Source organism: Salminus brasiliensis, chromosome 22 (genome assembly GCF_030463535.1).
Source record: "Salminus brasiliensis chromosome 22, fSalBra1.hap2, whole genome shotgun sequence".
Classification (NCBI taxonomy): Eukaryota; Metazoa; Chordata; class Actinopteri; order Characiformes; family Bryconidae; genus Salminus; species Salminus brasiliensis.
In genome coordinates this window covers 21,801,760-21,926,512 of record NC_132899.1, presented here as the reverse complement: position 1 = coordinate 21,926,512, position 124,753 = coordinate 21,801,760, and the positions used below count along the sequence as shown (strand labels likewise).

Sequence of the window (124,753 nt, the reverse complement as noted above, 5' to 3'; positions counted from 1 at the left end):
TCTCCAATAGAAAGAGAGAGAGAGAGAGAGAGCTGTCGCCATTGACAACCACCACTCTGATCCTACTGCTGACACCCAGCCATATGGTGGCTTCTGCCGATGCCTCCTCATTGGGCAGCGTCTGCTTCCCTGATGTCAGGCCTGGGGAATGTGGGTAATGTAGTTTTTTGGATATTCCTAAAAATAGCTAAATAAATTATTTACAAAAAGCATGTGCACCCGAGTGCATTTTCTGAAAATACACACATAACACAAGCAACACTGCTCTTAATCTCCTTCTTTTGAGTCTTCTATGCACTCACACAAAGAACTTCAAAATAGCAGCTTTACGGGAGAAGTAAAAACCTTTTTAACTTTAAACGGAAGGCAAAGAAAAATAAGAGTTTATTCTAGAGTAATTTAGAGCATTTCTATTGGTCCATTTATCCAGAATTATATACACAGTGTACAGAGCAGCAACAGGGTTCAAATGATGAGGAAAACTAAAAATGAACCTATTATATATATATATATATATATATATATATATTTAGAGAGAGAGAGAGAGAGAGAGACTCCCTGATGTCCGGGAGTTGGACTGCTATTTACAAAATGTCACTATTTCACAGGATTACCCTGCGATCTTCCGATGATGGGACAATTAATAATTTCAGCAAAGAACGTGTGAAAAGAAGACATAGCATAGAAATAAAATCTCCTGCCAAAGAGAAACGTACATATACTGCCTTCTGAAAAAGGCCAAATATGTGCTTTAAAGAAGTGTATGGCTGTGTGTGATAATAAATAAAAGTGTCCAAAGGCAGGAAGCTACTGAGTCTGAGTTGAATGTTTGTATAAAATGCTGCCTGCTGAGGTACCTTCGGCTTGCCAGCGCTAACCAAGAGGATCATGGGATACATAAGGCAGAGAATAATATATCGATGCTGACTTCCCAAATAGATAATGCAGGCAGCATTTTATACAAACATTTGGTTCGGACATGACTCTGTGCCTTCCTGCCTGAACAGGCAGCATTTCTATGTTATTTCTGTTTCAGACACAGCTGTTATAAATTAGGGAGCAAGCAGCAATCTGCACAAATGTTAGTTATTAATTTAGTAAGTTATTTTCCTTTACTATTTTTATTTCTGAGGAGAAATCGTCAGTGTAATAGCACATTTTAGGCTTTTTATGTCTTGCTTTTCATCACAATGGTGCCTTCTAAGGTATGAGCTTATGACTTATGAGACAGCATAGGCAGCAAGGCAGCAAGGCAGTTGAGGCCTTGATGCAGCACATGAGGCAATCTGGTAAGATCGTCACATGGTGTCTAGATTAGGCCAGAGGGAAAGTTTTTAATACATCTTTTGAGAATTGCAAAATTAAGACTAATGCGTAAACCACTGTTTTGTTGACTTTTTTCAAGCAACAAAATGAAATGATGCAATCTTACCACAGAAATCTTCATTGCTATCACTACAATAATCTCTTAGGACAATAATACAATAAAAGTACAATACTTCTACATACTATGTCTCACGACTGGCACAAACTGGTCAAACTATTCAAACACCCACTGAGGAAATACACTGCTAACATCCCTTCACACATTTTGTTTGTGCAGTTTCAGACTAGATTTGTAGCAAGACTGAATCTGATTTTCCCCTCCGATATCGAATCCAGCACTATTCTGCTGATACCAGCCCGAACTTGATACTCATCAATACATGAAAGCCACAGCTAAACCAGACACAGAGACACAGACATGCGCACACTCATTCATCACAATGCTGCCTTCTTATGTAGACTTATGAGACAGCGTAGGCAGCAAGGCAGCAAGGCATCAAGGCAGCAGCCTTCCGTTGAGGCGCCCTCCCAAGATAGTCGTGGGGTGTCTAGATTAGACCAGATGGAGTTTTTAAGGACATATTTTGAGCACTGCAAACTTTAGAGTAATGCGTAAGCCGCTGTTTAGCAATAGTTTTGATTTTGTGCAGTTTTAATTCAAACATTTCCCCTCAGAAATCGAAACCAGCACTATATTCTAGTGGCTGATACTAGAAAGCCATCTCTAAAGCAGACACCGAGACATGCGCACTCATTCTCTAACTCACAAACACACACACACACACACACACACACACACACACTCAGGCGTTCAGGACATCCTCTGGCGTTTCCCTCGAACTGTATCGGGGGAAACTCCCAGCCCTCAACAACAGGAAACTCTCCCGGTGTGGCCCTCAATGTTTCCCTCAACACACACATCTTTGAAAACTCACCACCTTAAACTGGCTGACCTGCACCCCTCTTGTGAAAGCTGGAAAAATCTAAAAGCGCCATTAATTTACACATTCACGAAATAGCAAGATACAGCTACAAATATATAAAACCAGGTTTTTAGGTTTCCGTTAGACTTCCTTTAAGCCCTCCTGCCCGTGTCGATATACGTTAATGGCGTGTTGCTTGAAGAAAACTACGGAAACGGGCGAAGACACTTCTAGTATGGACCTGTGCGGCCAAACTGACCAGGAGACTTTAGCTGGTAAAATGGCGACATCTAGTGGCCGCGTGGCGTCTAGCAGGTGTTACACTGGCACGCGTAAGTGTTACCAAATCCTACTGTTGTGAAATAGTGGCGATACAGTGCTGTTCTCTCCATTTTAACTCCCTGTTTGTTTACTAACGACACTAATCCGTTTATAGCAGCCGGGTTCGCACTTTCCCCCCCTTAAAAAAAAAAAGCACTGAGTGTATTAAGAGCTTGTAGATGGTAGATATGTGTCCCATTTCTGAGGCGAGCTATTTTAGCTTAGGCTGAAGTTATTTGCCTTGGCTCTGAGCTGTGCTTTACGTCTTTCTAGCCCATGTCAGACCGATGCTATCAGCCTTTTAACGTGGATGAAACAAAAGAGCAGTCAACTACAGTGAAAACCTACATTTAATGAAATACTGTGGCAGATTTATTGTAGAACACAGTAAGCCAGTGTGGATTTGGATTTAGACTATTCTAAACATTCAGCGAGAGCAGCAGAGGATAAGGGCTGAGGGAAAAACCCCACAGTTCAACACATTCGCTCTGCGCTCTCTCTCTCTCTCTCTCTCTCTCTCTCTCTCTCTCTCTCTCTCTCTCTCACTCTCTTTCTCTGTCTCTCGCTCTCTCTCTCTTTCTCTCTCTCTCTCTCTCTCTCTCTCTCTCTCTCTCTCTCTCTCTCTTTCTCTCTCTTTCTCTCTCTCTCTCTCTTTTCTCTCTCTTTCTCTCGCTCTCTCTCTCTCTCACTCTCTCTCTTTCTCTCGCTCTCTCTCTCTCTCACTCTCTTTCTCACTCTCTCTCTCTCTCTCTCTCTCTCTCTCTCGCTCTCTCTCTCTCTCTCTCTCTCTCTCAGCTGGGATGAGGTGTCCCTCAGTGTTTCCTGTTAGCATACCCATCCTCACAGTGTAAACACACTCGGCTGATTCCTGTTCCTGCTCTGGTGCTTTCAGTCAGCGAGTCTTGAGCTGCATCACTGACCGAGGGCAGGAGCGCACTGAGCCCCTGCGGAGGAGGAACGCGCCCGGGCTGATGGAGGTTCCAGCTCGAAGTGACCACACGGCTGTCCTGTCTGGAAGCCTGCTGTACGTTTGGGGGGGCTGCCAGGTAGGACGAGCGCGCATCACTGTGATCAGGGCATGTGAGATATAAAATGACAAGGAGAGACCAGACCAGACATGTGATACTGTACACCGGTGACAGGTCTAGCTCTGGGAACCCTGTGGGAAAACACGAGCAGTATTAAGGTACCATGATAAAAATGTGTGGTCACTATTGAATCAAGTCAGTTCAGTTCAAAGGTGAAATGTCCCTGATGTAGCATCTACGATCAGTCCTGATACAACTTTTATATCACGTGTATATTATATTATACATATATTACATATATTATATATATTATTATAGATTGTGTGTTTCTTTTTAATGTACACCTTTAAATCGGGTCAGTGTAATGTAATGGAAAGTTCAGTGCAGATGCTGTGTTGCTTTGCATGCACAAACCAGGCATTTATGAACCCACTGTACTTGTACTACTGCCTCCCCTCTGCTCCTTTACAGTATGTGGATGGAGAAGACGTTGTTCTCCCCAGTGATGAGATCTGGATCTATGATATGGAAAGTGGACTCTGGTGAGGCGAGAAACACATCTTTCTGGTTTTTCTCCAGGGCTAAATTCCAGTCTCATTACCCGTGCCATACCACCAGCGTTACTGAGGCTCCTGTAACTCTTTGATACTAAACACACACACCCACACGCACATACACAGCTCTCTTCAATAAGTGTGTGATCTTTCAAATCCCTGGCTTGTGTCCTACCGCAGTCTCAGGCCCTACAATGGGATAATGAAATCCTTTGAAAGATCTTTTATCGCGTGTTTTTAGCAGCTCATTTTGTGCACATGCCTCTTGGCCTGGTGCATGGTTTTGTTCTGTTGCATGCAGTCATAACAGTGTGGAGCTTCGGCTTGTGCCATTAGTGCAATAACATCGAATGCAAACAAGTGTTTCTGTCTGTGTCTGTGTCTGTGTGTGTGTGTCAGGGCTCGCAGGGGAATGGGTGGGGAGGTTCCTCCTCTGCTCTCTCAGGCGTGTGGCTCATTCCTCCAGGGTATACTCTATGTTTTCGGGGGCTGTGATAGCAATGGCCACACCAACCAGGTGAGCTAGCTTTGGCAGGTATGCATGGAATCACATACCAGTCAAATGAGCTTTGCTGAAACGCCCTGTTGCACTTTCATATAGCACGGTTTACCTGTACTGTCCTAAATCATGGACTTAATAAATTATCTCAGTAAGTCAATTATATGGATCCATTTTATCCTTTTTTTGTTCTTTCCTCAGCATTTTATGTTTAACACACAAAAATGTAGGGCATTCAACACAATGCCTCGCTTGGTATCAGTGATCTTGATCCTTTTCTGATTGCATACCAGCATTTAGTGTAGCCATCCAGCAGAGCAGCTGGGACAGACAGCCCATTAGAGAAGAAGCAGTCTGACGTGTTTGTCGAGGCCTGTTCTCTAAAAGAAAGTGCAACCCACAACTATTTCATGTGACCTGATATGGGTTGAGCGGTGCAAAGATTTGAGCTGAAGAAACATCTCAAATTTAGCCTCCAAATAGGGACAAAACACCAGGTTGCAGTTGTGTTTCCACTTATTGCTGCTGTGATATTAAAACTTAAGGCTGGATTAAAGACCAGCCTGCCTTATGCCTGGCTTATTTTGCACCCAAACTGTTTACATTCATTGCCTCACATGATTCATCAAAGCATCCACAGAAGTTCATCTGGAGGTATAATTTGTTATATGCTCATTTGCATGCTGAGTACATCCTCTATATAACTATTGCACAGGCCAATATCACTGTCACTGATTAACAAACCATAAATTGTGCAGCCCTGCCTCTGAGCCATGAGGAGATGTGAGAAAAGAATGAAAGTATGAAAGTGTGAAAGTTGTACCACTCCCATTATAGCACACAGAAGCCACTGTAAACACATACTGACCACATTCAGCCTGTTACCTAGTTATGCAGACGTTGAGTTGAGTTGAAACCTACAGTACTTTGAAGCATTTTGTGTGGTCTGGGCTTTTGTTTTTACCGTGGTTTAATTTTGTGTTGTTTTGACAGATGTATTGTGTAGACTTGCAGGATGGAAACTACACCTGGAGGAAAATAAAAGGCTGTTTGGGAGCACCTCCCTCCCCCAGAGACAGGCACTCCTGCTGGGTCTACAAGGACAGGTATTAGAAAGGCTCCAATCATACACACACTCTTAGTGATCTCTTTATAATATCAAAAATATAACACTGTATTTAGAGTAAGAGATTATAAACAATATATAGGATATATTCCACTTCACTTTTGGGAAGCTACACTGTACCTGGACAGTGCACTTCTGAACTTCTGTGGATGTAGTCATCTTACAGGAGTCTTTAGTCATAAATATAGTTGAATAAACAGTTTAAACAGTTAAATACATACATAGGTTTATCATTGGGTTATTAATATTAAGAATTATTATTCAATTAAAAATCAAAGCAGATAAAAATAGTAGATCAGGAACCCTGACATCTTTCATTGTGTTTTTGAATGTTTTTGTTCTCCCTCCTGGTAGCTAAACTACAGCACCATTCCCAACCATAAAAACTGTATAAAACAGTGAGAGCTAAACAACCTTACCCTAACCTAAGGCACCGCAGGGTTATTTGTAATACAATGTTACACAGTTGTAACACGTTTGTAACATAATGTTACAACTAAGTTGGAAAGAAACAATGAAACAAACAGATTCATCAGAACCAACTACAGTTAAATCATATAAGTAACATGTATATCTGTTCTATCATGCTGTATTTACTCTTCTATTGTGTAGCCAAAAATAAATGTGTAATGTTCAACACACTTATTTGGATGCAGATCTTGGATGTATTCAAGTTGGAACAACCGAGAACTATTTAAAAAATTGATGTCAGACTTTTCAGTAACTGTTAGTAGCAATTAGAAAGTAAAAAGAAAAGTACTCTGAAGGTCGAAATGAAAATGTAAGTGAAAAGAATGTTTTTTTCTCTTTATAAGTCTATTACAGTTAACCCCGCGTAAAAAGTTTCAGAATCTCTATTTTGCTAAGTTTGTTACACATACAAGGAATTTTACTTGGCGAGAGCAACACATGTAACAAGCACACAGACTGGTAACAAGTATTAAACCACGAGAGAAAAGTACACTGAACAATAAATAGAATAAAGAAAAGTAAAGGAATAAAGAGCTGAGGGAGCTAAGAGAGATGTAAAAATCTGTACTTGTACAAATATGAATACATTAAATCCATAAGTATCCTCGTGCTGCTTTAGGCTGAATTGTTCATGCTCAAAACAATATTTTACATTATTTTCATATGTTGCAGTTTTAAGAATTTTATGAATATTGCTCAAATACTTCAAAAAGTACTGCGAACTGCATTTTGGGTATTATAGATTTTAAGAGGTTAAATTACTGCAAAACAAACAAACACACAAACACACTGTTGCTGATTGGTACAACTGAAGGTATACTGCTTGTATATCTAGTTTCAGTTAGTTTCAGTAATCAATGATGAGGTGCAACCAAACCAGAACTATGTATGTCAGAGTGGATGCAGGCCTACTATAAAAGATACATCTGTGTTTGATTTGTTCAGGATCATCTACTTTGGAGGATATAGCTGCAAAACAGAGCGAGAGGACAGCAACTTCAAACGTTTCACTGTAGATGAGACATCGTGGGTATGGAGGAAATTTACTTGATTTAGACGAGTAGAGTTTTGTACTCTAATAAAATAATTACAACAAATAAAGTTAACATTCCAACAGTTTTGTCTTTCATGTAGTTTTTGACAGTAATTGTGTTGACATACGTTATTAATGTGGCAGTGTTGTACGGATTTGCCATACGTTACTTTTTTCATTAGTCTTTGTGAGACTCTTTTGTAAGACATTTTTTTCTTCATAGGCAATGATTGGCAACGAGTTTTTCCGCTACTGGGGTTGGAATAATGAAGTTCATATGTTTGAACCCGGCATTGCCACATGGACTGAACCACAAACAAAGGTGAAATGACACATGTTAGCAAATACAAAAAAAGAAGAGAATAACAAAGGAACTGCTGATATTATAAGCATTTAATGAGATTGTTGTCTTAATGGCAGGGCCAGCCTCCTGAGCCAAGATGCTCCCATGCTAGTGCCACCCTGGGCAGCAAAGGCTACATTTGCGGGGGACTGGTGAGTAGATGAGCTCTGTGCTGGATTTGTGTAGGATTTAATTCTTTACAAACAAATCTTACATCAGCCCCACTTAAATTAGCAATTGCATGCCATGTACACTCTATGGACAAAAGTACTGGGACACCTGCTCATTCTTCTGAAATCAAAGATATTAAAAAGAGTTTACCCTGCTTTGGGATACGTTAGAGTAACTGTCAAGGGAAGGCTTTCTACTAGATTTTGGAGCATTTCTGTGAGGATTTGATTGCATTCAGCAACAAGACCAATAGTGAGGCCAGGATGATCACCACCCCATCTCATCACCAACGCCCCAACTCATCTAATTCAAAAGCATTGGAGGGAGCACCCTCCATCATTCCAGACAACAGTGATCCACTGCTCCATAGCTCAGTGCTGGGGGGGCTCTATACTCCTCTAGCCCACTCCTGGCATTAGACAGGGTGCTAACAGGTTGATGTTTATCTGCTCCAGAGAATCTTATTCTATTGGCAGTACTTCTCTATGGGGACTAGATAAGCTGTGTGTGTCCCTTTGCAACTTAAATGGCAACTTAAAGTAGCTGAATGCTTTTACAAGAAGGGGCATCCACAAACATTTGGACATGTAGTGTGGTGTAGTTTGCATTGGATGTTTCATTTTAAGGCTGCAAAAGCTGGCTGGTCAAACATTTCGCTATGGAAAATATTTACAAAAACCTCTTCTCATTGCAGGAAACAGAGACCATAGACATTCACTGTTTAGACCTGGTCACATGGACATGGAGCCAAATGTGAGTAACGTCCCTGCCTTTTTCCTGAGATGGCATAATTAGCCTGCTACAGTATAGGGAAGGTTTTGTTATGTCTAGACCAGCTTATAGTTGGTGAAAGATCAGACACATGCATCAACATTACTGAGACAAGTGTTTAGCTAAAACCAGCGATACATTTAGCATACCACTGCTGCCATAGAGAGATAGTGCTGTACGTATGATGGAGAATGCTGAACATTATGTTTATATATTATGGGTCCCAGTATAAGAACAGGTCAGAGACCACCCAAAGCCCTTCAGTCAGGATAAATCACATCCTTTACATCACGTATTGAGACAAACTTTATGAACTCCTTTGCTGCTGTTGGCGGCTGAAGAGCAGTGAAAATGCAGTTGCAATACTGTAGAGTGAGAGCTGCTGGTCTCTCAGCAGTAGGACCATGTTTGCAAATATTGAAGCCACAGTTACTATTTGCATACTGCCTTGTCTTGCACAGCCTGACATGAAAGTTGCATGTTAATGATTCACATGTGAACACACTGTCAACAAACGGGTTGTAAAATTGACACACAGGAGACTGTAAAACTGGGTTTTAAATCACAAACCATATAAAAAATAAAAAGACTGTACTGTAGTCATACTTTAAATCCTGCTGAGAATTTAAATATTACATGATTTAAATATTTCAGGATTTCAAAAATGAATACAATATTTTACATGGACACAATTCTGGCCAAAATTACTCAGCATTTGAAAGCAATTGTGTTGATTTGTTTAATTTAAGTGTGACTATTTGCCATATTTAAAGTAATTTTCTCTGCATACTTTAACCTCCTTTCACCCTATTCTTAAATGATTAGCATCCCCCATGGCCATCACAGAGCAGATAGTATTTGGGTGGTGTGTCATTCTCAGCAACGCGGTGACACTGACATGGTGGTGGTGTGTTAGTGTGTGTACGAGTGGAGCAGATACAGCAGTGCTGCTGGAGTTTTTAAACACTGTGTCCACTCACTGTCCATAATGTCCCCTATAGACTCCCCTACTGAGTTGGTCCACATTGTAGATGTAAAGTCAGAGACAGAAGCTTGTCTGTTGCTGCACAGTTTGTGTTGATCATAGACATAATACTGTAAATGGACTGTAGTGTGCAGTTACACCTTTGTGCAAATTGTACTTAATTAGGAAATGGTGTAATTGGATTAGTAGTAAAGGCAGCTTTTCCAGCACCAACATAGCACTGGTTTTGTAGGAACATCTGTTTATGGTAAGTGCATTTGGAGCACGTTAAAAGACTGCAGTAGTTTGCAGTCTGTAATTTGCAGTTTGTAGGGTTTAGTCACAGTGGTTATCCAGTGATGGCTCTGTTGAACATTGATTAACACGTCTGGATTGTCTGGCTAATAAGTTATTGTGGTCTCAATTCATGTCTGAATCTGAGGATTTTGACCTCTTTCCTCCATTGTTCAGTCTTAAGAGGAACATACTGGTGGTTCTGTAACTTGCAGAGCTTCTGCGCCTCCCTTGTCTGAAAGAATGAGAAATTCCACACAAGGTGTCTAATATTGCATGGTGGTTAATGGATATATAAACAAAGGCTAACCATGAGGTTTATGAAATACTGAAAGTACAAAAGTGATACAGGACTGATACTCTCACAGTAGTAATCATTTGAGCTCTGTATATCAACACTAAAGCCTGTCTAATTTTATAAGATAAAAAAAAGCTGTGATAGCTCTGCTATTGCTAGATTGTATATACTCTATACAGGTAGACAGATAGAAAAAGGATAAAATGACTTGTGAAACTATTATAGTTATTTCACTAGTACGTTCACTAGTATGTTATAGTACGTTTCACTAGTACGTTCAACAGTACGTTGTGGTTTAATGCATGTTTCTAAATCTTTCATAGAGAAAGCCCAGTACCCAGTTTGTAGTACATATTCAATATTCATTCTGACCATAAACTAAAAGCTATGTTAATTTCTATTTATGTAAATGTTATAAAGTGTAAAAACACACTTAAAAGAGAGATACCTTGCTTTTCTAATATCAAGATCTAACACCATATTTCTAACATTTAACATAATAGAGTTAATCTGATTTTGACAATCTTACTCTTACAGTGATCACTGTAATGCCCACTCAGCAACAAAAGAAAAGGAGGACTTAGGCCCTTAGGACTTGCCAACAATAAGGCTATGTCTGGGAAAATTGGCAATCAATCAAACCATGAAAGTTAAATATACATACTAGGAAAGATGGCCCACAGGGAAAACACAGCACACTGATGGTAGATAATGCAAGGGTGAAATTAAAGCCCAGTATGCAAATAGATGGAGCCTGGAGCCAGTGGCATAGATAGTGTGTTTTACTCTACAGAGTTACACTGACCAAACAAACAGTTAACAAAGATAACTCGCTGTAGCTGCCTGAAACAACCCGGCAGAGTTTCACAGAGTTACACTGAAGAAAGGTTCACATTAGCATATTTATAGAGCAGAGTGGTTACAGTTAAGGTGGGTCTTCCACTGAAACTGCTTTTTTTGGCATAGCCTAGCATATTGCTGTCTTCTCTCTGTGTCCTCTCAGCACAGTGTCGCGGTTTATTACCAGAAGAGATTGTAGACAAGATAGTTTTTAGCCTAGCTCGGATACCAACTTGCTTCCCTTTGGGGCTTTGAAATGGGCCCGTTTAACATCTCATGGTTATGCCTGAATACATTTACAATGAGGAGACAACAGAGGTCCTCTTTTTCCACAGACATGTCTACTTTATGGGATGGGAAAATTGTGTCCGGCTGGGATTTCACATTGATTTTACGTCAGTGTTTGTTTCTATAGTCGCCACACATTTTGTGTGAAGCTTTAAACAAATCTGTTTTAGCCCCACCTTCTCACTGCCACTATTGGTTTACATGTACCTGCATCTACAGAAACCACTGGTCAAACTGCTTCCCACCACAGCTGGTTGGCCACAGCCTAAAAATGTGTAAACGTAAATATTAATATAAACACTAATCAGTTGAAATATTGCTGTATTTCTTATTTTTTTTACATTGGCATTTTGTTAAGTGAAATGAAAAGAGATGATTTGGTCATATTGGTCAGTTGGCCTGCTTGAATCCCCCAAGACACAATATCCTAACCACAATGAACACCCGTGTGTCCCCAGTGTTCTCTTTTTTGGAAACCAAAATATGGTCACCCTACATTATTTAACTATGAGAAGGCAAATACAGTTTCCGATCTAGGGCTACTTTAATGCTTTAAACTCTGACATAAATTTTAAGACTAATTTTGAGTAACTACTGTAAATGATTCCTAAACAACCATGAAACTGCTTTCAAGGTGTGTGTCTGTGTGTGTGTGTGTGTGTGTGTGGTTTCAGGGAGTCTGTGGCCACTCCTATGCCCAGGGGCCGCATTTTACACACCATCACCCCCACCTCACACAGCAAGCTATTCCTCTTTGGAGGCCTCAGCACCTCTGGACAGGTTCTCAGTAAGTGCAAAGCCCGTAGGCTTTCTTCGTGTATATACTGTATATATGTGTCACCGCAACACCTAAATGCTGTAAATCATCCCTGTTCAGATGATGGCTGGGAATTTGACACTGTAACAAGAGAATGGAAAGAGAAGGAGCATCCTCATAAAGACAAGCCCAGGTAGGATCCATACAGTGTAGGTGGGCTTTTGGTGACCTTAGGAAAGAAAACCTGGTTTTGCTTTCTTGAATGACTGTGTTTGCCCTTAGGTTGAGACATTCCGCAGTACAGGGGAAAGACAATGACGTGGTGATTTTTGGAGGAAGCCACGACTATGTCCTGATGGTGGATTCGGTATGTATTTTCCCATAGAAACTGCATCAAGAAATGCAAGTACATGAGATCCATTCAGAAAAAACAATACGATATTACAAAGACATTGAACAGTTTAAATCTTATAGCTGGGACCTATTTGTTAGACGTTTTCTCACTGTGTGAATCTACCTGGTACTTTTAAAAGCAGTATTTGTTATGATCCATAATGAATTTACTTCCAATATCTTTTATTAATACAACAAATGGAGGTGATGTGGCAAGTCAACTGCAGGGTTTTGCAGTGGGGCTGTGGTAGTAATACGTCTTACCCTCCCTAGTAGCCTTGATAAAGTGGGCACCTTGAACTCGCAGAGTGGGCAGGTTTAGCGTGTGGGCCTAGCATTTTACATGTAGGAATTTACCCAATTCATCAGCAGCAGCCGTGTTGTAGTGTTATCAGTAACTCAAACTAAACCTGTTGTGGTGATCTTCCATTCCTCTGCTACAATTTTTTTTATCAGCTTAGCCATATCTGCACCCGTGTGGCTCTCCTCTCATTCACTCATTTTGGGGCACATGAAACTTTGGTCTTGGTCTTGTTGTAGAATGCAGGGAACGCTGTGTCAGTAAAATATCTTCAACGCTACTGTATCTCAGTATATATAGTATATATATCAGTATATATCTCAATATACGCAATATAGTGCAAAAGCCCTGGTTCTCAATAAATGAATACATATAAAGTTGTCATTCTTTTTGCTCTTTCCGAGCTTTGACACAGCTTGGTTGATAGTTCTTTGGTTGACTTCTTGTAAGCTTCCACCCAACTAGAAAATGAGGTTTCTCATGTTTGGTGTGATTCCAAAATATTTTGGTTAAGTCAGACAACTTGCATATAGTGTGGTTTCTGTCCAGGTCAGTTTGGCCTTCGACTTAATAAAAGACTAAATGCTTCCATATAATACTAGCTTTTAATGCAGATTTGTCGCTCAGCCATCTTGTGTCTCTTTAATGTGCACGCCCCAGACTGTCCGAGCTCTGCACTTGCACATTTTAATCTGCATTCTGTTAACATTGTTATCAGTTAACTCTTTTCTTAGATGCATCTTGATGCAAATGATACTGTATCAATTCACAAACGTCAAAAACAATTTTTAAAATGTTATGTCCTGTTATGGAAGATTTAACTCCCTTAAAAAGCCTACGGACCACCGGCAGGCCGAAAGTGTTATAACAAATGCCTGTTACCAAAGAATAGCCACACCAGTTCTCTACAGAAGTCCCTGTACTTACTGAATAATATGCCTTAGTGTGTAATAGGGCCTTGGAGCGTTAAGGGGTTAAAGTGGGAAGTTGCGTGTGTCAAACTGCTCCAAGCCATAGAGCAGTGAAACAGTACTGTCTAAGGTGAAGGCTTTATGCTTGTTTATTATTATTATTATTATTAATTGGTAAAAACTTTCACTGCTTTAACATGCATCTACTAAACATATTGCAAATGTTTCTGAATGAATAAATGCTATAAACAAAATGCATATAAATAGTTTACTGACTTTTTATAACACCATACATTGCAGTAAGCATTTGGATTTCTACTGTTCCCATCACTCAGGTCACAGTGCTCCGGTGTCCATCTCAGAGCCATTGTAGAGATATTCTGGTGTTTCAGACTCAGCCATACTCCCTCTCCAGGTAAATGCTACCACAGACTTCAGCATCCATAATGATGGATTGAGTTTTACTGGCAAAATGTTAGATTTTGCTTAACCAGTAACTTTGAAATGGAATCTAGCCAGTTTAGAAGTAGCCTATATATTTCCAAGATGCACCGACTGAGCAATTTATGAAGAAGACCTTACTTACACTGAGGCTGTAGAGCCCAAAGGAAGGCCTATGCACAATGTTGCATGATATGGATTCCACAAGATCTTGGAAACATTCTTTCAAGATTCTGGTCCATGTTGACAGGAATGCCTCACACGGTTCCTGCAGATTTTTCAGGAGCACTTTCATGATGCGAATCTCCAATTCTACCACATCCCAAAGGGGTTCTGTTTGATTTAGATCTGGTGTTTGGGAAGACCACTGAAGATCTCGTCATGCTCATGAAACCAGTGTGAGATGATTTTACTTTGTGACCTGCAGCATTACCATGTTGGAAGTAGCCATTAGGAGATGGGTAAATAAAGGGATACACAGCAACAATACTCTAATAGGCGATGACTGATATTAACAGCCCAGTGAGGCAAGAAAACATTCCTACACCATAATACAACCTCCACCAACCTGGACTGTGGACACAAGGCAAGTTGAGTTCATGGATTCCTGCTGTTGGTGCCAAATTCCTACCCTACCATCTGGGTCACCTGAGCAGAAATTAACATTAATCACACCAGGCTACGTTTCTCTGTCCAGTTTGGATGGGCCTGTTGCCACTGCATCCTCAGCTCTCTGTTTTTGGCCAATAGAAGTGGAACCCAACATGGTCTTCTACTGTTGTAGCCCATCTGCCTCAAAGTTTGATGCGTTCTAAGATGCTCTACTGCTTACCATATTTGTGAAGAGGGGCCATCTGTGTTACTGTAGCCTTTCTGTCAGCTTGGACCAGTCTGGCCATTCTTCATTGACCTCTCTCAACTCTCTCAGTGTGTGTTTATATATGTCTCTCTGATGAATTTGTTTTTTTGCTTTTTATAGATTATGTGAGGACTGCATAGGAAAACATGCTTCTACTCTGCAGGCTTTATGTTTACCTCCAAGAATTCAGGAAACTCTTCACAAGAGGATGTCCTACTTCAGAACACTGACCAAACTGGAAGAGAAGACCACTATTACATGAGCACACACTGACTTTTGTACCACCATTGTATCCGCTTGGTTGGTCTGCTGTTTTGAGGCCATTTAATGGCAAGTTTTTTTACTCTTGCGAAACAGATAATTAAGGGATACAATGATATAGGAATTGTGGATCAATGCTAATCCATAATGATTTATAAAATGTAGACTTTGACTAGATCCCCCCTGGATTAGCATTACAGAGAAATGTACTATTCTTTAATACTTTGAAAAGTTTAAATAAATCATTTTAAGCAATTTTCTGCCAGTACAAATCTGTATTTCATGTACTTCATTTACATTGAATGACAACAGCTGTGCCTTTACTTTATTGGAATGTGTAATCAATATGTTTATTGAAGATTGTATTTTATGTGTAAATGTTTATTTTATGTTGAAATTACTAGGTTTAAATTTGTATTTTCCAATGAAAAAAATAAATTACAATACATGTCTGGAATTCCATGCCATTGTATCAGGAAGGCTAAACTTATAATATCTACCTTCTAAAGCAAATGCTGCAGCCAAGGTAGGCTACATTTCTCAGCCGCTAAGTCAAAGAACTGCTATTGCTAGAGGCAGAAGCTATCCAACGCTTGGCATTATGCTTGGTGGCGTAATGCTTGCACGCAGGGGAAACCCATGCCATGAATCACCTGACACACAGTTTTTGTAAAGATGTTAATGCAGAGTTTTAGTACTCTGCAGTCATTGAGTGAGCAGAGCTTTGGTGACTCAAATACACTATGCGCTTCAGCACTTAGTAATATTGCTCTGTAACTGTGAATGAATGGCTGTTCCAAAATGCTTTTTTTTTTGTTTAATTGTTCCCTTTTTCTACCCAATTTGGTACTGCCAATTAACCCATGTTCATAGCCCCTGGCTCATCAACTGATGACTGTGCAGTGGCATCCTGTTACAGTACCACAATCGAATTCAGTAAGCTCTTTAGAACCACTTATTTTTTCACAAACGTTTGTAAAGGCAGACAGCAGGGCTCTACGCTTGATTTTTTACACCTGTGGCAATGGAACCAAATGAAACAGGTGTGTCTCAATACTTTTGTCCATATAGTTTATCAGTGGAATTTTTTTTAAAGATTATCTTAAAATGCTATTGCTGATCTCAGAGGAGATTTCCCACCATTTGTACTGCAGTTCAAATTATAATAGAAGAAAAAACAAACAAACAAAATATGCTTTAATAATCAGTTTATTATTTAATATAATCATGGATTGGAATGCTTAATTACAAAATAATGGAATGATGGGTCACTGATTACACTAATATACTCAGAATTCTATAAAACTTTTTTTTTTATTCAGGATGACATTTTCAGTAAATTACTGTACCATTTCTGTTTTTGTTTCATATAAAACCTTTAGATTTTTTTTGGTATTTTTTATTTCCCTCAAAGTGCATAAAAAGAACTCTAAAGGGCTTTCCCTACCCGTCTGCAGTGCTTGCCATAACAAGCTTGTGATTTAAGACTTTGCCGATTAAGACAATGGTTAAGCGACGAGTGTCTGGCCACTCATCTGGCCATTCAGATAAGCGCCTTCCCTGCATTACACTGCAGCCCTACCTTTTCTACAAGTCATACCATCCTGATACACACCGCACTTCAATGTTTTCTACTGCAACAGATGTTTGAATCCACGTACGTAGATCAAACTGAGCCATACTTTTCAACACAAGGGCAAAGCAATGCACAAACCCAACAAACACCAACCGCATAGGAAAAGGGAGAGAGTAAATGAAATAAAGGAGAAAAAAAAAAAAGATAAAAAATAAATGCTCGTTCAGCTGCTAGGAGCAGTTTTTATTCTAAGCGTATTAGCATCGTTTCTAGCTAGCTAAAGCTTAGACGCCTGATCAAGTTTCTCTCATTTAATTAAGACCGAGTTAAACAAATAGTGAAATGAACTGGGGAGGAAAAATAAAAATGTATTTTAAGTGGAGATGGCACGCAGGACGTTCCTCTGTGTCTCCCTCCCTCCTGTATCCTTCTCCTCCTCTTCACCCCCTGCATTTCTTACTCTCTTGTTCATATAGCCTCCACATAGTTGGAGGGTAGCATGCCCTGCTTGCCTGTGCGCTCGACGCGGCCAAACATCCAGCCCTCATCGATCTGCTGCACATCCAGGATCACATCTCCATCAGCGAACGACACCTCGTCCTCATCGGCTGCAACATAGTCGTAGATTGCTTTGTAGCGCTTCTGAAAAAAAAACAAAAAAAACACACAGACATTGCAGGTGAAGTGAGGGAAAGAGTCTCTCTACTCCAAATCTAGAAACAACTACAGTCAGTCTAGGCTAGTTTAGTTTAGTACCAAGGACTTATTGGTTTATTGTAGTGTGCTTGCCAGGGAATCAAACCCTAGTCTATCACCAGAATGATGGTTCCCACTCTCTCACCTAAAATATCAAGGACTTTTTCAGTACATTCTCCCTGACTTCCACTTAGGACAACATACATACACACAATGAACGTAAGCCTCTCCTTATTTACTGGCTTTACACACATGGTTACTGGATGTACTATTCACCACCACCTACATGCAAATATTTTCTGTAAGATGCAAATCTCTCTGTAAATCCCTTGGGGATTTTCTATTGTGCGCCATAAAGGTTTCAGAGGTGCAGCCTAGTGTAATCTTGGTAGACAGTTAAATAGAAAGGAAGTCAAGCAAGTCATTAACACAGCCAAAGCTTAAACTTGTTACCCACAATGACTTTTCTATTAATGACATTCATTCATTCATTTATTCATTCAAAGATATTACACTGTGTGAGGAAATACTCAAATAATAATATTGAGGTCCAGGCCCGTGCTGATCAGTTATAATATAAGTGCACCCTGCCTAATATTAGGAAGGTCCCCCTTGTGCCGCCACAGCAGATCTGACTATTTGAGGCATGGACTCCACAAAACCTCCGAAGGTGTCCTGTCCAGAGTTTCAAACACTTAACCAGTTAACACCCACAACTGAGTGGGCAGTAACAAGACATTGCCAGGCATTACCTCATTATGTTTCTTAACAATAGTTTGGTATCACTTTGCACATGAATCCGACTAAGACAGGAGGTCTAGCGCTCAGGATTTATGCATTTCTAATGTAGAGCAGTTCTATATATACATAGTTCTAATATAGAGTATATATGCAGTGTTTATGAGGTGAGTGTGTGATGATGAAGGCATGTAATGTGCACAATTCACAATTAGGCATGTACAAATTTGTCAGATACCTTGTTGCTCCAGTGCAAAACCAAAACCAAAGAAAACTTCAGACACTAAATGTGTTACAGCTGATCAACTACATTAAGGTGAGGGGCCAATTGCGTAAATATGTTTTTTCGCCATATTTCTTGATGTGCATTACAAGTGCCAGCTGCAAACTAAAGAGGAAAAGAAAAAAAAGGTGAAGTTCCATACCCCGCCACTAGGAGTCGGTGGAGCTGGAGCTGGAGCTGCAGCAGAGCGTGCAGGCTGGGGATCATAGTTGTAGCTCTGAGGGCTGGAAGGCTGATAGGCTACACACAGAAAAAGAAAAAAAAGAGTTGAGAGGTAGGAGACCACAGTCTGGTGTTCATGACAAACCATGCAGACCATTGCAAGAGGTCTAAAAGAAGACTTGAAACTAAATCTTAAACATACAGAGCGTGCAGAGTTCTTAATACTTTACCGGCATTGCTTTCAGGGGGAGGGGCCTCTCCTGCCATCCGACTCTTCTCAAAATCCTCATGATACTTTATCTGATGAGACACAAAACATCCTCAAACATCCTGTCCACGCTCAAACACCCGGGCATGCGTCCGAGCAGCAATACAGTAACTCTTTTGGAACACAAGGGGTCAGTGTGCGCTTTTGTGCAGTCGTTTAAGATGGTCTGTGTGTGGAGTGCAGGCGCTACCCTTTAAGGAAGAATACAGGCACATTCGAAGGAAATGACACCTAAACGCCGGTCATGTGATCTGAAGGTTGCTTGGCAACAAGCCATGACACAGATGATGATGGCGAGGGAGGAAAAAAGTCGAGGTGGGAGTGAGCGTGAATAAGAGAGGAAGAAAGAGAGCAATATAGAGAGAAGGGGGTGTGGAGCGTCTTGCCTGGTGAAAGATATTTGAATCTCGTACTGAACGGGCTTGAAAAAAGCAAGGGAGCAACTTGCGGAAAGGCAGGAGGTACAGGAAGTGGAGAGCGAGGGAGGAAGAATGAGACAGAGACAGAGAGATTGACTGAAACGTGCAAGAACATGCTTTCAGCCCTTAAGTAATGCATTATATCAATTACCCCTTAATTGCCAGGGATATCTGGTGTAACAGAAGTCTCCATATGTGTGTATGTGAATAAAAATGATCCTACTTGAATGAGGTGGTACTTCTTTTTCTTTTTCCTTTCTTTTTCTTTTTTTAGCTAAGGACGGAGCTCATAGTCATTAGGAAAGGTTTGACGTGTCCTTACGTTGCTAATTTGGTCCTGCGTTTTCTTGATTCTCTGCAGCTCTGGTGTGTCAGCCACCACGCTGAAGCCTTTCCCTTTGTTCTTCTCAAACTCCTCTTTGTACAGCACCTACACAAGACAACAAAACAGACAGATCAATATTACCCTTTTAACAGCCTATTTACTGCATATCACTGCTTCTGTGACAGAATCGCATATCTCAGGAACTGTAACTTTATAAGGGTATTAAACTGTTTAAACTGTTTCAAAAGAATAATCCAAATATAACAAGTCTAGGTAAACTCTTAAGGTGTAAATAAAGCCATTTATAGTGGGTTGGTGTGAAATGCTCTTTTCTAGAGAATCTTACCAAGTCACACTAGTGGTGATTGGAACCAGTACAAAGAACACACTAAGAAATACAACTGCAATTGATACTTTTTTTACATTGGTAAAATAAATGTGCTGCTGGATACTAATTTAGCCAATTTTATGTTTTTTTTTTTTTTGTTCTCATTCCAGATGACCCATTCAGGAAGCAGATACGCAAGTCAACCAGCTCAGTTAGCATAATTCTAGGCATGAACTAACACTTATTTTTAGAACACTTATTTTTAGAACTTTTTTCACTGTAATTCAATAAAACTAGAATATAAGCAGGTTTACTGTGGTAAGTACCACATGGAGACATCAGTCAGCCAATTACTTAAATTACAGCCTCATATACATACAGAGTAAAATGTAATGTTTAAAGCTGCTTACCTGCTGCTTACCTATCCAGACCACTGTAGCCATCAATTGCTTTTCAAAGCACAGTGTTCTTTAACAAAGCTCAGCTATGATGGATATGGCAGAAATAATCAGTACTACTACTTAATTTCTTATTATCTAAAGAGTTACATGGCTTTAATGAGCCATTCTGAAGGTAAAGACATTCAATTTAATCAAGCAAGGAATCCTGTGCAGCATTTATGCCAAACAGTTATGTCTAATTATGTTTACCCTAAGTGGGCAACTCAACCAAGCGGTCACACACGCTTTTTATGGTTACACAAATACATTTTATTGCCACATTTCTGCCATTCAACATAAAAATACATAAAAATGTAAAAGATGTGGGACATGGAGTTCAATCATTCTTTTTCTTGCCTTAACTTTACATGAAGCTAAAATTAAATGTCTGAAGAGCCATGTCTGAATGCACTTCTGTTTTTTTAATCGCAAGAGTTAGTGGAATAAGGCAAACTGGGAACTAATTTTGCTTTACAACACCCATTTTTCCAGATTTGCTCCCATTTTACTGTGATCAACACACATAAAACTCTGTCTTTGACTGTCACAGTAAATAAAACGTCAATACTGTAATTTCAGACATAGAGCCCAGATTTCTATCACCACCACCATAAAGAGCTGTTTCAAGACTTTGTTCCTGGAAATGTTGCCCTTTTCCAAGTAGTCTATTTATCGTGAAATGTTGACGTAATCTAAAGGGCAAAAAAGGAATAAACCTAAAATGTCCTTGGCATTCCTATTAGATTTACCCATTTCATTATGACAAATAAAAAGATTACAATGGTATTTTTTTAAGTTTGTGCATGAATGTTTGTATAGCAATAGAATTGAAAACATTTGAAAAAGGGAGTTAGAGGACCTAGCTGCTACATTTGCCCTCCTCCACCAGAGTGTTCAAGCTCTTTTGAGGGAATAGGAATGTGTGGTCTACCAGAGCTAATGTTGTGGTCAATGAAAAATATGCTTTTGATACACACACACATACACACACACATACTAATATATATATATATATATATACATATATATATATAGACACTTCCTTTTGCTTAGCTTGTTCTCACTCAGGTACTGCACATATGTGCACACACACACACACACACACACACACACAGGATGTGCACCCAGTGGTGGGCCTGCATAAAGAAAGGATTGTGTAGTTGAAGTCTGTTTGCAAAAGAAGTACACAAGTGTGTGCATGTTCTTAACGTCAGTCGGTGATGCACAGGCATTGAAACACTGTTTCAGCCTAACTCCTCATCTCGCACACACACACACGCAAAACACAACTTGAAAAGAAAAAAAGAAACAGAAGCAACATTGTGTTTGTGAAGAACTTAATAGTTCCACCTTTCGCGCAGTTCCTTCATTTGTGAAAGCCGACGTTAAGGCAAACAAAAGTGACAGTGTCCTGCAGTGGCGTTAGCTGTGGTGTTAAAACAAGAGGGCCTCTAAAATCAAGCCTGGCAGTTTCACATCTTCTGCGGTCAGAGTTTACTGCTGTACAAACAGGAGATCATTTCCAGGCTCTCTTAATGGACTGATGGTGTAGAGCTGCTCTTGCAGTGCTTTACGGCAAGTGTTAATAACTGGACTGGAGCTTTCTGGCGAACAACAAGCGCATTCTTTAGCCTCCAGCCACAAGCACCATACTGTGGGTCATGGATGAATTATTAGTACCAGTGTGCGGCCTTGCTGGGTAACTGGGGGCTGCCTATATAACAATTAGCATGTACTGAGACGTGAGCGGAAAAGGAAAAGGAAGAAAAGAAACGGGGCAGCAGACAGCTAGTGATGGTAGATTGGTCAGGCAGTGCAGTGCAGGGCAGTGGGAGGGGGGTCTGACCATCAATTTAGACACAATGCTGCCCACTGCTCAAAAAGACATTGACCACCCCCACTATACAGACCCTGCCTGTGTGTGTCTTCTGGCCCAAATCGAAACACCCCAATGCACACAAACACACACCACACACACGGTTGACCGAGTTGAAAAAAGGAGGGGGGGTTGAAAACTCACTGACATTTCTAAACAAGTATCTGAATACTAGGGCCAGCATCAGGGTAAAATTCAGCAGTGTATGAGCACATGCCATCCTACTTTGCGACTATTGCTTTGTCTGGCAGGCTTTACAGTCTGGCCTATCAGCTGCGAAAGCAGACCCACTTATATTCCTAGTCATTTTTTACAGCAATAGATGCGAAACTTCAGAAAGCAGAAGATAAACTATGTTCAAACTAATTATGTCCAAAACTGAAAAGGTGGGCACATTTTTGGTACTGGCTGATGCCCCCTTTCCCCAACCCCCATTGCTCTAGACCTGCTGAATACTCCCAAATCTCTCCCTAAGGAGACCAGTCACTGGTTAAAAATATGAATGGGAGGTCTCGTAATGCTTAACATGTTTAGCAATAAAGCCCACTCCTTAGCCAATCAGCCTGCTGGTTACACCACAAGCAGAGGAGGGCCAATCATACTGTGACTCCAGCCAGAACGTGTTAAAATCTCTCACATCTATCTTCTTTTTTGCTGATCCAAACAATTGTGGGAAAACTTTTACTTTTGTTATATTATCTACTTTCTGCACTTTCTGTCTTGGTTTTGAAATTTGTCCGGAATTGTAAAATTTAACTTTTTTTTTTATCTTATATATATATTATCAGAAAAGTTTCATAAAACAAGGTATTCATCTTTATTGTTCTCAATGTTAGTTATCAAATACATGAAACAACCTTGATTTGTATTTAATGTCATTGTTAGCCTGGTTCAGTTGGATTAATTAAAACCAAAAGGATGCCTAAAAGAGATGAAGAGAGTTTGACAAACGGCACTTCTTTTAGTGATTGATGCTGGATGTACTAAGTTGTACTAAGTTCCACTGAAGTTCTGTAAGTTACATTTGTTGAGCTGTTTCTTGAAAACGTATGTTTAGTTTTACTTGTACTTGAGTCAGTACTTCCCTAAAATATCACTTTTACTTTTAGGTTACTCTACACATGTATCCTGTTTTGATTGGACAATTCAGTTCGTCTTCTCTTAAATTTACAGCAAATGCAATCAAACTACATTTCCAGAAAGAAACCTGTTAGTATTTAGATTTTATTTTCTTTGAAATCAATTTAAATGTGGGATGTGGGTGCGATACAAATATCAGCATACTGGTATAGCTGAAACCTCACCTAGCACTACAGACACACACACACACACACAAGCCCCCTTCTCTTCCCATGACGTTCTGCAGACTGACATCTCCCCATCCCCCTCATCCGGAAATTCCCCATAAAGTGGCCGAGCAGAGCTGACCCAGGGGTGCGCTCTCACAGCCTGTAAACAAAGCCCCTAAATAGAAGAGAGAGAGGGGAAAGACCCCCCTCTGCCACACAACTATGCCAAAAATGATGAGTAACACCACTGCTATGAGTGTAATGGGCCTCTGCAACACCAATGACCATCTCTGTGCTCTTGAGCTTTTATGGGCTTGTGCTGTCGCTGAATGTCTGTGTGCATTAGACATGAAAGGCTGTTCAAGTGTGTGTGTGTGTGTGTGTGTGTGTGTTAACATTCATGGGTATTTCCAGACGGAATCTGATTTCTTTTTTAAGCATCATGGCTCTGAAGTAATGTCTAGTAATGCAGCGTTTAGGCTTAAATCCTCAACTTACTTACTGTCAAAACAAACAGCATCTCCCCTCCCCCGGTAGTAATCTAATCTGGACTGCCAGTGTTAATTAGTGCAGGGGTGGTCTACTGTCCTTAATCCACTGTCGCTGCAGGGCTCTGCTCAGAGTCCAGTAAACACACCCAGGCTAAGGGTGGGCGATATGGTAAAAATATTAGAGGACAGTGTTTCAAGACACTTCTAAGATATGCAATGTGATTCATGATACCCAGCAGTTGCATTACTAGCTTTTTCTATATAAGATCAGATGTAGTGGCAAAAAGCTAAAGGTTTCTTTATAAATAGAGGAAAATGCTAAGCTGTTTCTATTCACTTTTAATAGGGCAAGGAACAAAGGGAACCCAAGGTGGAGAAAGGTCACTGGGAAGCAGGAAAAAGGGTAAGAGAAGGGTGGGTGGGGTGAGTGAGAGAAAGTCTGGAGAAAGGAGGACGAGTGGAAGGAACATGGCACAGAGAGAGAGCGAGAACAGATGGCGCTTACAGAAGCTACATGGGGAGTGTGACCTTACAGGAACTTTGTTGGACGTGATACCTTTTATGCTTGGGCCATTTAAGGATCTAACACACATGTTGGGTTACATGTTTGTTCTAGATCAGTGGGACTGGGATGTTCTACTGAAAGAGAACATCTCTTTGTGCACCTACTTGAAGTCGGCAGACAGTAATAGAAGTTGACTTTACTGTGCTAATTGGCTGTGGTCAGTCACTGCTCATTAGAAGCACTCACCGGTGTGGTATGCGTGTGCATGTGTGTGTGTGCACATATGTGTGTGCACGTGTGTCTCAGTAGGGGGTATGGCTGGCAATGGCATGTGTTTTGGAGGGTATGGCGAGTCCGTCTGTTGAAATCTGATGCCAAGGATATTCAACGGTCATGACCGCAGGATCCACAGAGGAGTCACAGTGGTGAGGGTAATGGTGACAAAGGCCATGTCCTAACCCATGCCCTACACACTATACACACCCTGAAAAAGGGGAGTTCTTCACAGGTTCTTTAGGTAAGTCACCAGCTCTATATAGGACCATGACAACGGAAGGAACCCTTTAAATGGTGCAATGGTTCTTTGCCTAGTTAAAAGGCCTGGCTTTCTTGACGGAATAGCTCTTGTACACAGTTCTTAAAAAAGTGATTAATGGTTTTCTTTTTCAGTTCTATATTGAAAACCAGTTAGCTTAGAGTGCAGAATGTATGTTAAGTAATCTAAGCAAAGTCATATTACTTTTGTCATGTTACAACAGTTTAATATTATGTTGTATATAAGAAGATTATAGTATAGAACGTATATAAGAAGATTATAGTATAGAACGTAAAGAAGTATAGAACTAATTAGCAAGCCTATGTCTAAGAAAAGACATACTTCTGCCTTAAGAGTGTGTGTGTGTATATATATATATATATATATATATATATATATAATACACACACACACACACACACACACACGTAGTAAGTATATTATATATATATATATATATATATATATATATATATATATATATATATATATATAGTAAGGAACTACTACTTTTTTTTACTACTTGTTTCCTATAATAGCATCTTTTATAATAACACAATGCTCTTGATTTTCCAAGGTAGAGAACTGAGACTGGTAGACTGTTTTAAACACAGTCCAAGTCTGTGAGGTCACTAGAAAGTATAGAAGCAGTTACAAAGAGCCTAAACGGCATTGTTTCGCATACAGACCCTGTAAATCATTAACTGTTCCAAGGTAAATAACAAAATGTCATCAGACCAGTTTGGCTTTCCCACTGGATTTATGGGAACGGATGCCAGGGGGCAGATAGGAAGTGGACACAGAGGATTAGTGATGGGGTGGAGCAGGAAGGGTAAGGAATAGAAAAAGGGGATAAGTCCAAGGATACATACCTGGCTTTGCACCTTGCTCTGCTGCATGAGCCGGAGGTTTTCTGGAGTATCAGCCACACTGGTGAAGGAAGTCTTGGGGTAGTGTCTGAAAGAAACACCAGATCAGCACATTTAATAGACCAATCAGCAGGCTTGATTCATTCATCTGAGTGAACAGGTTTACTATATTTGTTAATGCTGCACCCAATAATTCTGGGTAGGCTCCAGACCCACTACAACCCAGTGGACCAAATGATTGATAGGTGTTACTATTGATTAGATTAGCAACTGACTGCTTCACCAAGCACCACAGCTTTTAATTATTATTATTATTATTATTATTATTTAGTCAATCCTGCTTTTGTTGGACTAACGGTCTTGAAGGTCCAGAAGGCTTTCTACTCATTTTTGAAGCGTTGCGGTTGAGGATTTGATTGCATTCAGCAGTTAGTGAAGTAATAGTAAATGATCACCACCCCACCTCATTCTCAACTCATTCCAAAAGTAATAGATGAAGCACCATCATCATTCCAGCAAACACAGTTCCACTGCTCCACAGCTCAATACTGGGGGGCTTTATACCCCTCTAAGCCACACCTGGAATTAGGCATGGTGCCAATAGGTTCATGTTTATCTGCTCCAGAGAGTCCTGTCCTATTGGCAGTACATATGTACTGCGACTACACAAGCTGTGTGCGTGCATGCATTTGCACATCTGTGTCAGCAATGGGAGTAACCTAAAGTAGCTGAACGCATTTATTAGAAGGGGTGTCCACATTTGAACAAATGTGGTTTTGATCCACTTTTTATGCCTTTACACCATATCCTTTTACAGTAAGAAATAGTGTGTTTTTATGAGTGGGATAATGTCATGATAAAATTTTTTTTCTGTTTTTACTTTCATTTACTTCCATTCAAAGTTAAGAACATTTTTGTTTTCTCCTGTAAAGTCACCATTTTGGAAATACACAAATTAGCTACTGAATAATGTATATAGTAAAGTAGACTAATAAACAAAGTGCTGACAAACAATACAAAAGTATATTAAAAAGACATTTCCACACCATCCCCCACCACAACCATTCAAATCTATAATTAGAATTAGAATTTTTAAATAAGTTATGTAATAGAAAAGGGCTCCCAAATGATGCAACCATCTAAGTGTTGGCTCCTTTACTGGGAGATTGCAGGTCCAGTTTTAGGTAAAGCATAATTAGCCTCGCTCTTTCTGGGTGGGAAGGATGACCCTCAATCTCCCCCATTGTTAGCTGATGTAGGAATGGGCAATTAGGGTCTTTACCCTCCCAGCAATGATAGCATTGTATGATAGGGGGGGAGACCTAGCTAGTGGGTGAGAACTGAAAAGAAACTAAACAGGGGAGAAAGTTGGAAAAATACAACACCAACCAATTAACTACACTTGCATCTAAAAATATTTTTACACCGATGCCAGGATTCATGCAAACGAAAGAGGAAAAACTTAAAGATTGCTTAAATTTATTGAGGTTTCCTTTTAAGATCCACCTTAAAATCAAGTGTATGTGGTAACTGGGCCAGGCCTAATATTCATACCTCCACCTCTATGACTGTATATAAAAATAGTAGAGGTAAGTGAAAGGAGCTAGAGGCGTGAATAACCACATGCTCCGAGTGCTAGCACAATCCCTGTAGCAGAAAACCTGCCTAAACACGTCGTTCTCTGAATTCTAAGCAGCCTTCTCCATTGGAATTTGGGAGCCAGGGTGGAGATAAGCCTTCCTTCTGTATGCAATACCTAGTCACTCGTCAGTTCACTGCAGAGTTCCCCCTACAGAGAGACACATGTTCACTTTCACAGCACTCCCAAAAGCTTTGGATCGCTGGGACTGAACTCAATTCAGGATGTAGAGCAGGTGTGTGTGTGTGCGTATGTGTGTGTGTGTGTGTGTGCATATGTGTCAATCTGAGTGTGCGCAAACAGAACAGCCACAAACGACATTACAAGCAAGCTCAGGTCCACAGTCTTTATATAGGACTCAGAGCTTACATCACATAGCCAGCTGTGAAGATAGTGGGACCAAAAAAGGTAGCAGAGGCTGATAGCTGTCACTCGATTGTGCATGATAAAACCAATGCTTACACCTCAGCTTCTCCTTAACTTAGCAGCCTGACCCATGGGTGTGGTTGAGTGTTTGGACAGTATTTAGTGGCATTCTTTTCTTTGTGTCCAGCTGGGGATCAGAGTTTGGTCTAGGAGCCCAGCGAATCCCTAGATATTTGCCAGTGAATGAGGAGAAAGGGCATGCATTCATTCAGTGCTGTTTACTGCTTGTAGATGCCATCCACACAATCCAGAGGCTGTAGATTTCAGCACAGTGGCCTGAGAAAATGTGAAAGCCATTCCAAAACCTGAAATCTACATTTGCTGATTCTGTTTGTGTGTGTTGTGCATGCATAAACGTGTCTCTGTTCCAGTGTTGACCTTACCTGACCTCATGGCAACTTCACACTGCCTTGGGGAATCGAGTGTGGGTTGGTAAGCAAACTGCACATGCACAAAGGTCTTATTCACAAAGACAAATGGAATAACAGTAAACCAGAAAGGGCAATATGGCATAAATACAACTTCAGGGCCCATCCACATTTCACAATACAAGTGAATGTGAAAAGCTTGATGAACATGACGAATGGACTAATAAAAATGCTATTAAATTATCTGGAGTAAAATCTTCCATTGAAAGTTAAGAAGGTTTTTCCTTTTCCTGTGAAGATGACATTTTGGAGATTTTTGCATGAGAGCGACAATATTTAGCTTTGCAAATAAATTCTAATGTAGCAGTAAAAGACAAAAAAATACATGCATAAATGAATTCAACATATTCAAATATAAACAAACAATTAAAAAAAACAGGAGGCAAAAGTTCTAACCATTTTCAAAAGAAAGTCTACTTGTTACTGCACAGTTACTGTAGTTTCTATACACCAGTGGTTGTTTACAGGCCCTCTGGTCCTCTGAAACCTGCAGCTAATCAGTGTATATTAAGCACTAACAATATCCCTGATATACTTAGAAAAGCATATTGTTATCACGATAACAAAACGTATAACGATACGATAAAATATCATCATATTGCCCAGCTCTAAGTAGAAATGCAGTAAATCGCATTAAAATGCATTTATATAAGTGCAGTAGTCCACTGTCGACTAAACATTATGCTCTTCTGCTGTTTAATAAATATGTAATCAAAAATGGGTTGGTCTAGCAATGGTTCGTTTTCCAGGCAAATTAACTACAACAAACTAAACCAATTAAACACCTTGGGCCACACCCCAACACTATATTCTCCAACCTGTCTAACATGATTCAGTTGTCTGTCACTCTAAATAAATGCCAGAAATGTAGCTCAACCTTTTAACAACTGATAAATGACCAGTGTATATAGTTTCCCATATTTCCACCTTCCTAGTGCAAACTGTAAGGTCTTAGTCTTGTGGTTTGTTCTGCCCTTACAATCTTAACTAAACTATGGAAGCTAATTATCAAGCTACAGGCAGCAAAGTCAAAAGCTAGCAAGCTAGCTAAACTCTCTGTCTATCTGCAGGTCTGGTACTGTTCGTTCGTATCAATGTAGCGATATGAAGTGTGCTATCATATTTCTACTTGCTGTCATATGTCTACTGTTTTTTTTTTTCATGAAATCTTCAGTAAATATTTATTAAAACTACTAATGTAATATTGATCCAATTCTAATGTCATAATTCTAATGTTAAGTTTAATATTTTCATATTGTCCGGCCCTTCCCAGAATCCTAGGAAATGAAAACCACAACGGAGCAATGTTGCCATGTTGAGCTCTTCCCAAGAAAGAGTTCTGCTTCCAAAGGCAAAACAGCTGGACTCTAGAGAGGCAACACTTTACACAAAACTAAGTGGAAAATAAAGCTTGCAAGAACATCCTCTTACTATAGGTGTAAAGGAACAAACACCAGGGTGCAGAAATAACTCACCGTCTGCTCACTGTCTCGCCTCTTTACTTTGACACTGTGAAGAAATATCCTGATTCTAAAATGGATCAGACAGAAATTAGGCCAGATTAAATCTTCTACGCCAGTCTAAATAAAGCCAGCTGAACCGTAGCTCCTCAGAGTGAAATCAAGGATGAAATCTCTCTTTCTAGGCTACCTCTCTTTAAGACGCTAAACAAATACAGGTCACGTGCCTCATACCAGGAGAGATATGTCAAAGAGGATTCGGCACTCTGGCACTAAGGCCTCAGTCTGGCTGATTTGACTTGATCTCAAACGGAAAAAAACTGAACCTACCATCACTTATTAAAACTAGGGATGCACAGATCCGATATTAGGATCTGGTATCGGCCCCGATATTAACAAAATTAGCTTGATCAGGTATTGGATAATTAAGCCGATCCATTAAACTGATCCTTTCACTTTAATGTGGTGGTATGAAACTGCACTAAATGTGCAAATAAATAAATGACTAATGGCAATTTAATACATTTGTATCTATGTGTTAATTTGTTATATTATATAAAGTAATGTTTAGGTCAATCATGATGCCTTAAGTCTCTCCCACATGGTGAGGTATACGGTTTATTAATTCAGCAATGGTATCGGACTGGTATTGGGTATCAACGGGTATGCAAAGTTTATGTATCGTATCAGAACTGAAAAAGCCGGATCGGCTAATTAAAACACCAAGCTGCAAGTGAAGCTTTAACCCCTGAACCGAACATAGGGACTCCATAGGGTATTGCTAAATCAAATGGGCATACCAAATAATTTACTACAGTTTCTGCATTAGGAATAACACTTGAATAATAAGCCTAGGGATCAAGGGGTTAAAGAAGTCCACATTCAACCGAATGCTCTTACGTGTGAATCATGTACCAGGATGTCACTAGCATACACAGCACTTTGTTGTCCTCCTGGAAGCTTTGTAGTCGAAAAATCAACCACTGAGGAAATATCGACTTTGCATCAAGCTTCCCAGCAGCCTGTGACATTTGCCTATGCTGAAACTGTAGCACGATAGGCAAGAACCCATGCGACAAAAGGCCAAAAGGCCAAAAGTCGGCACAAAATGGGCATCAGTGCATCGTACAGTTTGGTGCAGAAGTGAGATTAAGGCCTGTGGAAGCACCTTTGTGAAAGGCAGCTTTTGACACTTCCATGTGAAAGTAGTGTTCTGATGCTTTAGTCAAACATAGTCTACAAAGAGCTTGTTTGTGCATTCAAACATGGACAGAAAACAGCCTTGTGACTTCAATGCTGCTAACTGCTATAGCTTTTTGATACTTTTTTTTATTTATTTATTGCTATTAATGCAATTGTGATACACTTTGCAGTATATGAAAAGCACACCCGAGACTCCTTATTACAACATGCTTAAAGACTGACCCATATTTACACAAAAAACGTCATTATTTTAGATGCCATTTATTATTTTTATTATTATTATTGTCGTACTGATGGGGGGGCACTACAGAAGCTCTTCTATCCTATCATAGATCTGCCACTGCCATGAACAAATAAGCATGCATGTTCAAAAAAAATCTAGCATGCTGACTGGTTGACGATATCACATTTGTTATTAAGGCGTAGCAGTGCTTTATTAGACTGCGATCTGGTACAGTGAATATACCCATTTCCACTCATTTCTGGTTTAAGCCACAGTACCCATGAAGGTACACTATATGACCCAATGTCTTCCCTTCCATACATACACTTCTAATGAATGCATTCAGTTGCACCCAATGCTGACACAGATACATACAGCTTGCCTAGTCCCTGTAGAAAAGTACTGAGAGTAGAATAGGACTCCCTGGAGCAGATACTAAGAACCTATTGTGCACATACCTAATGCCAGAGGCGGGCTAAAGCGGTGTAAAGCCCCCCATCATTGAGCTGTGGAGCAATAAAACTGTTATCTGGAAAGATGGTGCTCCATCCAATTCTTTTGGGGATGAGGTGGAGTGGTTTTCATCCAACATCCTGACACTATCAAAATAATATTTTTTAACTATACCCAGCCCCACTACACTCAGTCATATTTTCATAGTTATGTTTTCTAAAAATGGTCTCAATGAAGTCACAATGCCACACATTCTTCTCTGCGGTCGACAGACCTCCTACAGTGGTTGGATGTTTGTTCTTCATTCATTTCCCAACACAGTCCCACAAGTTCTCAATGATATTTAAATCTTGCGATTGTCTTGGTCGTGACATTATCATCAACTTCCTTGCTCCTCAACCCATCAAGTCATCTGATATGGCCTCTGCCATTGTTTTGTTGCCATACTGAGTTGTTTATTTGTTGTTTGCACCATAAACGAAGAAAAAGATGACTTTAGTCTTCAATCTCATCCAGTGTAACATCTGTATAGTGGAGATAATCTCTCCTGGATCTGTGTTTGGTAAGAAGTATGCTCACAGTACCCAGGAGATGCATTATTCTCAGACGTCTTAGAGGGCACAATTGCATTCTATCTTCTATAATATCAGTACTGGGAAATACCTCTGCCAATAACAACTAAAAGAGTGAAGGAGTGGAGAGTCAAACTCAACTTCAAAAAAAGTTTTTACCAGGAAAAAGTAACAGGAAAAATGGTTTGGCATGAATCCACTGAATCCCCTCAACACAAATAAATCAAGACAGCATTTTTGCAGCCTGAGAAACTGACTCCGCTCCAAGTGAACAGAGGCCTAAGTGTTTATCACGGGCGTAGTGATGCAATAGTGAAATAAAACAAGCGCGTGTTTGCATGTCTCTGAGAACTTGTTTCACTCTTAACAACCTCAACAAGCCCTGGGTAGCTGGCTAGCTACAAAATAGGCAAATGCTTGACGTCCTATACACACTGCCCAGTGTGAGAATGACACCAAACACAAACCTCAGTCGCTTCATAATCTGCCACATCAGAAGCTGGCTCAAACTGAGGTTCACACACTGGAGATAAAATGAAAGCATTCGGGTGTAAAGCTTGCCAAAACCCCACACTCTGGCTGCACTTCCAGGACGGGAAGACAGATTGAGAGCACACCCTTTAGAGACACAGGGACAGATGGAATGATGGACAGGAAGACAGAAGAAGATGGTGAGAAAGGCTTACTGGCTGCAGTAGGGTTTCTTGTCAAAGCCTTTGTAGTTCTTCATGTTTAGAGTCATTTTGCAGACCTCGCAGCTGAAACATCCTTTGTGCCAGTACTGTAAGAGAAAAACAGGGAAGAGACACGGAGAACACTTCTTTAGAACCACGCTGAGAATAACATTAACACAAAACACAGTACAGACATATGAATTTTACACTACACTTTTTAAAATAGAAGAATTCTAAGACAATATTTTGCCCCGGGAATCGAATAGTTATACTTTATGCTTTAAAAAAGGGCCCGACCGATATAACAATATTGTCAGCGTTATCAGCAACCGCTAAAATATCATCAATATCATCATTGTATGCTAATATTACATCGATCAGACGCTTCATTAGCGCCTCCTTGTTCCTGTACAATGTCCATTATATCATCAATACTTACCATATAAGAGCACTTTGTAATGCTAGAATTACAAACTGTCACTAGCCTCTAGTCTTCTTTAAATGGTCAGGATCACCACAGAGCAGGTATCAATCTCAGCACTGCAGTGGCACTGGCATGGTGGTGGTGTGTTAGTGTGTGTTGCACTGGTAAGAGTGGTTTAGACACAGCAGTGCTGCTGGAGTTTTTAAACACTGTGTCCAAACACTGCCCACTCTATTAGACACTCCTACCTAGTAGGTCCACCTTGTAGATGTAAAGTCAGAGACAGTAGCTCATCTGTTGATGCACAGTTTGTGTTGGTCATCCTCTAGTCCTTCATCGCTGCCCACAGGACGCTGCAGTGCTGGATATTTCTGGTTGGTGGATTATGCTGAGTCACTGCAGTGCTGAAAATGACGCACCACCCAAATAATAGCTGCTCTGTGGGGTCATGGCCATTGAGAAAAAGGGTGAAAGGATGGTCAGTGGAGCTGATCAAATTTACAATCACAGTAGAGGCAAAAAGGTGTTAATAGTGGCCGGTTGCCACCCACTAGTTAGGACTACCCATCACAGGATGCTACAGGTGCTGAAAGTGTGTATGATTCAGTCAAATGAAGCCAGCCAATGCATCTTGTTATACTGCAGCTAATGTGGCTAGCTCAACGTGTTTGAAGGAGAATGCTAACTGCAATTTGACTGCGGTCAAGGAAGGGTCAAACTACCAACCCAGAAAAGGGCAACGGATTCTTACTGAACACGGCAAAAGAAGTACTGCCTGGCATATTGCAACCTGGTGTGATATCTGTCTCTCAGAAGTAGTTACTGTGACACAGGATTAAGTAACATGTTATTACACACAAGAATAGTACAGACAACTGATGCAAAATGAAGCAATTAAGAAGTAATAAACAGAAATCAAAACTGCAAAGAATTATGGGTAGCCACTCCCACCCCCAGAAGCACAATATTTATATAAAGACTTTGAGTTTTAGCTTTTTTTAGTGTATGTGTGTAGTTCTTAATGGTCACACATAAAAAGCGATAAGCGATGCTGGCCGGCACAGGCGTCTGCTGTAGTGGAGCAGGGGACACAGTGTCTTCCTGCCCGACAATGCTGCATCGGCAGCAGTTTGAAAAGAGGCGGTGGCTGACTTTGAATGTATCAGAGGAGACATGTGTTAAGTCCCTACCCCCCTAGTATTGGAAGCATTGCTAGGGGGTGCTAGCCATGTGTGCATTACTCTAAGGTACCTTATCAAAATACTTTGCGGTTCATGATATCAGATATACCAACCTTATGAAATGACTTCCAATGTGGTTCTGACTAGTCTAGATAATGCAGTGTCTTTTTTTATTATGAGGTCTTGTCAAAAATACGCATGGAACCAACATAACGTGGCTTTGTTTGTTCATTCACACTTGTCTGCTGTTGTTCTTTTAAATCAGAGTAATGATGAAGCATGACTAGCGTTTGCAGCATTCTACTGTTAATGTGTTTTATTCTTCACAACAGACGTTTGTGACCCATAACACTAGCTATATGGCTGAATGGTTGAATCTTTGTTAGATCACAAAACACATGAAAAATATTTAGAAAAATGCCACTGTGAAATCAAGTATTAAGATATACAGCAGATATAATGGCATAATTCATTTTCTTTTTGTGGGCTTAGGGGCCTACACCTGTTTTTTTCCTCTGACGTTTAATAAGTTGGAAAAAAAGAAGCCTGTGGACAGCGACGATATACTGTATATATGATAAAATAGATCTGGGCATTATGATAATTATTATTATTTATTATTACATCACAACAGGTCACACATGTATGTTTTTATGAGCATACAGTGAACATCATCCATACATCTGGAACACTGTGAAACTGCATGTTTCATCATAAAGGAAGCATAGTTAGTCCTGTTTGTTTAGAGTTAGTAATAAGTATGCGTGGAACGTTGAATAACAATAATTCTACTCACATTTTTGGATAGTTTCTTTTCTCTTTTTTCCCCAAAAATAAAACGTGGTGATATATTTATGGCGTATCACCCACCCTGTGTTAAATACTGTCATATTGGTAGCCCTGTAAGATCACATATTTAGATCCAGGCCACTGCAGAGGAAATGACCCTATAGAGAGATACAAGTCGGCCCGATCTGTAGGGACTTGTGGGTACTGAGCGCAGATTTGCCTCTGCAACTTTTCACGCCCGCACCAACAGCCGCATTAGTCACTGCCCAAAACACACTCCCAGCTTAACCGGACCGTACACAAGCGTGGGAAGTCCCTGTAATGAGAAACAATGACTGTTTGGTTTGACTAATGAATAAGTGCATCCTCCTTTTTTTATATATATTTTGGGAACTGGGCTGCTGAGCGTACAAATTCTTCCAAGTAATAGTGACACACTTGCTTTGTTACATCTTTTCTCTGAACTCCTTTGACAAACGCTTGATACGTAGGCCTGCCAAACATGGACATAAGCATGTACTTTGACTGTATTGCAAAAAAATCAGCCCCGCCATATATGTTCCATTACTAAGACTAAAATTATTGACATTCTAAATGCTCATCCAAACACCCACAGAAACTCGTCTGGGTTGCCTGTGATTGATTAGGATGCTCACAGAGCACAGAAAAACAAGCACACTGTGATATCAGTATTGCAATACAGTGAAACATACAGTGAAACTCTATTGACTAGCCCTCACTCAGTTAGAGAACACTGCACATCTCTGCACACATTTGCTCATCATTATCTCTCAAATGATGTGTGTGTATCCACTAATCGGATGCACGAGTCCATTATTCAGGAGGCTTTCAAAGAGGCTGAGGCCTGTGATGGACATTGGTGGGCCCTTCTAGCACTTACAGCTGCAGTAGTGCAGGACACCAGCTCATTCCATCTCCCCACCCCTCCTCCGAATCAACCCTGCTGATTCGGACACACTGACCGTCTGAAAAGGGGCCCGATGGGGAGAAACTGAATCGGTGGTAGACAGCCTCTGCAATGTGGTGTAAATCTGCGACGACAGCATGAGAACATTCCAGCAGTTGGGAGAGGAAAAGGGTCTGCTCAGCTGTTCACGACTCATAGTTCGAGCCAAGCGAAACTAGGGGGATTTTGGTTTGAATGTTCTCAACACTGCAATGGGAGGAGTGCAGATATTTCAAAACTTCTGTAGAACTTGTTAAGATGTGAAGATGTAGAAGTTTATGTTCACAGATGTTTGGTGTGAAATGCTGTGCTGCTGGGAAATTTTTTGCAGTGGTGATGGGAACGCACTGAAAAAATACATGACAGAAAATTACTACAGGAAGTGGTTATGAAGATCGCTGCTGTCCAATAAAAAACATGTCATTTAGCATTTATACCTTCTTCTGTAAAGTCACCACTTTGGAGATGCATGTTTTTCATTGGACAGTGACGATATATTGCCTGATGCCAGAGACATTTGATCAAACATGTATTTTTGATGTAAATGTATTTATCAAATCTGTCATGGTGGAGCAGTACATGCAAGGTTTTATGAGACAAAAACAGTCCCCCCAAACTTTGAGAGCTCTTTTGACCATAAGCAACAATCCATATGAAAGCTTACTTCACTGGTCATTTTGGTCAGCAAATAAAATAGATATATTTGATTTGCAGACATAGAAGCAAGGGACAGCTGAATGTCTGAAGATTAGAAAAGAGGGCTTGTCCAGGGTTTGATCCCCTGGACTGGCAGAAAACGAGGGGAAATGAAGGAATAGCCCTTGAGCGTAATCAGAGGCGTTGTAAATGAGGAGACCGGTCAACACGGCGTCTGTTACGGATAAAGTCTCTCTCTTTAACAAAAAGAGCCATTCAGCTTGCTGGTTACGCAGTGAGCAGGGATCAGCTATTTTCTCCAATCACCAAATAACTCTGACTGACGTGTTTAGGCCTGAATCAAGCAGAAATTTCGATAAACATCACTCTTTTAACATGGTTGATTCAGACCAACGCTTGTTGCGCAATCTCTCACTTTTCTCTCAAAGATGACGAGAAGTTCCTCTTTGTTTGTTGTCTGCATTGAGACAGCAGTTTGGAAAGAGGTGCCTTGCCAAGCACTTCCGAGAAGCTACAGGCTTTCAACATGGCTCCTCATCATGGCTTTTACATGATATCTGTCACACAGAGCTCCCCTTCTTGCATCTATGCTCAGTTCTGCGATTTTCCAGCCAGAGAAGCCACAACGCGCCCCCACAAAACCTTTGTCGAACCCTTGCACAAAAATGCACTGAAGTTGAAAAGCAACGGACCCGGAAAAGGATGTGCAGTCATAAACCACAACCTAATAATACAAACCTGAGGTCATCGACTCTTCAGGTGCAACACACAGACTTTGTTTTCGAGAGTTCTTCACTGGAATAGGAACTCATATTCAGAAGAAAAAAAAAAACTTTAGTGGCCCCTGAAAGTAAAACACTGCCCAGCCCAGTTTATAGATACTTAGTTAGTTTATAGATGTGTCATAGATGTACAAGTGCTGCATCACTGATCAGGGACTGGCAAACCAGCTGGACACATGCAAAGTGCCAACGCAACTCCACTGTTCAGACAGTGCTGAACCTAAAGCACAAGCTAATAATACAAACCTAAGGCCATTTACTGTTCAGGTACAAGCTACAGATGTCTTCTGCAAGAGGCCTGCACTAGACCATGATCTCACACTCGGTGAAACTGTCGAAAGTAGCCCCTCAAAGTAAAGCACTGTCCTGTAGTTTTAAAAGAAGGTGATCACAAAGGTTACAGATAGATACTCAGCACCCAGTACACAAATGCAGTATCGCAGATCAGGTACTGACAACCCAAAAGTGACACAATCTCTGCTGCATCAACCATGTTAGCTCTCACGAGTTGCAATTTGGCATCTGGGCCCTGGCACCAAGATCTAGGCCTAGAACATTAGCGAGCAGAAAACATTGCTGAACATGGCAACGCCCACATTCTTCTCAAACACAAGAGAAGATGGATCTGCATACAGCAGCCATGAGTAAAGTGATCGCACGCCCCTACTGTGGTATTGTGCCACCAGTGCAATTCACTGGTGCGGTGGAAAAAGTGCCAAATGCAATCTAGGCAAAAAAAAAACCCGTCGCGGGGAGAGATAGGCTAGTGCAGAGCTTGCAGTGTGGCAGGCAGAAACGCTTGTTTCAACAGGAAGCGGTCGTTCAAGTTACAAAGTGGAGCCAACTCGGTCTGAAACGGACACTGGCTCCTTTCCTGGAGTTGCAGGGTTTACCTCGTCTCTATGCATTCAGTCATTTGGGGCAAAAGGAGGACTACAGAAATCAAAATACTACAGAAATCAGTGTAGGCTGATAACGACAACTTGCACGAGCGACGTGAAGCTAGCTACGCGAACTACACGAGCAACGTTAGCTGCCTACCTGCTGATCTCCAGAACAAGGACTATACATTAAACAGCCTCACTAGACACAGGCTGTTAACAGGTTTACCCCCCCCCCACCCCCCGTAACCTGACGACCAGTGTGTGTGTGTGTGTGTGTGTGTGTGTAGGTATGACTCACCTTGTCCAGGCAGTTGACTTTCTCCGTGGGATACACGATCTTGTTACATCTGCTACACTGGGGATTCATGTTGCTCGGCTCGTGCTGCCTCTTCTACCCGTCTGTGGTGGTCCCTGACCCGCCGGAGGATCACTGCATATGGCTGTGGTGGAGGTGTGAGGGGTACGGATGGCACACACTCCTGCTCTCTGTCTGCCAGCGCTGACTAAAGCCTGACTGAATGTGAGTGAGTATGCGAACTGGGCGCGGGCACGGTCCACCCCTCGTGCACGCGCAAGGGGGCGTGACTCACGGGCGCATATTGGCGGGAGGAGCGAGTGGAACGCGCTCACAGCACCATAAAAGGAGTAGAACGGGCAGGGCGGGGCCGGAGGCTGTGGCCGTTAAACGGCATAAACGTAGCAAAATGTTTAAGAGGTCAAAAAACGTTTAACCATTTAACTATATCGCTCAACACGTGTGATTTTAACCCGTTTAAAACACGTGTTTTTAGCTGAAGATAATGTTTGTAAGTTACTTTGCAGATTGTTGGGCTGGGCAGGGTTTGTTAGGTGGGTTACTTGACTGCCCCCAATTGGTGTTAGTTGACATGACAGCGTCGTATTGCAGAGCCAGATGTAAAGCGGATGTTTGAAGCTGAAGCTTTCGTTTGTTTGATTATTCATTATTTATGAGACTGTAACTGTAGCTACCTGGTTGACTTACCTAGCTGGCTAGTGCAAGCTGCCTCGGTGGTGCAACCTTTATTGGCTTGAAGCGTTGAATTAACGTCACTTAACGTTAGCGCTACCTTGTCATGGTTAAAGAGACGGTTTCATTTAATACCTCAGCTAGCGAGGATTAGACCTCACTAATATTATAAACTGAAAGATAACGAGGCTCTTATAAAATAGATCGCACGATTATAACGTGAAATAGGCGTTATCATCTTAGTACGTTGTTCATAGGCACAGATTTCGCTCTCGTGCTCGTGGATGGGGGTATAGCTCAGTGGTAGAGCATTTGACTGCAGATCAAGAGGTCCCCGGTTCAAATCCGGGTGCCCCCTACCAATTATTGTTTTCTTAAATTGTGAAAATATGAAATTAATTTAACATCAAAATACCAGTTTTAGCTTTTTATGACTACGAACGTCACTAAATTATATTTATGTGATAAACTGTGTGTACAATTAAAGATAGCTAGGTACGCGCCAGCAATGAAACCATGTCGCTACATGCTCTTGTAAACGTTCTCTAAATGAAGTCATATTAAATGTTGTATATGTATAAAGATACCATTTGTAGGGTTGTTGCAGGTAAAACGGGACATTACTTGATAAAGCCATTGCGTTATTTTATTTTATTTTATTTTATTTTATTAAAATAAGCAAAATTCCTTTACGCTTATTTAGAGAGTTTTTACTAAAACCTGAATAAACAGTAGTTTATTAAGGTGGTGTAGAATGCGGGATTTTGCTGTACATATTTAGCTAATATTACTCCCGCATTTATGCTGGTTGCAGTGTGGTTTGGCATCACTAATCACTGCGTTACCCGTACTGGCCTGCAGATGGTGCTGTTGACCACGTTTTTCCAGGTATGGGATCTACCGATCAGTTCTTCTGTCTATTTGCGCTGGCATCATCAAACGCAGTGCCTCAGTATAAAGTTATATTTACAGTAGAACAAAAAACAGTAGACAGTTCACCACAAAGATACGACATTTCTTTTCAAAACAGCTTTTTCACTTTATTGGTTCACTATTAGCACATTGTATGTTGAAAAAATTGACACTTGTAATGACATTGTAATGCAGCCCTCAACAATAATGTACTCGTATAGTTCTTGTACAGTTGTCTGTATATTCAACCATCTGAGCTCACTGTAGTTGTAACTGTAGTTTGATCTTCCCAAACTGTAACGATCACTGAGTTATGTAAAGGACAGTGTAATACTTTAGACAGTAAATTAAAACCATGTTTATGACTGGGTTTTTATTGCCTGGAGAGGACATTTTCTCATTCTTGGGTGCACAAGCATTTATTTTATTATTAAAAAATCAAAAATCTGCGAAGGCACACATGTTTGTTCGCAATATGTATTTTCTTATTGATTTGTCAGTCTATGTGGGCACGAGGCTTTAATTCAGATTCCTCACAACACTTTAATATATCCAAATGAAGCTCAATTCTAAAGGGGTTAAATACAAAAAGAAGGTATGAGATCACATTATTCCACTATTACTAATGAGATTGTTCATTTAAAGTGCAGTCCAGTCCATGTGGCTAACTGAGTATTAGGCGTCATAGACCTCTTTTCTTCGTTTCATTGAGCACAACACATTAGAAAACACAAAACATCTTTTGTCAAAATGAAAATTCTATAAAGTCATAGTGTACTGTACATGAACTGCAGGGTTTCATCATGGCCCATTCTCATCAGCTTTGAAAAGGGTGTAGTCAGCGAACTTGCCAATAATCTCCACAGTTCCTTAATACAAAAAAAAAGTAATTTCCTCGGTCCTAAACGGATAGCGTAAGAGGTGTTGCAGAATGGAACTGTAAAATCTAGGGAGGCAGAGAAAAGCTTGTGAAGTAACTATGGTCGGTCTCTGGTGTCCCTTCAGCGGTAGTTGACAGCTCAGCATAGTCCCTTTGTCTTTGAGCTCTCCCACCAAAAAAAAGGAAAGGTAAATCAGAAAGGTTTGTGATGGCTCCTTTGTGCAGGAAGACCCGCCTCCTCAGCACTGCTCTGCCTCGATGAACCCCTCTTTTTCGTGGACCCCAAGTTCAACCTCAGCGTAGCTGGAGTGGCACCCCTGGTTCCGAAACTTCATGGAGGGCCAGTAATTATTGGTGCGGCGCTGCAGAGCAACAGAAAAATCCAGTTTTGTCAATGTTGTTAATCTGCACCACCAAACAAGCTTGTGGCCACTGATTTTAAACTACGTCAGTGTCATTCTGACGCACCAACACTTGGATATTTAATGGAACTAAAGGCTTTCCCTACTCACACCGACTCTATAACGATTATATCAGTACACTTGTGCATAATAATGGACTTATGCAGTGTTAAGGTGGCTTTATACCATTTATTAGTCATGTAAAAGTGGTTTTGATCAGAGGAGGACGGGTCCCCACTCATGAGTCTTGGTTTCTTCCAAGGTTTTTACCTTCACGTTTGAGGGAGTTTTCCCTCGCCACTGTCTTTTTTGGCTTGCTCAGTTGGCGTTTTTTGGTCTCATTTCTGGAATAACACCAGGTTGTAAAAGTGCTATACAAATAAATTTCACTTGACTTATCATTTTAAAGGAGAACTCCAGCCTTTTCAACCTAACCCCTGCCTGCCCCTTTCATAGTGTGTGGTGCATTACCAGGGACAATAATTTGGGTGAATTTCCCTGTTCTTTTCATGACCTGACACCTAAAAACAATTCAAAAACATCAATTGGCATGTTTTTCCAGTTGTTTCCACCCAAACCACTGCCTGGTCTCACAGCTGTCCTGCAGAAAGAGGCAGAGAAGCATGAAGACCAGAACCAGCCGGTTCAGAAACAGCTTCTACCCCCAAGCAATTAGGCTGCTGAACAGCTAATAGCACCACCTCCACCCTGAAAAACACATGCTGCACCTTGCACTTTCTTACTGGAACTATGACCTCTGCTCAGTCACACTGCACCCCCAAAGACTCCCACCTCACACTACACTGTATTCATACCTATCCAGTGTCTATATGGAAATAGTAATGTAAACATTTCAGATTAGATATCAAACCTGTATTTTAAAAAGTGCAGGGTATTTTAAAAAATTATATATATATATATATATATATATATATATATATATATATATATATATATATATATACATATATAAATTTGACATGTGTCAGAAAGATTAGTTTGTAAAATACTGGACTATGCCTTTAATCATTTTATACTATTTAATATTATATGAATGTAGACTGACCTATCGTAAACCAGACATTAAACAGAGCTGACATGTTAGAATCTCTTTACACATGTAAACTAGTGTAATATTAACACTGATTTCAAAGTTTTTCTTCATATACTTTTGACATACACTGGTATTTGCAGACAGGTACTACAGGTACTAAAAGTTTAAATGATGTTTTGTTGGTTTTCTAAGTTAATATAAGTAAAAACATTCTCTGCAGAGAACAAGCATCAGCATATGTTAAACATAGTTACTGTTTATGTACTTAATTTACCTTTTTTGGGAGAAAAAAACGGGGGTGTGCCAATCCTCACTGGCCAAACTCACTGGACCGGATATCAGAAACAAAAAGCATAATCCAATCTGTTACGGTAAACTATCATGTAAATGGTTTAAGCCTAGATGCTGCTGTGCTTGACTTCATAACTCTAGATAAGTGTAGCTTAGAGACAGGTACACATATTTTAACAAGCAGCAGTACTTACCCTATCTAACCATGTTTTTAATAGTTTTTACAAGCAACAACTCTAACTGCAGGTGTGAAGTAAATTTATGATTAAAATCTGGTCAAATTTGCAAAAATATCTGAATTCTATTAATTTTTACATGTCAAATTCAGACAGATATTTCGGTAGCCTTGAACTGTCTTTTATAAATTCTTTGAAAATTTGAATTTTTAGGTGAATAAAGTTACATTAAACTATCAAAACATCTTACAAATTTGGCCTAGGGATCTTAAGGGTTAAGGGAGGGTCACATGTGATATTGGATTACTATTGGTATCAAACATGAAAAAGCGACACACCTAAAAATAAATTCAGCAAATAAATGGAAACTGCTGTAAGAAATTAACCTTTTTCACTTAGAAACAAAACAGAACCACTTGCAATGTAATCAGAACTATGTCAACACGGTGTTAGACGTCTTGCCCAAAGGATGCGATTGCTATAGCACAGTATCTATGCTATAGCTTGGGAAGGAAATCCTCCCACCCCACCCTGCCACATGGAGGGCAGGAGTGTTTTTACCTGCAGGTCAGTTTTTACCTGCATGATGTAGAATGGAGGCGCGACAGTGGGGTGTGTGTTGATATAGTAGACAGCCAGCAGGGTCAGGAACACCAGCAGCACGAGGGCAGCAACTACACCTGCAATGATCGCTGTGTGCTCTGGAGCTTCTTCCTCGTCCGTATTACCTAGGAATGAAAGAAAGAAAAGGCTGCAGCTGTCAGACGGCACATGCTTTGGCTACTGAAGAGATACCATACTGCAAAATGTTCCTTGTCTGTAGAGCTGGGGAGAACTGAGGCACTTCAGAATGGACAAAGGCACAAAAGACACACACTGAGGGTCAGCGCAGAACATTAGTAGTGGGCAGCAAGTCAGCAAAACTGGCACTATACTGTCAAAAATAAAAGGATTCTTCAGAGGGATGCGACGGTATCCCTGAATGACCTTTCAATAGTTGGTTCTTGAAAGGAAAACTCAGTAGTTTCTTGTTGATGCCAGAGATCTTTCTGCTGCATCTGTTGCCTACAATCAATTACCATGAAGAATAATTTCGACACACTTAGTAAAAGAACAGAAAAGCTCCTGTTTAGTTTCTTTGGCCTCTATTATAGGTGTGTTTCGAGCCAACGGGTTTTGTTTACCAAGCGTAGGGATACATGTCTACAACCGAAATACAACCAAATAAGGGTTCAACTATGGAATCACTGTTTTTGTAGTAATAAGACATTTTCTTTCTGAGGCAAATATAGCATTAGCAAAATGATCAGCTACAGCAAAGTGCATAGTGAAATGTGAAGTGTGCTCAGGGCAGTGGCTGCCTTCAAGTTCACTCACTACTTTCACTACTTGAAAGCTACTTGCAAGCGAATGTTTGGTTAAATGGAGTAAGAAAAGGAGAAAAATGAAAGCAAGCACTGAACAAGATTACTACGGCCCCCAAATAAACCAATGATCTCAGCCGGCAGAGAATGTTTTACAAAAGAGGTCAGGCAAGGTCCGGTAATCATGATCGTATCGCACCTCTGCTAATATTTACACAAGTATTAAATGTTCATGCTTTTAAATAATCCATGACCACTTAACTACCATTAAAAAAAAGAGATTATGAGCACCAACACAGCGGCCAACTCACCATTGCCATGGTGGCGAAGGAGTTTGGTGTCATCTGCGGAGAGAGAGTGTTGTTGTACATGGAGAGATGGCAGAGCACAGACGGAGGCAGGAACAGCACAAGAGCAAGTTTAGCAAAAGCGCCCATGCAAAGTGCATTCACCACACACACGCACACACACACACACGCAAACACACGACAAGCACAGGTAACGGGTTCATGTACAGCTTATAATGTGCAGACTTCTTAGAGCGAGTGCCAGAGTGCAAGGTGCTATCTTAAGCCCTCTGTGCCTGACACAAGGGATGACAGGACTTTTATATGCACTTATTCAGAGTTAATGTATACATTTAAACTTCAATATTCAGAGTGTAACTGTATAAAACACCCACTACATTTACAGTGGCATGCAAAAGTTTGGGCACCCCAATCAACATTTGTGTTACAAGATCACCTGATTTCCAAAAGGCATAACATTGCACTACTCTTTTAAGGCCTATACACAGAATTGTGAACAGTTTTGGATGGAGGGCTGAGAGGGCCATGGCAAACCCTTGAGGTAGTCCACTGTGGATTTTAAGATGTGTTTGGGATCATTGTCCTGCTGTAGAAGCCTTCCTCTTTTTGATTTTCACTTTTTTGCTGGTATTTAATTGAATCCATCTTCCCATTATCAGTGAAATGTACCTGGTGCCACTGGCATGATCAATCCACCCTGTGCTTAACATTTGGAAAGGTGTTCTTTTCATGAAATTCTGCACCCCCCCCCCCCCCCCCCCCAAACATACCATTGCTCATTGCAGAAAGTTGTATTTTGACTTTCCAAAATGCATCAGGCTTGTTTAGATGTTCCTTTGAAAACTTTGAATGTTTTTGAACTTTGAATGTTGTGGTGATGACTGAATGGTTTATTCGGATGACTTTTCCATTAAGGTCATATTTTTGCAGGTGTCAATGCCTCAGTTATTTTCATTTTCAGAGAGTGAGCAGCTGCTATGAGGAACCTTGTTGGTAAAAGGTTTGTGGAGTCAGAGTATTTATAAAGCATGGACATTTGCATTACCTGAATTTTCCTAAGGATGACTGTAAACAAGCCACAGCCCTAACAAGCTTAGTAATGTCTGAGACCTTGCTTAATCTTTTGCACGATGCTCCATTCCTTTCCTATTTTTTCACACTAAAACTACAAAACAGAAAGACAACACTAATCTTGCTTAAAATGTTGAACACAATGTTCCGTCATTTTTTTTTTTTGTATACTTATAATACAATACAATACTTTGGCATGCCACTGTCTGCTATCTATAAATCTGCTCAATAGGATATACAGTCTTTCATACATAGTATACAGAATAGGAGAAGTAAATCTGACATAACTTACCGTCAGTGACAGGACTGCCTGGCCTAGCTGCGGGAGAGGGTGTGGCAGCAGGAGCAGAGGAGCTGTAGGGGCTAATGGAGCTGTCTGCACCTCCCTGAGAATAATATTCACATGTGCCCTCCTTCGCCTGTGAAGGATCATGGGGTTTTAAATGGAAAAATCTCATTTACACAATCTTCTACTTATCCCAAGTACAGACGATCATTCATAGTCAATGTTCTCTCATGTGGCTGCAAAAATTACACTTTCTACTGGCTATAGCAATTTTTTGATCACAGTGTTGCTTCTAGACAACAAACATATTTAACTGTTAACTTCAGAGGCTAATGCTTGTCAATCATATATATATATTTTTAATTTGAGGGACATGAGACCCTGTTTTCCAATATCTTATTTATGTTCCTAAATTGGTTCTTAAGAAAAGTAAACACAAAAAGTCTTTAATCTGCAGAATTGTTTACAGCTATGGTCTTATAATGATGGATCCCAATGTCCTCATGAATTAAACACGTCCCAAATAAGAAACCATTGCTGAATATCAGAATCTTTGTAAAAACTGCATAAGTAGGTTTTAATGAAAATGTTTTAAAAGGTTGATAATTGAGGCCCGTTGTCTGTTGGAGACATTTATTCCATCTTAAGAGCTTTTCATACACCCACAGCAGCCAAACAAGTGGTGGCTTACTGCTAGCATCCCAACTTCAAACAGCTGAGGCTGTGTGAACGCTTTGAGGTGGGAAGTAGGAAGCTTTTTGAATAATAATGGTCCCCATTGATTTCAGTAGTTTACACTGTGTGGTATTTTGCCATATTTATTTAACTGATTATTTCTTCTCTCAAACCTCACGCAACTCCAGATGTACGAGGTCAGGAAAAACATTTGACTGCTGTGTAAAAAAAGAAAAACACATTGTTTTTCACATTTTTACATTGGTTATTTATTTATTTTAAATGTGGATGGATGCTGTGCAAGGCAGCAGTATTCTCTGTGAATATAACACTAAAAACAAATCTTAAATCTTGCCCAGAACGACTTAACCTTTTTATTATCTAAGTATCCTCAGCATTTAATCAAATAGCTTTGTCATACACAAGTCTGTCTAAAACACTTCAGAAAACATTTGCTACTAGTTCTTGTTTTATGGGCCCTGTAATGTTGAAATGACTGTATTTTTCCTACTTGCAGGTTGTGTAAAAAAGTCACACCCTAAGGATTACTAAGGTAGCAACATGCCATGGGGAAAAAGCCAGGAACCACCGGTGGTTCCAAAGAGTTGACGAGGTTAGATTGGTAAAGAACCTCTTCACTTTTATAAACATAGTTCTTAATGTAACCAAAAATAGTTCTTCTATGGTATCACTCAAATAACCCTTTGTAGAGACTTTCATTTTAAGAAAGTAGATTAAAAATGTCTCGTTTAATAAGACTGTCAGTAAACATAGGGCAGCCTTGTGTGTAACCAGTAGAGTGGCGATGTGTTTGTAGTAGGGGTGTAATGGTACGTGTATTCGTATTGAACCATCACAATACGGGAGTCACAGTTCATGCATGCAGTCGCATGAAAAGTTACGTTACATGTTACACATTATTATCGGGGTATATTGTAATTTCACAAGCGAGCGTGCTGCCCGAAAACCTTAGGGAGTATTTGTTTAGCTGTAAGGAGCATTGCTATTGTAACTGTAAACCCTGTAACGTAACATACACTTAATTACTAAATTACAGCTTAAACTACCTCAGGGGGCCTATAGGACACTACATGGAACAAACTCTAACCTGCACAAATGTCTGTTTAAATTAAATGAAAGAAAACCTGGGTGGGTCTTCAGTTTTTTGGTTGTTTTTTTCCTTACTGTACCATGTACATGTACAGAACCGTGACTTTTGTGTACCGTTATACGCCTAGTTCATAGTGGTTTGACATCGTACTACCTCCTCTGAGCAGCTGTAATCAAGCCATTCTTGTCTGTGTCTGTCTATCCCATCTGAGCACCTGAAAAACAACACATAGGTATGTGCACATCAACAAAACTGCAAGGAAAGGCACCTCAGAGCCCAACAATGTGGTAAACACCCACGTTACCTCTGCAGGACGTTGCACCAGCCACAGCCTGAAGTGATGTTAGCGCGCATGCACTGGTCACATGTGGTGTGTTGGAGACAGGCTGAGTTCATCAACATACAAGAAAGAGGGAAAACATTATTAAATCTATTAAATCCACGTCTCGGTGGGAGAGCAGAGCTCAATCTAGCGCTGACAAAGCTCAAGCACTACACACTCACTGGGCAACGGGGTGAACTCAAATGCAGAGCGGTTTACAATCTTAGTGGTGTCCACTTCAACACGGTGGTATTCGTAGATTGTCCTCCTCCGGGCGTCTGCTAATGGGAGTATAAAACTCTGTTAGTCATTGTTTAGGAGGAATCCCATGAGAATAAAGACCTTTGGAAGTTTGCTAAACAGAGACTTGAATAGAAACTAACCTGGGGTTTGTGGGGAAGAGAGGAGGGCCATGAAGGCATCAGACAAGCCCACCTTCACTGGGTGCTCAGTAGAGTTAATCTTCTCCACAGGTAAAGGCACCTAATGACGGAAGACACCCCAGAGGGTGCGGGATCTGTGGGTGCCTTATGTCTGTATTACAGCTCTCAGAACAACTGTGCCCCAGTAACTGAAGTGTTGGTCATTTAATTAACTTATTTACTGCATGCATGGTAAAACCCAGTAAGAAATCTCATCTCTTTTTCAACGTGAGGTCATGCTGTTGCCTCAGGGCAACACTGTGTACATGCTTTGCTCAAGGAGACTTGCTTCCTACTTCAAACTGTCTTTACTCCTGCTCAGGTTTTTGGCATGATTTTTGGCCTTATCCACATGCAATATAAAAGCTATGTAAGCTGACAACCTTCTGAGCTTCACAGTTATCTCAGGTATCAAATTTTCTTGTTAGTTATTAGTCCTAATAAAATAATAAAATATAAAATAAAGGCATTAAAATGGTTCTTGTAGCAATGCAATAGAAGAACCACTTTTGGTTCTCTAATTAGCTCAATTTCCAGCATTTTTAAGGTTATTTAATATTACGATTTTTGGATTATTTGTTCTATGGCACTGCTTGAAGAACATTTGTAGCACTTTTTTTTTTGGGGTGCATATAAAGTAACCGTACATGTTGCTGTGTAAGTTAGATTAGCAAGCTTGCTACATTTGCTATTTTCTCACTAGCAGGATGTGATCATGTTCACATTTGGACTGGTGCTTGAAAATACACTGCATGGTTCCATGGAAATGGAAAACAAGGTTTTTAGCTAAATCAATCTGAGTTCCCTATTGGGCCACAGCTATGTGTTACTGACATCAGTAGTTAAACTCATCAGCTCCTCAGCAGAACCTTCATGGGTTTTACACAGTGTGTCAGAAGAGGGGAAATGCTAACCTCTACAGAGCTGTGGCCCAAAAGGAACCCAAACCCTCCTGACCGAGACAGATTTACACTTTCTACAGTGTAAATCATTGATAAATGGCCAGTCACTGTTCATAAATGATACTTAAAAGCCCTTAAAAGCTTCTTGCTATTTCCTCTTGAGGTCCACTCATGATGGTTGTGTGGTTTTTATGTTCCAAAAATGGCTAAAATTAATTATTATACGACCATTTTCCAACCTCTTGTTGTCATCTCATAAAACAAAGAGGTTGTTTTTGTTACTGTGCCTGTTCTGAAGATCTGATTGGCTGCTTTGAATGTTGTCTTATTTAAAAAGCACAGAAGAACTGAATCACTCCTGAGAACTACAATGCAAGAGGAGCTAAAATAATGGGGGCGACACTGAAGTTAAAACTGGCTGTAAGAACTGGGGACCGAACAGTGTGTTTTGATGCTTTAAAAATGTCCACATAAGACTTAATGAATGCATTTATTTCAGAAAAGAAGGAAGAGAAATTTGGTTTCAATGACAAGGGCCCTTTAACTGACTAATACGTCTTCATAATGAATAACAAGCCTGAAGTTTCAAGTGTTTAAGGCACAGTTCCGTGCAGCTAATTTTGCTAATAGTGACAGTAAGATCTTCTGTCCACAATTCATTTTGTGTTTACTGGTGCCTACAATTTATCATAAGCCACATTAGCATGCTAAGTTAATCTATTCTTATTGGGTTGTCTATAGAGGGGGGCGGGAGAACGGAGAGTATGCTGCAGATTAATGTGGTAACTTCTATTTGCCAATTTGACCACTTGGGTATAGTTGTTGCTCATGTTAAAATAATTACAATGTTATCATAAGAAAGAAGACAAGCTGAGAGAAAAGTCTAGGTCACTATTGTTGGTGCTCACTCTGGGAATGAACCTGGAACCTTCCAGATCCAGCATATTTGAGTTTCTGGTGTAGAGCCCAAATACGCTGCTGCCAAATGTTGTTTTTTTTATGTTTCTTGGCTCAGTCAGACACTTGTATCATTATTTGTGCTTCAGTCAAGCTGATACCGTGCACCACTGGATGGACTCACATCTCTGTAACCAAAAACGATGGTGCCATTGCGATGAAGGGCAGTCTGGAAGGTGAAGGCTCCCTCAGCCTCCCTGCCCTGCAGTCTCACCTTATCCCACTGCACCACAAACACCTCACCTAGAGGGGCAGAGGTCAACAGTCAGGTCAAGCACTTACTGACTGGTCACAGGCCTACCCCAATGCAATGATTAAGACAAAGAAATGTCTTTGTTGTTACTGTTTTCAGGCCAATCAAAATCCTCTTGATTTCCATATCCTTCCTGAACATATACTGTGTCTAAATGTTTGTGGACACCCCTTCTAATGAATGCATTTAGCTAAGTTGCACCCATTGCTTACACAGATGTGCAAATACACACACAGCCTAATGCCATGTGTGGGCTAGAGGGGTATAAAGCCCTTAAGCATTGAGTTATGGAGCAGTGGAACAGTGTTCTCTGGAATGATGGTGCTCCATCTAGTACATTTGCTCCAAAATCTAGCAGTAAGTCTTCCTTAGACAGTAGAGACATTAACTAGACAGCAGGATAAACTCTTGTGTCCCAATACCTTTGCCCATATGGTGTGCTTTGTATATTAATTATAGTTTTCTCTCTAAAAGAATACACTCTTAAAATTAAAGGCATTCTTGGAGCAATAGAAGATTAATTTTTGGTTCCATAAAGAACCATGTTTGCAAAAGAAAATGTGTCAATGTGAAGAACCCTTAAATTTGTAAAGAACCTTTATAGGCATAGACATCTACTTCTTTAAATCTATAAAAGGTTCTTTACACTCTTTACACATATTTCTTTTACCAAAAATAGTTCTATGGCATCACTTAACACACATTATCGCACCTTTATTTTTAAGAGTGCTCCTATGAATGTACTCATATGGTCTCATGTGATCAGCCCTCACCATTGTCCAGGTAGCGCACGGTGGAGTTCTTGGAGAAGCTGGGGTCAAAGTTGGCCATGAGCGGAGCAATGTACTGGGTAGCTGTCAGCATGCGGTGTGTAATCTCACCAGTGAAGATGAACCCTGTAAAAGATCAAGAGTTCAAAAGTGAAGGTGTGCTGATGGACAGAACGTCTCTAAATATCTGACTGATCTTAATGAACCAAAACGATTTGGCTGAAGACAGCAGGGACAGTTTTGGTATATAGAAAAATGTCTTAAGTATTTAAGATCATTCTGTTGTATTCCACTGTGGTACAAATCCATTTCCTCCCAATGATATGAAAATAATTATGAAAATTAATTAGCGCGGCGGACTGGTGGATCTGGGATGCATCGGGCCACAGCCAGACAGATTCATGGTCACTTTTCCCATCAGTGAACGATAGGCGAGAATGAATCTTTAATTAACAAAGCCTTCCTCATTAGTCTTTAATTTTTCTCAGGCTAATTTAGGAAGCAGCCAATGTGGGGGGAGAAGAGAAGAGGGGGGCTATAAAGTTTCTTTAGATAGAGTATAGTCTGTGGAAGACAAAAACGAACTGACCCACTACTACAAGACAGCTGAAGGAGCTGGTCTGTTGTTAATGATCAACAGCCTGTGCAGGTTAATAAGTAGGCTTAGTACACAGTAACAAATCTTAACAGTCAGTAACTACTTTGAAACTAACATGTACATTTTGTAGTTAGGAGAGAGCGCAAACCTAAGCATGCTCAGTGCACAAATCCATTCATTAGTAACAACTGTTGCTAGGTTGGACAGACCATCCCAGAGAAGCTCCCACAGTGCCAAATGAAACAAAATTTACAGGGCAGTGGTTATATATAAATATATACACACACACACTGATACAAAATCACATTAGCAGTACTGACAGGTGAGATGGAGAACAGTCCCTCCTTAAAGATGATGTGTTAAAAGCAGGACAAATGGGCAAGCAAAAAGATCTGAGCCACTCTGACAAGAGCCAAATTGTGACGGCTAGAAGGCTGGGTCAGAGCATCTCCAGAACATTAGACAGGTATTTGGGGGCTTTTCAAGTATGCATTTCATTGGACAACCAATGAAAAGGCGACATGGTCATGTGTGTGTGTGTCTATCTGTGAAGCCTATCACACACTGGATGTCAATTTCACATCAGAAAGCTGTTTGAGTTTAGCTGAAAATGTTAATTGGGCTGTTCCTCTCAACAGACATTAAACTGTGGTTGAACATCAAAGTCAGATACCTGTCAAATACCAGCACTGGTTTGTCATATGATGCCAGCAAAGGACATTTGGAAGACACTGGATTTTGGTTACTTGAATCTTAATCTTAATCTTCAATTAGCTACAACAACACAGTCCAGCTTGGTAGCTTTATGTTACAGTGTCTCTAAAACAAAGTGCTTAACCGCTTCTCATGAGGTTGAATGAAAATTTGTCAACATTCTGTAAAGCTTCTCCAACCTAGCAAATGTTGCAAATGCGTTTGGAGAAGTGTGGACCCTCATTCAGGCCCTGAGGGCTTTGACACACTTCATTGATGAATAATGTGATGTGTTTCTGTGTAGGTTTTCCTGGGACATGCCAATAACACATTGACCTGCAATGTGAGAACTGAAACTACAGGTTAACTGAGTGTATGTGTATGTGTGTGTGTGTGTGTGTGCACTACCTCCAGTTGCTATGGTGATTTGCCTCACTTTGTGTCCGTAGAAGAGGAAGTCAAAGGATAGAGCCACTCGCTGGAGAGAGAGAGAGAGAGAGAGAGAGAGAGAGGGAGAGAGGGAGAGATTTAAGGAGAAAAACAGGAAAGGTGGGAGTGGATATAAAAATGGAGACTTAATTAGAAAGTAAAACAAAATGTTTGACTGTGTTTGTAACCATGTCTGTGTGCATATAAATGCTCTTGGAGAGTTTTCTAGATATGTGTGTTTTAATGTGTGTGTGTGTGCCTTACCGCTGCCTGTCGGTGTGTGTTGGACAGAATGCCGTGCACCAGGACTTGACCCTGCTGGACAGAGTTCAAGTCCACCCAGAGATCCGGAGTCCGTCTGTCGCCTGGACCAAAGCTACGCCATGAATAATACCTCTGAGAGTCCTCCTGAGAGAGAGAGAGAGAGAGAGAGAGAGAGAGAGAGAGAGAGAGAGAGAGAGTCAAAAGAGAACTATGAATAAAGTCTGAAGGGCAGATGTTGTAAGCCTTCTGAGTCAAGTTCCAGACACAAATAGGACACTTTCTGCCTGTGTGTCATGTACAAAACTGGCATACAAGCCTAAACTCACACTTTATGCAGAGTTTGTGCTGGGCAACACAGTAATGTGGATTTTTAGTGTTTCTGGTCGTGGAGGCAACCCGATCTGCACATTTTAGTGCCTTCCCTGCTCCCAACATGCCTGATTCAACTATTCAGCTCATTAACAAGCCCTTTCAGAGTTGCAGAGGGCATGTTAAAGCAGGGGTCCACTAAAATGTGCTTCCAGGATTGGAGGGTTGAGAAACACTGTTATATACCCTCACCAGCACGTTCCTAGGAAGGCCTGTAGTCCTACTCACTAATGTAGAGCCAATTGTGTGGCAGCAGTGCAGTGCATAATGCAGTTTTAAGTAATGTTCACTTAAAATTAGAATTGATATTTCTAGAGCTGCTGGTTTCCCCAAATACATTTTCTGATTTTTCTGAGAATGGTGTAATAATGCACAAACATCCAGTGAGCAGCAGTTCCACACACAGAAACACCTTGTTGATGAGAGAAGTCAACAGAGAATGGCCAGACTGGTTCAAGCTGACAGAAAGAATATAGTAACTCAGATAACCACTCTGTACAGCTGTGGTGAGCAGAAAAGCTTCTCAGAAGGCACAACACAACCGACCTTGAGGAAGGTGGGCTACTACGGCAGAAGACTTCAGGTTCCACTTCCTATCGGCCAAGAACAGAAAGCTGAGGCTGCAGTAGGCAAGATGCAGCCAGGTGTGAGATTTCTGCCGAAGGCTGGCTCAGAATTTGGCACCAACAGCATGAATCCATTGAACAAAGCTGCATTGTGCCAACAGTCCAGGCTGGTGGAGATAGGTATTTTACTTTGTATGTAGCAATGTAACTGAGTCTCTTTCAGTAAGAGTCCCGGCACAGAGCTCCTGCCACTGTCTTCCAAAAAATGACTACATCCTGTTCAGGCTACAGCTTGTATTCACAGTCAGTGGCATATGTAGGGCTATGTAGGAGAGGGCCATGAGTAAAAATAAAACTGATCTGAAATCATTAGGTCTTCTCTGGAGGGTCAGTTAGGGTTGAGCAAAAATGGGGAGAGAAACTGGAAGAGTGGATGATGACATCTTCCTCTTTATTTACATGAGCTGGTAAAACAGAGACTCAACACCTTTTAAAGCCAGGTGGAAATTGGCAGCAGTGTCTCAGCAGCATGTGGTTGGGTATTTTCCTTTATCAAGACAAGACAACCATTCACCATTTGTGTTGGACACAGATACATTTGGCCTCAGTCTTTAACCCATCAGTGCAGTAAACACACACATACACACTAGTGATCAAACACTCATCTGACTGTGAGCACAGGTGCAAGTAAGGGTGAAGGGCCTTATTCAAAGGCCCAAGAGTGGCAGCTTGTCAAGCTCGGGTATCACACCCAAAACCCTGTCATCAATAGCCCAGTGCTCTAACAGCTGAGCCACCAAAACCAAAGCCCAAATGGTGGGGCTTATAGTGGCTAAACAGAGACACAGGCCTCAAACATGCTGAATGTCTATTTACAAACAGAGTAACAGTATTTTAACAGAATAACACTATTTCAACTCTCAGAAGTCCATCACCAGTCCCCAGGTGACTCCAATGGCATGTCCACCAGTTTTGTACATGCAGAATGCATCCTATCTGCGCCTGAAATTGTCCTAAAGGGTTCAGTAAATCAGGCGCTGAGATAAGCGGTAGTGGAAGAGATAGACTGCACTGAGGCACATGAAGCAAGGAGGAGTGAGAAAAAGAGGTAGAAAACAGAGAGGACACCGGAGCCAGATAACACCATTTTGCTCAAAACAATAACTAAATTTGTTCATTAATCTGTCTGGAACCAACTTGCCCCCATATGGTTTCAATCTGATGCTCTCACATTGCACACCACAGATAACTGTGCTGAGGGATTAAGAAAGCCGTAAGTCATGATTATTCTCAGCTCTTAGCAGTGACACCACCAACAGTTTACATCAGAAACACACAGGCAGGTCACTAAAGACTGGCCGAGGAATGCTCAGACTGGGAATTCTGGTGGATGACGAAGTGTGCGCTAAGACAAAAGAGAAAGAGACAGAAAGGAATAGAGAGAGAGACAGAGAGAGAGACGGCATGGGTACCATTGCATGTGTGTTCATGGTAAGGATCTCCACTCTATTATTAATGTATGCTCTGGCTGAAGGTGACAGAGAGGGATGGACACACTATAGTGGAGGGGTATGGGGAGGAGTGGAAAGTGGAGCACCTAAAAGCAGTCTATCTTTCTCTCTCTCTCTCACACACACAGAACTGCAGCAGTGCTCTATATAACAGGCTGCGACCCAGATTCTGTGATAGGAGCCTGTGTTTCTGGGGGAAACCTCCAGCTCCAGCTCTAGCTCCAACTCCAGAAGAGGTGCCATCCTCTGCTCTCCCCACAGCACACAGCATCTCCCAGCTCAGGGATAATGCTGGAGGCCAAGAATGCCCACTAGAAGTTTAAGGGCTGCCCAGAGACCATCTGAGCAAAACCAAAAAAAAAAAAAAAAAAACAGCACCCACAAAGCATCACAGAAATGATAATTGTAGGGTTGGTCATGAGAGGATGTTCTAAAAAAGGTTTATATGCAAAGGCACAGACACACATACACATGTTTTTTTTTTTTTTTTACAATGTTAGGACATAAGGACACACATAAGAGTGGCATTGACAAGTTTAGGCGATCCTGGTAAAAAATATCTGTTACTATAACAATAATAATATATAATATATAATATTATATATTATAATAATAATATATAATAATATAAGTGAGTTGAAGATGAACTGATCTCTAAAAGGCATAAAGTTAAAGATGAGACACTTTTTCAACCTTTTAAGCAAGATTACTGTTTCTTTTCAATGCTCAGATAGACTCAGACTATAATTAGCTTGTTAGGGGCTTGGCTTATTCATAATCATCATTAGGAAAGGCTAAGTGATACAAACTCTAAAGCAACAGCAAAAAAATAATAGCAGAATGATTTCAGGTAGTCAAGGTAAATAAAAAATGACAGTTTTTTTTAGTTTGTTTCATTTTAAGTTATATTTTCCCCCAAATTGATACTGACAATTAACCCAGCCTGTTGTAGCCACTAGCAATGCTCCCAACACGTCTCCACCTGTACATGCAAAGTCTGCCACCACCTGATTCCGAACTGCTGCCAGTGTGGCATCACTGGGCAGCTGACATTCTTGGAGGAAAGCTCAAGGGAAAGTATTGGGTCCCGAAATCAGAGAGCCATCTACTCACCCGGGGTAGACCAAGGCTATTTGTGTTCTCTCAGACTCCAGCCACTGATGGCAAAGCGTCATGGCTTGGGATTTGAACTCATATCCCTCCGGCCACAGTGATTAGACACTGGACCGCTGAGCCACTCTGAGCCCCAAGGAATGAGTTACTGGGAATGATTGACGTCAAACTGAGGTCTGGAAGACCAAGAAAACTTCAGAGAGAACTGCTCAAAAGATTACTAGGAAGGCAAATCAGTCATTTGACTGCAAAAGACCTCCAGGAAGATTTAGCTGACTTAGGAGTGATGGTGCACTGTTCTACTGTGCAGCAACACTTGCACAAATATATGACTGTGTGTAAATAAAAAAGCTGAAGATGAAATGAGGATGGCATCTACAGCAGTCTAAAGATTCCAAACACACCTCAAGAGGCGCAAGCTGAAGGTTTTGTCATTGCTCTCACAGTCCCCTGACCTCAACATCATTGAAAATCGATGGGTAGAGTTCTGATGAGCAGTGAATGCAGGATGACCCAAGACTAAGAACAGAACTGGGTGAAAATCCCCCCAAAAGACCTGAAACACTCTAAGCTGGATACAAGAAGCCTTTACAAGCTGTTACACTTGCCAACGTGGATGTAACTAAGTGCTGACAATCCAGGATGCTCAAACAATTGCTTTGGGCCTGTTTCCTTTTTGTTTTGTTTTTTTTTTTTAAATCTTGAATATGAACATATGAAAGAAATGTTTTATTTTTAATTCTATGCCTGGAAGTTGGGTCATCTTCTACTCACCTCCCAACTGACAGCAATAACAATTTTTATACGGTATATGCACATCTACAGCATATTTAGTAATATGATATCCCAAATGAACTATACTGTATTTTGCTGCTGCTCAATAAAAACATATATCTCCAAAATGGTGACTTTACATGAGATGGCAAAAATGTTCTTAACTTTGAATTGAAGTCAATGTAAAATGTTTATTTCAAGTAATTTAGAGCATTTCAATTGGTCAATTAATCCAGGATTACTTACACAGTTTACAGAGCAGCTACAGGATTCAAACCTTGGAGAAACTGGAGATACATGGATTTCATTGGACAGTAATGATATATGCATATCAAACCTATACTGTAAGGTGTCCCATGCCCTCACTGTCCAAAAAATAGTAACTTTACAAAGCAAAATAATTTTGGGAGTATTTCTATTGGTTAATTATTGTGAATTTATCTGTAAATATTAAAAGCAGCTGCTGTCTTCAAAAAGGTGTAGAGAACTGCAAATTTAAGAAAAGCTTGTGGGATAGTTAAGTCCTGAAAATGTGCAAAAACAAGCACACACGTAAACACATCACTCTAACATGTTCAGCACCCGAGGATGCTAAAAACAACCCTCTGTTGGCACAGCTAGCAGCAAATCTGGTTTCAATTTGTTTTGAAGAGCAGAAAGCATAACACAATTTATGGAAATGATCCTTATGTGGCTGTTAGCGAGGTAAAAAAATACAGATGAAGACTTAAATAAACCCACACACCGGAGGTTGCTGTGAGATGGCTTCGTCCTCCTCCTCCCACTGGGATATTTAAAGAGCGAACACTACATACTCTTTCATCTTTCTCATTTCATCACTCCTCCACATAAAGCAACAACCCCTCAAAGCCTTGTTTGATTCAAGCCTCAGACCATCAGAAAGCTTTCCACACCTCATTAATGCAAACTGTAGATGTATACAGTGATGATCAGCCTGATAATGCAGACACCTTAGACTCTATCTGGTTTAATCTGAATCTTTCACAGATGAATGATGGTAAAAAAGCATGTCCTGCTGAAACATCATGTTATGAATGAGATTAAGTGTACTACTTCATGTGGCACGTGTACTTTAGAAGAGAAGAGAAGATGAAAGGTGAAGAGAGGTGAGAATAAGAGAGAAGGAGAGAGGAGAAAAGAAAAAAAGAGAAACAAAAAATAGTACAGGAATAAAGAGGAGAGAAAAAAATAGAAGGTATGAGAAAAAGAGAAGAGATAAGTGAAAAAAAGAGGAGAGAAAAAGAGAAGAGAAAAGAAGAGAAGTCAGAATTGAAGAAAAGAAAAGACAATCAGAGAAGAGAAGAGAAGAGAAAAGGAGGGGCGAGAAGAGACGAGAAGACAAGAGACTAGACAGGACGAGACGAGAAGTGTAGTTAGCAGTAACTCACCACCACTCTGGTCATGTTGTCAGGCAGTGTATCTATAGCCAGGCCTGTGGACGCATCCTGGCCTGTCCTGTTCTGTGAGCGCCTGCTGGAGTCCTGCTGGTCTCTCCTGACTCTCTGTACGTCTGAAGGGCCTCCATCTGACCGTGACGATCGGCCATGGAGTGGACCTGAGAAAAACCCATACCATTTTAATGTGGCCACACAACGAACACCGCACCACACCACACCAAACGCACAGACACACACACAGAAAACTACCCACACCAAAAACCAATGCAGTTAATACCAGCAGGACTGATATTTGTTATTTAAGCAGCAGAACAGGGCGAGGGAGTGTGTTATTGCAAATATCATAACACTTGTGATGAACTACAATGACAAAAACACAGCTGTGATGTAGCGATAACACACCTCCTCAAGAGTTTAATTGCAAAGAAGCCCTGAATGTTGCTGCAACTCAGCCGGATGGTTTTGATATAGTTCAGAAAGAGGAAAAAGTAAAAAGTGAAATGTAAAGCAACTATTTCTGTTACTTAGCAACAGTTGGTCCGGGGAGTGATACAAGTATGCTAAAAAATCATACTGATATAGGAGGACATCACTATAAATATATATAACAGATGAGTGCTTATATCATTCAGCCAATCTACTAGAAGCTTTACAGGGTTATGGGAACGCTACCCGCGCCCGCTAAGCTGCCACTGTTGGGTCCTTAAGCAAGTCCTTAAACTCTCTCTGCTCCAGGTGTGCTGTTCCCGGCTGACCCTGCGCTCTGAGCCAGCTTTCTAAGATGGGATATACAAGGAGAAATTTTATTGGACTGTACAAATGTATATGTAGAATGACAATATTGGCATACTATTATTATGAAAAAGAGGCCTATCGTAGAACTGTGTGGGCATGGTCCTCAATTTTTAGATAACAGTTAAGAACTTTTCGTCCATACCCTGTAGAATAACCATTTTGGAGTCCCAAGAGCGACAGTGACATACATGCAAGTGGTGTTTAGGTCTATTTTGCTGTGTTCATCACTCCAGCTTTTAAGGGGAGATGGTTTACAGAAGGTAAGATTCACTGACTTCTAACGGTGCATGGAAAACAAACACAGAAGGCTGGCATGGCCAGGTGGACCATCAAACTCCAATGAATGGACATATGAACAAACATGCAAATGGACAATAAAAAAAAAACTAAACGACAAACCCGGTGGAGAGCTAGCTAGCTTTTGGTTATTATCAAACAGAACGAAATAATGGATTTAGGTTCCTTGAAGGCTCCTCCAATACGAACCTTTCCTAGACTAGATGTACTATGAGGGTACTTTGACACTGAGGATCCAGCAGAACTACTACTGAATGTTTTCCCTCTACTGGGGTAGAGTGAAGGCCAATGTGTTTGTGTGTTGAGAGATGTACTGCAACAGGAAGATTGATGGAGAAATAAAACAGTGAAGACCTGGCCTGGAAATAAGACACCAAGCTGCTCCAAAAAAAATTTTTAAACACAAGACAGGAGATTTCACTACAGCGGGATGGTGAAGTAAAACCACAAATAAAGACACAAATAAAGACATACGCAGATCTCCCTCTGACATCTTCATCTTGTACTGACAGTGACGGCATCAACCCCAGAAAAACAAGGCCCTGCAGACAGCAGAAACTCATGCATGACATGCATGCACACACAAAACCCCCCAGCACATTCAGTGATCCAGCTCGGCTGTTTTTCTGGCAGGTAAAGGTGAGTTTATCAAAGGAATTTCAAAACTGAGCTGAAGAACAGCGCCTTGAGGTAATCTGTCATGCTGCCAAGTCATTCTTTCCAGCGATGTGAAAGATATTGCACGGTTTAGTTGGAATCGTTGCCAAGGCATCCCTTCACGAGACCTGAAGAAAGTACTGTTGTCCACTTACTCACACTATGTAATGCTGACCAGCAAACCATACCCACGTGGGGAAGGCAGCAGGGTATCTTCTACCTATTGTCTACAAGTGTCTTCAGCCTTGTCATCTCACTAAGCTGTATCCTAGCACACTGTCATTGCAGCCCAGACCAGGTTAGTGAGACAGACCCAGTCAGCCAGAAATTGTGAAATCTCTACTGTGAACCTTCTGGACAATTCATCACAGTGTTAAAACACAACCCAATGAAGCTCTCTGACAATTAAGCTTCTCTTGAGAATCCATTAGTCTGGAGGAAATTATGGTGAGAAGTCACATGGCTGTTGTTGGGACATCAATTCATCTGGCTGCAGGCCTCTGTTCAGTCTGTTTTCAATACACACTTTCCACAACTCCAATGGATCTGTGAATGGAGTGAGTTAACCCTTAGTCTAATTATTGCCATGTTTAAATACATTTAAGTGACAGCACTGTGCAAAAGTCTGAGATCGCCTCCTCATTCATGTTCAAGAGTCAAGAGGCTTTTATTGTCATTTCAGCGCTGTACAAGTACACCGTGAAATGAAATTACGTTTTTTTTCCAAAACAAGGGTGCAACAGGGAACAAAATGAAAATAAAAACAATACAGTACAGGACTTTACTGCAGAAAGTGCAACTTTCTTACAACTTACAAAAATAGCCAAGTATTTTTAAGGTTTAGTGAGCACCCTTGTGTCCTTATTCCAGCTTTGATTCTTTTCAGGAGACTCACTTTCAGTTTTTCCACACAGCCAAAGTTCAGTCTTAAAAGTTGGAGTATTTTCTATAGCCTGTGGTGGTCAGTCCATTGTTCTGAGAACACCAGACAGCCTCAGCTGCTTGATTTGATCAAAGGTTCTTCTCTTTTGATTTCTTTTCTCGGTTAGAGCATCCCGTCTGCGTCACAGTGTGACAGTGTGATGCACCTGAGGGTGTTTGCTAGCGGATGCTTCAGAGCTGGGAACCCAGTGCTTTCCTCCAAGCATGGTGGCTACCCCGTGACATTGCACTTGCACCAGCTGTAAAAGAGGCATTGGCTGGCTGTGCATATGTCAGTCCTCATCTTCCTAGTTTCGTGAGAATATCATGTGATACAGGGAAAGTCCTAATAAAGGGGTTGGGTAATTGGCTAATCTAAAATTAGGGAAGAAATTCAAAAAATCTGTTTAAGTATTTTTAAATGTATAATTTTATTTCTTTTCAAATATATTTAATATAATTTCAATTTACTTACTATTTCCTTAATCTGTGACAGCATCTGTACTGCTGTATAATTGGCAACGTCTCTGACATATGCAACATTTAGTTTTAGTCCAAGGGTGCATCTAACAAACTTAATAAACTTCAGCTTCCCTTCCTTTTTAAAATAATGTATTTCAAATTTTACTCCATATCCTACCCTATTTGGAAGGCCGACACATGTGAAGCCAACCTCCTCTTTTTGAACATCTGCTAATGTGGCATCGCTAGGCAGCCAACGCGCTGCGATGTGGGGAGGAAGTGTCATTAACCAACTCCTGGTGAGAGCAAGACCAATTGTGCTCTCCCTGACTCCGGCTGCCGATGGCAGGGAGCGTGACCCAGGATTCAGACCATTCGGAACATAGTGGCAACGTCTAATTCCACTGGACCACTCTGAGCCTTCAGCCTTCAGTTACCCTTCTAAAAGATGTTGAATGTACTAAGATGCTCCACTGTAGTTCTATAAGTTACTCTGTAAGTGCTTAGGTATCTAATGGACCTGATACTTCAGTGCTGCTTTCTACTCCAGTTGTTATTGTACTTTTACTTGTGTGTGGGTTGTGGCTGCTCTACCCACCTCAGGTTATTACAAGGTTAGATTTGTGGTTCTGTTCACATTCACACGCACAGACACACACTCCAACAAACACACACACACACATCCATGCACAGATGTGTTCTCTGTAAAAGAGATCAGGGGCTGCTGCTTATGCTCTCGCTGGCATGTGTGGCTTGGCCCACGCTGAGAGCTGCATTAAATGCATAGTTCTTTTACAGCTGTCGCATGTGAGTAGGCATGCTTTTCTTTGCATATGCTCGGAATAGCAACAAACTGAGGAGAGAAAAAAGGCCATGCGCAGAAAGAGAATACAAAAAACACAGAGGAGAAGGGAACATAAAAGAAGGCACATGACCAAAAAAAAAAGGTTATAGCTTTCAGTTCTATTTTGTGCTGAACACGAAGCCCCAATTCCAAGGTCTTCACGACCATGTCTTCAGCCAGAGGGTTCTTGTTTTTACGGCCTTATTAAAAGCATACAACTTTTAGGGGAAAGACCCTTAAGAGAGCTTTTCTGTCAAAGTAGAAAATGAGTGAGAAAGCGATAATCCAGTGTTCTCTGGGGCAGCCAAACCACAGTGACCTACCCCCTCTTTCTTTCAGAACAGTCACATAGATTAACTGCATAAACAGCCAAGCTGTCAACACAGATACATCCATGCACCCTTAAAAAAAAACATCATGACATCAGGCAAAATCAGCCAGTCTGATTGGGCAATCTGCTCAAAAATGAATGCACTCATTTAATTATATTCGTATAAGAGGGAGCTCAAATTTAGTTCAGCAGTTTACACTGAGGCCATTCTTTCAATATTATATAAAGATTGATAACATGTCCAAGACTTTTTGCAATCACTGGGCAATGTAGACTAATAAAAAACAAGCTATGTCCAATAATGTTCATGGCAGGCCACTATAAACATTCAAAATGCAACATAAAACGAATAGATTAAGGCTGGCTAAAATTGGCCCATGGACAACAGTTGGTTGGACACTGGATTGGGCTCACCAGAAAGTCTTCTTCCAATAAGTGCTAATATTTTTTAATATATTAATATAAAACGTCTTATTTTTAAGTGCTTTTAGTAACAAAATGTGCATTCATAGTGTGTGTGTGTGTGTGTGTGTGCGCGCATGCGTGTGTGTGTGTGTATGTACAGTACATTTTAAAACACAAAGCAGCTGTACAGAGATCCGGGCCACATCCCTGTGAGCAAGCCAGATGCAAAAGTGTCAAGCAACATCTCCCTCAGAGCAAGAAGAAGAAACCATCAGAAGAACCCTCTGGTTTCTCTTGTTGGTGCTGAAATACCATTACAGGAACCCTTTATATTAGGCTATTGGCATAATTACTAATAGATTAGTAGTAATTTTACAACATAGCTACAAATAATTAACATAGGCCTAACATAAATAGCAGAGGCCTACTTCTACTCTGAGTTGAGATGTAGCAACAGTAGATCACAAGTCAATCATAAATAACATAACAATTACTCATTTTCAATTATTTTCATATGGGCTGGGGGGACATGTTTGGCTCTGTAACCTAATAAAAAAAGTCTAATACTTGATATGCTTGCAGTCATGTGAAAAAATGTGGACACCCCATGCCTTTGTTTTTTAACATATTTAATCATATGGTCTTCATTTAATGGATGTTGACAGATGGAGGGAATATAAATAGGCATTGTAAAATAATTGGTAAAATGCATTAGAAATAACAAATTTAACAGAAATAAAAGTTAGGGCACCTCACATTTATTACTAAACTTTAAACATGGTTTAAACATGGTACATGGTAAGAGACTTTGGAGGAGGCCTGTCTTATTACCTGTCCTATTAAAAACCTCAGACATTGAGGGTGTGTGCAAATTGCATACTAATTACTAACACTGACTAGTATATGAGTATGAAGGATGCAGTATAGGGAAAAGTGTCAAAGTTGAGCATTCTCAAAATATCCAATATACACACTCAGAATCAGTTGGTTTTTGAATGTGGTTACAATGGACACTCTTATCCCACAATGCAATATGAAATTAAAAAGGAGGAGCTACTGGAGTAATAATTATGAAAGGATTCTGGAACAATTATATTTAACAGTTCCTATTAGTACAAAACTAGTAAAAATGTTAATAATTGGTATACAAACCTGCCAAATCCACACTATTAAGATTAGTATATAGCATACACTTTATACAGTGTCTTGTGGAAGTATTCCCCCCCCCCCCTCAAAAGTCCCATAATTAGCCCACCTGTTTGCAATCTGTCACATGATCTGTCACATGATCTCAGTATAAGGTATATATACCTGTTCTGAAAGTACCCAGAGCCTGCAACAAAACTAACATAAAGACCAATGAGCACTCCAAACAGGTCTGGGACAAAGTTGTGGAAGAGTCAGATCAGGGTTGGGTTATAGAAAAATATCTCAAATCTATCATTACAAAATGGAAAGAATATGCCACCACAACAAACCTGCCAAGAAAGGGCTGTCCACCAAAACCCTCAGACCAGGCAAGGAGGGCATTAATCAGAGAGGAAAGAGACAAAGATAACCCTGAAGGATCTGGAAAGCTCCACAGCAGAGATCTGTATCCATCCATAGGACCACTTTAAGTCATACACACATCTTCAAAGTGGTCTGCATGTTGTGTAAATCAAATTATTTCATTTTGATTCCATGTTGTAAGGCAACACAATAGGAAGAATGCCATGGGGGTGAATACTTTCTCAAGGCATTTCAATATAAATGTGTTGTACATTATTGTGATGCAGACTTAGTTTGGTTTGCTCTTGACTGTTGAAGTGCGTGGTATTGGCATGGCCAGATCTAGAGAGCTCTCTGTGGCCTTCAGAAGAAAGTTGTAGATGCAGGTGAGCCTGGGAAGGCATTTTAAAAGATCTCTGAACAATTCGAAATCAGCTGTTCCACTGTCCAGAAAATCATTTACAAATGGAGAACATTTAAACCAGCTGCCAACATGTCACAGACTGGAAGATGATTATGGGAAACTAATTTAATTATTTAAATATAGGTTAATAAGGTTATTTCAGCTACCAGCTATTAGGGCATATGTCCCAATCTTTTTATATTTTTTCTGTTAAATACATAATTATTCTATTGTTTTTGCAAACATATAGATTGTGATTAAAAGATGTGTCCATGCTTCTTAATAAAAAACTGAATATTTAATGCAGTGTCCTATTTTTTTTTCACATGACTGTATTTATCAGGTCAGAACTCTTCAAGTAAGTCAACAACAGTAAACACTGTTTCAAAAACTAGGTAGATGTTTCCTAGAAAGTAAGTTTCAGCAGTACTGTAGACTGCTATGGCCTACAATCGTCTTGCTTTGTTATCACTCTACTGTGACAACCTTCTTTGAGCTGAAGGTCACTGTAACATAGATCAGACTGAACAGTCCCAGATTCCAGGCTGCATCCTCCTCACTGTGAGAGTGTAATGCATGGCTGAATGAAGAAAAAATAGAGTGAGAGGTAAAGGAAACAGTAGGATAGATGAAGTGGATGGGATGTGTGTCGCTGGGGAACTGGTGTTCTACTAATGAATCTTGTTTGATTTCATAGCCGGAAAAGCTCAGCTATTTCTGCTGCCACACAATCAAAGCCTGTTAATTGGGTCATTTAGGCCATATTTCTATGAGATGAACAGGCTTAAACAAGAGAGAGACGGAGCGGGAGAGAGAGAGAAGCAGAGAGCGAGAGAAGCAAGCAAATGAGGGATCAGGAGAGGGAGGAAACGGAACAGAGGAGGTAGACAAGGCTGAAAAGAGAGTGATGATGGCTTGGGGTGGGAGTGGGGTGAGAGGACAGAAGAAAGACACTGCACCACTATAAACTCTAGATAAAATCTGACAGTTTCCTCTCTGAAGCCCACCGTCTGCTCTGCCTCATCCTTTATAATGGAGTCTTGAAATAGACAAATGAAGAACTGCAAAGCATCAGTAAATAAAGCATAAAGCATGATGTACAGTTGTGGTCAGAATTTTATATATACTCATTGTGGGCATGAACAGGAGTGGCATATGGGGAAATATGTATATATGTATATATAAAAAGTCTAGAAACGATTCATAATGAAAATCAATCAGGACTAGAAATGTTCTTCAGGACTTCATGACCAGAGACAAAACCAGAATTTCAAAACCTAAAACAGAATCAGTTTGAAACAGAAATAGGGCCAAAAACCTGAATCAAAACAAATCATAATTTGAATCAGTTTGAATTCAGAACCAGCATTAAAATTAAAACATAAATCAATCAGAAGAACTTGAATCGAAACTAGAATCGAAATTCAGGACCACAAATAAAATCAGTAACAGACTCAATCAGAACCTGATTTAGAATCAAAATGAATCAGAATTAGAATCTGTTTTTTTATTCAGGACCACAAACAAAACCAGAAAGAATCCCAACCAATCAGAATCAGCATCGGAATCAAGATCAGAGCCAAGAACCCAGATTGAATGACATGAAACAATTAAAATAGTAGATCAGACAAACGACAGCTCAGTGATAAAAATACACAGGAGAGGAAAATAGGGCATGTGCAGAAGGCACACTCCACAGGACACGTGTGGGAATGCACACCCTCTCTCTCTCTCTCACACACACACACACAGTTTTTTCTCTTAGTCTCTCTTACTCCAACAAATTCTAATTGAATCAAATCAACAAGGATTACTGTGCTTTCCGCCCCCACCAAAATCCCCTCTTTGTTTAGCAGCAGAAGAACGGTCACATTTTCCAGTGGGGACTTCAGGGCCTGTATCATAGGCCTGTAGTTTTGGTTGCTGATCTCTGTCTGGTGTGTTTGTGTGTGTGTGTCTCTGTCCAAACTGCACTAAGTCAACTGATGCTTCCTGAGCCACACTTTCTATCCATCTGCCTGAGCTTAGCTTTTTCTAAGAAAACACTGTCTTTTGTTTCTACCGTAGAGATTTTTGGAGCATGGCGAGAGCAAGTGCGAGAGAGAGATAAAGAGCGAGAGAGAGTTTCTCAGCAAAGCAAAAGCACTACATGTAAAGACATCAGGATTAAAAATCAGCCTGTCAAAGAAAGGGGTCTTTTGTTGTCTCCCTGTTGAATGGCACTTGCAGTATGAGTGGGTAGCACTGTACTGTACTCTAGAGAATAACACTGTGAAAGAGCAACTGTCTTCTCTCTAGACAAGAACTTCCTGGAGAACTTCCTCTGGCTGCAGTCAGGCCTGGGTGGTTCTCTGTGGGAGTAGCATGGGAAAGGTAAGGCCTTTCACCACCAATAAGTCCAAACATGGCTGACCTGGCCAGGACGGTGACTCCATGCAGCGGGGGAATGAGGAGACTGTCAATGTAGGAATCACTGACATTCTTCTCTATGTTATCGATGCTCACTGTGGAGAAATGACTTAAATTACAAGGTTGATTCATCACATTTCCATATCGGATAGGTAAATCCCACATTAAGCCTAATGCTTCGGCCCCGGTTCTATAAATTAGTCTGGCTGTCGCTTTGGACTTGACTCTGCGAGATCAGCAAACATGTATGGGAGCCGATAGCGTGAGTTAAAAGTTCCACACAAGCGCTTCATGGCACATGTGAAGGCTTTCGTTTCATGCAGAGGGGAAGAGTGCGATCTGGCACAAAGTCCGAGACTGTAACCATAGCACACAATCACAAAGAGAGTCAGCTGCATTGATAGGCGAAAAACAGGAGACAGAAAGAAAGAAAGTCGGGAAGATCGTGGCTGAGGTGCATGGTTGAACTATCCATCTCAGACGATGCCTAGAATTCAAACCATATGAGGGCGGTCAGTGTCAGCACAGAATTATCAAAGTCTTTGAAGTGTGATGACCAGAGTGACCTAAAATGGAAACACGTGGGGAACCTCAGTTTGTTATCATTAATTTCTGTATCAAAGGGTTGGATTCACGTCATATTTATGTGTGTTAAGTCTGCTCTCTGAACCTTGCGATGTGCTCATGCTCAAAGAACAGTGTTACAGTGTTTTTCTTGACACCGCAAAGTCATGGCAACAGTGTTCTAACACTCCGGCTTTTAGGTCACAAAGTTAAGAACAGGCATGCAATTAATGCACAAATTGACTGTACAACAAGAGAAACTGATAAATCAGTAAGGTGTAGATACCAAGCGCTGTACCCCTGCACACTTTGCTTATCTTATGTTAGCTAACAAGCTCATAATGATACTAAAGGAAACAGGTGGGAATAAAACAAGCCCACTATAGCTGCGAATGTAGTGACACGCTAAGTTTAAAAGATTAAAAGAGACAGAAAATAAGCTTGGATAAAGCAATCTACTAAACACTCCTAAAACCATTCACTTTTGTGCTTCACTGCACTCCACTCCACTGGTTCTTTGGTAATTTGGATGGATTACTGTCAAGTCCAACAGCCTTTAACTAATTTTTAGTTTGGCAGTTTTCCATAAATGCTGCAGCCATGCTGCATACTGTTTTGCCCCCCAGTCCAACTAAAGGGGGCGTATTTTCACAGAAACATTACATCAATGCATACCCTCTATATTAACTCCCTAAAGAAAGGGAGTTCTTTAGACTTATCATGGACATCAATGGAGCAGCAGAGCTAGCAAGTTAGTATACGACAATGACTGTAGAAAAACCATGGACGCCATGATTCCATTGCCTCCTGTTGTATAAAAATAAAGCCAGAATCGTCTGCCATCGGATACTCATTTGGTTAGACACGCCTGCTTCTCTCAGACTAATTGTCAGACCGCTATTGAGCTTATAGCACAGCACTTTTCTTCAAACAGTAAAATACTCCACAGCACATTCAGCTATTAGTCCCTGACCATGTTTTGATTGGTAATTAATAATTAGATACTAAATAATTAGTAGCCACTGAATAATTAGTACGTACTACATAATTAGTGGATACTAAATAATTGGCAGGTATTGAATAATTAGCACTTAAATAGTTAGAAGGTGCTAAACATTTTGTGCATACTGAATAATTGGTAGGTACTGAATAGTTAGCACTTACTTAACAGTTAGCAGGTACTAAATACTTTGCATAAGTAGTACATACTAAATTAGCAGATACTGAAAAATGACTACTTACTGAACGATTTATAGATACTGAAGAATTAGCATGTACTGAATAGCAGTACTGCAAAAAGTCAAAAATAAGGCTGGGGTTCAGGGGGTTAAGCTGGTAACTATCTTTGCTCTTGACCAGCATAGCATATGTTTTCATTTGAGTTTGATAGACTAAGCAGGTCTCTCAGTATGACCAACTTGACCTAGATGGCCAGTTTGGTTAAGCTGGTCGACCAGCTAGGTTATGGTGGTCAACAAGCTCGATCATGCTGGTTGTCTAGAATGGTCAGGTTGTTCACCAGCTAAACCATCAATCAACTATAATAAAAACATAACCTGTTGTCAACATGCTCAACCAGGTTGCTTTTTCCAGCAGGGCAATATCTCTAGAATACTGGTTTTGAAACCTGTCCTCAGGGAACACATCAATAGGAACAGAATGAAACTCTGAACTGTGTTTACATTTTGTTTTATGACAGCAGGACTGGGTAAAATGGAAACATCAATTCAGTAAATCGAACAAAAACATCTGCCAGCATCTCAGAGAGAGATAAGGGGGAAAAGATGGACAGGGAGAGATTGACTGGTAGAATGACATGTAATCCACTAGAGCTAAACAGTATATCAAAAGAACAGGCCCTGCTTCTCATGTTGGGCAGTGATCCCTACTCTATTGACTGCATATACTTTCCTCACTCCAACAACTACATCACGTATTAGGCACATAATGGAGACCAAATCATTTATAGCCGTCTTTAATTTAACATTTCATATCTGCACCATAAGTCACTGTTGTAGCTTGACAATGTTCACCAGTGAAGCATCTGCTATGTGACTTGTAAGAGATTTGACTGGCAGGATGGAGACTACATATAATTCTGCCAAATTACCACATATAGCCCAAACTGAAAGCACATAGCAATAAAAACAGAGTGCATGGCCGTGTTTATTAGCCGCTTTTGTCACTGCATTACTATGAAGTCAATTCAAACAAGATTACTGTCACTGAGGGAGCTCTGGGTTCAGCCAATTAGAGAAGGTAATTCACTCAGGCCTCGAATTCCGTCTGACTTTTTTGAAAAACTACAGGAACAAGAAGTTTCAATACATTTTAAATCGAAAACACATGAACCTTTACATGCATGTCACCATTCTATAGGCCACAATGCCCTCTGGAATGTGGACCTCTGGGTTTAAGCTGATTTTATTAAATTGTAGATTATAGTTTTTTATGATTATAGTTTTTGTGCACGTTTTAAAACACTTGACTTTGATGTCATGTATTAAAATATAATAAAAAAAATAAACAGCCCAAAAACACACAGCATGAATCTAAAATTAAACCTTAAAATAGCATCGCAGTTACATTCTGCCTCCTGAAAGCTTTGCAACATTTAAGGTGAAATCGAAAATTCCAGAATGAAGCTAGAGAGTAATTCTAGCCTCTTCGGTGCAACCGTGTGTTTGTTTACAGTGTCAGAAATCATCATGTTCTCAACCTAAAGGTGAACCTTCAGATGTTATACTGAGGTTACATTACAAGCACAACAATGAGCGGTTTAAATGAGCAGGTGAAGGCATGTGATAGTTCTTACTGTATTCACGGGAGGACATTCTCTTTATCAAGGTAGGTGACATAAACATACTGCTAACTCTGATTCTGGTTCTTTGGCTGAGCTGATGCCACATAGGCCAACTTTTGCTTTGCCACCATAAACCCAACAGTGGGAAACTAGGTAAAAAACTAGCTCTCCACAGACGTTCTGCCAGTTCATAGTAAATGCATCACAACTGCAGATAATAGCTAGAAGAGAATCACGAACATGAGTAGACAGGGGCTTTAAAGGAGAAAACCCAGTTAAAAACCCAGTTGAAAAACTCACATTGCTGACAGTGCTCACTTGTTTGGGGTTTCTGTCCATTCTTTTTAGCAAAAGGCTTCTGGTTCTGTGAGATTCTGAAGGCTGTCTTGCTTGCACTGCTCTTTTGCCCTTTTTCCACAGATTTAGTATGATTTTTATGGTGAGAAACTGTGGAGGATAATTATCCTGCTGTATAAACTATCCACTTTTCATCTTCAGCTTTTTTATATGTGGTATAATGTTCACTTCTATAATTTGCTGGTATTTAATGTAAAATGCATCAGCCTTGTTTAGATGTTACTTTGAAAACCTTTGTTGCAGATTTTTTTGTGGTGAAGACATAAATAAAAGGTGCCTAGCATCACTATTGTGGCATCAGCATCGCTATGACAGCTTTAATGCCTCGTCCAGCATTGCTACTGCTGTGTTAGCATCGCTACCACATCGTCAAAAGCATGGCATTCTCTGGCCTCACCCAGCATCCCTACAAGGTGTTTAGTCACAAGTCATGTTCATGAGGTCCTGATCCCTTCACATTTTGAAAACTAGTAAATATATGGTCTACATCCTAAGGCTCTGTGTGCAGAGCTTAAGTCGTTTACCAGGCAGGGTTGGATAGTAGCCACCCAGCACACGGCCTGTTCACCTTACTGCCATCAGGCAGGAGGTACCGCAGCATCCAGGCCAGAACAAACCGGCTAATGAACAGTTTCTACCCACAAGCCATCAGGTTCCTGAACAAGCTGTGAACCTTTCACCAACACCAGTGCACTCGGACAGTTTATTATTAATACTCTATATATCACTGCTATGGACAACATCTAGGTCACTTTATACAACAGGAATAGACATAAACATACATATTTATCTTTAGCTCCACTCTCTCTCAGACTATACCGGTCTCATAAATGTACATATCAGAGAATCTCTACAGATCCCTCCCGTCTTTGTATATTCTGCGTTTGGGGATATTGTGTGTATTTTGTATTTATTTATTATAATTTTTATAACTTTATTTTAATATGTATGTATGTATATAGTTTTGTCCTCCTGTAGCATTTCAATGCATAAATGTCCTGACATGTTGTGCAAATGACAAATAAACCTGAAACTTGAAACACATGAAATTCTACATGAAACATAATAAGTGTCATTTCATACCATAGCACCTTTTTCTAAATAAAAAGGCAAGGCACTACGCCCAGCTCCTGAAGGCCTGACCAATGGGAGAGTCAGGTTGGCTGTTTCTACCTAAGATATCACATTGAAGAGACCACATCCTGATTGAACTCTTTTTTTTACCAAAACCTAACAATGAAATAAACATATTTCTGCATTACATTAACAGTTTAAATGCAACAAAAATACAAACATGTTTCATAAGACCTTACAGAAATCATAAGACATGCAGTGAAGACTTAGAATTCATATTATGTGCATTACAACACATCGAGCTGACTGTTAACTTCACCATAACACCCACACAAAGCAACTGCCCCTAAGCTCTCATTATCAGCGTGAAAGCCCATAGCTTTTACAAGTCATTAGTAATCACTGAAAAAGGTAGTGCCTCACCAATTAAAACTAATCCACCCAGAATGGAGGTCTGCAATTTAACTCTGCTCTGCTTCGGGCTCCGCACATGCTCAGTGCATCCTCGGCTGCGCAGAACGTGATGCCCAGGTGTAAAAGTGGATCACGCAGGACATGCGTTCATATAGGTCACTCACAAACACCAATCTGTTGCCCGGAACCCTGAGAGCCCTTGTGCTCCCGTTTATGGTATGAATGAAAGATGCAACTTGCAAAGTATGTCACATGTGTTGCATACATTTGCACGAGTATGTCCCCTCACACACACACACACACACAGTGATGTGGTGGGCCTGGTTGACTCTCTGAGGGAGCAGCATGAGAACGGAGAGGCACAGGAGGGACAGAGGCCAGAGAAAGTAGAGCAGCGCTGCTGCCTGGCAGAGAGGAGAAGAACCAGGACTGCTAAAAATACAGCATCTCCAAGGAGGACAGAAATACACACACACACACACACACACACACACACCCACACACACACATATGCACATATACACACTCACATAGAGTGTGTACCACCAAAAGGAGAACAATAATATATGTATTAACCACATCCACACACACACAGGGTCATATTGTCGCTGTTGGAAAACAATGTTGTTATTTTATTTAAAAAAAATGAATCATCAAAATGTCATGATAAATGGATCAATAGAAAGAACGTAATTGCCTTCTCCTGTAAAGTTCCTGTAAATTCAATTATCACTAAACACAGATTTGTGCTCATTTGCTAACACAGTGGAGACATGCATTGCATTGACGTGATTTAAGTGTGTACATTATTTCCCCATAAAATACGCTCATATTCAACAGTCCACCCTCCCACCTGTTTTCTAAGTGCAAACTTCTACATGACATTTACAGTAAATATTTAGGCATAATTTCTATCAATTTGCTAAATGTAATATATGACACAAAACACAGCAATGTCATAATTGGTGTACAATCCATATGAACAAATAATGCAAATAAACAGAATCTGCATTTTAAAAGGTAGTAATGTAATGCACCATTTATTAGCAACACAGTTCATGTAAAGGTATGTGACACATTATTTATATATATATATATATATATATATATATATATATATATATATATATATATATATATATATATATATATATAATACCTTTTATCTCCAAATGTTTACTTTACAGGAAATATAAACACCTTCTTAATTTTTAATGGAAGTTATTTCATTGTCATTTTGGAGGATTTATATTGGTCCATTCATCATAAAATTATATATATATATATATATATATATATATATATATATATTCGATCCTATAGAGAGTGTGCTTATACCATATATACACTCATATATTGTACAGGGCAGCTGTGTAATCTCTAGGGCAGGTTTGCAACACATATGTTCTTAAGTGTGTGTGTGTGTGTGTGTGTGTCTCCCAGGAGTCCGGCCAGTACTGAGAGGACTCTCTCCAAACACACGTGTGTTGTCCGTTTCCTCTGACTCACACAAATCCACTGAGTTTACTTAAGTCTCATCACTGACTCCTGAAGCGCAGAGAAACACACACAGGCACACACACACACACACACACACACATGCATTCAGCAGAAGGGAACACAAGTGCTCTCATCGACATCATCTCAAGCACAAAACAACAGCCCAAGTGATCATCAAGCCCACATGAACTGTTTCTAACGAGCCGATTTCCACTTTCAAGGAAAAGACCGTGGGAGTTGATGGAACCACAGAGTGAAGCAGAAGCCAGCGCTGCGTTCAGCATCCTAACCCTCCAAGTGTCCTGTTTCACATGTGAGGCACTGGACTGACGAGTGCATCATTTCTTCCACATGAATAAAGCATGTTTCATCAGCTGGCAAAAGAAACTGAACTGAACAGCAACCAGTGTTTGATGGAATACGTTGCTTCACACCTATTCAATTTCGATCAAGTGAATTCCATGCAGCACTTTTTTTTTCCAGTGTATGGCAGCACAGTGCTGATCTGTGCCTCTCTGCAAGTGTGTGTGTCTGTTTTCAGTGATCTTACCTGATAGCTCCTGACTCCATACCCTGGCCAGTTCAGCCTGCGATAGACAGATAAGCAGCACAGCACACAGACCCATGGCCTCCTCTCTCTTCTCTCTCTCTCTCTCTTTCACTCCTTCACTCGCTCCTCTCCTCTCCTCTTCTTACTCCTCCTCTCCTCTCCCTCCTCGGCGTCGCTCTGCTCTCACCTCTCGCCTCTTTTTCCTCTGTGCGCTTTGACGGACTCTGCTTTCTCCAGCACTTTAGTCCTCTCTCTCTCTCTCTCTCTCTCTCTCTCTCTCTCTCTCTCTCTCTCTTTCTCTCTCTCTTCCCTCCCTCCACTCTCCCCTCCTCTCTCACTTTTTTTCCACTCAGAAGAAGAAGAAAAAAAAAAAAGAAATTTAACAACAACAACAACAACAACAACAGATTCCGACTTGTCTAGCCTTTTTCTCTGCCTCTGTTCCTCCTCTCACTAAATTCTGGGATGTGGTCGTCATGGTAATGCAAGAGTTCAAGGAGGGACAGTCCGGCAAATAGTTCAAGAAAAACAAGAGTTCTCCTCCCTGCTCCTTTTTCTTTCTGCCTTTCTGCCTCTCTCTCTCTCTCTCTCCCTCTCTAGTTATGTTCCTATTAATCTCTCTCTCTCTCTCTCTCTCTCTCTCTCTCTCTCTCTCTCTCTCTCTCTCACTCTGTTTCTCTCTTTTCCACCTCCTGTCTCTGTCCCTCACTCTCTCTCTGTATTTCTCTCTCCTACCCTCCCTGTCTGTCTCTCCCTCTCTTTCTGTGTGGCTCTGCCTCTCTCTGTCTCTCTGTTTTCCCACTCTCCCTCTTTATCCCTCTCTCTCTCTCTCTCTCTTTTGTCTCCTATGCTCTCTGTCTCCCCTTTCCAGTCTGTTTGTGTCTCTCTCCAGCCCTGTCTCTCTCTCTTAACCTCTTTCTCCCATTATCTTGCTCTCTCTCCCCCTTTCTCTCTCCCCTTCTGTGGACTGGACTGGATTTGAGGCAAGGCTGAGTCTACCCCACACACAAATATTTATATATTTCTGCGTGTGCCTTTCTTTCGAAAACAAGCCTAAACCCCCCCAAAGCTGTAAATAGCTCCACCTAGTGGAAATGATGCAGAACACACAGGGGAGACGGCCTCCATTCATCGTCAAGGGCCCAGCATTCTGATGAATGGGTACATGGAGGCCCTGTTAACTGAAAAAGGCCCTCAGAAACACTGTTAGGCTCTAAATGTGAACATGCACCCACACACACACACACACACATGCACGCACACACACTCTCTGCACTTCTAAGTGGTGAAGCTCTTTGAGTTGAAAGGTCTATCTGTGGTGCAGCGTATGGCATGTTGCACCACAGTAAGGGCTTCTCGACTTAAACAGTTTCACCACTTGGACCTACATGTGACAGAACCAAAAGGCCAAGCATAATATTTACCCACGCTCACGCTGACCTGCAGCCCGTCGCCATGGCAGCAGGTGAGAACAGTGTAATTCCGCACAGCTCCACTGGCACGGCGAGGGATCGAGTGGAACAAGCTGAAAAAAAAATCCCACACAGCTGCTGAACATGATCAGATGCCAATACACCCACACACAGATTAGCTCTGCAGAATCAAACCCATGAGGACACACACACACACACATACGCTGTCTCTTTGAAACACAGAAACAAACACACATATGCTGTCAGTGTTAAACTCACTATGAAACACACACACACACACACACACACACACACACACACTCACACATACACTCAGTGTTTCCACCAGTAGGCTACTGTCAGGGAAACTGAACACAGGTTGGCAGAAGAGGTGAATCCCTCACAAGGCTCTAGGCAGTACCTCGGTTCACGCAGCTAATCCGATTTACAGGAAAAGAAAGTGTTTAAAGCAAAGCATTGGTAAAAATAATAAATCCCAGCTCAACGTCAACGCCTGTTTTAGCCATCCCACATGAGGTTGAAATATACTGCCTAGAGGCTGTAAAGCAGTCAAATGATGAATTAAAAAAAACGACAAACTCTTCAGTCTGGAGGAGATATTGAAGGCCACCGTGCAGCCCTTGTGTCCTTATATTGGTCTGAATGAAGTGTGATTGATACGGCTTGTCATGGAGGAGGACTGTAGATCAGTCAGTTAAGGAATGGCAGGCTTGCTTGTTTTCCCACTCATTTTCCTGTGAGGAGTGTCACTGTACACATCTCAATTACACAGCAGCTACACAAGCAGCCACATTCCCTCTCCAACACGAATCCCTCTTTTAATCCCTAAAAATTCTGAGGCTGGTCTTAACTTTCACACAACGATTCACAGTCACACACTCAATTATTCCAAAATTCTGTTTTCTTTGTACTGTACTGGCTACAGTCAAATATTTACCATCCCCCAACTCCTTTAGTTACTGTTCTTATGTCCAATAAACTTTTTAGGATGCGTAGTAGCATCCATACATAGCACTTGTGTTTACAGACTCAAAAACTCAGTAATGCAAAGCAATCTATAGAGGAGAAGAAGAAAGAAAGAACGAAAGAATACAAAGAGGAATACACCTGTATAATTAAAAACTAAACTTTACAAGATGTTCAGTGTATACACCCCTGGCCAATGACATATTTATTGATTTCTGAACTGAAAAGAGTAAACACTAAAAAGTATAAACACTAAAAAAATATTGTTTATATAATAAATAAGAATAGCAATTGTGGCATGGGCAAAGGTTTGGGAATCCTCATAATTGTTATTAGTGATGTGGATTTACTCATTAGGCCTTAATTGACTCGTTAGGACAGGCTAGGAACTGAAATATGACTTTATCAGAAATATGGTATCTATGGTATAATAATATCTGAAATATGGTGCATATGATCATATGATCTCCATCAGACGGAAATCTTACCTGCAACCACATAATAAAAGTCAGCAAATGAGATATGCTAAACAGCATCTAAATAACCCAAAGGCACTGGTTTACAAGCATTGTGGACAAAAGTTTAGAGGGGAAAAATATTTCAAAATCCCTGGCCAACTGAGAGAGAGATATAGGAGGCACTTTTCATCAAACTAGTTTTGACAGGTCGTCTCGACCTTCTGACAACTCAATAAGATGTTTTTACATTAAAATTCAATTTTATCAAGCTAATATCAGCATAAATTTTTTTACAATTATAGACTTTACTATTCTAAGAATAAACTATTGGAAATATGGAGTAGAGTATAAATGTATGGGCACCCCTAGTCAAAATATTGTTGTTTACTGTGAATTGTTCACAGTAACAACTGATCTTCAAAAAGCATAATTTACAGATAAAAAGTCTTTTCAACATTTTAAGGAATGTTATTGTACAATTTTATATGTATAGACCATGCAAGGTGTCCAAACTTTTGTATCAGGCCCTTTTACCTTTTAGAAATGGTAAAATTAAACTAATCTAAAATTAAAACTAATCTAAAGCTTAAATAAAGAAATTACAATTTGTTTAACTTTCATCACTGTGCACAGCCATTAATCAGGTGAACTCAAACATGTACATGCCACTGTATAGGAAATAAAAAAAACATTATAAGCTTATAATGTATAAGCTTATAAACTTATAGTTAATAGTTCACCCACAGACAAACTACATGCTTAAAACATCAACATTTACCTCAAACCTTCAGTTCTTATGCAATTCTGAATAGACCTGCTTATGTGTTTTCTAAACAAGTAGATCACATAAAAAAATTAAATAAAAAATACGGAAAAACTAAAAAGAAAATTCTTTGCTTATTGACTGCATTAGATTTTTGGTCAAACAATCACAATCAGGCCCAGATTAGATTTAATAGATTAATTAACAACTATCAATAACTGATGAGCAGTTTCAGGTTCAAGGGTGTTTATTAATGATAAGCCTGCTAAAGCGTAAGTGTGGGTGTTTTAAACGTATATATATAAAATGAGGGGAAATCAAAGTAAATGCAATTATGTTTTAATGGCATTAGTATATGTCTTGAACATCACTTTTCAATCGACTTTTTATTTCAAGAAAAGTAAAAATTTTAATTTCTGTGTGAAAGCATGTTCACCACATCTAAAAATAGCTTACTTCTGTGGCTTGTAGTTTGGATCCACATATTGCACCTGTGTTTTATGCTCCACCAGGAGTACAGTATCATACCACTGAACCCTGTGGCACAAAAGCCTCCAATCTTAGTATATTTCATTCCAATTAAAGCAAGCACAGCTCCCCAGAATCCCAGGATTACAGAGACAATAGCCAGGGCACGGCACACATGCAAGAAAACTTAAGAGACAGTGGTGAACTAGTTGCTGAACTTCACTACACTGTCTAATTCAATCTAAAAACGTCTGACATTGGTGGTCAAACTGTATACTGTTTTTTACCTGGCAGTGCTATCATGGATGGGTAATATTTGCAGTCGGACACAGCAGTGGTGTAAGAAACACAGTCCATCCACAGATTGGAAAAATATTTGACAGTGGTAACAATGGCTTCTCCCACCAGTACTCAGTGGGCAGAGTAGAAAGACAACAAAGACAACAAATGAAGCAACCAATCTCCATATACATAATTTCTGTGTGATTCATTTTTTCAAGTCTTGTAGTACAATTAAAACAGCAGATATAGGTAATAGTTTATGTAATAAAAATTGCTATCAAGGCTCAGATTTAAAAAAGACACAAATAGCCAAATCTGAACTCCTCATTCACAGTTTTACGCAGTAAGCAGTTGGTTTTGCACCATAAGCAGCTTCTTATTGTTGGAGGGGGGGGGGCTCTAAGTTACTATACCTGAGCTCATAATTCTAATGGGGGCAGTTTCTCTAATTACCATTTACTTTGTGAAAAGACATTACTCCTATAGCACAGCCTGTCATAAGGGCTGAAGCTGTGACCAAAAACAGCCTAAAGATTCTGTATCTTGTCCTTTCCCAAAGCCTCAGCTCTTTAAAATAAACTGATAATCCTTAAATAAATACTGATGATCCTTATTTACATAGTAGTGCATAAAATACAAAACAGTAAAATACCTGCTGCTTATATTGTAGTTGTTTCTCAGCTCTCATCAGACTGAAAGCAGTACATGAAATGTGCCATGATTCCTTTGTTAAAGCCATACATTTACAAATTTGAATGTTTTGTGTATTACACAAAACTGAAACTCATTTCTAGCAAATTGTCTAAATATTGCATGATTCTCGCAAACAGTCATGACAGCTGGCATGTAATGTGACTGCTAGCTAGTCAGTAAAAGTCTGGTTAAAAAAAATAAAAAAAAGATCCAAGCCAATAATATTCTCCGGGGCCTTTTTTCTTACCCCCAAGTTTACATTTTCAATATACAGAAGGAAGATCCTTTTTTATAGTTCACCTTTTGGGCTAAACCATGTATATTAATGGTAGCATGTTCCTGGATATTTCTTTTATAATAATGAGATGGAATAATGAAAAAACAAACTACTTAATACTTTTAATACACAGTCATTGCCTGTATAATACATGCTGTATAATACATGCCATAACATATGAAGGTGTACATTAGGTCTGGCTCTCTTTGATTAACGTAAATTTCAATCTTTCTGAGTAATTTTGTTCATTCTATATTAGTTATTGTCCACCATAAAGAATGTTAAGAACTATTTGAACAAACAGAATCTAAAGACTCTCAGCACTTAGGTTTGATCTGTCAACATCATTTTAAAATAGAATAGGTCACAGAATGAGCATAATGTATAGAACGGTCATTCTCTTGGGCTTAAATTAATTTTTTTAAATGCAGGAAGTTGTATAAATTTGTAGAGTGACATTTAAAATATAGGTGTTGGTGATCATCCAACATCCTGAATTAGCAACGCTTCTGTAACTGGATGCAGTCAAAGTCTAGCAACAGTTACAGTCACTCTACCTGTTTTTAATACTTTTTCAGAATACATTTTAGAAAAAAACAATGAATAAGCAGGTGTCTGAATACTTTGTCCATATAGTGTATCTTGTATTTGTATTGGGTGTGGTTTTAATATATTGGTGCTATTGAATATTATGTGTTATATTTGACTCATAATTCAGTTGTTTTTTTTTTACTTTACTTATGAATCAAATAAATGGTGAGTAATTATTGATGTGATGACATTGAATGCCACACCTGTTAATATTCTAAATGTCCATACAGTGTTTGTGTGTGTGTGTGTGTGTGTGTGTGTGTGTGTGTGTGTGTGTCTGTGTGTGTGCATTCCTGCAATAATCAATATGATTATGTCCTTGCATGCATGTGTGTATTAGATGCCACCATGGTGAGTTTAAGCACCTGGGCCTTTGTGTGTTTCTTTGTATGTGTACACTCTTAAATAGAAACTAATTTGATGACTTTAAATGGCAAACGTTGATATTCTTTTAGTAAGTATATGGTGAGTATGCATCCTATTGTAAGATCACCTACTCTGCCTGTGTGTACTCCTGATCTTGCATGTGTGTCTGGGGGTTGGTGTAAAATTTAGTTAAACATACTATTAGAACTATTTTAGAACTATAGAAATGACAAACATGCTGTAATCTTTGGTTGTTAGATATTTTTCTATAATGTGTCAGCTTGACAGTGTTTACTCTAACTGTGAAATTGGTTATCAGATTGTGATCAGATGTGTGTGCATTACTGGACTTTTGCATGTTAGTCATCAGTGAAATAGTGTGTCATCTATTTCTATTTGAGAAATATATGTACTGGAAATGCCATATATACAGTTGTGTTTAAAATTATTCAACCCCTTACAGTAAAGTGTTTTAGCAAGTTTGACAAGACATTTAATTTTTATCTTGTTCACAATCAGATCAAATAAGGACCTGTATAATATACCAATTACAACAATATTTTTTTCTAACATACCAACAAATTTCCTCATTGACAAAATTATTCAACCCCGTGGCTTGATGACGTGGCACGATCTGATTGGTCGAGACGACCTGTCAAAACTAGTTTGATGAAAAGTGCTTCCTATATCTCTCTCTCAACTGTTATGTTATGGATCTATTATGTTTGCGCTTGCATGGCAACCAATGTAAAATGGATTCAACTGAATAGCTGGAGGCAAATTCTGTCAGTCTGAAAACTGAGGCTGAAAATAGGCTGACAGCCACAACAGAACAGTCATCTAAAACATACTTCAAATTCCTCCATGATCCACTGCACCAAACAAAAGCTAAAGACAGTGGTTCTCACAGCTTTCTGACTTGAACACAACTAAAAAGGGATAGAGCTCTTAACGTGCTGTACTGCAAGATGGTCCCAGAACATCACAGATAATCTATAGCAATTACAGAGTAATTGTTTTATATATCTGATTCATTGCTAATTTAGCTTTTTGTGAAAAGATGAATATTTTAAATTTTTTCCTAAAAACAAAACAAAAACAAATGTAAACAATCTGATGTCCTTTAATTACTCGACTGTAACTGTTTAGATCTGTGCCAATCTCTCTCTGCTCTATCAGGGGGCATTTTTTATTTCTACGTCTAACTCATATACAATTTTATTTTAATTTTTAATCAAAATATTGTTTAATATGAACTTCACTAAAAGTTTTGAATTAAATTGTAATTATTTATTTGGAGCTAGACTGTGATAAAACCCCATTTTATATGTTGTGAGTTTTACCTTTAGTAGCTGGGGCCCTAATTAGCGCTACACCTGCAGCCACACATTTCTCCGGTATTTTTAGCCGAAACAGAGTGGTTGCCTGGACGGGTAAGGCATGTTCTTGTGGCTCTAATCCCACAGTTTTCAATCATAACTCTCGCTTTCAGCACACCCCCTGTACTGCTCAGCCAATCACAGCTGTTGCATAGAGCAGCGCCTATATGACAATTCTGTCAATTTAACTACATTACATCTGCTCTTTGCAGAGATACAGTGAACAGTATAATCAAAATAATATAAAACATATATATATATATATAATATAAAAATAACTTGTAAGAAATAGGGCCATTAATAAAGTTTTACTGACCATGCATTACTTACGGTTATGTTTACTGCATAAATAACATTTAGCATCCCTAGAGGTAGCATGAGGCGGTGTCTACAACCTACAGACGTTGCTCAGGTAGTGCAGCTCATCCAGGATGGCTCATCAATGCAAGCTGTGGCAAGAAGGTTTGCTGTGTCTGTCAGCACAGTGTCCAGAGCATGGAGCAGATACCAGGAGACAGGCTAGTACACCAGGAGACGTGGAGGGGGCAGTAGGAGGCCAACAACCCAGCAGCAGGACCGCTACCTCCTCCTTTGTGCGAGGAGGAACTGGAGGAGCAGTGCCAGAGCCCTGCAAAATGACCTACAGCAGGCCTCTAAAATCCATGCTTCTGCTTAAACTATCAGAAACAGACTCCATGAGGGTGGTATGCGGGCCCGACGTTCACAAGTGGCTTACAGCCCAACACTGCGAAGGGAGATTGGCATTTGCCAGAGAACACCAAGATTGGCAGATTTGCCATTAGCACCCTGTGCTTTCACAGATGAGAGCAGGTTCACACTGAGCACATGTGACAGACATGACAGAGCCTGGAGACGCCATGGAGAGCGCTCTGCTGCCTGCAACATCCTCCAGCAGGACCAGTTTGGCAGTGGTTAGTAATGGTTTGAAGGGCCACACCAGACAGAGGTGACTGCCATTAGGTACCAGGATAAGATCCTCTGACACATTGTGAGACCATATGCTGGGGCAGTGGGCCCTGGGCTCCTTCTAATGCATGACAGTGCTAGGCCTCATGTGGCTGAAGTGTGTCAGCAGTTCCTGCATGATAAAGGCATTGATGCTATGGACTGGTGTTTTGTAACTTATTGTTACATTTATCATTATTAACACAGTTCCGATTCCCAAGCATAAAAATAAAAGGTGTTAGTTATATACAACCCCAGTTGTACACCATCATCACCTTACACAGGTGGATCAGGGAGCACCTTCTTTCTTGGCAAGACATCAAAAACTACCGGGCAGTGTGCACTTACTCCGCGGTCAAGCTCCTGCCAGGACGAGGAGACCTCTCCTCCTTATATATTAAGTTTTGCTGAATACAGCCCAAGTGTGCATGTGAGGGCAGTCCCCCCACCTTTCACACTCACGTCGGGAACTAAAATTAGCCTGTTTTCCGATATGGAGAAGTCTTATGCAGCCATTGCACGTCCTCTACTTCCTTATCTGTTAGTTTCAAGGCAACATGTTTCCAAAGATATGACTCTACCTCCCTCCAGGTTAGTTTTAAAAAACAATGTTGTTCATGGACGTGGCACTGCCAAAAAGGATGTGTAGTCCTATAAAATGGATTGAGTGCAGGCGTGCAAGATGTCCTGCACGACTTCTCATCACAACTGGCCTGCCCATTTCCCCAGACCTGAATCCATCTGGGGGACGTCCTCCACATCTGGGACATCATGTCTTGTTTCATCCACCAAACGCCACGTTGCACCACAGACTGTCCAGGAGTTGACTGATGCTTTAATCCAGGTTTGGGAGGAGATCCCTCAGGAGAACATCCGCTGTCTCATCAGGAGCATGCCCAGGCGTCGCAGTGAGCTCATACAGGCATGTGGAGGCCACACACACTACTGAGCCTCATTTTAACTTGTCTTGAGGAAGCCTGTAATTAAATTTTTTACCTTTTATTTTGAGTATGATTCCAAATCCAGAACTCCGTGAGATAATAATTTTGATTTACATTGATTATTTTTATGTTATCTTGTTCTCAACGTGTTCCATGAAAATCTTTTTCCATGAATAAAGATTTTCAATATTTAATTCATTGAGATGTAGGATGTGTTATTATAGTGTTTTTATATAGTGTAGTGGTATTATAGTATTTTTTGAGCAGTGTGTGTGTGTGTGTGTGTGTGTGTGTGTGTGTGTGTGTATACATCTGTAGCCAAGCTTTACATTGTGGTGTGGGAGGAGCTCTGCTTTGATTCATTTGGTTTGCTAGACAATGTCTTTTTTCTCTGATTGGCTTCCAAAGAAGGACAAAACAAAACATGCATAAATAAACATTCGGCTGAACTTTGTATAAACTGATATTGTTGACGGGCAATACAGTTTATGTGTGTGCATCTGTGTGTATATCTCCCCTGTGAGATGTCATATAGAAATACAACACACAGTACTCGCATGTGACATCTTGTCAGAAAGTTCCACTTTTAGCACAAGAGGCCCACCTCTCTTACTCTAAGCTCCAGTACAGAACAGGGCACACTGACCCAACTTTCCACAACAAAAACCAGCGCTGGCAGTTACCTTTATAGTGTTGCAGAATTAGAACTGACAGTCCTAATGTGCATATTCAAAAACAACGGAGAACATTCTGGACACTCCAAACAATCACACACAGCTCCGCACAACCTCCCCATGATCAGGTTTGTTGATGTTTGCTGGAGAACATTGGGTTGGTGTGTTCTGGGCTTTGGGGGGGAGCTAAATGTTGTCAGATCAGGACAACAAAAACAACATCCGCTAGCACCTCGTATTCACAGAGCCATACCGTCTGCCAGTGTGAGAAAATGTGGGATGCTGGATGTTGTGCAGATGAGAGCTGGTGGGAGACCGTGCTGAAAATACATTTAGTTTAGGATTAAACTAGGGCACTGTGTGCAATGGTCTAAACCCGTGCTTGGAAGGGGGTGATGCAATGTTTGTTTGTTTTCGTTCTAATAGACGGACATAGGGTTGTATAGTGATCATTACAAGCACTTTTAAGGGTCTAAGCAAACTGATAAAACAGCTTGAATAGCTCAGGGTGAAATCTCCACAGAGGAGAGGTCAAGAGCTTGTTCCCATTTGCCAAATTCAGTAAAAGTTTCTTTTTTTGATGGAAACGTGCCTAAACAATAAGCAATGTTGTGTGACAGGCCAAAAGAGATTGAGTCAGAGTGAAAGAACTGTATTTAAAATGACTGCCTTTCTTCTGAATCTGCATGTCGAGCGCTTCTGTCATTTGTATGGTTCACGTCTAAACCTATTTAAGTGGTAAAGTAAAGAACTGCCATTCTACAGTGTGTGAAAACTCGGTTCAGATGGACACTCCGACCGTGTGCTGTATTTACACCATGTAATGCATCCCAGCCTGAAACAGCTGTACAGAACTTTCTGATATGAATCAGGCCTGTCTGAGCGAGACAGATTAGACAGGACTTTTATCTGTGTGGCCTTGGTTTAAACTGAAATGTCAACAATTTCAGAAGATCAAGTGGGGTTGTTTATCCTGGAATAGGCCCTTAAAGTTGGTGAAAGCAGGACGAGGAACAGAGCAAGTTCCCACAGTCCAAGTCAATTTACATGAACTTACAATGTCACAAAGCAGCTTTGCAGACATGCAGGTCCAGATTCCTCATGAGGATGACAAGGAAACATCTATAAGAGAATGAGGATCTAAAGCTGAGGAGATGAACTTTCCCCTGGGCTGCACCCTAGTAGGTGATGAACTCTGGGGGGCTAAATATGATTAAAAAGTTGGTATCCTACTAGGTTGAAAAAAAAAGGTTTGACTACAATCTAGACTTACCTAACTTCTTCTTTTGTTACGGGGTTACGTTTTGCACCCAAACGATTATGTTTTGTTGAAGTTTTTTGTTTAGATGTGGTGGAGGGTGAATAAAGTAAAGGTGTGTGAGCCCTGTGTTTGTGTTATCGCTGCTTACCAGGTCAAACTGGCCACTCCCCTTTCCCCAGAGGCTTGCCAAAAATTTGGGCTGGGTTTTTTTTTTGCTGCCAAGATAGTCTGATGACCTATTACAACTTACAGTATGAACAGTGAGATTGTTACGAATCAAAACATGGTCAGCTGGATGTGCTGTGGAGTATTTTACTGTTTGAAGAAAAGTGCTGTGCTGTAAGCTCAATAGCGAGAATTAGTCGGCGTGTCCAAATGAATATCTGATGGCAGATGATTTTGGCTTCATTTTTATACAACAGAAGGCAATGGAATAATGGCGTCCATGGTTTTTCTACAGTCATTGTTGTATACTAACTTGCTAGCTCTGCTGCTCCATTGATGTCTTTTATGATAAGTCTAAAGAACTCCCTTTCTACGTTTTCTTAAAGTAAATATAGAGGGTATGCATTGATGTAATGTTTCTGTGGAAATACGCACCCTTTAGTTGGACTGGGGGGCAAAACATTATACAGCATGGCTGCAGCGTTTATGGAAAACTGCTAAACTGAAAATTAGTTAATCCATCCAAATTACCAAAGAACCAGTGGAGTGGAGTGCAGTGGAGCACAAAATCAAGTGAATGGTCTTAGGAGTGTTTTTCCACTGTTTTCAGGCACGTTCAGTTGACTGCTTTATCCAAGCTTATTTCCTTTCTCTTTTAATCTTGTGTGTCACTAAATTCGCAACTACAGTTGTTTTATTCCCACCTGTTTTCAGAGCATGACTTCACCAAACAGTAAGCTCCCACGTGTTTTGGTGCCTGCATTCTATTTGTTTCTGTGAATTGCAGCAAATCCATTTGTTTCTCTTCAGTCATTCAGCTCATTCAGGCTGTACGCTACCGCTGCCACTCAGTCTGGCTGCACAGCCACCATGTCACCCTTTTGCTTAACCTTTCTTATATAATGCACTGTTAACAATAGGTGACAGTATGAAGAGTAAGTGACATCACATAAAACTCATACTCAACCTACAATTCACAGCATCCTGCAGTTATTCTCTGTTTGGTTGCGTTTGAAAAAAAGTGGAGATTGCAAAGTGAGCATCTATACAATGAAAAGGGTTACTTTTGCAGATACTTTTAGCATGCGTTGCTATTTAGTTTGTATACAGAGGCCACAGCTTGTGAAACAGATCCACATTCATTTGCTCCATGTTTAGTTTTGCTAAGTTCTGTTATTTACCGTTTCATTTTCCTTCAGTTCTCATCTTCGGTGTGTGTTTAGTGAAGGTACTCTGGGTACAAAGTGTGCTGCTTTCCATTTGTGCATTACAGGAGTTGATGGTCTTGATTTGATCAGAAACATAGGTTTCCCACCAGAATGTACCATATGAACACAGTTGTGATGAAGTACCAATGCAATAGATAGTAATCCTAATTGATGTAATCTAGCTAACCTACAAGAACCATTACATACAGCACACCACACCATCAAAGCAACAAAAAAGACTAACGTCTGTACCATGACCATTTGGGACAAATGCATGTGCAATTATACCCCTAGTCATCCCTCATTGGGTAACTGTTGTTATAGGGACTGGTCCCATATGCCTACTGAGCTAATGCACACAGGGATGAATAGTGACTCACAAGCTAGTTAGTGTGCCTTCCTTCTTGTCTTCAGAAGGCTGTTCCAGAGTGGTTTTCAATCTGTGAAACCTCAAGTGGCAGCTCCTGAAAGAAACATTATCAGTAATGAAGTGCCAGGAGATCCTTTTAACACAGAAAGGCTTATTTCATGCAAAGGCCTACTATTCAGTAACTACAGGGACTTCTGTACAAACTGGTGGGGCTATTCTTGGTAATAGAAGTTTGTGACAACACTTTCAGCCTGACAGCGGTCAATAGGCTGTTTAAGGAGTTAAGTGTCACATGAGATAATAACATTAGACCTCATTGTGAGAGAGCTACGTTTCCTGACTAGTGAAGGTCAGAAAATGTTTGCGTATTAGGATTTCCTCACATTTTTTATAGCTTTTAAATGGTGGGTGTAAAAACTGACGATTTCAAGGAACCCACAGATACGTTGGACATGGAAGTTAGCATAAATATTATAAGTACATTATGGATTAAGAACACCAAAAAGCAAGCTTTGAGTTCATGAGGCAGATGACTAGACAAGAACATTATTCGTTGCGGTCAAAATTATATGATGCCTCCTCTCCATTGTCTGGCATATTGTCTGTATTAGCATCTGCACAACATCTTAGTGACATCTGTTTGTAGTGAGCGGCCACATTTGAAAGCTTGGGAGATAACATTAAAGAGTCTAAACAGTTCCAATAGTCTGTTAGTAAAATAATGTGACAAACCAAATATTAATAATTGCAAGTGAAATGAATCATCATGAGATTAGATATTTTCATCTGTACTGGCTAGTGGAGGAGTTGCTGTTAGCTGCTAGACGTTAGCTGGATCGACCCTTGCTCTAGACCTTCTTCCCCATCTTCTCCTTTTCCTCCTCCTCATAGTCCTCCTCTCCCTCGTTCTCTCCATCCACCTGGCACTAAACACAGCGGCATGGTTCCGATTAGAGCAGGAATCCCACTCGCCCTGCTGTTATTAGAAACAGGTTTAGTAGGGAGAAGAGGACCATGTGAGAAAGCCAACGCCAGCATCAGAGCAGTCAAACAAAAAGAGAAACAACTGAACAGATTATGTAAGCCTTGTGAAGCCCTCTGTAATTCTGAAACATATTATTCAAGATGTTTGTGTTCTGTAGAGGTTTCCAACATATGCCGTCATAAATGTCTCAAAATTACTTGGTAGCAATGTAACATGCCCTTAAGACCCCCTAAACTCCAGACTTAATATTCAATGTTCAGTTATTGGCCTAAATAATTGTTTAGTAAACAACACTTAGTTTTGACCATCTGATTGGTTGAAATCCAATATACTGTTTTGCATATAATTGTTATTTCTTATAGCACATGCTTCTAACCATTCCTGTATCACTTTACTAACAACAATGGTGGCTTTATTCTAAGCTACTACTAACCATTAACCGTACTTCCCCTTGTGCTGGAACTACTTATTTTTATTAGAAGAAATTGTGTTTATCACGGCTGAATCATCAGGCTAAGGCCCTGTCCACACACATTTCCCTCCCTCAGCTTTTGAAAAAAATTCCATCCACACAGAGATAAAAATGTAAGAGGGTGATAATACCTCATAATGAGAGACCTCAAAATAAGGAAGGAAGAAAACACAGAGGTTTAATAACATATTACACACTAATTCATATGTAGTGCACTATGCAAGTCACTGAATTACGGATTCTACATCTAAACAGAGCATTTTATATTTGTAATATAAAAGTGTATACATTTATTCATATGTCGAAATCTGAAATCTGTAGTTTTGTGACTTATGTAGTTCACTATATAGGGAGTATGAAGGAATTTGTGATTCAGCCAGATAAATGCATCCCTTTTGAGTCTAGGTTCCTCTCAAGGTTTCATCTTCTCAATCTGAGGTAGTTTTTCCTTAACACTGTCGCCACTGCCTTGCTCAAAAGAGGCTGGGACCTGGATCTCTGTAAAGCTGCTTTGTGACAACATTCATTGTGGAAAGTATCAAATAAATACATTTGAACTGAATTTAATTCCCCCGTCCACATTACAGCACTAAAAACAGAGCTTTCAAAAATCTCCACCTAGGTGAGCATTTTCGAAAAGCTCAGTTTTCAGTGATCTAAAACTGGCAAGCTAAGGTTTAATTCTCTGGCCAGACTGGCCCACCATGCAACACCAAGAAGAGTTCTTGGGCAAGAACTTTTACGTTGGCTTACCTGTGCAACTTGATTCAAGTACAAGTTGCTCTGAATAAGAGCGTCAGGCTAATGCCACGTATGTAAATGTGGGCAGCACAAAAAATATCTAGGAAGAGTGTGTGTATATGTGTCAGTGCTGTCTGTTTTCATACACAGTAAAGCCAAAATTCAGGGACTAAGCCAAACAAGTGTTAACCTACAATATCAAACTGTTAAACTGTTGGAACATAGCTAGTTGGAACATAGCTGTGAGGATTTGAGCATTCAGCCACATGAGCACTAGCTGAATCTGATTAACAAATGCCAATGGTATTGGATGAAGCTCCATCTCATCGTAGAACACAGTTTCACTGTTCCACAGCCCAATGCTTGTGGGCTTTACACCCCTTTAACTGATGCTTGGAATTGACATGCTGACCCTAGGCTCATGTCCCGTTAACACACTACATAAAATTGAAACTCTGTGTATGTGTATGTGTGTGTGTGGGGGGGGGGGGGGGATGGGTGCATGCATCAGGCAGCAAGGCAGCAGCTGCTTAGACAGGAATAAGATATTAGGACATGCTCATCTCTTTACGGAGTGTTCATCAAAGCCATACATCTGTCAGATGAGAATGTGTAATCTCCGTCCAGACAGCAGAGTAGTGGCATGGTGACCGTCCTCAAGGAGAGAAAACAAACACAGAGGGATTAGAAAAGCACTGGAAGTGATATCCAGAAGGTCATCACCTGCTTCTGAGGAAAGGAAAACAGAACAGTCCTGCCTCTTCTTTTATATGAAAGAAGAAACGAGAGAGAGAGAGATAGAGAGAGGTACGTCTCTTAACCAAACAAGCTATTACATCATCCGTCAGTAACAACATAATTGAAACAACCCAGATGCAGTAAAGGTCAATGTGAGCCAGCCGCTCGGATATTTATGGTGCTGTGTCTGCAAGTTTTACTGCTATGGATGAATGTGTTTCTGATGCCGTGTGTAATTTTTGCCTGTAAATATCTCAGAACACTTAAAGCAACAGATACACCGTGTGCTTTCCACCTCTCGTGCTCCAAAGCTCCATAGAACTGTTTCCATTACACAGCTGTTTGTTGGAGGTCACCGTGGTACAAATTTTCTCATAAGATGACGCCAACAGTTACACTCAGTTCTCTATCGAAGCATATAAAACCCCCCATAAACAAACACAACAATCTGAGCCCAGAGAATTTACCAATAGACTACCAACAGCAACTTGAACATGGTTCTGTGTGTGCTCCCTAAACACACACAGCCCCAATCACTCACCCGCTGCAGGGGTTGAGGCCTGTTCCAGAGGCTTCCAATTGTTTACTGGCCTCCAGTTGTCTGTGCTATAGACCACAAAACATGTTTTTGATAGATGGGATTAGGCGGTCGTAACAGGCGTCTCTTTGGCTTGCTTTGATTTGAAAAAAAATCAGTTTTCGCGTCCCCTCGTTCTTTTTACGCTCTTTTGTTTCATCGCAGTCACTCACTGTAGCCTACAGCGCTGTCAGAAAGGCAGTGTGTTTAACGGTCTATGCTAGTTTGGCACTGCTTGTTGCTACGTTGGACAAGCTTTAGAGAACGCTGGCAAAAATCCCTTTCAACCAAACGAGAGATGGTCAAAATACTCAGATAAAAATATTAAGAGTGCATTATTCTTTTCACATGATGTTCATTTTATACTGTTTGAAAGGGTACACTGTCCAATGTTTTGGACCAAGCTCTGTCCTTCTAGAAAAAACTGTTCTACCACAGTTCTGGGTTCAATGCTGGGTGGCTTTTTTACACTCTCAAAAATAAGTAAAGGTCCAACATGGTGTTCTTTGAGCGAAGCCACAGAATACAACACTTTTGGTTCCTTAGAGATCCATTTTTCTAAAAGAGATTGAGGAGTGTGAAGAACATTTGAAAGATCTGAAGATCCTTCATGTCATGTAAAGTTTATGAAATCAATAGTGGTTTTTCTCTGCTACAGAGTGTCCCATTCTCCTCGCAATGTTTTTCTGTGAAGATTACACTGTACAAGCTGTGTGTGCTCGAGTGAACACCTATGTCCGCAATGGGTGCACTTTAGCAAAATTCACTAATTACAAGGGGTGACACCAAACAGTGAACTTTCACTCATAATGTGCCATCCTCGCTGTTGCTACTGCAGTGGGACTTACACTGAGGTGGAATGAAGAGAGAAGAGGAGTAAGTAAACAGAAGAGAAGAAAGGAGAAGAGGAGAATAAAAGGGGGGAAGCAGAGACAAAAATAGAAGGAGAGAAATGGAAAAAAAAGAAAGGAGATGAGAGAATAGAGAAGAGCATAAAATAGAAGAGAAAATAAGAAGAAAAGGAGAAGCAGAAAAAAGATAAGCAGGGAAAAAAGGTGAAGATAAAGATGGAGAGAGAAATCAGAAAAGGATAAAAGAAGTGTGGAGAGAAAAAGAGAGAGGAAGGTAAAGTCAAGAAAAGAAAAGGGACAATAGATGAGTGAGAAAGAGCTTAAAAGAAGAGGAAGGTGGAGAAGATGATAAAGGAAAAGAGAAGGAAAAGGAGAGGAGAAGAAAGAAAATGAGAGGTCAAAAATAGAAGAAAGGAGAAGAGAGAAGAGCATAGAAGTGAAGAAATGAGTCAAGGTGAGCAGGTAGTAGAGGAAAAGAGAAGGAAAGGGACAGAAGCAACGAAAAGTGGAAAGAGGAGAATAGAATAGAAAATGGATCAGATAAAAGCAATGAAAGAAGGGAAGTGGAAAGAGAAAAAAGACAAGACAAAGAAAAGGAAGAAGATAGGAGAGAAGAAGAGGGGAGAGGAGACGAGAAAAGATAGAAAGAGAAGAAAAAAAGGAAGAAGAGGTTAGATGAGATAAGAGAACAAGGAAAATGAGAAGAGAAGAGGAAAGAAGAGAAGATGACAGAGGAGAAGAGAAAAGATAGAGAAGAGAAGAGGAAAAAACAAAAAGAGGAGGAGAGGAGAGAAAGGAAAAGACGGAAGAGGAGAATAGAAGAGAAAAAGGATGAAGGGAAGAGAAAAGAAGAGGAAAAACTGAAGAGAGGAGATAAGAAAGGAAGAGACAAAAGAGGAGAAAAACAGAAGAGGAGAAAAAAAAACTAAGAGAAGAGAACAGATTAGAAGAAAGAAGAAGGAAAAGTATTGTAAACCGCTGTCTTGTAGTTGTGTGGTAATGGCACAATGATCAGTCCAACACTGATGACTCACCGCCAACAAGCGTCAGTTCTAATTTGCAGTGTTGAACGAGTTAGGAGGAGCTGTAGTTTAGTAATAATAATAATAATACTTAAACTAAAATGATTTGGAAACAGTTTCATAATAATGATTTCATGCATGAAACTCCACACTCTTTCTAAGCATGCTATTTACTTTAGGTTTTCAGCTTTTCATATCTGTTTGCTTTTATAATGTCTGGATGTATTTTGATTGGAACAGAGTGGGTGTTCAGATGCCAATGACAGCTAAAATAATGTGTGAGGCATTGCCTATTAAATGAAAACACATTCACACACCCGGTGACCTGCAAGCACCCAGAAACAAACAGAGAATACACACATTAGTCTGCCCATCAACACAATGGATTCCAACTGTTTTACAATGAGGAAATCTACGATTTATTTGGAAGTTACTAACATAACACTTACTGCAGGGTCAACTGAGCGACTTACCCCCTGCTGGGGCGATGAACACCTAATTAAACACCGTGAAAGTGTATGTGTGTGTGTGAATGTAAAGAAGAGCGCTAATGCGTTGGGGAGGCCTAACAGAGAAAGTAAATAGGGTGGGGTAGATCTCCACTTTGTTCCAATACCACAGACACCTCGCGTCAATTTATTGTCTTGTGGTGGAACACCAATGTTGGTCTATCCAAATAAACAGTCTGTGTTGGATTACGCTGTCATTCACACGCTGCTCCCTGATGCTTAGAGACCATCTTCTCACATCTGTTTGTTCAGGAAGTGGATGTCACCTCGAAAATTCATGCATCGCTCAGAGACACACAGACTGTTGGGCTTTGTTTTTTTTTCTTCAGTGTAATAAAATCCAAGACAAGCTAGTTTGGAATCTTGGGTCTAAGTTGTATTCAGGTACTCAAATCTATTCATTCTGACATATGTAGAAAATATATAACCGCTGTCGAAACCATTTTTTCAAATTCTATGATTTGTTTAACACTATTTGAAAACACCAGCTGCCTTGTTAATGTTTGATGGCGAATGAACCAACATAGATGATCCAGATTTCCCTGGAGCAACACTTTGTTGCATTAATCCACATTTTCCTTGTCCAATAAAGTTATTGTTTCTTCTTTGCCATCAAGCCCTTGTTGCTCAATCTTTCTAAGTTCAGTACTGTACTCCTGTACTCCTGTACTCCTGTACTGTGTTCTCTTCACTAGCTTCCTGTAGCTGCCCATCAGATTTACAACCGTATTGCTGGTCTACAACGCCAAAAACTGACCACTTCCATACCTGATGGCAATGCTCAAAACATGATCCATACCAAGAGCCTTTTGAGCTTGAAGTGGGGCTTGACTTAATCCACCATCCCTCAAAATGTATGGAGGACAGTCCCCTAGACTTAGAGTTGCTTGTCAGCACTAATCTTCAGTTATTATAGCTTGTGATCTCACTTCTTTGACATTTAGATATAGTGTAGTGGTTGTATCTAGCTGTTGAGCATTCTGCATCTTATGTTTCTGGCTTTTGTATTTGGCAGTTTCTAGGATTACAGGTGAGTGAACTGTGAAGCACTGCTGTAAGCTCCTCTAAATAGGAGCATCTGCTTAATGTCATGTGTTATCCTATATTATTAGTGTTAAGCACTAAAGAACTGGTTTGTAGGACCTCAAATGTGAGCATTTATGGGTCAGACAATCAAGCTAATTCGTATATTTCTGGACAAGAAATATAGGAATTATGCTTACCAGAGACAGTGTTCATAATGTACATTACAAATGATCAGTTTGTGTATATTTAAAGGCATTCTATTTAACACTATATGTTTGCAAATGTTTGTGGACACCCCTTGTTATGAATGCATTCAGCTACTTTATGTTGCATGTATTGCTGACACAGATGTGCAAATGCACACACACAGCTTGTCTAGTCCCTGTAGAGAAAAACTGCCAATAGGAAAGGACTAGGTATAAACTCTCCCTGAAGCAGTGGAACAGTGTTATCTGGAATGATGGTGCTCCATCCAGCACTTCTGGAATGTGTTGGGGAGCTGGGCATGAGGTGGGGTGGTAATCTTTCAAAATCCTGACCTTCTAAACGTTCTTGTTGTTAATGCAGTTAAATCCTCACAGCAATGCTCCAAAATGTAGTAGAAAGCTGTCCCTGGACCGTAGAGACAATTACTTTAACAAAAGAATGATCTTTTAATGGCCTTGATTTCAGAAGAAACCATGAAAGAACGGATGTCCCAATACTTTTGTCTACATAGTTTATCTAAATAAATAATTTGGTGTGGACTGTGTAAGGCAGGCCTAGTTGTCTATATCAGTGGTTCCCAACCCTGGTTCAGGAGGAGTACCTGCCCACGCATTTTAGCTTCATTTCTCCAAACACTCCCATCAGCTCATTAACAAGTGTGTGTGTGTGTATGCTGGAGCAGAAAAACAGTCAAATGTGCAGGACCAGGGTATAAATGTTGTCTATATTATTGACTTTTTAAGGCTGCCATGCAGGTTGATATCTTATAGATCAGTGTAAGGTATCAGTGGGTGTCGGAATCAGGATGATATTAGCGGAAAATGCTGAATTGGATATCGAAGGGAGTAAGGACTGATTCTGATTCAATCCTGTAACACATCTAGTCTGAAAAGGCTTACACTTGCACTGTTAGCTATGTGTTTTTTTCTCGTGGGGCAGTAGAGAGTTTGAGTACACTCCTAAAAAGGGTTCTTCAGGGGTTCTTTAGAAAGGTTAATGGGGGTGAATTTTACAACTCAAAAAACAGTGCGTATAGGATTCTTTGCTTGGGTAAAGTGTGCTTTGCACTGGCAGAAAACAGATTTTTGGTTTTGGTCTTTAATGGTTCTATTTAGTACAAAAAACCTAGAACCTTATTAGAAAGCTTAGTAGTGTTTAAGGGGAAACAAACTCTGAACTAGTAGAGATGATCAGCTGAAAAGAAAAATGGCTTTGTGCCAGCTCCAGCACACACATCCTCAGGATGGATCCCACATGGTATTATACTCTATATACACGTAGATGTACTTTACTATTAAGAATGTAAAAAATCACTGTTACACAAAAACCTCATATTTCCAAAATGGCAACAAAAAACAACATTTGAAGTATTTCAAAATACTGGTCTGTTCATCATGAAGTTGATGTAAAGGGCAACCTGTAAAGAACAGCTGGCAGATTCGCATTATGTCAAAAAGTGAACACTAGCAAAAATGAAGATACAAGGTTTTTGTATGACAGTTAAGATAAGTGCACTTACAGGAATAACTATACCATCGCTGTCACACAAAAAAAGTTTTGAACAAATTAACCCTTCTGTAAGTAAGGTCCCACCCATGGGATCCAAGCATTCAGCTTTGATGGTGATGCAACAATCAGCTTTGAAAATAATGATTTAACAAATCTGTCCACTCATTAGTCTTCCCACAACATACAGCGCATCCCTAAAACACAGAACCTTTCAATTCTGCCTTAAATGCAGCAAAACTGCAGCAGCGCACATACTAACAAAAAAACTCACTTGCGAAGGGGATCCAGTTACCTTTTGCATTGCTTTAAAGATTTCACAATGAACAGACCAACATAAATGGTTCAAAGTTAAACCCTTAAACAGCCCGAAGAATAGCCCCACCAGTTTGTACAGACGCCCCTGTAGTTACTGAATAGTACACCTTAGTGTGTAATAAGTCTTTCTGCATTAAGGGGTTAAGAAAACTTTAAGCTTATTTTTCTGTTTATATTTTTAGATTGGACATTTTACTATTTACTATTTACTATTTAAAAATGAGACTTTTTAAATAGTAAAAAACTCAGCTTCTCTACCAGAGTTCCTTAGACAATCTCTCCCTCATTATCAGTGAAGCCGTCATTAATTGATAAGGACTTTTAATTGGCTGCTAATGAGACGGCAGACGATGCTCTCAGAGCAGACAGGAGCTATGTATGCACAGGGGTTTAGGACAATGCGCCTGCGTTTCCACCACAATGATCCAGACACACGGAGAGATCTTATCCACTCACTGCTGCTAACCTGCACCGTAACCTGAGCAAACAGAAGAAAGTAGTTTGTTTGTCAACCGCCTAAACTGTAAGGGTCTGAATGTGAGTCCACACTTCAGTTCCTCCCTCTCGTAACTGCATAACTTGCATACTCGTTTCATAGCAGTTACTGAATAGCAGTTGTAGCTGTCTAATAAAGCCTTTAGACTGGTGCTATGATGGGAAACATTAGAATACAATTCCATTGCAGAGAAGAGCAGAAAAGATGAGTCAAAGGCAGCATGGCTGATTACCATGTTTTATACAGAAGCGGTTAGTCACAGCACTGGTATTAAGCAATGTGCAGGAGTGCAGAAACAGAGACAGAGATACAACAGACTCATCTGTTCACCATAAACAATGCATATGGAGAACACACATGCTGATGATTGTTTGGTCTGAATCTGCTTTAACCCCTTTGAACTCTAAGCTTATTATTCAGTTATTGATCTTAATAAAAAGTTGATCTTAATAAAAGTTACAGTAACTAATAGAAACGTTACAAGCAAATCTATCAGTTAAGTTCAGTTTTGTGTGTCTCAGTTTGATCAACATTTTAACCTCTTATTAACTAAGGCACATTAATCAGCAACTACAGGGACTTCTGTATAAACTGGTGGGGCTGTTCTTTGGTAATAGAAGATATGTAATAACGCGGTTAAATTAAAGGGTTAAACTGAACCGACTCAAAAACATTAGCAAAGGAGCTGCAATGGAAATTGATTACATATTCCCTATCACATGATGTCCCCAGACTGGGAGGTGATTGACAGTGGAGCTCTGAGCCTTTGCTAGCATTTGAATGTAGGATCTCTTCGCATGTAATAATTTAGACCGTTGCACCACTCAAAGCTATAACATTCCACTACATGAAAAAATGGTTCTCAGCTTTCCATTCAATTAAATGTACATGGTGTCACAACTGTCTAACTGCCCCCTTGTTTAGCAAGATTGTAATTGCAACTTTGAATCCTGTCAACACCTCAGTTCAGAAGTATGAGAATAGGGAGGCCTCCCGTCATGTGATAGGGAAGGTTCTTACCTATAGATTGAGAGGTAAGGACACAGACTGAACATCTTACAAAATATTTCAGTTGCACCTCATAATGCAGAAGTAAAAATGTGAATTAGGAGAATGTCTGACCAAGTAATTTAGAAAAACGCCCTGTTATTAGTTACTTAATTATTATTATCCTTCCATTTTTGGCACAGTGAACGTAAGAGCAAGCACATCTACAGACTCTTTCAGTTTAAGGGGTTAATGTGACACATTAGTAATACTACTACTACTACTACTACTACTAATAATAATAATAATAACAACAGCTCTGATAAATGTCTTAACCCCTTAACGGAGCAAGGCAGGACCTCTGTAGAAACTGGGGGGGGCTTCTTTGAAAATAGAAGTTTGTAATTACACCTTTGGTTACCGACGGTCCATAGGCTGTTCAAGGGGTTAAGGACAGAGATAGTGAGGTTGTTCTAATACATAAAAATTGTTATTAAAAAAAGACAATAAAGAAAAAGATTGTTGGTCCAACTTTCCGATATTCTTGAGTTATTCTTGAGTGCTACTAAATAAATGAAAACGGATCCCATAAAAATCCCTCTTTTGTGAATCCGTTTGACAACAACTGTTTATTCATTGACTTATTTGTTCTTCTGTGGTTCTTCTGGAATGACACCTTTAAATGTAAGACTGTAGTGTATAAATCATCAATAAAATCTAAATCTAAATAAATACGTTAAATTAAAGCTTAGCTTATTGTTACTAACTGCTTCTGCTGCTAAAACAGGTCTGGGAAGAGAAGCAGCAGCCTCTTGGCCCTCCTGGCAGTGTTATGCTGCTCGCAGGGAGCAGCTGAACGCTGATGATAATTATGTTTAATGAGGTGGCCATTGTCGTCTGTGGAACACGCTACTGCAAATTACTCCCAGCATGGGGCTGAGGGGTCCATGGGGGGTTTTTGGCAAGGCTTGGGCGGGTGGGGGGGGGTTTGCTGTTTGTCCAGAGGCAGGGAGCCGAGGTCAACAGCAAGCGGCCCTATGGACGGCTCTCCACGCTCCAGCTCTCCACAGGCTGTTTGTCTGCAATTCAGGCCCTCACCCTATCTGTGTGTATGTGAATGGAGGTGAGGTGCTTGTCTTGCCCCATTGTGGGAACCTGTTATCTGTCCATTAGCCCAGACGACCTCCTCCCCTAACCCCCTCCGTCACCTCTAGCAGCTGATACATTTGCCAAACTGACCTACGTGCAATAGGGGGTTAAGGGGTGGGGCGAGCCATTTTGCTAATCCATTAACTACTAATTGTCTCCTCCTATCTTGTGGCTTTAACAAATAGAGGAATGAGAGAAAGGATGGCTGCACTTGGCTATATAAGCTGGAGAAGACAGGGACAGTCATAAGCCACTGATGCCTCGCAGAGGAAGAATCACACAGAGGACGACAAGCTTTTACTTTTGATGCAACTTTAAACACTAACCTCAGGCATTTCTAGCCACTTTGGAGGCCACACGCACCCTTTCTAGCTTTGGATCATCCGAGATGAACCCTGCAATGAGGTTCCTGCAAATCCTGTGTTTGTGTATGTTCGTGTCAGCTGTTCAGGCAAGGATCTGGGCCTGGATGCTCTCGATGCCCTATAGCCCTCCAAAAGAAAGACCAGTGGGACTAAGGGAAAGAGAGACAGAGACATACCCAGCCAGCCAGGAGGGGGATATGGTGAGTTAATGATGTTTCTCTGTGCCCTGATGCTTTTCATGTTATACAAATAGCATTTTTAATCAGTGTACTTTGTGTATTGAACATACACTACATGGACAAAAGTATTGGGACACCTGCTCAATGACAGAACATTCCAAAATCAAGGGTATTATACAGTTTATCCTGATTTTGTTAAAGTAACTGTCTCTACTGTCCAGTGAAGGCTTTCTACTAGATTTTAAAGAGCATTGCTGTGAGAATTTGATTGCATTCTGTGACAAGAGCCTTAGTGAGGATTAGTCAGGATGTTGCATTATCACCCCATCTCATCCCCAACTTATCCCACAAATATTGGATGGAGCACCAACCTTCATTCCTGAGAATACAGTTCCACTGCTCCACAGCTCAATGCTGGGAGGGCTTTATATCCCTCCAACCCATGCCTGGCATTGGGCACAGTAACCAATAGGTTCATGTTGATCTACTCCAGAGAGTCCTATTCTATTAGCAATACTTCTCTACAGGGACTAGACACTTTGACATCCCATCTGTCAGCAATGTGTGCAAAGGGGTGTCCATAAACATGTGGACATCTAGTGTCCATCAAGTTTCTGTTTCTTACTCTAATCGTCCTGTTTTTGTTTTAGGTGGCGTGTGAACATGACCGTGCATGTGGAAAGGGCTTCTCCTGTGATCGCCATTTCGGCCTGTGTGTTCCCCTGAGACAAGAGGGGAAGTACTGCCGCAGAGATGCTCAGTGTGTGCGTGGACTCAGCTGCATGTTCGGCAAATGCATCCGCAGCATCCCGGTGGGACAGGAGGGTAAGGACAACAGTATGCCCACAGATGAGCACCATTTAAACCATTAAATGATGGACATAAGGGCTGTGTACACAGTTCCTCCAGTATTCAATGTGCTTCTGTGACCCAAATTGCGGTCAGGGATGTACAGCCCCTTCCAGATTACTCATCAGTATGTAACTGTGGTCAACCTCTTTCTTTCAGGTGCCCGCTGTAAAGTAGATAAAGACTGTGGGTCCTCGATGTGCTGCGCTCGCCATCACGGTGAGATGGTGTGTAAAAGACGGCTGGTGCTGGGAGAAAGCTGCTTTGTGCCAGATGGAGGACTAGCCTTTAGCATCAACCAAATCTGCCCATGTGACGAGGGTCTGCTGTGTCGAGGAAATGGACAACCACAAAAAAGAGAGTGAGTAACATTACTGTATTCCTACATCCTGATCCACTGTAGGACAGTTTCATAGCAAAGGTGAATAGCAGAGTTAGATTTATTTAATTCACGCTACTTAAATAGAATCAACATATGATGGATAGTAGGGGAGTGCAGGGCAAACCTTACAAGCAGCCCAGATAAAAAAAACTGGGGCTAATGTGCTTCCCTTTCAGAGGATGTCAATTTAAAAACAAATTATTCCAAGTCATTTTGGAGCATTTCTATTGGTCCATTCACCGTGACCACCATTTCTATTGGTCCATTCATCATGGCCACCATTTATATTGGTGCATTCATTGTGACCATGACTACTGGTCCATTCGTCATGACCACCATTTTTACTGGTCCATTTATCTTGACTACTATTTCTATTGGTCCATTCATAGTGACTGCCATTTCTATCAGTCCATTCGTCATGACCACAATTTCTATTGGTGCATTCATCGTGACCACCATGTCTATTAGTCCATTCATTATGACCACCAATTATATTGGTCCATTCATCATAACTACTTCCTTAAACTACTATGTCTATTATAACTACGATGTCCATTCATAATGACCACCATTTCTATTGGTCCATTCATCATAACTACTGTTTCTATTGGTCCATTCATAGTGACCACCATTTCTATTGGTCCATTCGTTATGACCACCGTTTATTTTGGTCCATTGACATTTTGACACAATTTAAAGAACAGTTGCCAAGTTCCAATTATGCCAATACTGATTATCAGAGCTACTCCCATGCTTCCTATTGCCCTGACAATGTTGATAATGTTAATTTAGCTACAAACACAAATGGCAGGTCTAAGCTTACATCTCTTTTTTTGCTCCTCAGGACAGAATTTGTGTACCAGCCTGACTCCACCAGCTGGACCTGCCAAGTTCCGAAGCTTTGAGAACCCACACCTGCAAACCTAATTTATTAAACCACTGTATATATTGTTTGTAAACTGTACATATGAATTAAAAGCTTTATTCTTCTAAACTGTGTTCAGAAAAGCATGATGTTTCACGCTCAAGCAAAACAAACAAAAAAAAAACTCAAGCTTTAAACTGATTAGCCTAACGTGGGACATTTTTTTGTTTTTTTGCACTGTGGTGCTTTCTGATTAAACATTAATCCATCCTAATCTAAGATTGGACATTTGAGAAGTCATGTGATTTTGAGCACATGCCATCACAGCTTGTGTGAACCCATAGTTTTCTTGACTTTTATTGCTTTATCCAAGGAAGACCGACGCCAAATAAAGCTGGGCAGTGTCCCAATTTAAGGAAATTTAGCCTACAGTAACGTTTTGGAACAGAATCAAAGACAAATGGTCACAAATGTGCCTTTTTATTTTCTTTTCTTTTATTATCTTAACAACAGATTGTTGAGACCAAACAGGGAATGAAAGTCAAAAAATATTATACCAGTCCAGATCCTTCACCAGTCTTTCATATTACCAATAAACATGTACTGAAATAATAATAATGTATATTATGAGAGCAATATAACACATTTCCAAAATGTTACACAGTGTTTATTTAACCAGTTGGGTTGTTAATTACGTAGCAACATATTTTTTTATTTTCCTCATCGGTTCACTTAGATATGGTAAAGAACATTTTTAACACTGATTGATGAATTATTTAATACTGGTATTAAATATTCTTTATTGACTATATGTTTAGCTTTAATTCTAGGAACCCAGAGTTGTATTAGTCAGTATTGTAAAATAGCATAAACCACAGCAAAAAAAAAATACTGGCCTGTCATTTATAACGCAGAAGAATCTCCTGTCTTTTACGGGGTTAAATGCTTTTTCAAGACACAGTGTTTGCGTGATTGTGCGTGTTTGTGCGTGATTGTGCGTGTTGTGGACGCTCGGGCTCGGTGTGGACTTTTATTTTGAAATGTAGGGGAGGCGCAGTCGGCGGTGGGCTTCACGAACCAAGCGTGTCCTCTGCTTGGGGTAAATGTAGCTAGCTAGGTAGATCACAGAAACAGAGGCTAGCTAATCATGTCGACGGCGATGAATTTTGGAACCAAGGCGTTCAAACCTCGCCCGCCTGATAAAGGATCCTTCCCCTTAGATCATTTCGGTAACTGAGAAAACACGTTTCTGCTCGCTGTAGCTGACAGTAGCTAAACCAGTAGCTAGCTAGCCATGTCCTGATGGCAGCTGTCAGGTCTGCGCAGAGGCAGTCTTTAACTTAATGTCATATTCTCCTCGAATAAAAGTCAGTTTACCAGATAACCAGTCTTAATGTTGTATTCGCAGGTGAATGTAAAACGTTTAAAGAGGTGTTCATGCGCTGCCTCAAAGACAACAACTTCGACAGCTCTCTGTGTCGACTTCAGTCTAAAGAGTACCTGGAGTGCAGAATGGAGAAGTGAGTGAAGGAGACTGGAGAGATATTCAACTAACCAAGAACCCCTCCATCCATCCATCCATCCATCACTCACTCACTCACCCACTTACGATTTACAGCTCTCTCTTTTACACTTTGTTTAGGCAGCTGATGGCCAAGGAGCCTCTGGAAAAGCTGGGCTTCAGGGATTTGATGGACCAGTCCCAGGCAGAGAACAAGGAGGCAAACCTGTAGAGAATGATGAAGACCACTGTCTTTTCATTACTTTAGGTTGTTTAAGTTGTAAACGTTATTGTTTACATTATGTAAATTATGTACATATAAAAAGGTTTGATATGTAATGTTCTTGCCTTGTGTTTTTTTTTTCATATTTCAGTATCCTCATACTTTTATAGCTTCCCATGGGCTTCTACGGGGCATAACATGAGGATAAAAATATCTTAAGAAACACTAATAAACCATTAATGTAGCAGCACACTATATTAAGCTAAAAACCATGCAGAAACTCCTGTAGGGCCACTATACTAAAGCTAGTCTATACACTGAATACTGGATCTCAAACTGATGTTACAGTGCTCACCTGATGTTAAAATACTGTTCACAGATCACTTAAACTGAGAACATCATGAATACTGTTTTATCATTGTTGTTATTGTTGTGGCATTGTTTTAGTGAGATAATTGGTTTTTAGATTTGTTTTAAAACATGATTTATGCACTCTGGAAGTCACTTGGTTACAGAGTTAAAATGTACTAAAATATTCATAAATATTTATTATTCAATGTAATTCAATATTTCATATATAGTGTGTGGGCAGCCCTGGTCAAATAATTTATTTTCTTTTTTTTATTTGTTTAAGTTGCTGCAAAATGACAAAACATTTGCTAATATGTTAAACTCTGCAACTAAATGTGAATTGTATTGTTAAAGTATTTTATTTCATGTTTCAATTTCTCCTTAGAAAATCTAAACATAAAATTGACCACCACGTATCAATATTATATAATATTTATTACATGTATTTATTATTAATAATTATTTCATTATTATTATAAAATAAATAACCCCCCTTCTGATGTATGTGCTGTACCTTGCGCAATAAGCATGCAGTTCACACCAAAAAACACACCAAAAACTGAAAGCTGTTCATGTTAAAATTGGGTTTTCCTTTATTACGCGTGCCAGTCACCAGGATACTTCACAGGGCTACAAAAGACAAGTGAGACTGTGACTGTGGATGTATCTATACTGGTTAGCAGTAAATCAGCAAAAGAACAGGTTCATGAGGGGTGTGGTTTGCTACTAAGAATGTCTGAAAAACATGCTGAATAAATTGGATGGTATTTTGTTATTTGTTCCTAATGAAAACTGAAGTGAAGGGTGATCAAATACATTTGGATTTGTTTATTTGACCACCATGTATTTAATGAATCTTACAGATCTGTAACGAAGAAACAAAATCTAAACTCTAATGCCTGTTTTGAAATTCAATGTAACGTTTTGCACAGTAAGCACACCAAAGAAATCTGACTCCTAAAACAATTATAGACTAACTCAGGGATCTTCATGCTCAGTCTGACTCAGAAACTGTAAGGATAAGAAGAGCCACAGGTCATGTCTAGACTTAAACATTTTTTTGTCATTTCTGTGGCATTTACCAAATATTTACAACAAACAGAGGTAAAACTGACACATTTCAAATAATTTAAAATATTTACAATAAGGGAGCAACTCTAACAGACAGTAGTATTCCAGAACCATTACAGCTCAGTGTTTGGAAACAAACAGCATCCAAAAAAAACAGCCATGAGGACTTTTCATCTGAAAGGGTGCAGAGAGATGTAACAGGAGCAGAAGAGAAATGCTGCCCTCTACCGCGAGGAGTTGGAGCTGGAACGGGAGCGGTGGCGGCGTCGTCCTGGTGACCGGGATCTGGACCTGCGGCGCGGTGGAGAGCGCCTCCGCGGAGACCGTGACCTACAGCAGAAAGTGAAGTACAGTTAGTTACACTGCAAGCATCAGGTCGGTTTCTATTTGGGGACTTGCCCCAATATGGAACTCCAGGTCTAATCTGTGGTTTCTTTATAGAACAGGTTTCCTCTGCATATTTATGCTGTTGTTCTATAACACACCCACTTCGACTAAGGAAGGACTTCTTATTTTCCAGTAATACACCCAGCACTTGTACATTAGGTGGTATGCTAACCTGCGCCTCATACGGGGTGGGGTTCGTCGCCACATAGGTGGTGGAGGTGGCATCCTGCGTGGAGGGGTGAGTCGGCGGGGGGCAGGGCGCACCCTGGGGGTCAGGACAGCTGTAGCAGTGATCTCTTGGCCATCGATTTGACCTGTGAACACCATGCAATCACCACAATTAAGGAGAATCTCAATGCCTGCGTATATGTCCAGATCTCTCTGCAGTGGTTTAATATGCATACAGAACAGACTAAAGAATTTTAGAATACAGCAACCTCCATCCATGTGTCTGAGTGCCTTTTCTGCTTCATCTGCAGTTTCAAACTCCACATAGGCATAGCCCTTAGAGAGGTGAGGGTGCAGTCTGTCCACCGGCATATCAATCATCTTGATCTTTCCGTAGGTTGAGAAGATCTCTTGGATGTGTTCCTTAATGAGATTACATTAAGAGTAAATCAGGTCTGGCAACGATCTCTTCAGAGTAGAAACTTCAGGCCAAAGATAAGCTCTCACTCACTTTAATGACGTTCCTGGTCAGGCGGCCCAAGTAAACCTTAGTGGGCCGTGGACTAGGGCTCCTCCTGCGACGATCTTTGTCATCCTTCTTCACAGACTTGGATCTATTAAAGAGTAACAGAGTCAGTCCTCAAATGCAGAGGCACCTCAAGTGGCTTATTAATGAACACAATGATAAAGTGATAGATTATGAATTTGATAGAAGTTCATTAACTAAATGAATATGATAACTCTCCAGTGTGACTCCAAGACTACAATGTTAATCTGAAGTTTTAACATAGTATGGTGGTGACAGTGTTATAATAGGCTCTGTCTGGGGTCACTTCTTAAATGCATTCAATTCTCTCCATAAAACACCATTACCGCAGTGAAGGTACACAATGTACACAGCTTCTCCATCACTAACACTAAAACCTATAAAGATACACAGCCTGGTGACATATTAAAGGAAACACATTAATAAATGAAAAAGCAACAAGCGCAGATGCTCCCAGATAGCTGTAATGTATGATACAATTATGCAAATTATATCCTTCCATGGTTTGTGGCATGTATTAAAAAGTATCAGACCTAGTTTAACTCATGTTTGGGTCTGGGGGGCAAAAGGACAAGATGCAGGTGACTTTAAAAGAGACGGTTCATAAATTGGGTAATGGTGGCTGGAGCTTCACTCACAAAAAAAATGCTCAGATGGCCAATGTTTTAATAGAAACAGTGACTAAAGGGCATCTGCATTTTGAATAATGGAAAAAGACATCAGTGAAGTGAGAGGGATAATTGTGCATTAGGATAAAATGAAGGACAGCTGTTCCTCAGGTGACTGAGGTCAACAGAGGATGTGATCAAACTGTGTCAGCAAGAACACAGTTCTCCACGACTACATAAAGATACTGCACTTGGCCTGCAGTGCATAAACCCCTGATTACAAAGATTAACACACATTTGAGAGTTCAGTGGTGTCTACAGACACAGCTCTACAGAGATATGGAAAGCCAGTATACTCATAATCTTCTTCAGAAGTGGGTGAGTGCATGTGTGATGTACACTAAGAGACCAGAACAGTTCCTAATGCTTGAGGGAGGCTGTTATGTTGAAGGGGGCTTTAAAAAACGATTTATTAAGTTTCGCTGACCATACGCCTTTCTTTGACACTTATTGGTATGTCCTTATATTTGTCTCCTGCCTAATATAGAAATGCTACCATATCTTATATACCTTTCACACCCTCCACACCCAAATGCTTTTTAAATAATTAAAAAGCTCCAAGCCTTCAAGAATATTATGGCAAGAACTTCCGTCCTACAACACACCATAACGTACTTGGATCGGGAGTGTCTGCGGTTCTCATGGCGACGGCGACTGGGGCTGGGAGAGCCAGACGAGCTTGAGGAACTAGATGAGCGAGAGCTAGAGGAGCCAGAGCGACTGGAAGCAGAGGATGAACTGGAGCCACTCGATGAGCCCGAACTGGAAGCAGAGCTGCTGCTAGAGCTGGAGCTAGAGACACACCAACAGGAGAAAGTTGGGATACTGGCATTAAAAAAAAAGAAACAATAGGGCACGTAAAATGTACATAAGAGTTTGAGCTACGGTCACACACTTTAACATCAGACTGAAGATGCAGGGGGAATATATAACTGTCCAAAAATATGAACACAAATAACCAACCTACTGCTGCCACTAGAAGCGTTTCGCCGTTTGCGGGCCTTCTCCCTGCCCCTCTCCTTTTCAGCATTCTCCTTCATCCCTGCTTTGTCCTTCCCTCGTTCTTTGGGTTTGTCCTCAGAACGGTCCTTCCTCTTGGTTGGTGATGGAGCCCTAAAACGGTGATGAGAGATCATGAGAGATCAATTTAACAGTGATGACAGATCAATTAATATGAGCAGTCTGCTCTGAGGCTGTGTTACTGTCAGTGGAACTGGTAAATTGCACATGGCTCAAATAATGAGGAAAGAGACCCAAGTAGAGGTGTTCCTACAGTACAATGACCCCACAGAAACCAGAGGTGGTGAAATGGCTTTTGGAAAACACATTTAATTTTGACACATTAAGAGTTGTTACATAGCCAACAAGGAACATTTAACCAAATCTAAAGTGTATATAACTCAAACATGTGCATGACAAATGTGTCCATGATGAGTGTTTATAACTGAGCACAGTTTCTATTATCAGTTTTATTACAATCACCTCATATGTCAGATGTTTTTTTTATTTTTCAAAATAGAGGCTATACTGTATTCTCCACACACCTGTAATATACATTATTACTCATTTATATTAATATCACTTCATTATTATTAGCTACCTTTTTTCTTCTAGTTATTGAAAACAGTGCTAGCAGTTTTTAATAGTGGGTCCTTTTAACAGACACTGTAGTCCGAGCTATGTCTAGAAATATTCTGAGTGTCTGGAGGACCACACAAAGCTAATTCCAGGATAACAAGACTGTGCAAAAGCCTACAGGTGGGCTGCAGAACAGGGGCTTACACGAAAGGTAGGCATGGCTACTCATGTAAAAAAAAACTGCTGTGTAATATCATGTCTGTGCTTTCCACAGGTAGGTTATCATAGGGTAATACACAAGCATGGGATGACACTATAAGAGAGTGCTACAGAAATAATATGAGAGGAAACATCTGGAGATGCAGGACTGACTGCACTTAGCCTGTATCTGAAGGACAACGTCGGTACAAAAACCTAAAGACACGTATGTTATTAGCCATCCACAGCAAGCTACAGCCACATCCTGACACACACCCCTCCGTTATACACACATCCACATGCACAGTCGGTCAGAGGCGAGTGTTTGGACACACAGCTGCTGATTGGAGAGCGCGTGCCCGAGAAATTCCGGCTCAGTGTCACAAAATACCAGACTGCATTAAACGACGAGTATAAAACTTAAACAAGACACACTCCTCATGACTGCACACTAACGTGATTTTAAAGATTACAGCAGATATTATAACGACTTACATTTCTATCCGCTATTAATCGCTCGTCGCGCTTCCTATGACGTAGCCAAACACCGGCGATGGGACTGTCGCGAACGATCCGGCTCAAAGAGTCGGCTCTGTGAAGTGAACGACGGGAGCCGGCTCCTGATTGAGAGCCGATTTTCTGTTGAGGCAAAGGTCCCTTAGGGAAACAAGAGAGAGCGAGAGACACTTTGGGCTTTACGTAGTCAGACAGACGACACGCTGGAAAGATGAGGGAAATAAGGGACAGGAGACGTGGTAAAGTTTGGACACATTTTAATGTGATAGACTGTGCAATGTTATAATTTCATATCGAGCAGGCTCCACAAACAACCTGCACAGGCATATGCGAACTGGGTATATGAAAAAAGCCATATAAATAATAATACATTTCACATAATGTATGTTTATACATTAATAATTCATTTACACATAATTTGGTAATAAATTGATTTAATCAACAAAGAATCCATGGTGCCACTTGAGAGCTGAAAGAGTCGACTCTTTTATTAGTGAGCCGAGCCAAAAGAACCAGCTCTCTAAAAAGATTTTCCACAGATAAAAGTCTCCTGATTTTTACCTGCTTTTTAATTTAGTCTCTGTTAAATCAGCTGTTCATTTATTAACGTTTAGTAATCCAAACAAATGTGGAAAACGAGCTAATGGTATCTGAGACAACAACAAATAAATAAACTGTTAATTAATTTGAACTATGTGACTTTATTGGTGTTATTTAATTTGCTATATCGCTAAACGATTGTTACTGAATAAAACTCAGTCACGTTGCCACAGTCGGGTAATATCATGTCTGGAGTTTCTACTGGCAAGTTATCATAGGGTAATACACAAGCATGGGATGGAGTGCTACAGAAATAACATGCCAGGGGAAATTATGTAGATTAGTGTAAAATCACCAGCAAGAGCAGCTAAATGGGATTCATCTCAACCCTGGATAAACGCCGTATGTCAACGTTAATTAATAACGAGGATATGGCGATATTTATGACTCTCTTTTCGTTGTAATTTTGAACATTGGTCGTATTATACAAGCGGGGTATCCCGTGGTAGCGTGGCCGAGCGGTCTAAGGCGCTGGATTAAGGCTCCAGTCTCTTCGGGGGCGTGGGTTCGAATCCCACCGCTGCCAACACGTTTTTGATCGTGAGCCTCTTTCCTCGCACGCTGACATTATGCAGCTAACTCAGCACTAAATATAACTTTCAATATCAGCCTGAGACGTGTCAACATTGTAAGCAAACATGTTTTGCGAGGACTGCTCAAAAACGCGCTAAAAACCAAGTAAGTCTCAGGTCAGCTTTTATTTTGAAAAGAAGACCCAGTGCACATGCGCCGAATTGGAGAGGATCTTTGTGTCTGACTTCACGCTGCAATACAGTGGTGGGTAAAAGCGTGTGAGGTGCCGGTCTTTGCCCTCAGTCATTCTGATCTACAGGTCGTTGGAGCACTGTTGTCAGTATGTGTCAGCCTGACACACGTGTTTGTATGTAACCCACTGCAAGCTTTATCCTCCTGTTTGAGCTCAGGCTTCATAACTCAAGATGAATCAAAATGGTGAGAAACAGAACAACAAGGGCTGCTCTTTAACTCTGACACTGACTGTGTGCTCTGCTGCTGTTGGAGGGACTCTTCAGTATGGCTACAACCTTGCCATCATCAACGCTCCCACCACCTACATTCAGAGGTTCATCAATGAGACGTGTGTGGAGAGGTGGGGTACATCTCTGGAGGCCAACCAGATGATCCTGCTATGGACCTTCATCGTTTCTGCATTCTCCCTTGGCGGACTATTGGGATCGCTGCTGGCCGGGCCAATGGCTATTAGATTTGGACGGAAGCAGACCCTGCTGATGAATAACAGTTTCCTTTTGATTAGCGCATTCATGGCCCTGAGCAGCCGTTCGGTCCGGTCGTTTGAGATGATCATTGTTTCGCGTTTGCTCGTTGGGGTCAATGCAGGTATTAGCATGAACGTCCAGCCTATGTATTTCGGGGAGAGCGCTCCTAAGGCCTTAAGAGGTGCTGTCGCCTTTTCCTCTGCTGTTTTCACTGCAATGGGTATTTTCCTGGGGCAGGTGACTGGCCTAACAGAAATTCTAGGCAGTGAGGCCCTCTGGCCTTATCTGCTAGCCAGCAACGCTGTTCCTGGACTGCTTCAGCTGCTCACTCTGCCTTGGTTTCCAGAAAGCCCCAGATACCTGCTCATCGACAGGGGGGACAGGGAGGCCTGTAGTCACGCTCTTACCCGCCTGCGAGGCTGTGATGTTTCTGGCTCTGAGATGGAGGAGATCCTGCAGGAGCAAAAAGCAGCAGGACAGGCTCGCGCCAAAACGCTGTGGGAACTGTTGACCGACCGAAGCCTTCGGCGACAGCTGTGCATTGCTATGACAGCTAGCACAGCCATGATGCTCTGTGGGAATGATTCCATCTACTTCTACGCTTCTTACATCTTTCAACAGGCAGGAATTCCAATGGACAAGATCCAGTATGCTACTATTGGCACGGGAGCTTGCGAATTCACAGCATCTATAGTGTCCAACCTGCTGATCGAGCAACTGGGCCGGCGCCTACTTCTCATAGGTGGATATGTGCTCATGGCTGTCTGGGCAGTGGTCTTCACCGTGGCCCTTTGTCTGCAGGGCAAAGTGGCTGGCATGCCATACCTGAGCATGGCATGTGTCTTCGCTTACATCCTTAGCTTTGGCATGGGTCCTGCAGGAGTGACTGGCATACTGCCCACCGAACTCTTCGACCAGAAGGCACGGCCTGCCGCGTACATGATCGCCGGCTCAATGATGTGGATCAACCTGTTCCTGGTAGGAATGACCTTCCCCTTTATAGTCAATGGTCTGGGTCAGTTCTGCTTCGTGCCATTCTGCATGGTCTCTGTGGTTGCAGCCATCTTCATCTTCATTGCCTTGCCTGAGACCAAAGGGAAGACTCTGGCAGAAATAACTGCAGAGGTTGATGCGCGCAGTGTAAAAGGCTTATCCAAAGCAACACAGAACCATTTGCCACTACAGGAGACCCAACACCTCAGTGACCTGGCGTCGGAACATGTGGAGATTGAGAAGATTTGACAAAAGAGACAAAAGTTGGCGCTTAGCACTGAAATGTCATATCGTTTGCTAGTATTGCTGAAATGGTAACTGTACAGGAGCAGGGAAACTGGTGGATGAAAATACCAACATTGCTCTTTGGTAGTATTTCCATCTTACTGGTAAAAATTAAGATACAAGTACGGACACTCCTTTTCAAATGATGTTTTATTGCGTTTTTAAGTGAACAGGCACTTAAACAACCTTAAACATGGCATTTTCTGCTCATTTTATTAGATTTTATGTTTAGTCTAGTTTTCTAATTTATTTCTAGTTTTCTAGTTACTAGAAGTATAAAAATATTTTTAAGCAGCAACAAAACATGTAATTTGTCCAGGGGTGCCTTACTTTTAATTTCATATATATATTTATTAATTTATTATTATTGTTTTTTTTTAAGCCAGTACTACTGTATGTAAATTCTTAGTTGTAGTTTTGGAAAGCATGTTTTATTTATGTATAGACAGGATATGATATGTAATACTATATTAAACTTATATTTTATATAATTTTATATTGTGTAGCAATGAAAAGGGACTGATCTATATATTATATTATATTATATTATATATCTTTCTCTGACCTCTCTTAAGATATTCTTGTGAAAATACTGCTGGAACAGATATATACAACATTGCACCTTAAGTAGATATGCTGGCTGTATGTTGTCTGGCCTCCTGTATAATGAATGCTTTCTGTAATCATGAAAAGAGACTTGACAAAGATGGAAACACTTGAACGGAATGTGTGTTAAAAGAATTATGAATTTAGATACTAAGCATGAGAGCAATGCCCCAATACTTATTGCACGTTCAGGCACTACAGGTTATTTATCGTACCAACTAACTGCACTGGATTGTTGTCACCTGTGTTTTAATATAACTCGTTTGTTTTCATAACAAACCACTGTGTTATGCTGAAGGGTGTTTTATCTTATGCTGAAGGGTGCTTCTGTATCTATACTCCAGACAGGGTGTGTGGAGACAGTGTAAAATCATCTGCAAAGAAATATGGTACAGCTATGTTCCCTACTAAACTAAACATACTGAAGATGTATCCACGATGTGGAACTTAGACCCAGAGCCCAGCATAGATTTCCCTGCCCTGGCACCAAACCTCAGACATCTTCTGAGCTGCTCAGGTGTGCTTGAGTATGGGAAATCTCCAAACTGTTCAGGAATCTGTCTCTCCTGGACTGGAGTTTGGCACCTTTTTTCCTGAGAGTGATCCCAAATTACCAAAGAGATACAATTGTGATCATTTGTACTGTATTTTTTTTTTCAGTAGGTGGCAGCGTGTCTTAAAGAAACTCTTTGTCATGCTTGTAAACTCCTTAGCACTTTACCACTGCATGTGATTGTCGTCTCATGGGAACAGGGTCACCCTCAGCATGTCAGTTCACTGCCAGCAGAGGACGTGGTAGCAGGAGCTATCAAGGGGCGACCAATAGTTCAAATGATGAGGCCTGTTTTGCTGCTCCTCTTTCAACTTTATGATGAAGTCTGTTCTGGTGTTCCTCCTCCAACTTTAAAGCTGACCAACATAATATCTGTCCTTTTCTCTCTATATAAAGCAATTATTTACACTAAAAAGTATGAAGCCAATAAAGCCTTACACATGTTCTACTCCATAATGTTGGTTTGCTCCTTCTTCATTACATATTTACTACTCATTTATAAGATTTCTGCCCATAGTTTCTAGTTGTTTCTGGTAGCTATTCTATAGCTTTTGGATCATAATAAGGTTCAAGTTATGAATGCAGGACTCTATATTCTATAAACTCTATACTCTCATATTCAACCATATTCTGCATTGGACCCAGATGGAATTTGGCCTCCGCCTTTAACCAATCCACAAAGACATACACCAGAGTGATCAAACACACACAGTGAACAGTCATTGCTGCAGCACCCAGGGAGCAGGCAGGGTAAAGGCCCGACAGTGGCAGCTTGCCGAACCCAGGTATCAAACCCACAACCCTGTCATCAATAGCCCGACATCCTAGCTGCTGAGCCACCACTGCACCGTGCACTGCAATGTACAGTCTACAACTGCTTGGCCTTGCTTACTCACACTGAAGTTTTAAGCTGTCTTTCAGTCCCCCAGATAGCAATCAGACATTAAATAGATGTTAAATCAATGTTAAACTGTTGCACATTAACTTCATTAAATCAACGTTCCAGTCTGATGTTGATTCATCATCACTTATGTACCTTGAATTAATATTGAAACAACGTTGAATTTGTACCATATGCTACCTCAGTCATCTTAAAACCATCTAAAATCATTCTACTGCTGTACAATCTGTAAAATCAACCCTGCTTTATGTACAGAAAGGATCATATTGTGGAAATGACCCTGCATAGCAGAGCCTAAATTTTTTTTTTAATCAAAAAGCTTAACCTTATAAAGCTTATTTTATGACTTATTACATAATGTTACCTAGCGAGTAAAATTTTTCTTGTGATAATTAAAATCATACTATCAACAATAATGTTAGCTAGCTCCCCAGGCTAATGACTGAAAAGGTAAACTAGTTTATACGTTGCACTACTTTCACATTATGTGAGCAATAAAAGTAATGCGCTTCTATTAACAGCTGAAGACATAGTGCTAGCTAGTAAACTATAAAAAATAAAATCAGTGACTTCAGTCACAACCAGGCATTTTGCTACAGTAATTTAGCTAAAGTTCATTTAGTTAAAATAATTCTCAGTTCCTCAGTTGGAACTGATATATGTATTAGCAATAGTCACTCAGAAACTGAACATTTTTATTGTTATGAAATGAAATGAAATTTTTTACCTCAGAGATGGCATTTAGCTGTAAACGCCTGTTTGGGTCTGTTGATATTATTAGTGAGGTTTAGTGTCCTCTTTCAGATGATCTCTCGGTCAACTATAACTATTAATGTATATTCAGTGTCATTACTGCCAACATTAGGAACCGGCAACTTTCCTCGATACTTTACCGTTGATCCAACATAGTTCTGATATCAAAATTTCAACCTTAACCAAAAAGAATGATTTTGATCAAAATGTAATGATGTATTAACATCACCTTGCTATCTGGGCCTGGATTACTGTTTTAGAGGCACACCAGAACAGAAGTAATTTACATATGCCAGCTTTAAAGGTACAGTATCAACAGTGTAAATACTAATGGATAAACAGAGGTTACAAAATGGTCATAAATGATGGCTGGTTTATGTTATGTTATGATTCAATGCAATTCATATTTATTCGTATAGCTCTTAAAGTGGAAGAAAAACTCAGATCAAGAGGACAAAACCTTAAGAGGAACCAAAATTCACAAAGGGGAACCCATCCTCCTCTGATCAACACCAGATCGCACAACAAAAAGAAGTCTAGTTGCAAAAATGGAAAAAGATGTAAAAAGTATGATGGCCAGATAAAGTGTGAAATGGGAATGGGAGTGCGGGAGCCATGTAAAGTCTATGCAGGCTAAACAGTCACATGCACAATTATGCAGCACCATCCTGCTGTGAACTAAATCAGCGGGAGCATCTGGAGCAGGACAGCATCGACATGGGCAGCAGGAAGGCGGAAAGCCAGATTGGAGGCAGTACCGATGTAGACAACAGGAACAGGTTGTCTCAAAACTTGAGGGACAGAGACAGAAAAAGGACCATAAAAACAAGAAGGGGTGGATCTCAGGAAAAAATAAGAAGAAAAATGTGTGTGTGTCCCTTTAAATGACAGCCAGTGATGAAACTCAGGGAATGCTCAATATCTATTGTTTTTGTGCCATTAAGACTCAAATGCAGGAACTGAATTCAAGTCAATGAGAGTCTAAATACACTTATCAGCCATAACTTTAGGACCCCATGTACTGCCACAACAGATCTTACTATTCAAGGTATGTACTACACAAGACATCCGAAGGCATCCTGCGGTATCTGGCATTAACAGACATGTTCAAAGTACTAGAGACCCAGACTTGAGTAAAAGTGCTCTATCAAAAAGGTGACTTAAGTAGAAGTGTTCTTTAAGCACCATACTAATGTAGAGGTACTACAGTATTCAACATTTTTTGTACTTATTGCAAATAGTTTATAATGTACTACTCAAGTACTGAAAGTAAAAGAATGAGTATTGTGTTATGTAGGTATTACAGAAAGCAGTCAAAGATTTAAATATGTTATTATATAAACATATATTAATGTTTATAGTTTTTCAAATGCTTAGACTTAAGGACTGTCACAATTCCTTTGGCTGTGGTACAAGGACAGGAATGTACAAGACAGAGTACATGAACATGGAGTCTTCATTTAACTCTCTAAACAAACGCGCCCAAAAGAAAGGCTAATCAGAATTGACTCAACCTGCCACATACAAGCATTTCATGTAAAAACAAGTGAGGAGAGTAGCTTAAAACCCTGAGCTTCACTCTCTGTAAACTAAACTACAGCTAAAAGCTCTTAGGCCATTAGGCCACATGCGAGTATTTCTTATGTAAAAATAAAAGTGATTAGTGCCACAATTACTGGAAGTTGAAGGTGGTGAAGATTGTGTTTCTTCTAGTGGTTCTTTTTCCATCTCGAAACAAACTAACAAAGCTCTAGCGTTAGTGTTCCCGATCCAGCAGCGGAATGAAAGAAAGAACGGCAGCATGCAAGCTCACAGCTTCATCAAACCTCGGGACAGTGCCATCTGCTGCTCTAGCGGTGATAATGTGGGTTTGAAATGATACATACCATTTTTATAATTGTAACGAGTAACAATGCAGCACATAAAAACTTTAATTCCAAAAATAATGCAGCATTTTAGTACTTAAGTACAGTAGTGAAGTAGTTCTTGTGAGCAGGCAGCATCTACCGCCAGCCGCCAGCAGGGGGCCCGGCCAGCAAAGTAGGAAAGCTGGTGGGGTTGGAGCAAAGAACTCCAAGCCACAGAATTCCCAGTGGTAATCAACGCTGACCAGACCCACCTGTGTGGCACGGTATAAATACACCCAGCCAAACACACTTCCCCATCGCACCTTTGTAGAGGGGTGAACAGTAGCAGTGGGTTTATGTTGTGAACAGAAAAGTGAACAGTTGTGAACAGAAAAGAAAAAAGTGAACAGTTTTGAACAGAAAAGTGAACAGTTGTGAACAGAAAAGAAAAAAGTGAACAGTTGAGAACAGAAAAGAGAAAAGTGAACAGTTGTGAACAGAAAAGAGAAAAGTGAACAGTTGAGAACAGAAAAGAGAAAAGTGAACAGTTGTGAACAGAAAAGAGAAGTTTAAGTTGAGAACAGAAAAAAGTTTATGTTGGTAACAGCGAAAAGCTGAAGCAAGAAGAGAAAAGCATTTGAGTTGATGTCTTTAGTTTGAGTTAACATCACTCCTGGTTTTCCTTTGTTTGTTTGCCCGCCGTTTTCTGTGTTGCTTATGATCAGTGTTTATACTGCCACCTCTCACAGCTGTGGTGGCACAGTGAAAATTCACTGGGCTCCCATTACCAGGGTTGGTAGTTTAAGCCCAACAGTCACTAAGCACACACCATAAGAGGTAGTTTTGTTTCATCATAATAAAACAAATTCTGACTGCACTTGAGTCCAAACCCCACACCACACCGTAACAGTTCTACTCTGTAACTATACATCTCTGGGCACCAAGATGGCACCAAGAAGTCTTGTAAGTTGTGAGGTGGGGCCTCTATGAGCCTTAGGTGCCCATGACCCTGTTACTGGTTCACTGGCTGTTCTGTTTTAGACCACTTTTGGTAGGTACTGCCCACTGCCAACAACACCTGCCTGGTGACCCAGTCGTCTAGCCATCACAATTTGGCTCTTGTCAAAGTGGCTCAGATCCTTATGCTTGCCCAATTCTCCTGCTTCCAACAGATCACCTTCACCTGCCTAATATGTATATCCCACGTCTTGATCGTTGCCACTGTAACGAGATAATAATCAATGTTATTCACTTCAGCTGTGAGTGGTTTTAATTTTATGTCTTAGCAGTGTATAATCAAAGAGCCTTGAATGCAATCAATTTACACAGCAGGGCAGGAGTGAGAGAAATCAAGTCAATGTTCTGTGAATCTGAATTAAATAAACTGAATTTAGAGCATGCAGTGCAGCACAATTATTCTAGCATTAGATTCATTAAATTCATTGATGTGGTGGACCTTACACCTCTGTTAAAAACTACAAATTCGCTTTGATTGAATTCATCTGTCAACTCGCTAAAATATGTCAGATGTCAGTGCCTCCCCAGTCTTACAAGAGATGTAAAATTTGTAGTTGATGATGCCACAGCATACAGCGAAAGAGAAACACAGAGAGGCTAGCTGTCACGAGGCAGAGAGATACGATGTGTGAAAGGAGGGTAACATGACACTGGGAGGAAATGAGGTGACTTGACACTGTGTGATGGGAGTAATTTGCTAACATCTTCAGGCATATTAGAACTCCGCCGGTCCACATGGAGAGGAAAGGTGGGAAACGAAACAGGTTCATGTGACGTGCAAATGAGATGGCTGTTTGATGTGAAATCTCGGTAGGCTTGGTAGAGCAAAAGCTGGGCTGCACTAAGGCACTGACTCATACTTGGTAACCTCATTACATCAGCTCATGAGCCTTATGCCAACTTTAAAGTACTTCCAGCAAAAAGCTGTAAAAGAAACGATGGTCAGAAGTGCCATGCTTCACCAACACTGCTCAAGGCATTTTAATGAAGGATACTACTTCCAGGAATGCTTTCTGTGCTATTTGGAATTTGATTTCGGGGATAAGGCATGGACCACTGCTTCAATTCTCACACCAGTAATCTTTCTGATGCGAGAATGGACTGGAAAATATGAATCACAATTTGGCCTGACCTGCTGAAACGGCCAGAAAAGAAATGGCTGGCAGCTTAAGTCATTATAATAACAGGGATTTACGGTAAGACCTGGACACAGGAGGCCAAACAGTGAGAGACACTGAAATAATTCCTAGTCAGCTGCCCTTAGACTTGGTTTTAAAGCTTGTTTAGAAATTGGTACATGGATTGCAACAGTGTTTACAGTGTGAACACTCATCAAGAAGAGCACATCAGGTATGTTTCACAGCTGGAAAGATGAAAGCTTCCCTTTGTTTTTCAAAAGTAATACTGACCAGACATAGAAAAAATCTTTATTATTACTAGTTATTAGGCGACAATTCATTTTTCCCCCCAGTCATTTTTTAGAGTAAATTTTAGAGTATTAAAATGACTTGGCTATGAAATTATGACCTGTCAGGGCTAAAGCTTTATTGTGAGTGATATGAAAACCAGTAAAGACTTGGTTTGTACATTCATTTCTTCTGCTTCTTCTTTTTATTTTGAGAGTAAGACAGAAGCATATGCTAAAACAAAAAAATGGGTTATTAACTATCTATTACTAATTTACTATATATGCAGTAAATGTACCTTAAATCTACCTAATAGGGTGACTTTAAAATAGTACATTCAGCACTGTAAAGTAATGTTTTGTATTTAAAGTTGACCAAGAAATTACTTTTGGATATGCAATTAGGACATTCTCTTAGGAAATGTCCATATGATTGCATATTTAAAAAACCTTATTATAGAGTTATAGGGCTAAAAAAAATAGGGCTAGAATAAAACATGCACAATTTTATGAATCCAGAATTGCTAAAAACTAAGATTTTAAAAAGAAGAACGATAATAAGAATCAGCACAGTTTATAGGAAACAAGCTTTTCTGTAATACAGTACATAGCAAAAATGCGTACCTCTAAAACAAATGTAACAATCTTGATTTTGCAAATAAGACCTAATTACAGTTTGTATTTGATGTAATGTTTCATCAACTCCGGTTTAGTGCACCCTCCTGAAAGTAAGCAAATACATTCAATTTTAATTTAATTTAATCTGTCACAAAGCAGTTCTTACAGAGATCCCTCTCTGAACCTTCTTTGAGTGAGCCAAAGAACAGTGTTAACTATTTTACTATTACTCAACAAAAATATAAAAAAATGGTCAAATAAAGTAAATTATTAGAGAACAGTGACTAATGTGAGAGCAAGCCATGAGCTATGAGGAGTAAGTGCAGGACACATTCTCAGTTTTATCATTGAGAACATGAGGATAAACCTGGTGTTAAGTCTATTGTTGGCTAAACAGTCATATGCACAATTCATCCTGCTGTGAACTAAATTGACACAAGCATCCAGAGGAGGACAGTATCGAATTGGGCAGCAGGAAAGCAGAGAGACAGGTTGGCATAGCAGCGATAAAGACAGCAGAAATAGGTTGTCTCTAAACAGACAGAAGAGCAGCAGTGAAGGAGAGGTTAGAAGTTAAATGCATCATACGCCTTAGTTAAATGTGTACTGGTGCTAGTAAAGGTTCAGTGAGCAGCAGATGAGTCTGTTATGCCAGCAGACTCTAAAATGTGTAATTCTTTGCTAATTAGCATCACTTTCAGACTAAATGCTGACAAACAGTGGTACCAAATTGGTACCAAAAACTGTCTATAGACACAAAAATAATTATTACATTACATAAAGATCAACGGTACAAGAAGATTAGCCAATCAGTTATTAAGGAACACAGTAGCAAAACTAATACAACATTTAAAAAAAATCATCTTATGACAAGATGTCTAAAACATTCAGGTCGTTGCTTAAACTTTCATCTTGTGCAGAGCAAGTCTGCAGAGGAAAGTGCAGAAGAATCACCAAGCAAGTTCCTCAGAACTGGCAAAAACTGTGGCAAGCCAAACGGGAGTGACTGTTTCATCACACACAGCAAGAGACATCCTGCATAGAAGTGGGATGCATGATTACCGTCCACGCAGGAGGCCACTGCCAAAGCCAAAGCACAAAAAAACGGCTTACCTCTTGCCAAGGCTCATATTCATAAAGGTCAAGACTTTTGGGAATCTGTAACCTGATCTGATGAGACCAAAAGTTTTTAAATCTGATTTAATCTGATTCGTTTTTTTTAATCTGATGGTATCTTAAACACATGGCGTCACAAATCAGAGGACAACATGTTGAACGATGGTATCATGGATTCCCAGAAATACTGCAGTCTTCTACAACCTAGGTCATCAAGCTTTTTTTTTCATTTTCACCCAATATTTCTCCACAATTGTAGATGGCCAATTACCCATCTACTCATTAGTGAGGTTACTCATTACACACCCCCTATCACATGAAATGCTCCCCACACTGGGAGGGCGAGAGCAGACACATGCGCAACCAGCCACCACCTCTTCTTGAACTGCTGCAGATGAGACGTCATCAGACAACCAATGCACTCAGAGGAAAGAGCTAGGTACCCAGCTCAGATGCATCGACTAGCAGACAGCCGTGCCAGTTAGCATCACACTGCAGTGATATGGGGAGAGAGAGAAAGCCATCTGCCCACCCATAGAAAGCTGCTAATGGCAGGTAGCATGACCCAGCAGGTAGCATGGAACCAGCATAGTGAATTTTGAACATGAAATCGATCAAAAGGCCACAGCTGCAGCCAGGCACAGAACCTCCACCCTATAGTTCTTCTGTGGGGAACTACAAAGAGACAGCACAGTTGAGGCAATGTCATGTAGTTGTACACTCCATGACATGAAGGGTCACAGCAGGTATTAAAAATAAAGGATTAAAAAACACTTGTTTAAGCAATGTTGCCTGATTACTTTATTTTGCAGATTTATTTGTTGTTAAGTTCAGTTAAGTTCAATTAGGACACCACATGAAAATACATAAAAACAATGCAAAGGCTTGCCTAAAAAGACACCTAGACAAAGACCATGCATTCTGGAACAATGTGCCTTTCTGGCCTTTTCTTACTTTGACATCAACTGAGACAGGAGCTACCTGTAGGTCCTGATGATATTTTAGGGGACTTCTTTATGCATCTGGAGGTCTGCTCTTTGGCATAACTTGCTAGGACGGCCTGACCTAGCCATGTTGGTAGTTGCAAATAATTCAGCGGACAGTGGAACAGCTGTTTTTTTTTTGCTCTGAGATTTTTCTGAACACCTTTTCAGACTCATTTGCATCTACACCCTTTTCTCTGAGGGCATCAGAGAGCTTTTTGGCCATGATGACGCTACTCACGTCACAATCAAGAACACATATCTATCAATCTTCCTAAAGCATCACGGTCACCTACCCATGGTGATTTCTAGCCACCTACCCGAAATCCCCTGGACTGGAAACCACATGCACAACCTGCACCACCACTGCCCACAATCAAGAACAAGAACAAGTCTGAGGTTTAAATAAGACAGTCTCCTCCAAAATCCTATCTTACCATGTTCTAATCATTTGCTGCTGATGTGGTGGACCGGATTCTGTAAGGGTTCAGTTCACACCACTGGTCACCAGCAGGGGGCCAAGGCTGTGCAGCTGGGAACAGCTCTGAAAACTCCATTTCCCAGAAGCCCCAGCACTGATTACTGCTGATCACTGCTGATCACTGCTAATCAGACACACCTGCTGGGCTCTGCATAAAAGCTCTCCCAAACAGCAGCTTAGTGCTGCACCTTTGTAGAGGGGCAGACTGTATACAGAGACAGAGACAGAGACAGAGACAGAGACAGAGACAGAGACAGAGACAGAGACAAAAAGAAAAGAAAAGAAAAGAAAAGAAAACAAGTCATTTGAAGTCTTAATTTAGGAGGAAACTCTAGGTTTAAAGTGTGAGCTGAACCAAGGCCTCAGCTCACTGCCTTTAAGTTTAGTAATTTCTGTAAACTAGGATTTTAGTTGTGCCCTTATTCTCCACCCCAAGACTGAGGATGGTTTTGTGTTGAACTCTTTGTTGTTTTGTCTCTCTCTTTGCTGTTCCTGCCACCCACCACTTCTTGGAGTGGTAACAAACAAACTGCCACTTTGGTTCAGTGGGTTGCTGGTTTAAACCTGGCTTCTAGCACACTAAGCAAAACACCTTATCATCCTTGTCCCATGTTCACCTTTCTAATTGATAATTTCTCAGTTAATTTATTTATCTCACTGTTTAATTATAAATAAATAAACCAGGGGCTCTGCTCTTTGGTCCAGCACCCCTGCCCCCCAATCCTGTAGCAGATTCTAATTTAGGCCTTTGTAGTAGTAGTAGTAGTAAATGTGGGA

The 124,753-nt window shown here is 40.4% G+C and overlaps 7 protein-coding genes and 2 non-coding genes across 11 annotated transcripts; 6 read left to right on the top strand and 3 right to left on the bottom strand.

The window, feature by feature from the left end:
• The first annotated feature begins 3,327 nt into the window (after positions 1–3,327).
• LOC140543568 (kelch domain-containing protein 1-like) lies at positions 3,328–15,518 on the top strand. The gene is made up of 13 exons (XM_072666659.1): positions 3,328–3,616; positions 4,070–4,140; positions 4,552–4,669; positions 5,645–5,757; positions 7,194–7,278; positions 7,505–7,603; positions 7,702–7,776; positions 8,490–8,548; positions 11,925–12,037; positions 12,128–12,200; positions 12,290–12,374; positions 13,948–14,027; positions 15,033–15,518. The coding sequence occupies exons 1-13, from the start codon at positions 3,542–3,544 to the stop codon at positions 15,172–15,174; spliced, it is 1,188 nt and encodes a 395-aa protein (XP_072522760.1). The 5' UTR covers positions 3,328–3,541; the 3' UTR covers positions 15,175–15,518.
• An 846-nt stretch (positions 15,519–16,364) lies between these two features.
• Positions 16,365–39,270, bottom strand: LOC140543570 (LIM and SH3 domain protein 1-like). Its single transcript, XM_072666660.1, has 7 exons — positions 39,034–39,270; positions 33,064–33,158; positions 25,977–26,061; positions 19,638–19,745; positions 18,859–18,928; positions 18,609–18,706; positions 16,365–17,391 (listed from the first exon to the last, which is right to left on the bottom strand). The coding sequence occupies exons 1-7, from the start codon at positions 39,100–39,102 to the stop codon at positions 17,218–17,220; spliced, it is 699 nt and encodes a 232-aa protein (XP_072522761.1). The 5' UTR covers positions 39,103–39,270; the 3' UTR covers positions 16,365–17,217.
• A 739-nt stretch (positions 39,271–40,009) lies between these two features.
• On the top strand, positions 40,010–40,081 carry trnac-gca (transfer RNA cysteine (anticodon GCA)). Its single transcript has one exon. It is a non-coding gene; the product is annotated as a tRNA-Cys (tRNA).
• Positions 40,082–40,737: 656 nt separating this feature from the next.
• On the bottom strand, positions 40,738–76,170 carry plxdc1 (plexin domain containing 1). 3 transcript variants are annotated; one of them, XM_072667446.1, is made up of 14 exons: positions 75,891–76,166; positions 59,605–59,771; positions 53,863–54,006; positions 53,578–53,647; positions 51,882–52,004; positions 50,980–51,098; positions 48,958–49,057; positions 48,757–48,855; positions 48,557–48,638; positions 48,406–48,466; positions 46,473–46,599; positions 45,113–45,145; positions 44,017–44,165; positions 40,738–41,877 (listed from the first exon to the last, which is right to left on the bottom strand). In XM_072667446.1, the coding sequence occupies exons 1-14, from the start codon at positions 75,964–75,966 to the stop codon at positions 41,755–41,757; spliced, it is 1,473 nt and encodes a 490-aa protein (XP_072523547.1). In that variant the 5' UTR covers positions 75,967–76,166; the 3' UTR covers positions 40,738–41,754. The 3 variants fall into 3 exon arrangements, with proteins under 3 accessions (XP_072523547.1, XP_072523548.1, XP_072523549.1); XM_072667448.1 differs by lacking the exon at positions 40,738–41,877 and adding an exon at positions 42,908–43,296 and having other exon boundaries at positions 75,891–76,170; XM_072667447.1 differs by lacking the exon at positions 45,113–45,145 and having other exon boundaries at positions 75,891–76,163.
• Positions 76,171–101,123: 24,953 nt separating this feature from the next.
• LOC140544428 (uncharacterized) lies at positions 101,124–103,415 on the top strand. Its single transcript, XM_072667950.1, has 4 exons — positions 101,124–101,300; positions 101,930–102,104; positions 102,288–102,489; positions 103,355–103,415. The coding sequence occupies exons 1-4, from the start codon at positions 101,124–101,126 to the stop codon at positions 103,413–103,415; spliced, it is 615 nt and encodes a 204-aa protein (XP_072524051.1).
• A 1,029-nt stretch (positions 103,416–104,444) lies between these two features.
• On the top strand, positions 104,445–105,215 carry cox19 (cytochrome c oxidase assembly factor COX19). Its single transcript, XM_072667592.1, has 3 exons — positions 104,445–104,604; positions 104,784–104,895; positions 105,018–105,215. Exons 1-3 carry the CDS (start codon positions 104,523–104,525, stop codon positions 105,106–105,108), a joined length of 285 nt encoding a protein of 94 aa, XP_072523693.1. The 5' UTR covers positions 104,445–104,522; the 3' UTR covers positions 105,109–105,215.
• Positions 105,216–106,005: 790 nt separating this feature from the next.
• LOC140543904 (RNA-binding protein with serine-rich domain 1-like) lies at positions 106,006–110,643 on the bottom strand. The gene is made up of 7 exons (XM_072667211.1): positions 110,563–110,643; positions 109,255–109,404; positions 108,907–109,083; positions 107,588–107,690; positions 107,346–107,499; positions 107,081–107,222; positions 106,006–106,851 (listed from the first exon to the last, which is right to left on the bottom strand). Coding segments are annotated over exons 1-7 (834 nt in total). The 5' UTR covers positions 110,565–110,643; the 3' UTR covers positions 106,006–106,745.
• Positions 110,644–111,627: 984 nt separating this feature from the next.
• Positions 111,628–111,709, top strand: trnal-aag (transfer RNA leucine (anticodon AAG)). Its single transcript has one exon. It is a non-coding gene; the product is annotated as a tRNA-Leu (tRNA).
• Positions 111,710–111,958: 249 nt separating this feature from the next.
• Positions 111,959–115,288, top strand: LOC140543977 (solute carrier family 2, facilitated glucose transporter member 11). Its single transcript, XM_072667311.1, has one exon. It carries the CDS (start codon positions 112,122–112,124, stop codon positions 113,658–113,660), a length of 1,539 nt encoding a protein of 512 aa, XP_072523412.1. The 5' UTR covers positions 111,959–112,121; the 3' UTR covers positions 113,661–115,288.
• The last annotated feature ends 9,465 nt before the right edge of the window (positions 115,289–124,753 follow it).

What these genes read in the sequence shown, in the direction of transcription:
- LOC140543568 (XM_072666659.1), top strand. Translation starts at nt 3,542, where the DNA reads ATGGAGGTTCCAGCTCGAAGTGACCACACGGCTGTCCTGTCTGGAAGC. An exon ending in TGCTGGGTCTACAAGGACAG is followed by an intron (nt 5,758 to 7,193) that starts GTATTAGAAAGG and finishes TGATTTGTTCAG; the next exon opens with GATCATCTACTTTGGAGGAT. An exon ending in CAGCCATACTCCCTCTCCAG is followed by an intron (nt 14,028 to 15,032) that starts GTAAATGCTACC and finishes TGCTTTTTATAG; the next exon opens with ATTATGTGAGGACTGCATAG.
- LOC140543570 (XM_072666660.1), bottom strand. Translation starts at nt 39,102, where the DNA reads ATGAATCCCCAGTGTAGCAGATGTAACAAGATCGTGTATCCCACGGAG. An exon ending in AAGTCAACTGCCTGGACAAG is followed by an intron (nt 33,159 to 39,033) that starts GTGAGTCATACC and finishes TTTCTCTTACAG; the next exon opens with TACTGGCACAAAGGATGTTT. An exon ending in CACCGACTCCTAGTGGCGGG is followed by an intron (nt 17,392 to 18,608) that starts GTATGGAACTTC and finishes TTTTTTTTTCAG; the next exon opens with AAGCGCTACAAAGCAATCTA.
- plxdc1 (XM_072667446.1), bottom strand. Translation starts at nt 75,966, where the DNA reads ATGGGTCTGTGTGCTGTGCTGCTTATCTGTCTATCGCAGGCTGAACTG. An exon ending in TCGTTTTTGGTTACAGAGAT is followed by an intron (nt 49,058 to 50,979) that starts GTGAGTCCATCC and finishes TTCCGTCATTAG; the next exon opens with GTGCCTTTACCTGTGGAGAA. An exon ending in ATTACAGCTGCTCAGAGGAG is followed by an intron (nt 46,600 to 48,405) that starts GTAGTACGATGT and finishes GATCCTTCACAG; the next exon opens with GCGAAGGAGGGCACATGTGA.
- LOC140544428 (XM_072667950.1), top strand. Translation starts at nt 101,124, where the DNA reads ATGAACCCTGCAATGAGGTTCCTGCAAATCCTGTGTTTGTGTATGTTC. An exon ending in CATCCCGGTGGGACAGGAGG is followed by an intron (nt 102,105 to 102,287) that starts GTAAGGACAACA and finishes TCTTTCTTTCAG; the next exon opens with GTGCCCGCTGTAAAGTAGAT. An exon ending in GGACAACCACAAAAAAGAGA is followed by an intron (nt 102,490 to 103,354) that starts GTGAGTAACATT and finishes TTTGCTCCTCAG; the next exon opens with GACAGAATTTGTGTACCAGC.
- cox19 (XM_072667592.1), top strand. Translation starts at nt 104,523, where the DNA reads ATGTCGACGGCGATGAATTTTGGAACCAAGGCGTTCAAACCTCGCCCG. An exon ending in CTTCCCCTTAGATCATTTCG is followed by an intron (nt 104,605 to 104,783) that starts GTAACTGAGAAA and finishes TTGTATTCGCAG; the next exon opens with GTGAATGTAAAACGTTTAAA. An exon ending in CTGGAGTGCAGAATGGAGAA is followed by an intron (nt 104,896 to 105,017) that starts GTGAGTGAAGGA and finishes CACTTTGTTTAG; the next exon opens with GCAGCTGATGGCCAAGGAGC.
- LOC140543904 (XM_072667211.1), bottom strand. An exon ending in CGCAGACACTCCCGATCCAA is followed by an intron (nt 107,691 to 108,906) that starts GTACGTTATGGT and finishes ACTCTTTAATAG; the next exon opens with ATCCAAGTCTGTGAAGAAGG. An exon ending in ACTCAGACACATGGATGGAG is followed by an intron (nt 107,223 to 107,345) that starts GTTGCTGTATTC and finishes TGGTGTTCACAG; the next exon opens with GTCAAATCGATGGCCAAGAG.
- LOC140543977 (XM_072667311.1), top strand. Translation starts at nt 112,122, where the DNA reads ATGAATCAAAATGGTGAGAAACAGAACAACAAGGGCTGCTCTTTAACT.